Raw genomic sequence first — 115,502 nt, forward strand, 5'->3', positions numbered from 1 at the left:
AGCCTTATTTTCCAACCCTGCTTGAAATAATGCTTATGCCAGCATGTTGACTTCACGGTGACATGCAACGGTGTCATGAGGGAAGGTGTGTGACATAAAAAGTAATAAATCAGTTAATAACAGGGTTGTAATATGTTAAAAAGGAAACACATCTGTATCCTTTTCCACAGCATTTATGCTTCCTGCTTTCCACTGAATTTGTTGTCACATTAACATTTTTGGCCTATGTCTGCATTTGGCAGAAAGAGGCATTATCTTAAGTAAAACCGTTTAAAAAGACACCCGAGAGCCAGGAGCGTGCAACAGATTGACATTGGGTTTCCTTTTAGAAGGCTGTAGTAACTTGGCGACCTTTTGCGGCTGGATTTGCAGCGGAGGTGAAGGCTGAGGCAGAGTGTGATGGAAATAGGAGGTCTTATTTGTCCAAACACCCCAGAGAGGACACAGAAAAGACATGTGAGCAAACACATCTCAACAAGAACTTCTTTACACTCACACTTTTTTAACTCTAGATTTGACACAAACACTTGCCTAATTTTTAATAAACAGTAGACCTTGTTCCAAGTAACATTTTTCTCTCCTCACAGGCAACCACCACACTTCCTAATGTGGGGCAGCTGTGCCAGGTCTGGAACAAAAGGCTACCTGCTAAATATTCAAATGTGACAATAAATAAAAGTGTTAGTTAAAGTGCTATACTCCATGATGTCAATGCTCAACCCCAGGGAGCAGGGTTTGTCAGAGACTACCTCCAAAATTAGGGAGAGGCGTGTTTTGTACAAGTTATTTGCTGAGATGTATTTATGAACAAAGTAAGATCAAACACAAAGAAAAGATTAAATTTGTAGCATCAGATTGTAACTATGTAAATTCAACCATCAAACGATAAAGATTATTCTTTGCACTTTTACAAAGTTAACATGCAAATTCTTAAATTTAACTTTTAAACATTTTAAAATATTAGAATTTATGCTGAAACCATCAAATGTCATAGTTTTCTCACTATCCATAACAAATTTTAAAATTTCAGATTATTGGTCTGTGTAAAAATTCAACCATTTGTTGGAGGCCACCTGGAAGTTTGGGGGCTCCAAGCACAAGTTTGCTTATTCTTCAGAAGAGACACAACCTTTGGGCTAAATTAAAGAACTATCACAAGCCAATTAACTCAGATTTATTCTGACCAAAAGGTTCTTCAAAGATTGTTGAAGCCATTTTTTTATTGATTTGTTGGTCGCAACTTCTGTGTAAATTGAGAGCCACAAATTACCCCAGAAATCCTTCTCTTAATTTTTGCACAGATGTTCTTGGTATCATTTGAAAGTTATTTTATTGCTTTTTTAGATTAAATTGTTAAACATTAAATTAAACCTATTCCTAGCTAAGATGTGTCAATCATTAGCAATGTCTGTAATAAAGTTAAGCAGCTAGCATGGTCTACTTTATCCTGCATAAATGTTTTTGTATGGAATACAAATTGATCCTGTACTCAGTTAAGTCAGTTTTCGTTCAGAAAGGGTTTGATAACAATGATTTATGGGTAATTAACCAAAAGGGCACATGTATAGACAATAATGACATAATGTTCTCATCCTTCTAAAAGAGCCATCTTTCAGGCATTATTTCACTCCTCAAATGTGAATGAAGTATGAGAAGTCAGCTATCTTTTTTGTTTAGATCTCAGAGACTAAGAAAAGGAAAAGACTGGTTTCAGTCCTCCACAGAAAAGAAGAATTCACCCTCTTCTTCCCGAGATCACCTGTTGATCTCTTAGTCATACTGGTCCAACTTTGTTGAAAATACACTTTTTCTTAGCCAATATCGCAAAAAAATAAAAAACAACATATTTTACTCTCTTACTAACCTGTACCTACATAGTCTTAAAGGTGATATCAGTGTTTTTCATGTTAGTTTTTAGGTTTATTTCTGCTCACAATTACCCTCGTTTTTATTTGGCAAAATGTCCTATTTGGGTCCACAGACAATGGGATAGTTTTTCCATTTATGCAATAAACCAGGTAATAATCCTACTCCCAGATAGTAGGCCTAAAATCAATTTAACAGAATTACTTTCATATGATGTCATGATTATTGTCAGAACAAAGCCTTAAAACGTGCGAACACTGTAAGCACTATTGCGGGTAGCCTACATTTAAACCCCTGACATGATCTTTTCCGTGTTCTCATGTCAGTCTTTATGCAATATTTTAATTTCAATTTCTTAATTAACCTGTTTTAAATGTCTGGTGCTGAAGTCAAAGCAACCCTCCACTGTATTAATGTTCAGCAGTGGTATTAATTTGTCGTCTGTGTCAATGAAGAAACATGATTTTTTTTAAGAAATAGGATTGTTTGCTTCCGGAGCAGCGTCCCTCGGTTCCCCCTGCCGGACAGCAGCAGCATCTGGGAGGGAGGAGTAAAGGAAAGAAGCCAGGAGGAGAAAAAAGCGGAGAGGAGGAGAAAGCAGTAGCAGAGAGCCCACCGAGGAGGACGTGAACCCGCCAGAGGAGCAGAGGAGGTGAGTGATGTGGTATGAGGGACATTTTCACATGGACACTGAAAAGTTGGCGTCGCTTCGGTTCGTTCTGAACGCAAACATTAAGATCGGGGAACTTTATTTCATAGATACGACGCAGAACGCGGAGGAAACCGAGGGGCCCCCGCTGTGCTGCAGACAAGGTGGGGGAGAGGGAAGGACTCGGAGGCTGCAGCGGCAGCAGATGACGGGGTATTTACAGGACCCTGCTGCAGAATCTGCAAACTGCTTCGGCTTTCACGCCTTTTATTTAGTCGTTCCCGAACCAGTGAACCGGAGCGTTAAACGGTCCGAGCAGAACCGAGGGTTAAATGAACGCGTTCACCGCACTTCTGCTCCACCGCTACGCGTCTGGACGGAGAAACGCATGGACACGCACAAAGCAGCATGCGTGAAAAAAAATCCCATTTCTTTTACCTGTTCTGTCCTAATTCATTAAAGATAAACCAAACGCCACCAGTTTTCACATAAATACATCTAAACGAACGACCGCTGATCTACCAATCTATTGCCTAATTACTATTTATCTGCTGAGTAGTTTAAGCTAACTTTGGTTGTGCGATTTATTTTCATAAAATAATAAAAAAATACTGCATTTACAAGTACGTTTTAGTTTAAGTACTTAGGTTTTCTTTTAAAATAATAAACTAGCAATGCTGCTTGATTAGTTATGTTTCTAAAGAGCTGAACATCAAAACAAATAATTTTCAAGTGTAATAAGTACTTGTTAAATAAATATTTAGTTAATAAATCATCTGAAAACACAATAAAATAATAAATATTAGAATTAATTTCTATCAAAGTCATTTATGTACATCAGAAATTCAGAGTTTTAAAATATAAAATTCTGTGGTAATTTTTTTATGTCCCTCAGGTTTTGTTTATTTTTATGCAAAGTGTTTTAAAAAGACTCTTCAGTGAATGTTTTGCCTGTTTATTAGTTAGAATAAATGTCAGTTTCACTGTCTTATAATAGTTCTTATGTTCAGTCTTAAGGATCTCTTGTTGTTTTCATCATTTAAAGCAGTGTCAGAGACGATTGCTTGAAACAAAAACACATTCAGCTTGCAGTGTTTTTATTTTTATTTTATAGCATTGTAGTTCAGTCCTTTTTTTTTTTTTGAGTGTATGTAGTTGTTAGCATCTTCATGTAAATCAAACATGGTTTTGTCTGACCAAACTTCAACATATCAGCGTTGACCATAACCGGGATGCCAAACATAGACGATGAATGATATTCAGGGTGTGTTTACGTTACCTTTGGAAATTCTTAAAACCACAACCTACAAAAGCAGGTAAAAAAACAAAAACAATTAAATGATAGCACAGCCAGCAGACTAACTACCAACTGGTTCCCACTGGAGATGCAAATAGTGCAGGTTCAGACTTAATAGTAACACACCTAATTATGGGAAAATAATCACAATTAATGTCAATCTTGAAATCACTCTTTGAACAATTTTTCCAAATTTCGTAATTTAAAAATATGTCAGGATGTTCAAAATTATAATTTTTTTTTTGCAAAGTTTAGTTTAAAAATCCTAAATAAATAAATGAGCAGAAATGCGATTTTAAATTAACGTGATTGTGTCCTATGCAGGGTCGCCAATGACGTTCAGATGTTGCTCAGACCTCTGCTCCTGTTTGATGTTGTTCTAACAACATTTCACCTAAAACTCAGCATAAATTGGCGCATACTGAGGCACATACAGAGGATCTTCGGAATAAGAAGGAGACGAAGAAGTTTTCTGAACTCCATTTGTTGAATGAAATATGGGTTAGAAAACCCATCACTCACATCCACAGATTGACAGACATATTTGGAATTTAATGCTTCATCTCAGCAAAACATCAAATATGCAATAATGCAACAATTACTGTAAGAAACTGTGACCTGATATATCTTTGGGAGCTCTTCTTTTAACAAATGCACATGTACCTCCTTAACACCTAATTTCTTGTATTATTGTAACAATTAACTGAGAAAAATGTATAAACATGATTGTAGCGGCCTTTGGCAGAAGGGTCATCTTTCCATTACTTTGGAAACTAAATAATAAAGAAAAAATTAGAAATAGAAAATAAATGCTGGAGTTACACAACCAACACAAGCGGAATGCTAAACAAGTAAAGCTCAATATTGCATTAAAATGCTTTAGAGTTCTGCATTACAGTCAGTACGTACACAAGCCATTTACCATACCTGGCCCTGCATGCCAAGGGTGCAAAACCGCTGCAAGCACACAGTATGAAAGTTTACAGTAATAATAAACAAATAGCATCAGATTCCATTCATTCAGCATACGTGTTATACTGAGATCTAGAGCAGCTACAACCTGTCTCTACAAGGCACAAAGCCCATACAGATCTACTGCCAGCAAATGACTGAACCTGCTAGTAATTCATTACATTATCAAAGTCTTCCGGGTTGTAAAAGCGTTGTAGTCGCATTTTGGAGCTTCCGATTAACATGTGACCTTCCTGTTACTCCGTTTTTGCTATGTTTCTGTGCAACTCTTCTAAGCAAAGCAATAACTACCACCATTGGTGCTTTGATATGACACGGCTTATGGGTAATTAGGCCCTATGCATTTTGCCGCTGGACTCAGTGTGTTACAGTTGCCTGTCAAATAAATGTCTCAGCTGTTACTGTGACCATGCAACCTAGAGGCAGGTGGGCCTTGTTGTTTAACAAGCGTTCCTCTCAGGGCTGCATGGGTTCCTTTTGAAATCAAAAAAAGTGTTTCTGCTTCCCAACTCAGTTTTAAACATTTATTTTGAAAGCATTAAGGCGTTTAACTATTTTTTATTAATGTACCGGAGCTATTTTATAACTTAAAAGGCTGCCTAATAAATTGTAGTACATCTAAATTTCAGCACCTCAACACATGATTGAGCCCTGCGTTTCCTCCCAAGTAGTTCTTTCTGCATGGATGCAATTCTAGCAACATAAACGGCTTATTGTGAAGTGAATAGGGCTAAAGGAGTGTATTCTCTTGACTTGCACATAATACTGGAGTAGTTAGTTGCTATATAGGCCGCGCAGCCCCTGAGAGCGAGGCGAAGGCTCTGTATCGGTGCTTGGTGCTGACTGGACGTGGCTCGCTTAATCGCTTCCACACTTCCTCTGCTTCTTTCTGCCAGGTCTCTGAGATAATGCGCCTGTTTGTTTGATGCAAACATGGAGCCACTTATCTGCTTGTTTATGTATTTTCATTTAAATATTGTAGAAAAGCTTCCTGTTTTTGTTTTCCTGGTGGTAGGGAGGGTCTGAATGGGTATTATATGTTATGTCTTTTTGTCCATCACCTTAAGCGCTTGCAGGAGCACTGATTAACTTTCACATGGGTTGGGTTTGTTGTAGGGTAGTTTATGATGTGTCTGATGTGTGTGTCTGTGACTGAAGTTGTCAAAAACACGATCTACCAAAGGAGCTGGCTTTTTTTGGACTGCACCGCTGAGATTTCTCTCCCTCCTTGCCTCTCTCTCTCTTGGTTACACTGGCTCTGATGCATTTGTTTTGCATCACATTTGCACTCACGCATTTGCTCCCCGTGCATACATTTAGGAGTTTGACTTATGAATGAAACACAGAATAATGTAATGCACTGAGAGTTTAAACCATTTTTTCCACTATATTGTATATGCAATTTTAATCTCCACGTCAAGTTGTGGTGGTGATCTTTTTGCATTCTTGGTTTGTTTCTGCTGCGGCTTTGGTTGGCCGGGTTAAGTTGTGCACACCACAAAATTGAATGTGTCACCGGCTGCTCCACCATGGTGGAAATGCCGCACTGTCATCCTCCTACTGCCTGTTTGTCTCGTCTCCCTTTCTGTCCTATCAGCCTCCTCACCCTAGTCTTTTGCTCCTCATTCAGACCGGGCTTTAGTCTGCATGATGTCATTGCTGATTGCTCAAGACTCCTGGGCTGTTAAGTTGGTTTATGCTCTTCCCCTCTTTCTATTTCCTGCCCCCCTTCTCCTGCTTCTCTCTCCCAACTTCATGCCACTTTCCCTCGTCGCGTACCCCCTCCCCCTCCTCTCCCTGTAGCATTTTTCTGTACAACATCAGGAGTTGCTGAGTGTGGAAAAAGTGACTTGGACATTTATGGGCTGAGCTTTGAGCCAAACACTGCATTCTGTTCCCCGTGTGCCTGTTTGTTTAGCCCTGCTCCTATGAGAGTACCTCAATTTTTAAAGCGACCCCTCCTGTGTGTAAATAGCTTCTGTCACATCTTTTAGGGTCATACTAAAAAAAAAGCATTCACAGTGTGTGCAAAGCACATCCGTGTTAGTTAAGTTGGTTAAGACCGTCTTCAACTTCTCTTCACAGATTAAATGTATTTGTGAGAAAGTCATGGAGAAGTTTAATGTAGTGTTAATGTTATAACATATGCCAAGCTCTGAACATCTCACAGAGTACTTTTCAGTCCACCATCTGAAATGGAAAGACTATGTCACAACAACAAACCTACAATGGTTTGTCCATCCACCTAAACTGACAGGAGGGGAGGGGAGAGGATTAATCACAGAAGCAGCCGAGGGCCCGTGGTAACTGAGGGAGATGCATTGATCCACAACTCAGGTGGGGGAATCTGATGTTAGAACAGGGTACACATCATATGGAGGAAGGCAATCTGGTCAGATGAAACAAAATTCAATTCAATTCAAAAATACTTTATTAATCCTAAAGGGAAATTAAATGTTGTTATAGCTCATATTATGAAGGTTTCCTCAAAGAGCCGTTGTAGATGCTGATGGCTGTGGGCAGGAAGGATCTCCTGTAGCGCTCCGTCTTACAGCAGATTTGAAGAAGCTTCTGACTGAAGACACTCTGTTATTGTAGGACAGTCTCATGAAGAGGATGCTCAGGGTTCTCCATAATGTTCTTCATTTTATGAAGAATCCTTCTTTCCACAATGATCTCCAGAAGTTCCAGAGGAGTCCCCAGAACAGAGCCAGCCTTCTAAAAACCAACCCTTTTTGTCCTACCTGCAAGATACTATGTGAAATGGAACAGTAAACCCATGCATCACCCTTCACCAGAGCTGCACAGTAAAGTGAATCACCATCACGATATCAACATCATTATTGCAATCTTAAAAGACTACTTGGGTGGGACATTTGGTAGGATATTATTTATCCAAGGCCCTGTATGCAAATTCTGCTTGTCATTAATATTTATTTTGGACTGTTGGGTTGACTTTCACTGCCCCTAATGCCCACATTTGATATATTTAAGATGCGAATGTGGAACATAGTGGAATAGTGGAACATTGTGATGAAAGAAAACTGATATCTTTTCAATGTTTAGCAATATTCTCGGCATGACACCTTAATATTGTGCAGCTGTACCCAAACTAGGGTTTTCAAAGTAATTGATATTTCGATGTAATCGATCGATAGCAGAAAAATTAATTATTCAAAGATATTCATTTGCGTCAAAATCGATACAAAATGACACGTTCGCATTTACCCAAATTGTCGCACTTCTTCTGGCAGGAGCGCTGCAGTAACAGACGCTCAGCTAACACTGCGAGTACATGCAAAAACCAAACCATTTGCAACCTTCTTTAGCCGACATTTTTTGCTTGTAAAAAGTGATTTGGAAAACGTGTGATTTTTATTTAAATTCCCAATTATGCGTTGGCCTGTCAAATAAAATCCCAACAAAATACATCGAAGTTTGTGCTTGTGAACCTAAGAAAGAAACCTAAGAAAGTTCAAGGCCTTGGAATGCTTTTGCAGGGCACTGGTAGGAGTAGGGATTTTTTTGTCTTGCAGCACCAGTCTGCGAGTCTGTGTGTGGCCGAGGTCATGGACAACACCTAGTGAGAAAGGTCGGTAGAGGTTTGCATGTGGGTGCATGCTCGTTTCTCTGTGGGTGGGTGTGTGTGTGTGAGTAATCAGATAAAGAGCACAGGGATCAGTTATCGTCCGCCTTTTCTCCTTGTGAAACAATACTACAGATCTACCCTGACCAAACTAGTATGTGCAGGGGCGAGTGTCTGTGTGGATATTTCTGCATAAATGTTGGATTAAGAACAACGGAGAGTAAACTCATCCCAGGCTGTCAAATTGACAAGATTGCTGCACTGCAGTTTGTGCCGATTCATAAGCTGCTGTGGGCCGGGACGCTGTGACATGTGGTGTCAATCCTTCTCTTTACTTTCTCTTTCTACCCCTTATCGATGCCTCTCAATAGGGTTATTGTGCTCACTGTCAGGCAGGCTGGTGAATGTGTGTGTGTATGTGTGCATTGTTGTTGCAGGGAGCAGACAACCGTGAGGTGTGTTTGAACAGAGAAGTAGCACAGAGGCCCTGTTCATCCTGCAGGCTGTGAAAATGAATGATAGAGCCCCCATACTCCCTCCCAGTCCATCCCTCTGTCTGTCTGCTTTGCCCTTTTTGACAGATTATCACCCACTTCATTTTCTGTTCTGCATTGCATCTTTGTTTTCTATATTCATGTGCGTGTGTGTAATATGACAGCTCCTGGAAGACCTCACTGAGCGACTGTCTTCTTGCTGTCAAATTTGCTTCGAGAATAGTTCATGAGCATGCATGTTATTCTGCCTGCAAATTACCTTTGCATGCAGACGAGAACGAAATTCTACACATGAAGGTAGCATCCAGCAGAGGCAAATTTACATTCCCACTCAGTCCACACATGCTCATTTTCTCACCGACTCGCTGTTTACATGTTTCTATTTCTGATATTGTCTTTTCCGCATCGTTGCACTTTCATATGTATACCCCCGTCGTCGGCAGTTCAGCTGCATAAGGGGTTTCTGACCTTCCTCTCTTGCTCTTACTCTGACCTTTAAACACAAACACATTGTCATAAGAAGCGCAAGCTCAAATGTGATGAAAGAGACTGTAAAGGACAAAACCATGGGTGCTTTTTTAAACTGGCCATCTTTAACAAGTTCAAGGGTTGCTGCTGTCACATCTCATTGAAATACTGAGTGTTCTCCAAACTCAACACATGCTAAATTGTGACATTTTGGCAGCCTTTTGGAAATTATACTGTTATAAGAAAGGAATTACATTCTGTTGAAAATGTATAATATGAAGCTTTCCAAAACAAAATGGAAGTTGGAAGGAAGCTACAAAATTCAGATCATTGTACCTGAGAACATCTTTTAAATGTGCTCTCTTTGAAGATTAAATTTAGGTAGGAAGGGCTTTAACTGTACAAAAATGAAGTGCTCTTAGCTCACTGGGTCAAAAATCCACAGATGTATGTCATCTGGATACATGTTTGACTTATGGATGCTGTCAAGATGATTTACATGTGGGAAGGTAACATCTCCCTTAACTGCAGCTACAAGAGGCTCCGAAATGAAGCAAAGCAACAAAGGACTAAGTAATAAACCCTGAGGTGTGCCTCTTAAGGTTAAATGGGCTGGAAGGATTAGTCACATAATAACTAATAATAATAAATTAAACTACAAAAGAAAATAATGGCAGCTTTAAATGTCATTGCTGTTGTGACATAAAAGACAATGTAAAGATATTTTTATAAAGAAAGTTTTGGATAGATATTGTCTCTATCTTGTGTTATCATTCTGTAGTTGCTATACTGCTATGCATGAGCAACTCAAAGTCAATCACTCTGAATCCTTTGTGGGTGGCTCTTCAGCCTACGTTGATGCGTTGCATTGTGGTTAATGACTCTCTCTTAAGCCAGCGTCTTTACATGGTCTCTTGCTTTTGTTCTGGGGTTGATTCCCACATTTCACACCAAAACACAATAATCTCGGGGACGAAGAAACGGTCTCCTTCCTGAACATTATGATACGTGGACCTTCCCATGCTGTTTATATATATATATATTTAATTGTTTGCACAAAAAACCATGGAATCTTCAGGCGTTTGGAAATGGTACCCAAGGATAAACTCTTGGAGGTCCATAATTTTCTTTCTGACATCATTGTATTTTTCTAAGATTTCACACAAGAAAGCAGTTTGTTTGAGGTGTTGCCTTAAAATACATTCACAGGTGCTCTTCTTATTAACTCGGCTGTTGTGAGTTAACCTATCAGAAGCTTTCAAAGCAATGACATCACCATCTGGGGGACCCAAATTGTTTAAAGGCATATTCTTCTTAGTGTATGTAAACCTCTGACTTTAAAGAACATAGAAAGAAATTCTCTGTCAAAGGATTTTGGTTATCCCAACTGACCTAAAACAGAAAAGGTTTTAATGTCAGACAGTGGAGGGAAAAAGTTCTGACTGCAGTAAACTTTAAATATATGTAGATAGTGAGCACTTATTAGACACTATTGTCCTTAACATTTTTTTTTTCTCTTAAATTGGAAAATTATTGCAGGGGCCTTCGCTGCAATAAATGCAATAAAAAAATCTTCTGGACACTCATGACTGCCTTTAAAAGCTGGTAGGAACAAAAAGCACCCAAAAAGATCGGATAAAAATGTTTGCTTGAGATGTCACATTGGTGTAATAAAAAAGCAACGAGTTGTTCCCTGCAGTAAACAAGCTATTTTTATGTTTTCTGTCACATTTTATGTGAATTTTAGTCCAGCTCTGCTTCGTCTCAGTCTGAAAAGATGGTTGTGACAGTGTACTTTTTTGGCCTTAGCTAACTGTAGCATAGCCTATTAGCAAGGCTTCTCTCCAGTGCTGTTACACTGATTATTCTTGAGATGTGCCAAGTGCTATGAAATAGACTGCTGTCGGAGTCTGCTTCCTGTCAGCCTTATCCACAAACTCCATTGGGATTGAATTATTCACAGATAATATATGCAGATCACCGAATACTGCCACTCAATGAGACCAGAATTTCATTTTTTAAAGTGCGCACAGTTGGTGTGCAGTCAGCACGGTAACAAGTTTTGTGTGTCCACAGATGTCTGCAGAAGAGCAAGGTCTCTCACTTTGCAAGGCAGCCAGATCCCTGCAATCAAGAAAAAAATCTTCCTGGCAAGCTTTAAGTCAACTTGAAGCTAAGGCACAAGTTTGAGCTAACTGTTGTTTTCTGGAAGCCCATACGTGTGAATATTTGGCCGACAAAAGGCACCAAAGACAGCTAAAAGTCATTACCTTTGGTTTTAATATAGTTTTTTCCTCTAGATTTGTCAAATTCTGTTGTAGAGGTGATAGGTAATACTTCATCAAACCAAGTATGTTTCAACAGTTAATTGTTCTTTTCTAATCTGATTTCTCAGATGCTGCTGAAAACGTCTGTGACAGCAGAATATATACATTGCTTTAGCCTCATGCTAGTCACAGGTGGGGAAAGAGAAGTAGTTGCAATGATTACAGTTTGGTGGCATTTTCTGATCTTTTTGAAAAACAAAAGCCGATTTTAGACTTGATTTCTCTTTAATTGTGATTATTAACAAAATGTTAAATATTTTTTCTAGCCATCCTGCTGTGAGCGGCCATTAATTATGTATATTAGGAGCAGAGGTGAGATCGCACTGTTGGCGTAAGAGCTGCTTCTATAAACCAGGCCTTTACTAATTAAAAACAAAGAGAATAGTGTAGTTAGCCTCCCTAGCAGCAGTCTCTGTGTGTCTATCTTTGTTCCTTTTGTTCTGAGATGTTCCATGGCAGACAGAGGTTGAAAGCATCTTTGCTGTAATACGTTCAGCCTTCCTGTTATCTGCTGAAGGACTCTCTGGGTCAGTTTGCTCCTCATGGCACCCAATGAACAGCCTACATGCTTTTGTAGGAAATTTGTTTTTTAACTTCTTATAGCTTTTGCTATTTATAAAATAATTATTAATATAATACATTTTAAAAATAATAACCACGTCAATATTTCGCTTATTTTCACACCTCAAGTGCAAGGTTTTCTATAACTCACCCAGAGAGGCCATCTCTGCATTGTCTCTGCTGTCTGTCAGAGAGGATAAGGTGTTGTATTGATGCAGTATTTTCTTAAACAATAGTGGCAAGCAGGAGCCCAAAATGTGGTAGACTGCAGAGCTTCATCTGCAACTCTATTTTTTTCCTTCTTCAATTAAGTAAAAAAATTTGCGCTGCAGTTAGTTAATGTAGGTATTCACACGTGATTGGTTTAAAAAGGGTGAGAAAGCTCAAATGGGATAAATCGTCAACAGACTCCAACTTGGCAAAAACCATTTACAGTGGTACACTAGTTAACATAAGCCATCAGTGTGGCAGTTGTAGTTATGCATTTATAACTTCTCCTGAAAGGTTGAATGTTTGACCCCTGACTTTGGATGTCATGCTTCACTACTTTGGAAAGTAATGTATTTGTACATGGTTGTTTGCAGTTAAAAATTCTTTGGAATTATCAGTATATGTAAATATATGGTGCCTTTGAACTTACTTGTGTACAGCTCAAACCTCTTCATTTGAGTTTTTTTTCATATTTAATTCAAACTTTGTTTGCCCATTCAGTTGTTTGCATGAGTCAACTTGAAAATATTTTTTTCACAGATCCATTTTTATAAATATATTGTTTACTTAACATGCTATAATCAACTGTGCTTGCATCATCCACTTAATGCATACATTGGTGATGCATTCCTTTGGTGCACTGCTGATTTTCTCCACAGGCTGGGCTATAATCATGTTTTGATGTTAAAGTTGATGATGTGGCCCACCTCCAGTGTGAAACATTGAGACACCCTCCCTTCACTAAATGTCTTAAGGGCCTGCCGCCTCCCTCTCTTCTGTTGGAACAATTAACCTTTATGCTGAAGGCCAGAGACTGAATTGTATGAAACACATTCCTGCTTGGTGAATGCACAGGATGTCAGGTTACAAGAATTTTTAATCTCAATTCCAGTCCTTGTGGTCATTTAGGTTTCTGACCTGATTTGCTTTTTACATTTAGACTCAAATGAGTCATTGGGTAATGTTCTTTTTACAGGGATTTTCTTAAATAGCAGTGCAGCCACACAATATATTATATCAATGTTGTCCTTGTATTGTCAACGGGTACATAATCACAATCACTAAGGACTTGCATGGATGCGATATTTGGTAGTTTTGTTATTTATTAAGGGACATGTATTAATGATCTGGAAATAATTTATTTGGCCAGCTCTATGATACACGAACTTGATATAGTTTTAAGTCATTACAATTCTTAACATCACAGAAAGTGGTGAGGAAATATGATAACGGAAAACAAGAAGACTAAGAAGAAGGTGGTTTAATTAAAGTCAATATTGTCAGTAAAATTATTAATTAAGATATCACATTTATTTTATTTTGTAATACTGTGCAACCCCAAGTTTTTTTCTGTTGATACCGTTTTAAGCCTTCTCTGAGTTCTGTTACATAGATATAACATGCCTTGAAAGTATTTTCTTTTTGCCTTCCTGCTGGAAGCATTTATACATTGTTTTATGTATCCCTGTGTGAAAGAAAGGAGTTGCTCTGAAACAGAGTTCTACTAATATTTTGAACAATATACACAGTTAGCGTGGCTACCATTACAGGAACAGAAGTGTGTATTTCTGGAAGAATGTAAATCCCTATTTTAACTCTGACGTTTTGAAGAAGCCAACATTTCTAAACAGACAGAGGTTTAAAGATAAAAAAACAGAGCCTCATTTGCTGTACTTTGTTTAGCTTTTCTGTTATTAGTTGAAAGTCTTGCTCTCTCTCACTCTCTTGCAGCCTGAATAAACTGTAGACAAGTCCAACATGTGAGGAAATGCAGTTTACATTGAATACATTGAAATAGCTTCTGTAATCTCTGTGTTTGCCCCGACTCAATATTTTAACAATTCATTGATACTGAAAATAGTTTACCTCGAGTCTTCCTGACTCATTGACAATGTTCACGACCTTTTAGCGCTTTGGACGGTCCATTTACTGATAGGAAAAAGACTGGATTTTTGATGTCCGACCAGCCAGCAGCTGAAAATTGGTTGATTCGAGCTGTGTTTTAATAGATTTGGTCTGACATTATTGAAACTGGTCACCTAAACTCAGTTTGATTCAGTGTTAGGTCTAGTTGGGGACTGTGCAGTGTATGTCTGACAGGATTGGTTTGGGGCCTCTCTTGTCCTAAAACCTGAGTTCTGTCAGGTTTTAGTTTTGTCAGAAATTCTGCAGGAGGAACAGTTGGCTTGAGCGGAAGGGTAGATTTAAAGTATTGAAAACAGAGCGACTGTTCCAGTAGTCTTGTTGGTTTCATTGGCAGACATGGGACATTCTGCTCCCCTGAGTCATTCTTTCTGATCCACTAACTCTGCTACTAACTAACTTTTTCTCACATGCTGGTACACTTTTATGTTAATCTCTTTATTTGTCTCCTCATTTTAGAGACTGAAATCTTTTAAGATTGCACAAAATCTGCAATCTTAAAACAGGCTGTGATATTAAAACCTAATCCTTTGAGATTATCGTGGCATAGTTTGAATTTTTTTATGCAATGTGAGATAAAAAAAGACTATGCTGAAGTCAATGACTCTCATAGACCAAGTGCTGTGTCATTTACATCTAGACCTCCCAGTCCTCTCGGATGTCCTGCTACATCACAGCTATATATAGGATGGTCTCTGTGCTCCCTCTGGGCTCGCCTTGAATCTGACAGGCCTTTTGTGCATGTCTGAACGCCTGTCAGTACGCTTTTACTTCAAGAAGAAGGCTTTTTAATATTGCTTCTTGTCCTGTTTATTGCAAAAAGAGAAAAGGATAACCACAGGGATGTTTGCTTCAAAAGGTCTGTTTGTCTAATATTAGCAAAACAGAAATTACATGAACTTGCCATGTCAATGTAAAACTATAACCTTAAGCAGATATAAACACTTAGACAGCAGTTTATTTCAGATGCAACAGAAACGCAGTAATGAGCTTGCCTTAATAACATCCAACAATCTTTTGCCTGAGGTGCTGTTTGTTAAGCAAAATGGACCAGGCTGTCTTTGAATTTAGTAGTTGTGTAAATGTTTTTAAGCCGCTGTCTGGGAGTACATGTTTTTCGCTGAGGGTGCAGGTAAAATGGCCTGTGTAGCAGAGCGAGGCATTGGAATATTACCAGGATACACACATGATATCCGTTAGACCTTGGGCAAGTCAAATATTTTTATTAGTGATGATCATAGTTATAAAACACTGAGGCTTATTGGTAATGGTGACATGTTTATAGGGATTTAGATTTGGTTTAAACACTGCTAGCAAGTGCTGCATTTAGCTCTGTTCTTTTTTGTTTCTCTTTCCCCTCGGTCAGTACCTCTGAGTTTCGCTCCCTCTTGTTATTGAGCAGAGCCAGTGACATATTGTTAATATTAACTATATGTTCTCTTTGCTTTTCTTTACTATTAAAAGTACCACAGACACTGTGTTTAGCCAGTTTTCTAATCATCGGCAGAGCTATTGCTGTCATTTAAAGTGTGCTATTTTCTTTCTAGAAAGTACTCCTGTCTCATTGCTTCTGACTTTAGCTCTCTTTTTTCACAAAAAATAGCCAATGACAGATTGGTACTGTTAATTATGCGTAGTCTTTGTTTGTCTTTCCCATAAAAAGTACACTTATCTCACTGCTTCTGTATTTAGCTTTTTTTTCATCAGCGTAGCATCGATGGAGCTGTTACTACCAATAAGTGTACTCTTTATTTCTCCTTCCCTCAAAAAGCCATGAGCTTGTTTCCCATATTAAACATAACAAGGCTTTAAAAAGTCAAAACATTTTCTGTCATAATGTTCCTAACACCTAAAAGTCCTTTTAATGAGAAACCAAATAAAGTCCCAGAGAGAATGGAGTTGCCAGAGTTTTCTTGACTGTATAAAGCATACATGAACCCAGTGCTGATCCCCTACCCACCCACCTATTGCTTCACACGGTCAGTCAGCTCCGTGAAAAGGCTACAAGAAAGACAAAATTAGCTGTTTGGTCATATGTCTGGTCATGAAGAACAAGCACTGTCAGCGTCAATAACCTTACAGAGGTATCAAAATCTAGCTTGATGTTGAAGCAAAATCAGCCTGCAGAAATCTGCAGAAAATACTTCTTACAACTTTTATGCTCACTGACTTGATTTTTAAATACCTCGCTGATAATACTAATTAGAACTGCGGAAAATTTAGATCTCAGTTATAATCGCAATATCAGTTTGCGCAATATTACAATCACAAAGGACTGCTTGGACACAATATTTGATAGAATACCATAATTAATGTATTCACTCTCAGCATATTAATGATAAATTTGAGCCAGTTAGATGGACTCTAAATTCATTAATACCCACACTTGATTTATATCTTTTGTTGCTTTTGTTGTTCATGAAGAGTAGAGGGGGCATTGTGTAATGGTAAAAGAAAGTGTTAAGAAAAATGTAGGTTGTCATTCATATCGTCCTAGCAAGTTGCATCTATGGTATAACATAATTTCCTGCTATCATGCTGCTCAGCTAAAAATAGCTAACTTTGAATGTCCTTCATTCAGTAATAACATTCACACCAAAGAGTGTTGTTGCAGAGATCTGGTAGTGCTTAGGTATGGTGCATTCACTGATTGGATTTTTGGGTTTTCGATTGGCCAGTTACCACTCAGGGCCAGTCTGGCTGAAAATTGTCAGAATTTGGTCACCAGTTGAATTTTTTCTGTGCATCTGGCACTGGAACGAATTAGTTTGTTTTGAAAGAAATCTGAACCAAATTTGGATTCTATAGAATCGGACATTAATTGGACCTGCTTTTAACAACAGGTTCAGGAAAGAGCAATGGTCTCTTTAAGTAAAATTGGCTTGGCATTGCTTGGTACCCTTCATTTATCATACTCCTAGGAGGAAACGTAAGTCAAAAGGCAAACGGGAATGTTGAAGAGTTTCTCTACACACAGTCATTAGTTTTCCAAACCCAGGAGATTGTTGTGAGGCTTAATCTCCAAGTAGTCTCCCCTCTATATCTTTGACTTTTAAAGGGTTAACTTTCTGAGTGTGTCAATAACCCTTTATTCTGATAAGTCCGCTACATAAGAAAGTGTCGACTGGTGTAAACAAATAAATGTAAAGAAACTTTATTCTTGTCCAACTGATTTCGAGCAAATAAGCCTCTCATTCTTATAGTTTGCATTTGCTCAACAATTTATGTGTATATAGACCCATGTGTTCACAATTGATCATCATTTGAAGGTGTTTCAAAGTGCATGTGTGTACTCATGTGCCTTCTCTGCACTTATTTTGCCCCCAGCCGCCCTCATCAACACTGACATGCCTGGGATTCTTTGGCACACCCTAAACATTCCTCACGCCTTCCTTTTCTTTCGTGGTAATTTTTTTTTCTTTAATCTTCCCAACCGTGGAATCCATAACAGCAGTAAATGATATCTTTGACTGTGTGACTATAGTACATTGAGGTGCTCATTCATTCCAAACATAAAATGCTTGAAGACTTGAAATGTACTTTTAAAATTTAACTCAAGTTAAAGTGCAATTACAGTGCAGCTATTTCTCCCCCTCCTTCAGCACCACTAGACTGCTGGAAAGTATGTTCAAACTATGAGTTTGTCTTTGCAAATAAGGCCTCAGTGTGTGTGTTTGTCTTTACACATGGTGGTTTGTTTAGGCTAAAGTCTCAAGCTGAGTGTTGCTTTGTCTCTTGTTATTTCCTGCTATTGACCAAACTCCCTTCGATCTCCCCCAAAGCTTCCGCCGTAAGCTGTGAAGCAGTTCCATGATGGCTGTTTTTTCCCAGGCTTCTTCCTTGTTTTCATTCAGTCATCAGCAGCAAGAACTCACATTTGTTAACATGTCTTAGAAATTCTGGAAAAGTATGCGTGCATGTACGGCTTTGATTAAAAGTAGACAATAAAATACGACAAAATGGTTTTCTAGATTTTAATTCCCTGTTCAATTTTCAAAATTAGAAATATCCATCCATCCATCCATCCATCCATCCATCCATCCATCCACCCATCCATATCCATCCATCCATCCACCCATCCACATCCATCCATCCATCCACCCATCCACCCATCCATCCATCCATCCATCCATCCATCCATCCATATCCATCCATCCATCATCCATCCATCCACCCATCCACATCCATCCATCCATCAATCCATCCATCCATCCATCCATCCATCCATCCATCCATCCATCCACATCCATCCATCCATCCATCAATCCATCCATCCATCCATCCATCCATCCATCCATCAATCCATCCATATCCATCCATCCATCCAACCCACCAGTCTCATACTCCTCATGTGTTGCTATGCCCATATTACCAGTTTAGTCTGTAGTGGTTTATATACAATGTGCACGTATACATCAAGTATTGTAATTCTTGTTGTGTTATGATTTTTCCAAATTTGCTCCCCCATTTTACAACATAATCAGGCCCACATGCATTCGTCCATCCATAGTTTGTGACCTCCATCAGTAATTTTTCATTCACCACTTCACCCTTCTGTCCATTTTTGCAGCTTGTTTATAAAGCCTGACCACTCTGGAAATATTTAAATGCCCTGTTGAGTCTTTGTATTTACTAGAGCTGCACAATATATCAAAACACAGTCGTCATTGCAATTCCAATGTTTGCAATCATAAAGAAACGCTTGGATGCAGGGGCATGGCGGTGGCACAGGAGTTAGGCGCACAATCCATGTACGGAGGCCTTGGTCCTCAACGCAGCTTCCACAGGTTTGATTCCTGGCCCATTGACGTTTGCTGCATGTCTTCCCCCTCTCTCTACTCCATTTCCTGTCAGCTCGCTTTGAAAAGAAAACTTTTGATACAAAAAATGTCACTAATGCCAAAATATATCTATATAAATATATAAATATATATATATATATATATTGCTGGATGTAATATTTGGTAGGCTATTACATTTCAAGTGCCATGTTGTCACTCTGCAATAATATGTTGGACCGGTTGGATACTCTTAATGCTCTGGATAATTTTATTCATTGAGATGCTGAAGCTCACAGAAATTGTAATGGTGGAAAGGATAGAAAAAGGGCCCAAAAAGTGGGGATTAATCATAACTGATATTGTCTTTGCGATCATTGCCTGATATAGACAGGCAAAGTTTGGAATTTTGACTAGAAAAGTTTTCATCTCTTTTTTAGAATGAATATTCCTATTTGGGAGGCACATATGACTAATCCGCAACCAATTTTGTTATATAGCTGCACAACCTACATGTGTTTAGGAGAAATGGGATGAGGAAAATCAAAAGCCAGCAACATTAGCTTTGGTGTTCGTGTGGAAAAGTTACATCCAGGCCCAAAGCAAATGTGCTTAAAGATTAGTGGATGATTCAGTGTCTAAATGTTGCAACAAATCTTTCAGAGCATCTGCTAACTTTTCTGCCGTTTTCCACCTGATCCTGTATCTCATAGAAATGCTCAGATCCATGCAGTCAACACAACAAGGGGTCTCTTCAGCTGCTCTCAGCGTGCTGTAAAGAAAACAGTGAGTTCCTCAGCATACTTTCTGCATCATGTCCTGCTTCCTGTGTGCTGTAGACAGATGTTCTGCTTCCCTCTCTTCCTTGTGTTTCCATCTGTGAGAATGCTTCTCTCCTATAAAACCTCCTGCTGTCCGCTATGTGTAAACAGAAATTGTGGAGAAAAAAAACCCTCATCCTGATCAATTTATTTGCACCTTCAACTGAATATCATTAGGTGTGAAAACAGTTTTTGTTTGGTGCCTCTGGTTACTTAAAGAACTGCGCATACAGATTTAAATTAACAGAAAGGCTCATAAATATAAATCTGCAATGCAGTCTCTGAGCCATTTACTGCATTACATTAAAACAAAAGGACTTGAAATCAATTCCTGTTGATGCAAGAGTTTGTGTTGAGCAGCTGAATTAGTTGAATTTCAGCTTTGGCTAAGCAGTCAAGCAGTGAGATATTTAAAAAGGTACCTTCAAACAATGTTTTTTTTTCCTGTAGTCATAATATGGCATCATAAATGAAGAGTGACTACACCAGTAGCCATCCAGTTATAGTCAGAGGTTCTGGAAAAATAAAATTGGACGCATTGTGCTACTGGTGTACACTTCTGTCCCAACCAAAACTTGAACAGGCATTATTCTGTCATTTGTCTTTTTATCCTGCATCTATCTAGTTATCTGTTAGGGTCTACGATCTGAGTGCTTCAGTTTGAGTCTCTTGCTTGTTGCTTCTAGAACAGATGGGCTCTTCTCATGAGAAGAGGGGGAGGAGGAAGATGGCTGTAAATCAGGGTAGTGGAGAGAAATGGGTGGTTTTACAAACCGTTTTGCTTTTATTGAGAAAAGATAGCACGACTCTTTTCAAACAAAGAGAAGGCAGAGGGGAGGACATGCAGTGCCTTAAAAAGTATTTATACCCCTTGAGCTTTTACATTTTGTCTTATTACAACCACAAAATCCTGTGTATTGGTCGAATTTGTTTTGTGATACACCAGCACAGAGTATTGCATAACTGTAAACTGGAGGAAAAAAGATGTTGGATGGTTTATGGTTCTAAGCTGACCAGATCTTTTTCACATTTGCTGTGACCCTACATGGCGTTTAGCAAACTGCAAACCTCTTGTGGCTTTCTTTCAGTTATGACTTTCTTATAGACATTCTTCTATGAAGGTTTGATATGTGGGAGATAGTTATCTTGTTGACAGATTCTCCTCCCTGAGCTCTGGATCTCTGCAGCTCCTCCAGAGTTACCAAGGGCTTCTTGGTTGCTCCTCTGAATTAGACTGTTCTTGCCTAGCCTGTCAGCTTTTTTCTTCTAATGGTCCCAAACATATCTCTGAGGCCTTTACAAAACACCTTGATTTACAAAAATTACTCTATGCACAGATGGATTTCATTTACCAATTAGGCGACTAACAGGAGATTTTGTTTAGGGTCTTCAAAGTTAAGGGGACTGAATACACATAAATACGACACTCCTCAGATTTAAATCTGTAAAACATCTTGAAAACTATGCCTTATTTTCTCTCCTCTTCACATCTATGTTCTACTTTGCGTTGGTCTGTCAAAAAATCCTACTGAAATACATAAAAGTTGTTTTTGCAATGTGTCACAATGTGGAAATTTTTAAAGGAGGAATGAATAGTTTTGCAAGGTACTGTATAGCTGGTTGTAAAACGAGAGGAATGAGGCAGGGGAAATAAGGAAAAAAAGTTAAGCCAGGCGGGATTACTGTAGCAACTACGGAGAATTTTGATGAAAAACTTATGAGGGAAAAACAGCAAGAACAGTCCAGAGGCCTATCAAACTTCTGGGAGGCATCCATTTGGCCTATGGAGTTAAAACTGATCCTGTCTTCCTCTCTCATTCCAGAGTTTGGTACTTGATTTCAGTGACGCAGGAAAAAGAAACGGGGAGACAGGCTGAGAGAGAGAGAGAGAGGTGGGGTGTTAGCAGCTGCTGCCTTTATTGTTGTTTTATCCAGAGTGCCAAGTTTGTCTGACACGAACAGTCAAAGGTCACCATCCTACTCCGTGTAACAATGGAGAAGTCTTTCTCTGTAGGTGTGTTATTGAAGGTGAAATTGTTTACAACAAAGGTCATGTGGATAGGCTACCTTTACATTTACTACTTATGTGTACTGTGTGTCTGTCCCTGTGTGTGTGTCAGCGTCATGGCTGCCCCGCCCACAAAGGAGCTCTGTAATTACGCCCAAATGTCCCCCTCCCATCTACAGCAGAAGGCTGCTGGGAGCCCTTTAAGGCTCATGAAAGACGTTGCATTCACAGCCTCATCCCATCCACTCAGAATCCCAAAGCAGATGGATTTTGGGATTGAAAGTTATAGTTTTAATGTTTATTAGTCCTTGAGTGCTGCTTCAGATCTGTAGCTCCGGCATCTGTTTTTGGGGCAGAAAAGGACATGGCACCTCACATGTAGTCTCTACTTAGCTTTTAGGCAGTGATACGTTTTGGATTTTTGGTCGTTTTGGCTGCTGTAGCACTTGGGACTTGCAGTGTGAGGTTTAAGTGGTAACTCTGAAGGGAAACTCCAGTGATTTTTGTTTCACATCAAAGTGTGTTTGCACGTCTAAGAGAGCCTTGCTGCTTACACAAAGACCCCCTTCTGGTTCCAGAGGGAGTTCTGTGAAATTCCCACAAGTGAAGCATGGTTTATGCATGAAACAAATGTGTTAAAGTTTGATAATGGCACGTTTGACCATTTTGCATGGGTTTTTACCGCCCTTCATGCCCACACCTATTATAACTCTTACTGGTCAAGAAACAACAGAGTAATGAGGAAACTGTGGGTTAATAACAATTGATATAATCATTATTTTCATCAAAATACCAGCGTTTTGCTCCTTATTCCAGATTAGTGGTATGCACTAGGATTGATTAATGAAATTCTAGTATCGATTATGATTTTGTATGACTACATTCAATCAGTGTTGTTTTTGGTGTGGAGGATGAACGTTTTCTCTCTTGTGACCCGTAGAGGTCACAGATGTGATCCAGTGTCCTGTCTGCTCCTAAATAGAGTGGCTTATATATTAGAGTGTTGGAGTCATGATGGCAATGTGTGCCTCAACAAAAGCTAGCAAGTCTAGCAAAATAGATCCAAACTGCACATGGTGTCCAGTACAGCTAACCACAGACAGTGTTGCCTTAATTTCCCCTACTTTGAATAATATATCGTGCTGTGATTGACCAATAAATATGGACTGCCTTTAGTTTTCTGCTTCAGATGCACCAGTCTAAGTGGTCAAATTTCAGTCTTCATTTTTTCCAAACCTCTGATTTGTTGATTCCAGTTTTAGCAGATTCTGATTGCTCTATAATTAACAGCATCCAGTATTTTTCCTCTAGACTTCCTGCTGTGATTGGCAAAGGCTGCATCCCACATTGTGTTAGAGAAGAGTTGCTGGAAAACAGGATGTACTCTTATTTCAAAACACAGACTAAAAGATTATGGAGTTGACTTTTCAAACCATCGTTAGCATCTTATATTAGCACACTTGCCATTTGTAACTGTAGACGTCAGCCCTGCCCTTATAGAAAATAGATACTTGCCTTAGGTACACGTTTTCCAAAGGGTTACCAACATCTACAAATCCAGCATGTCCTATAACAGACGGAGGTTGAAAGCTCAAAAGAATAGAAGAAAAACATGCATTAAGCCTTCCTGTTATCTGTTCTCGCCATCTGTTTTGGCGGCTTGTTTGAAGAGCTGACATATCTCTCTGAGAACGTCTAATTTCTTTCTATTATTTCTATTTCTTTTAGTAACTTCTCATTGCTTCATCTGACCTTATTTTTAACACCACACTGATAGAATAGGAAAATCTGAATCTTCCTCCAAAACCCTGGGTTAAAAACATGTTCCCTATAGGCTGTGTATTTTAGTGGTCTATTTTTGTGTTGTCACCTACCAGGACCAGCCAAAATGAAAATGATCTAATTTATTTCTTGGTGTATCTCAATCTTATCTGTAATTGATAAAACAGATTCAGTGATCAAGAAACCTGGTCCAACAAGTTCACCCTGGTTACCCGAATAAGTTACTTGGATGCAAAGATATGTTATATGTCTCCATATTCAAGGCTACAGAACAGAGGTCATATTTGTGTTTTGGCTTAATACAGTTAGTGCTGGATCATACACAGATTTGGTGTTAGATTTGCTGTTTAAATCTTACATCTTTTAATATGTGGTTTCCTGTTGGCTTCCACCACTTTAAAAAGGGACACTGAGACTTTATAGGTGTTACATCCAGTCTTCAGAAGCCAGTAATTTGCAATCTTTCAGGAGAAATTACTCACCAGTTTTTGGGTACACCCTCCTTCTTTTATACAAACATGTTTTCACTCTCACGAACTTCAATATATTCTCCGGTATGCAGACTTGTTAGTGCAAGTGCAAGCCTTGTAATTGTAATCCAGGACTTTTCTCTCTCGTCCCTGTGTTTGTTTCAGTCGTAGATGGATCTGTCTAATGCATATAACATTAGATAGTTTATTTGCAGACCAGTCTTTTACTTCTCTGCTGTTCAGTGACAGCAGTGGTGCTTCATGATTCATTGCCACCCCAGGCTCTTAAAAGCTGACATCTGTCATGTTGTGCCTCATCCAACAACTGATCAAGCGTGATCACACCTGTCCCAACTCAAACTATTAGAAAAAAAGCACTAAAGTTTGTACAAGTGGTCCAAATTACACAGCTGCCCCTCACATGTTTCACCCTCTCACTGGAGTTGGTGGTTTGCCAATCAAACCAGATTTTTGTCTGATGTTGAGTCAGAGAACAGTATAGTCGAAGTACTACATAAGTACAGGTGTCAGTTGTGGTTGCAAGCCTAGGCTCCGTCTTTGTTTAAATATGTGTTATTTACCTTTGTAAGTAGCCTTAAGTAATATATATATATACAGTACAGACCAAACGTTTGGACACACCTTCTCTTTCAAAGAGTTTTCTTTATTTTTATTTTTATGAATATTATAGCTTCACACTGAAGGCATCAAAACTATGAATTAACACATGTGGAATTATATACTGAACAAAAAAGTGTGAAACTACTGAAAATATGTCTTATATTCTAGGTTCTGAAAAGTGGGGCGTGCAATATTATTCAGCCCCCTTTGTAGCCCCACCCTTTGCTGCAATTACAGCTGCAAGTCGCTTGGCGTATGTCTCTTTCAGTTTTGCACATCGAGAGACTGAAATTCTTGCCCATTCTTCCTTGCAAAACAGCTGGAGCTCAGTGAGGTTGGATGGAGAGCGTTCGTGAACAGCAGTCTTCAGCTCTTTCCACAGATTCTCAACTGGATTCAGGTCTGGACTTTGACTTGGCCATTCCAACACCTGGATACGTTTATTTGTGAACCATTCCATTGTAGATTTGGCTTTATGTTTTGGATCATTGTCTTGTTGGAAGATAAATCTCCGTCCCAGTCTCAGGTCTCTTGCAGACTCCAACAGGTTTTCTTCCAGAATGGTCCTGTATTTGGCCCCATCCATCTTCCCATCAATTTTGACCATCTTCCCTGTCCCTGCTGACGAAAAGCAGGCCCAAACCATGATGCTGCCACCACCATGTTTGACAGTGGGGATGGTGTGCTCAGGGTGATGAGCTGTGTTGCTTTTACGTCAAACATATCGTTTTGCATTGTGGCCAAACAGTTCGATTTTGGTTTCATCTGACCAGAGCACCTTCTTCCACATGTTTGGTGTGTCTCCCAGGTGGCTTGTGGCAAACTTTAAACAAGACTTTTTATGGATATATTTGAGAAATGGCTTTCTTCTTGCCACTCTTCCATAAAGGCCAGATTTGTGCAGTGTACGACTGATTGTTGTCCTATGGACAGACTCTCCCACCTCAGCTGTAGATCTCTGCTGTTCATCCAGAGTGATCATGGGCCTCTTGGCTGCATCTCTGATCAGTCTTCTCCTTGTTCCAGATGAAAGTTTAGAGGGACGGCCGGGTCTTGGTAGATTTGCAGTGGTCTGATACTCCTTCCATTTCAATATGATTGCTTGCACAGTGCTCATTGGGATGTTTAAAGCTTGGGAAATCTTTTTGTATCCAAATCCAGCTTTAAACGTCTCCACAACAGTATCTTGGACCTGTCTGGTGTGTTCCTTGGTCTTCATGATGCTCTCTGCGCTTTGAACAGAACCCTGAGACTATCACAGAGCAGGTGCATTTATACGAAGACTTGATTACACACAGGTGGATTCTATTTATCATCATCAGTCATTTGGGACAACATTGGATCATTCAGAGATCCTCACTGAACTTCTGGAGTGAGTTTGCTGCACTGAAAGTAAAGGGGCTGAATAATTGCACGCCCCACTTTTCAGTTTTTTATTTGTTAAAAAAGTTTGACACATCCAATACATTTCATTCCACTTCACGATTGTGTCCCACTTGTTGTTGATTCTTCACAAAAAAGTTGAATTTTATATCTTTATGTTTGAAGCCTGAAATGTGGCAAGAGGTTGAAATGTTCAAGAGGGCCAAATACTTTCGCAAGGCACTGTAGATATGCAAACACACCTCCATGCTGAGTATTAATGTTTGACTGTGCATGTGAATAATTAATACCTTTATTTGTCCCTCTGATGTCCTGTTACCGCATATTCTCCCTCTGCTCACCCTGCCTCATGCTCTGTTATTAATCATGTTTTATGTTTGGTTGTTTCAGTGCACTGCTGCTTTAGTCACTGGACAAAGAAGGCACAGCTGACGACCAATATGGACCTGCAGCAGCCGGGTGTTTTTCAAAATTCATAGTTTTCTGGTAAGTATTAGGTTTTGTAACATGTTCAGTAAAGCATGCATTCTTGTAAATTTTGTAAGGAGTCAAAATAAAAGCCCGCTTCTGTAGTCATTCTCTATAGGCTCTTTGTGTTGTTCCCTTGTAAAATTCTAGTTCAGACATGATTTGTGAAAGTTACTGATGAACGTACATGAACGTGAACGTACATGATTTGTGAACGTTATATACAATTTTTTTCCCATTTTTGATTTTTCTGATGTCTCAAGAATCCTCACAGCCTGACAGCTCTGTGGGGTTTCCACAGAAACCCGCTGTAGTCAGGATCCACATGGATGAATGTGGTCTCCCAGGACCATCCAAGAAGTACTCAGGATTCCTTTTGTTCTTCACTGATCATCCTTTTGCTGTCTTTTTGTTTTATCTCTCTGGTGCACAGATCTGCAGCTGTGTCTCCTCCAAACACTGAGGAGTGCTGATCTGTGACTAAACCCCCTACAGGTATAAAGAACACCTCGAGCCTCAACATCAGGCTTTTGGTTTTACTTGCTCTGTAACTAAATATACCTGCATGACATACAAAATAAGATCCAAATGTAAAAAAATTCCTTGGATATGTCTAGTTTTTAACATAAAAAATGAACAGGACCATGTTTCCAATATTTGTTTGCTATTTATACAACCTGCATATTTTCATTTTTGTTATTCGTATTATTGCTAAAACAGGATTAAGAAGTAATATGATTAACTGTGTGATCTAGTAATAAAATTAAGAAATGGCAGGAAAACATTCATGGGAAACTGATCTTTGTCCAGTTCTGTACTTGAAATAAATGCAGCATTTAGATCCCTGATGGTTTATGAGTTCATTTTATATATATAAAAACTGAATCAAATCAATATTTGGTGTGACCACCCTTTGCCTTCAAGCAGCATCAGTTCTTCTAGGTAAACTTGCACACAGTTTTTGAAGGAACTCGGCTGGTAGGTTGTTCCAAACATCTTGGAGAACTAACCACAGATTTTCTGTGGATTTAGATTTTCTCACATCCTTCTTCATGTATCTTCATGTAATCCCAGACACACTCCATGATGTTGAGATCAGGGCTCTGTGGGGGCCAGACCATCACTTCCCTTAAGTCTTGTTCTGAAGATAGTTCTTAATGACTCGATTTGTTCACTTAGCATTTTGTAAATTTAAATAAACAATCATCATTTATATTTCTGAAAACATTCTTTGTTTACAGAATTTTTTCAGACCTGTCTAAAACTTTTGCACAGTACTGTATCTGTGTGTGTATATATATATATATATATATATATATAAAAACCTTCCCCCAATCATTAGACCTTTCTGCTCCAGCCAGTAGACAGACAATGCATAGCAATTAGCTGGGGAGGGGTAACTGAGTGCTTATGTTCTCCATAATATTTTTATTATTTTTATAGATTAAGACAGCTGTTGCTACATTTCTGCCATCCTCATGCACCAAAGGCTTAATCCCTAATTTGTTTTCTATTGTAGGTCCTCTGTCTTGTGTTACAATGATGTCAGTGGACGTGACCCATCGCAATGGCCCTGCTGCCACGCCTCCCACCTCTCTTAGCCTCCGCTCTTCACACAATCAGCTACTTAGTGGCGACGTCATCAAGCAAGGCTCGGACACCCCCCCCAAGTGTCGCAAAAAGTATGCTCTCACAAGTATTCAGGCTGCCATGGGCCTTGGAGAAAATGCACCAGCTTCAACATCGTCGTCATTGTCCCCGTCGCAGCCTGTTGCACCCAATAACCCCAAACTAGCCAAGAATGGTGCCAACCAGCTGCGTAAAGCTGGTCAGGACCACAATAAAAACACAACCGACCCTGATCTAACAGAATCAGAGTGTAATCCAGAACCAATACCTGAGGATCCCAATGTTAACACAGTAGTAGAAGAGCACGACAGTCACTCTCTCACCAACAATGACCGAGAGGAGGATGTGTTTGAGTTGGATGCTGAGCAGCGGCCAAGTTCCACCAGTGATGTTGAGACAGAGGCGAAAGCAGAATCGGATGCAGACTGTAACATTAACAGGGCAGGGGAGATCAGAACCAACAGCAGTACGTCAGATTTAGACTTTGACTTAAACATTGAGGCGGAGGAGCCTGACGACATAAGCATTCTGTCTGAAAAGGAAATCTCAACAACGATGAAGATAGAGGAAGATGAGGTGGTTGAGGAGCTAGAGGATGAGGAGAAAAAGCCATTGCTAATGCTGGAAAGTGATTTCCCTTTAAATGAGGGGAAAGTTTCTCCAGGTTCTGAAATCATCTCTGAACTCCAGTCCAACCTCTGCCTCCTCCAATCAGGAAAGACCTCCGGGGTTCTTCCCCCGCTCTCTCCGCCAAGGCAAGGCAGCCCAGAAGACATTGCCCTGCTCTCTGCTGCCTCCTGCCCTTCCTCTTCCTCCTCCTCTCCAGAGACAAAGAAGGACAGGAGGACTGGCGCAAAGACAGACTGTGCTTTGAACCGCATCCAGAATCTGAACCCCAGTGATGAAGAATTGAGCTGGACTACCCTGTCCCAAGACAGCAACTCCCCGGAGGAGACAGGTACTCACACAAACCCAGCCTCATGCTGTAAAGGGTTTATTGCAGTGAACCTTGTAGCTTCTGTCACAGACTGGACTTTTTGTGTGTATGTTTGTGTACTCTGCTGTGGTTTAACCATCCTCTTGCTGATGACATGTTTCCATTTTGGGTAACTGTGTTTGTGTCTGTGTGTGTAAACAGTATGTTTACAGAACTCACTGCCGGGACAGAATAATGAAGCTTTCAGTCAATCTCCCCTGGGATGGGAACTGGCCATGTAACCTCATGGGTGGTTAGCCAGTAGTTTCAGCTCTGTCCATCTGTTGTGAATTCATACAAAATCCGTGCCCAACTTTATACCTTTGCTACATGTCCTGGAGGTACCATAAAAAAAAAAGGCTCCCTGGGCACGGCAGTGGCCAAATGGTAAAGCGCGCGACCCATACACGGAGGCTACAGTCCTCGACGCCGCCATCACAGGTTCAAGTTCCGGCCCATTGACCTTTGCTGCATGTTTTCCCCTCTCTCTCCACCCCATTTCCTGTCGGTCGGTCAATTTACAAAATAAAGGCAACTAGTGCCAGAAACAAAACCCCCAAAAAACTTACCTCATATACACTTACTCCAAAGAGTAAGGCTTTTTTTCTTTGGTCAGTTATTTCTTTCTTATTTCTTCTAGGCATTGAATGTTATCCCATTGGAAATGGCGCCACATTAGTTGGTGGGGTCTGCTGCAGAGATGATTGTGTGGGTTGTGCCCATGATCAAACACTGCGGTGAAAGGACATCCCATTCTTCAACCAGTGTTGGTTACTAGTCACCAAATGTGTTTGCGTTTGTCACTCTGGCAAGAAGAGCACAAATGTTCGATGGGGTATGGTTCAGGACTGCAAGCAGGTTATTCCATCCTCTCGACTCCCAAATTCTGAAGGTAGACTCGGATAAACCCCACTCTGTGAGGGTGTGAGTTCACATCTTAGGGGACAAATTTTTGTCCAAAGAGTAGTTATATGGGTTTGCCACTGGTTGCAGAATCTTATCTTGGATACTTCTCTGCAATGAGATTGCCTCCTAAGCCTTATAAGCCTTTTATCCACATGAGGGAGATGCTGCCCTGCACCATCACACTGCCCCCACCAAAAACAGCTGTGCATTGTCAGGTACAGCAGCTTAGTCTTCTACTATGTAGGTTTCCTTGTGAATAGTGTTATCCAGATGTTTAATAGATCTTGGGTTCATATTTAAACTCTTCTTCTGGATGATATTGCCTATAAGAGGACTTGTTTTCAGTATAAGTCTTGTTCTTGTTTTCCCTCAATTAGGGTTTCAGCCACAACATTCATGCACTTTTTAACAAAGGCTGAGTCTGTAAACCCTTTTTTTGTGTGTTGTGACATTTATTATTTTATTCTCTGTGCCCCTCAGATTTGATTAAAAATTAGAAATCAAAGTACTTGTGTTTTGTTTTAGAATGACATTTTGCTTTTCTGCTTTAATAATCACCACAGTCTCTTAACAAATAGGGCAGAGTTGCTTTTAACTCCCAGGAGGAAAAATAAACGCGTAAAAATCCATCTATAGGGAATTAAAAGTATTTCCTGATTTATAGTTGTTAAAAACTGTCCTCAGTTTGCACTGATTGTGAAGTAGGAGCTATATCTTTAACTACACATTAATGTTTGTGTAGCCTTGACATGCCGACCATGATACAGACTTGTTTGTCTTTATTTGTCAGCATTAAAAGCACTTATTTCTAGCCTTCATGCTGGGAGTGATCATTATTTGTTGCAGAAGCGAAATCACTCAGCATGTGTGAGCGAGCAGCTGCTATAAAACAAAGTCTTACTAATTATCTTAAACAAAGATGTTAGTTCACATTATCAGTTGTCTTTATTACCATTTATTAGGAATTAGCAGTAAATGGTTAGCCCAGCTATCATTGTTAAAACATGTGTGTTATAAAATCTAAATTGCCCTTAGGTGTGTGAATGAATGTGTGCATGGTTGTTTGTGTGTTGCCCTGCGATGGACTGGCGACCTATCCAGGGTGTACCCTGCCTCTCGTTCGTAGCCTGCTGGAGACAGGCACCAGCTCCCTCTCGACCCAATATGGAAGAAGCGGTAGAGAATGACTGACTGACTGATTTCATTCTTTTATATCCGTGCTTCCTCTGGCTTTGCCTAACTACTGCTGCAAATACATAACTTTGAGCTTTTAAACTGTAGAAAGGTGTTTTCAGTGTGACCTGGTAGCCATCAAAAGGTAGATTCACTGGCCGTGAAAATAATCAGATTTTTGTGTTTCCATCTGGCTGGTGGATGGTGCATCTCAGATATTTTTACAGTTTATCTTAAAGTGACGTTCATTAAAAACACATTTTTTTGATTTCTAAATGTAATAGTAATAAGGAAAAAAGGCCATGTGTTATTTTTTTAGGTTCCTGATGTAAAAAGAACTTTATAGCTGGTGTTTTTATAAACACTGCTTTATTTTCACCTTTCTGTTTATAAAAAGACGTTTTATCTGTTTCTGTTCATTGTTTACTGATTGTTTACAATAATTATGGGTATAACACAAAATATTGATAGTACTGCCTGTTTATTTTGGTGGTATTGTGTTACAGTGCGACATTTAGGCAAGATGAAGGTATAAATAAATCTTTTCAATGAACGACAGAGATTCCAATGAGAGATCAACTTTTTTGTAGTCCTATCCTGTTCGAAGGTGCGTGTTGCTAACCTCAGTAACATATCTATTCATGTTCTTGTTATTTCTTGTCAGCATTTTGTTCAAAAATAAGAGTCTAAAGTTTTAATTTAAGCCTGTCAAGCAAATGAAATACTTCCATCTTCTTCAGCCATGACCTCTGACACTGTTCACTGCTGAAAACCAATTTGTCTACTGCAGATGTAGTGCTTAGTTTTTTCCTCCCTCTTTTTGCTCCCTGATGACTCACTGTCCTGTCGAGTCGAAGGCTCTGAGCATCTGTGTGTTTGATCGGAAGCAGCGGATCTTTCTGAATTTTCATACTCAATGTTTAATTATTCCACTTTCTGATCTCCGAAACTTAATATCAGTGTTCTTGTCCATGTTTTAAATTTATAATGAATTTTTACATTGATGGTGTTAGTTTCCTTGCTGGCTTTTCTGACTGATGAGCTGAGGAAAAGGACAAAAATAGATGTTAACGGGCATATTAATATAAATAAACTACAATTTGATTTTCTCCTTTTTTGGAGCTTTTTGTTTTGAATAAAGCCTTTTCCCACATAATAAAAGCCTTTGAAAGCAGGCCTGTATAAATCAGAACCTGCATTACCAAATGTGGAATGATGACATAATTTATATTCCAAGACTTTTCTGATGGAAATAGGCCAAATTATTGTGTAAGCACTTATGTTGAATGATGGAGTAAGCATCCATACGTCCTCTAAGATCCAGGCATGCGGGTACAGGGTGTTATGTTTGTGAAAGTGAAGAAACCAAAAACTGTTCTTCTACAGTACTTCTTGCCTCCAAATTATGAAACCTGTCTTATCCAGGATCTTGGCCTCAAGGAAAAGAACAACACGAAGCTGAAGGATGGAGACGGGAAGTGCAGGTCAGAGACTGGGAGGATATACTGTTAGACATGTGAAGAACTTATCATAGGACTTAATACTGTTTAGGTCTCTCATATTGCTCTCTCATATGTAGTTTATCCTGAAGATTAATCAGATGTTTGACGATGCTGCAGCGTTCAACAACAAGCCCAATTTTTGGCTCTAAATGACAGATTTATCAGATTTATTCTGAAAACCTTGCTTTGCAGCAACTGATGACAGTTTATTGTTAACATTTTTAGCTTTGGTTACTTTAAGTTTGTTATGAAAATGAAAGGTAAGTTCATATAAACATAATATAAACCAACATTAACACGTGAAAATGGCACAGGCATCAAGGAAGTGCTTCTTGCATCCAGGGTTGCAGGGGAGCTGGATACACTCTGGACAAGTTGCCAGGACAACTCAAAGACACACAGGGCAAACAATCATGCATAAACCCATTCATACCTTAAGGCAATTTCAAGAGTACAATTAACCTAACAGCCATGTTTTTGGACATGGAGAACTTGGAAACTCCATGCATAAAGACCCCATGCCAGGAGTTGAACCCATGACATTCTCGCTGCTAGGCAACAGTGATACCAATAGCGCCACTGTACAGCCCACATCAAGGAAATTAACATAATAAATAGCATTATATGTTTTCCATTTGGTTCAGACAATCCTCTCCACATGTTGGGTTCTCAACTTGGGACATGTGATTGAACATTCCTATCTTGTGGTAGCGTGCTTTTATATGAGTTTCACTTGTCTGTTATTTAATCATATGGAGACTTCTTGATAGAAGGCCAGGACAAAAATGATTATACACAGAAGCTAAAACACTTGCACATCCTTAATGCTGGTCTTTGTGCTTTCATTGTCTGTCTTCCTTTAAGGTGTACTTTTCAGATTTAGTAGACCTCTGGCTTTAGACATTACAGTTACGACACACTTCAAGATGTTACCCACATACAAATGGAAACATACAGGCATGCAGAACTAAAGAGAGTTACTTGTGTCCTATTTAAGAAATTTCTTCACATTCTCACACATTTCTATGCTTTTTTGTACTTCAGCAGAAAGCATCTGGTCTTCCTTGTTTCCTTAGGATGTTGCACCACTCATTTCAAAGCATTCTTCAGTTCTAATAATTGATTGAGATTTATACTCGAAGGTGTGATGTAGAAACAAGTGAGAAAGTTCAGTTGACTTTTTACTCCAGCTTCTTAAGACTACCACTAATAATCTAAGATAAACTAAGACTAATAATCTACTCTGGTTTCTACATATTTTGTTACAGATGAACTGTAATTTGGCTGACACCAAGTCCCAGCCAAATAGTTGATTGATGTAACTCCTTACTGCTTAAATTTATGTGCAATTATATAAAAAATAGAATGTTTGCTGTCAGGCAGATGCTTGAGCCAGAAGACCTGAGAGGTCTGGGTGGTTGATACACTGACAACAAGCCATTCAGTGATTTATAGCCTAACAGAAGTATTTTAAAGTCTATTCTCTGAGCTACAGGGAGCCAGTGTAGGGACTTTAGAACCGGGGTGATGTGCTCCACTTTCTTAGTTCTAGTGAGGACGCGGGCAGCAGCGTTCTGGATCAACTGCAGCTGTCTGATCGACTTTTTAGGCAGACCTCTAAAGACACCGTTGCAGTGATAAATTCTTCTAACGATGAACACATGAATTAGTTTTTCAAGATCTTGCTGAGACACTTGTTCTTTAATCCTGGAGATGTTCTTTGGGTGATAGAAGGCCGACCTTGTTACTGTCTTTATGCGCCTCTGTAGGTTCAGGTCTGAGTCGATCACTACAATCAGGTTTCGAACCTGATTGGTGGTTTCTATCTGTATTAACTGAAGCTGTGTGCTAACTTTTTTAAATGCTCTTCCTTTGGTCCAAAAATTATTACTTCAGTTGTGTTTTGATTCAGTTGAAGAAAATGTTGGCACATCTATCCATTGATTTCTTCTAAGCATTCACCAAGTGCTTGAATGGGTTCATAGTCACCTGGTGACATTGTAATGTAAAGCTGTGTGTCGTCTGCATAGTTATGATAATTTATGTTGTTGTTTATTATAATCTGAATTAGGGGGAGCATGTAGATATTGAATAGAAAAGGCCCTAAAATGGACCCCTGGTTAACGCCACAAGTGATTTTTATGGTACCTGTACTCGTCGTCTTCCGCTTTATCTGGGACCAGGTCGCGGGGGCAGCAGACTCAGCAGAGATGCCCAGACGTCCCTCTCCCCTGACACCTCCTCCAGCTCCTCCGGGGAGAGCCCAAGGCGTTCCCAGGCCAGCCGAGAGACATAGTCCCTCCAGCTTGTGGGATGTGCTTGGAACACCTCCCGAGGAAGGCGTCCAGGAGGCATCCGATACAGATGCCCAAGCCACCTTAACTGACTCCTCTTGATGTGGAGGAGCAGCGGCTCTACTCCGAGCTCACCCTATCTCTAAGGGAGTGCCCGGCCACCCTATGGAGGAAGCTCATTTCAGCCACTTGTATCCGGAATGTGTTCTTTCGGTCATGACCCAAAGTTCATGGCGATAGGTGAGGGTAGGAATATAGACCGACCGGTAAATCGAGAGCTTCGCTTTTCGGCTCAGCTCTCTCTTCACCACAACGGACCGGCACAGTGCCCCCATTACTGCAGCAGCCGCACTGATCCGTCTGTCGATCTCCCGCTCCATTCTTCCCTCACTCGTGAACAAGAGATACTTGAACTCCTCCACTTGAGGCAGGAACTCCCCTCCAACCTGAAGAGGACAAGCCACCCTTTTCCAGTCGAGAACCATGGCCTTGGACTTGGAGGAGCTGATCTTCATCCTAGCTGCTTCACACTCGGCTGTGAACCGCCCCAGCGCATGCTGTAGGTCTTGGTTACAGGGGACCAGCAGGACCACGTCATCCACAAAAAGAAGAGACGAAATCCAGTGGATTTTTGTGATCTCTGATGTAAAGGTACCTACTGACACAAAAAAGTACCTGTCCTTTAAGTAGGATTTAAACTAATCGAGTGCTGTTCCAGAAAGGCTGACACAGTTTTTTAGGGGCTCTAATACAGTCTCTCTTTCACTTTGATCATTCTTTTAAAGGGTTATAAAGGTTTGTGTTCTGAATGGAAAACCCTGTTTGACTCAACAAAACAATATACCAGGAGAGCAACTTTCGGTCATGGGTTTTTCAGTCTGAATCAACTTTACTTGGCAACTTTATGCATACAAGCAAGAAATAAGAGTTCAATTCCATTTTGCTCTCAATGAAGACATTTTAAATATAAATATATAAGAAGGGAAAAATTTTTTTGTTTTTGTAAATATGTATATACAGTGTTTTTACAAAAGAGAAAGACATGGTTGAATTATGCCCGGTATCAGTCTGGTCACTCTGATTGTTAAGTGTCCATCAGAGAGACAGTCTGGGAGAAGAAACTGTCTCTGTGGTGGCTGGTTTTTGCAAATAGAGCTCTGCATCGCCGGCCTGAAGGTAGAAGTCTAAAAAGTTTGTGTCCAGGATGTGTGGGGTCTGCAGAGATGTTAGCTGCACTTTTCCTGACTCTAGACCTGTAGAACCCCTGGGTGGAGGGAAGGTTAGCCATGATGATCCTTTCTGCAGACCTAATTGTTTGTTGCAGTCTGGACCTGTCCTGTTTTGTGGATGAGTGAAACCACACAGTGATTAACGCAAGACAGACCAAATAATGGCAGTGTAGAAGATGACCAGAAGCTCCTGTTGCTGCAGGAAGTACAGTCTTTGCTGCACCTTATTCCGAACATTGTCTATGCGTGAAGACCATCTCAGTGTGGATACTAGGAACCGGAAGTGGTCCACAGTAGACACAGTGTTGTTGAGGATGGTGAGTGGAGGCAGTGTGGGAGGGGTGTTGTCTGGAAGTCAGCCTCAAAATGTCTGTCTAAAAACATCAACGTTTCTTTAGCATTCTCTTCGTCTGAGCTCATCCACCTCTTCCTTGCATTTCTGCTAGATCTGAGACTAAATGAAAGACAAAATGCATTCTGTCAGGACAACAAATACAAGTGAAAGAGAAAGTGAAGAAGAAAAGTGATCAACATGCTCATTTATTAAAGCATGCTCAGACCACCTTGTCAAATTTGTTGCTATGTGAGCAAAATATTATTTCTATGTGAGAAAAAAGGAGACATGCTTTGTTTGATGCCCCGTTTGGAAGAGACTACATCAGCAAACCTAGCTCAACTGCAGGGGATGCACGACTTCTCTCCGTTCTTTCTGTCTCAGTCTCTTTCTCTCTCTGTCTTGCTTGCACTTCTCATCTCAAGCGCTGTTTCTTCCAAACGTCGTAGTCTCTTTTTTAGATTTTATTTTCACAGAAACACTCACTCGATTTATCTGAATACCCTTAAACCACCACCTGCTCTGTCCTCCTTTATTCCCCTCAACCCTTTCTGGCTGTGTCCCCCTCTTTCTCTCTCCTTCTCTCTCTCTCTGCCTCTTTTTCTGTCTGTCTGGGGTTTTTGCTTTGATTACAGCAGCAGGTTTTTTGGCTGTGTGAGAGGCAGCTAGCTAACTATGATGCTGGGGAAAGACTATATGCTGGCCATTGTGATTGTCAATTACGAGGGTAGGTGGATTTGTCGGGGTCTGCTGGAGGCTTCAATGTGGGGTTACAGTTTAACTGCTGCCTGAGTGTGTCTGTTATTGTGCATGTGCAGATTCGTGTGCGTCTCCTCTAACATGAAGTTAATGTTGTTGTCTGATCTGTGCATGCTGCATTGTTCTAGTTATAAGAGACTATGACAGAGGGGATGCATGGCAGTTACTTGCCGAGGGGAACATGCATGTGTGTAGATGTTTTGCTCCCTTCCCCCTCTGCCCAGCTGTTTTCTTACATGGAACTGCATACTAACTGAGGCTGTGACAGGCTAGCGGCTCTTTTGCTCATGTGTGGCATATTTTAACCAGCAGCCTAAGTGCACTTCAACAGCAGTGTGCAATATTGCTTGCATGCTAAGTCTTTCCTTTCTCGGTTCCCACAGTGCTTGCAAGGACTGCCACTGCTGGTGTTGATCCCTGATGAAGCCTCCAAACCTTCAAAACAGCCTCAGCTCTCCTCATGTTTTCCCTAACAGTGTTTTCTCTTCATGTATGAACATGGTGTAATCTATTCCCACATGCTGGCCTGAGTTGTTTGTCACAGTCTTTCCTCCCGATCACAGCAGACAGTCAGCTTTTCTCAAATGAAGCCTTATTTGCTCTGACCTATTTTTTCCTCAGCTTATAGGACTCCATTTCCCAGCAGATACTGCTTCACAGTTCCTTGCTCTGAAAAACAGCCTTAGAGTTTAGGAGAGCGCCATGTGTTATGAATGGATTGTGCATGCAAAATTATTCATATCCAGTGAGCTGATTTATATTTTTTTACAATCACATGCTTTGATGTGTTTTATAGACAAAGCAGTGCATAAATGTGAAAAGGAAGCTAAAATTTGAAAAGAGAATTTGATTTCAGCCCTCTACTACAGTCTCTACTAGTTTTTTAAATCCACACTCATTTCATGATAATTCTTCTTTGAACACCAATTTTCAAGTCCAACAATTCTCAACTGGATTTAGGGTCTGGACTTGAATTGGGCCATTCTGACACATGAACATTAATGTAAACTTTTCCATTGTAGCTCTGGCTGCATGTTTAGTGTAATTGTCTTGCTAGAAGGTGAACATCCGCCCTAGTCTCTGGGTCTTTTGCAACCTCTATCCGGTTTTCTTTCAGTTTTGCCCTTTATTCAACTTTACCAAACTTCCCATAATCTCTGACCAGGTTCTCCATCTGTCCTAAAGAAAACCATCCCCACAGCAATATGCTGCCACCACCACATTTCACAGTGAGAGTGAGTTGTCAGGATGGTGTGCAGTGGTAGATTTCCACCTCATGATATTTTGGATGTAGACCATAAAGTTCAATTTGTATCTAATCTGACTATAGCACCTTCTTCCACATGTTTGCTGTGTACCCTACATGACAATTGGACTTCTTATAGCTTCACTGGATTTTATTTGTCTGTATCAGAGTAAGGGGGACTGAAGACTATGCAGCACACTTCCAGGTTTTTATTTATAGAATATTTAGAAAACCATGCATCATTTTCTTTCCACTTCAGTTTTGCACTACCTGTGTAGGTCTATGGTGAAACATACAGATAAAATATAATTATAATTAATATAATAAAATGTGGCATTTAAACACTTTTAGAGGACAACGTATGTTTGCCTTTAGAAACAAGTAAATGCTGTTCCCTTAAATATAATAATCAGTTGTGTTATTAACTATACTCTGAATGGTTGTGTGCATGTATGGTGTGTAAGCTCATGTGTTACAGTTTCATCTTAATCAGGACTGGCCCAGTCGTCACGATAACATATGGCCTGCTGTCATGGCAACATGTTTCATCAGCCTCATCAGCACTTCAAGATCTCTTTGCCATCACACACATACACACACACACCCACGCACACACACTGCTCCAGCTGACCAGTCCCTAAAGGCTTATATCACCTTTATGAGTTGCTAGAACCTGCATTGCATCTTGGCGTCATTTTACTACTTTAGCTACAACCTCAGCTTTCTACAACACTTCTCCTTCCAGAGTCTGTGCTGAAAATAGGTTTCTGCTGTGCATTCTGGGAATCAGAGTTTGCGTAGTTCAGATGTTTTTCTCCATCCATGGCTGGGCCAACACAGGTCTTGCATTCTGTTAGCTGAGAGGGACTTCAGCTTAAAGAAATACTGCACACAGTTCATATTTTCTGTTCTATATTTTTATTTGCAAACACAACATTGAAACCCAGCCACCCATGCTCAATGTTGGAATTATGAATCTGAATATATTATTTAATACTTATATTTTAATATTTTATCAAATAATATTTCGGTCTGTTAAGGGTTGTCCTGTGAATACCACCCCAGTAAGGTGATGGTATTAGGACAAAATAGAAAGGTGTGAGACGAGCTCTGACATTATTGAACAGCAAAAACTCTGCACATATATGGAATGAATTCACACAACTTCTTAAAATACAAGAATTTATTAACAAAAATAAGTCAACTCAAAGTCAAACATATTTCAATTAACAAACTCTTTACTATGCTAAAACAATCCAACTAAACTACCAAGCAGAATTAAAGAATAAGGAAGACTAATGGGCTATGTACAATATAAACAAGTTGATTAAAGATGATTGAAAACCATGACCAAAAGAGTGATGCAACATTACCATGCAATGTTTATGTTTGAGAACCAAGGATTATCAGTTTGAAGAGTTTGTCTTTTTGCCAGCAAAAAGACATTAGCGCGCTTTGTCCCCCTCCTATCCCGATGAACACCAGTGTGGAATAGAGCGGATGTAGCAACAGCTGTTCTTTTATTTGGGTAGTGGCGTCACAGGAAGTTCGCAGTTATCCCGTTTCCTGGCTGTGCCGAAAGAAGGTTAATGCACTTTATTTTGAAAAGTTCCAGAAGAGTTCGTACCAGAGTTTAATGTTGAAATCCATGGCTGGGTCCCAACATCAATATGTGTTTTACAGATTTGCATTTAAATACACTGATGACATTCAGCAACCTAAGAGATATCCAACAATACAACGAGGGGTACGCTGTCATCAAAGACTTTCTTAAGAGATGTTAGCCAGTAAAGTTAGAATATTTTACAGCGTTTATGTTCTGAGATCCAGATAAACCGACAACAGCTGCTCAGCTTAAAGGAAATATACAGCTGAATATAGTCAGCATAACAGTGATAAGAAATGCCCTCAAAAGTGCTCAGGATATGCTGTAAAGGAAGCAAATACAATAAAAATAACAAGGGCCCTAGGACAGAACCTTGGGGGACACCACAAGAAAGGGAGGCTGGAGAGGACCTGTACCTAGAGGCAGCCACACAGAAGCATCGTTCAGATAGATATGAAGTGAACCACTCTAAAGCAGAACCAGATACACCCACCCAATGTCTCAGCCTATCGAGCAAGATATGATGGTCAACAGTATCGAAGGCAGAAGTAAGGTCCAACATCAGCACAGCAGAACACTCTCCTGCATCACTATGCAACAAGATATCACTAGAAACTCTAACAAGAGCTGTTTCTGTGGAATGAAACTTACGAAAACCAGACTGATATTTGTCAAGGATATTGTGTTTGTCCATGAAGGCTATCAGTTGCATAGATACAACCTTTTCCAGAATCTTAGATAAAAAGGGTAATTTTGAAATTGGTCTATAACTGTTGAAAATAGAAGGGTCAAGCTTGGGTTTCTTTAAAAGTGGGTGAATGACAGCGTTCTTAAGGTAAGTGGGTACTTGACCAGAGGCCAGTGAAGTGTTAATTATCAAAAGCACACAGGGACTGATATGGCGGAAAACATTTTTGAACAGAGAGGCAGGTAGAATATCAAGAGAGCAAGAAGATGCTTTCGTTGAGTCCACTAATTATACCAGCTCAATTAAAGAAATAGGAGAAAAACTTTCTATAACATCAGGCCGAGCTGGAGCAAGTACGGTCAGTGAAGAACCAGACGGGGAGATGTTAGATCTTATATTACTGATTTTATCTACCAGAAAAGAAAGAAAATTATTACAATCCTCATTTGAAGAAATTGGAACAACATGTAGAGCAGGAGTAAGGATATCAGTAATTGTGTCAAATAACACCTTTGGATTCCCTCTACTCTTTATGACCAGGTTTGAGAAGTAAGCTGCCCTTGCATCTTTGACTGCATTATTAAAAGAGACTAAAAGATCCTTTAACTGAAGCAAATGAACGTGTAAACAAGTTTTCTTCCACAGACGCTCAACTTTACGACAGTCACGCTTTAAACAGCGAATGCTGTCATTTACCCAGGGTGAAGGTTTTGAAGCAGGAGCTAATCTGGATTTAACAGGACAAACTTCACCTAGAATAGACAAACAATGATCATTAAAATGATTTGTTAAGTGATCAACATCATTACAGGGAGATAAAAATAAATTAAACCTGTCAAAGAATTTCTCTGCAGTAGAGGAGTTTAACATGCGAGAAATAACTACTGGGCAGGGGACCGAGTGACATGATAAGACAAGTTAAACAGAATACAATGGTGATCAGAAACAAAAATGTCTTTCGAATAAATAGAATCAATATTTAGACCCAAAGTAAAAAGAAGGTCCAGAGTGTGTCCTTTAGCATGTGTGGGGCAGGACACATGCTGAGTAAAACAACCATTGCTCAACCTCATTGGGCTGTTGTCTGCAACAATTTACATTACCACCTTGAAGGACTTTTGCCAGACTTCAGCCAATACATAATTTGACAATATGTTCCCATCTGAGCTGTACAGTGACTAGGTGTATGTAACTTTGGATAGCAGTTATCCAGGGTATTATGTTTTGGGGGGTTATGGATAAAAACAAATGCACACCAGACTTGTGCAGATTTTCATCTGCAAAACATTTGCAAAAAACCATGTATATTATACTTTCCACTTCAAAGTCATGTATTACTTTGTGTTGGTCTATTACATAAACCCCCTACAAAATACACTGCAGTTTGAGTTCATCACATGACAAAGTGGAAAATGGGCCTGAATTCACATTGCAAAGCACTGTATAATGTAGTGGCTCATTTTGCCAGCTTGTGTTGTTTCCTTCAAAAGTAACTTCCACTTCTGATCTCATTTCTAAATTAGCAACCCTCCCTGGAAGTGTGCCTGATTGAATCTAACTCATAAACTCAATATGTGCACTCAAATTAGATTAGTTAGAACTAGTAGAGACATTCATGTTTATTATTGCTGGCATTTAGTTCTTCAGTGTCCGCCTGTTTCCACATTTAAAGATGGATACTGTTGGCGTACCTTTTGACCTATGATCACATATATATGAAAGGAAGCAAAGAGTAAAAACAAAGAATGAATCTAAACTTCGAAGAAGAATCTGTCACAATTACAAGAGGCAGAAAGTGATAATATGTGTTTATAACTGTAATGTTGAGGCAAACCTGTAATATGTATTCTCTTCTTAGGCTTATGCAAGAAACATATGTCTGCTAATTGTTTTTATTCTGAGCCCAGTGCTTGGATGACTGTACTTTATGTTCTTTTCTCTGTTTCTGCCTGCATGATGACGGTTTAAAAAAGTTTTGAGCCATTGTATGTGTGTGTTTGTGTGTGTGTGTTGCACAATTGTATCAACAAGTCAAGGCTCTGTTGCTTGAGACCATGGAAACATGGCTTGTTAAAAAGACAGCTGCAAAGGGTTTTCATAATCCTGGAGAGCTGTTCATTTTGCTCAGAGACCAGTTAGATCATACAGAAAAAAAAAACTTTCATAGCAGTCAGATTAGCCTCCTTATTAATGTATTTATTTTATTTTTGGTCATTTTAGGTTATTTACAGTATGCAGTGGGTACGGGGAAAAGAGGAATGTTCAAAGTGAGGTCTTGGGAAGCACAGATCACACAGATCCTGTTAAACAATAAATCATTTTCTGGGTTCCAACACAGTCTGGAATTTGATTTCAATAATTTTTGAGAAGTTTGAAAGTATCCTTCTTTTCTTTGCTTCTTTATGCCTTTCTTTTCCTCTTTCTGTTCTTCTTGTGTCCTGTCCTTCTGAATTTCTTCCGTGCTTCCTTCATTCTATCATATTTTTCATACTTTAGTTTTCACCTTTTTTTTATATTGTTCATTGTTTTTCTTATGTTCTCTTCCTTTCTTTCTTTCTTCTATTAATCTGGGGTTTTGCATGTTCCATATTTAAAGTATCCCCGTAACTGCCTTAAATTCATAATAAATTCTAGTTTTCATGTTTTAAAATAGATGAAAAGGACTGTGAAAACTGTCTGGAAACGTCTGGAGTTTGAAACATGTGAAGGGTCCCTGCATTTTATTTTTACGTCTTAACTTTTCTGTAGATATCTGGAGTGAGCAGTCATTCCAGACCGATCCCGACCTGCCTCCAGGATGGAAGAAGATCACAGACATGGCCGGTATCTACTACTGGCACATTCCTACAGGCACCACCCAGTGGGAGCGGCCCTCCACCCGTCCTTCTCCACCTGGACAGACTGAGACCCCGGCCCTGGCTGATCCCACGGCCCCCGCTCCACGTAAACACTCCCTGGCCTCCCTCAGCCCCTTACCCACTCCAGACCATGAGGTGAGAGGCAGGAAATCAGCTCGTGCTTTAATCCTCATTGTAGTTATTTGTTACCATATGCATGCGCTGAAACATTTACACTTCCTATACTGTTGCAGAAGCAGATTATGATTTTTAAGTCTGATCAGTTCTATATTAAACATTATTTTTACATTAAACATCTATATAGTGTGGTAATTAATGCATACTTTAGATTATTTTAAGAGGTTTTCTGAACTTGGGACCAAAAACAGACTGACTATATGTATGGTATCTATGTTAAACTTGCTGTTGTTTTTCTAAACAATAGAAGATCAAAAACCCGGACCATTGTTATGCTGAGAGACATTCACAGAGCACACCAGAAAAGTTGTGATAAATACAACCTTCTTTGAAACAACTGCTTTCTTTTTTCTGTGTGCACACATGGATGCAGTCATGCCAGGCAGAGATCTTCTTTAGGGCGTCAACTCGTTCGGGCAGCACCACCTCTGACAGCTCAGTGGAGCCTCTGTCCACTCAAGAGTCCACTCTCCCCACATGTGGATTTGTCAACAGCTGCTACTTTGTGAGTATTAGAGTATTTTTTCTTTCTTTCACTGTAGAGGTATATATTAAACAAATGTCTTCCTATCATAGAGAATATTCTCACTCTGTAATTTTAAGGTATTTTTGTAGTGCCTTGCAAAAATATTAAAAATGCATATAAAACAGCTCAAGATCAATCAGAGTAGATGGAGAACATCTGTGAACCTCAATTATCATACCTAGCCACAGATTCTCAGCTGGAAAGAAGCTTTCTCCACACCATAATGCCCCTACCAACATGTTTTACTGTGGGGATGCTTTGTTCAAGGTTAGGTGCAGAGTTATTTTCTCACATCACGAAATGTTTCGTAGACCAAAAAGTTCTGTTTTGGTCTCGTCTGACCCAAGCACCTTCCACATGTGGTGTGGCTTACATTTCTTGTGGAAAACTGCAAACAAGACTTCGTATGGCTTTCTGTCAATAGTTTAGTTCATTTATTTAAAAAGGGGCAATGCACATTAATTAGCACAAGTCAGTCTATCATGTAAATGTGCCTGATTTAGCCATAGAGGATCATTTTCATCTGCGGTTGACGGTATAGAACAGAATTAAATATGAAAATCACTCGATTGCTCAGTTACCAAATGCTGATGAATTTACCAAAAAAACAAATATAATAAAAACAGTGGTTTGCTTCTTGCCACCCTTCCATACAAGGCAGGCCTCTTGCCTGCTTCTCTGAATAAGGCTCCTATGGTCTTATTTGTTACTGATGTTCTTTCGTGTGCACAGCACACATTTTAGATTTTTATCTGTAATAAAATCTTGAAACCCACCTATGACTTTCTTTTCACTTCACATTTATGCACAACTTTGTGTTGGTCTGTCCCACTATTTAGTTTGTGGTTGTAATGCAACAAAATAATAAATATTGTTAGGCATTTGGATACCTTTACAAGGCACTGCATATATATATATATTCTTTTTTTTTTCTATTCTTTACTTAGACTGTCGGATGTCACCATGCTACAGCAATCAGTCAGTCAGTTGTGCTGAATGATTGAATAAAGTACAGGGAGGAAAGGAGACTGATAGAAAGCAGCAATGTCTAGATAAACTATTGATCCAGTGAGAATGGACTGATGCTGATGGATGGATGTGTCCAAACAAGATTCTGGCATATCAATCTGCTGCAAGTGCCCTCCACGCTGCTGGAGTCTTTACTACTATGGTAGATGAAAAAGTAATGCAGTTTAGTGAATCTTTTATTTTATTCAATTTCTCCTTCTTTTTGTCTTTAGCCTCGTTCTACATCTCTACAGGAGACACCAGATCAAGAAAGTCGTTCTCAGCATCACGAAGATGAAGACAAGGTAGGAGACTCAAACTTTACCCCATGCTGCTCCTCTTGGCAATTAGCAATTTATTTGTGGAGATGATGAGGCAGTTGATTCCTTTTACTAGTGTATAAATTGGTATTGTTTTGCTTCACATTTCACAGTTTTTATTTAATGTGAAATGGGTTTATTTGCATCCTAAAAAGAGATGCTGACTTCATATCAGATTTTATTTGAAGTACTACATATATATTTTTAAAAACACTAAGTACTTGAAGCATCTGTGTACTTTCAAAAATATTTGCTTTCATAATAACTAAAGGATAGTTTGCATTATTGATTTCAAATGTTTCCTGAGGGTTAAAATGTATTAAAATCTTTCTAAATGATCACAGGTGCATTTTTTAATTGCCTATATTGTGTCATTGAATCTGTTGATTATCAGGGACAAGCTAAAATGTTAAATAGGCGCAAAAAGATTTGGGAATAAAGTTTTGAATGGAAACCTCTCAGCTTTATTATACCTATGACAGCAAACATTTATTTGCGCATTTCTGAGACCTCTACCTCCAAAGTCGACTGAATAAAGTCCTATGTTTGTCTTATGCCCCCTTGTGGAGGATCTAAGTACTACAGGTGGTAAGTGCCACTTTAAAGCAAAACTACTCAGTACCCAGAGTACTCAGCACCTTCTTGAAAGTTGAGTTTTCATGAAGTACCAAATAATAATAATAACTTTTGGAATGGTACGCAAAATAAAATAAATTGTAAATTGTCTTTAATAAATATCTTACACATTATTTCATGCTTTATGGACAACCTGTGGTGGAAACGTAGGTAGATTTACAGGTGTGATGATTAGTTCAGTGCATAAGTTGGTTGTTAGTGCATTTATGAATGTGTTTTTTTTTTTACCTTATATACCAAAATAAAACAGCAATCAATTATGACTTCTTTAGACTGTTCAGTGCAGTGGAAAAGCATTAAAAATCATAGATTCCTACTTATTTTGCTTTTTGTGTCACCCTTAAATGTTTCAGATCGTCAATCAAATTTTAACATCAGACAATATAACCAGAGTAAATATAAAAGGCAGCTTTGACATGATGATTTCATTTATTAAGAGGAAAAAAAGCTCTCCAAACCAACCTGGACCTCTGTGGAAAAGTAATTGCCCCCTAATAACCGCTATCAATGCTTTGTGATAACTGGCAATAAGTATTTTTCACATCACTGTGGAGGAATTTTGGCCCACTATTCTTTTTTTCCCAAGATGAAGAGCCTGTTCACATCATCACAGTTCAAGCCACAGCATCCAACTGGATCTGAGTCTTGACTTTGATTAGGCCACTCCAAAACATTCCTCCTGGATGACTTGCTGAAGTGCTCTTGGCGTAATTTTTGCAGTCCAGCCACTCCTGGGAAAGTTTACCACTTTTCTGTGTTTTTTACTATTTTTGGATTATGGCTTTCACTCTGGTTCACTGGACAAAAGGCTTAGAAATAGTTTTCTAGTCCTTTCCACACTAGCAGATGTCCATGATTTTGTTTCTTATCTGTTCTTGAAGTTCTTTAGATCAGGGCCTGACGTGTTGCTTTAATTGACATCTTCTAGCCTGCCTTATGTTGTCAGACAGTGTCTCTTCATTCTACACATCTGAGCTTAGTTATTGGCAGTTACTTTTCCACAGATGGTCAGGTTGGTTTGAATAACTTTTCTCCATTATAAATCAAATCATCTTCTTGAAAGTGGCTTGTTTCATTTTCTCAGGTTATTACAATTTGTGTGATCTGAAATATTTAAGGGTGACACAAAATACAAAAACAGAGGAAATCTTTGAGGGGGTTAATCTCACAGCACTGTACGTAAACGTTTAATAAACAAACTATAGTATAATTTGAATTTGACATCTATGGAGTCCATGAGCTGGTTAGATAACAATTCTCACCTAAACTTCTTCCTTTGACCTCCCCCGTTATCTGTGTTTGTGTTTTAATGCTGTATGTAGAAGCAGGTGTGGAGTGAATTTGGAGGAAAAATTGATAGTGAAGTGTGGAAGGCAAGTATTATGCACTCAGTGTCAGTGACTCCTGCTCCTCATCTTTCCTCCCCCCTCCCACGTTTGGATTTAATATGCTAAAAGTCACTGCTTGGGCAGAAGCATGCGTGGCTGATGTTTCATCATAAATGTCACCGCATTTAAGAATATGTTATTTGGCTGCAGTAACACTTTTAACATTTTGTTTTTTTGTTTTTTTTTCTTATGTGATTAAAAAACGCTGATCTTTTCATTCTAATTGCATAGTTGTGAATGTGTTTGCACACAGAAGATGTGTGCATGTGTGTATCCAATGATTGTTAGCATTCCTTTCTCAATGTAGCATGCACAACCACTGCCATTTCGTCATCTAGCAATGCCTTCTGCCCACACATGGATGCATGTTGATACATACTAAGAAATGTCAAGATGTTTGCATTTGGATTTTACAATGTCTGTATGTATTAGCCCCCACCCCACCGGGTTTAAACCGTGCATTTAGTAAACTCTTAGAGTAATGAGATGAAGAAAGTATGCCCTCTCTAAAGTCTATGGGTTCTAGTATCAGGACATGATAAAATGATCTGGTCCTTAGGTCGTATAAAAATTTAATTGAACTTGAAGTGTACAAATAATACCCAACATCTGCTAATTTTACTAAAGCACAGTTGTGGCTGTGGCATAAATGTCGTGTTGGCAAACTGTGACTTTTCCTTTGACCCTAAAATCCACATTGATTGTTGATATATTGCAGAGGTTAGTATATTTTGTACTACAAGTTTTATTTAGCCAGAAAAGCTTACTTTATCACATCAAAACATTATCACTACATCTTTTACCTGACACAAGTTAATTTCACTTGGTGTAGTGAAATCATAATCATTCTGAAACCTTTGAAAAACGTTTGTCAATCTAATTATCAGACTGGCTGGTGTAAAAGGCGGGCAGAAGTAGTTGCCTGTCTTTTTTGTTGGAAATAGTTACCTCCAAAGAAGAGCCTCAGGAAAGAATATCCTGCAAAAATATAACAGAACCTCAAGATGAGAGGTTCAGTTGGAGTGAGGAAGGTGCTACGATGACATCAAGGAAAAGGCTGACATTCTGGGGGAAGTATGGTCAGCAGAAGACTGATGCAAAGTTATTTCCCCGGATGGATTTTCCTTCCAGACTGTTGTGTCATTTGGAAAATCACTTGTCTAATGAAGAAAAAGATGAGAGCTATTATCAGGTGTGTGTTGTGCCAACAGTAAAACATCCAGATGCATTTCATGCTGCTTCTAATCCAAAAGAGTGGGCTTACTTACAAATCTGCCCAATGGCACTGCCAAGAATGAATAGCTTAATCAAAATGTCTCCCACAGAGCAACGTTTTCCAGCAGTCAGAGCCGCGGGGATGAACCGTGGATGTTCCTGCATGACAGAGCACCTTGTCATCAGGCAAACACAATAAATGATTTAAAGATCAGCATTTAAAATTTTCAACATGTACACATGTAGACTCCAGGGCCCGTATTAACAAAGAATCCTAGGACTAAAAGTAGCTCCTAGTGACGTTATTTGAAGAAAAATCTTAGAATGTCTCGAACTCAAAAATGTTTCTTAGAATGTTCCCACGGTAAGATAAAAGTTATTCACAAAGCACCTTAGGCCTTAAGAGAGGTCCTCAGGTGAGAACCTATTAAGAGTAGTGAGGAGGACTTTTAGGTAGCCTAAGAGTTTCTTAAGCAGGCAAAATGGCGGAAAGCCCGAGGGAAAAGAGAGGTATTCTCCAAACAATGAATAACAGTGAATTAATAAAACACTACCAGCTCGATGGCGCAGGGATCCACCCCCTAAACAGTCGAGTAAATGAGAACATAAACTTCTATAACAATCATATAATTTTTAATATAGAGATAAACCATATCATTTCTCGAGGGCAAAATTAAATAATTTCAGCGGCAGGACAGATTAAAGACAGATAAATCATCTTTAAACTCCAGGGTTAATTATGGAGTACCACAGGGTTCAGTACTTGGGCCATTTCTCTTTACTATATATATATGCTTCCAATAGGTAAAATTATCAGGCAGCATAGGATACATTTTCACTGTTACGTTGATGATGCTCAGCTTTATTTATCCATAAATCCTGATGAACCCAACCAGTTAGATAGACTACAAGCATGTCTTGAAGATATAAAAACTTGGATGACGTAAAAGTTTCTGCTTCTAAATTCAGACAAGACAGAAGTTGTCGTCTTTGGACCGGAGTCTTTAAAAAAGAAACTGCTTAGTCAATCACTTAACCTGGATGGCATTAAATTGACCTCCGGTAATAAAGTAAAAAACCGTGGTGTTATTTTTGACCAGGACATGTCATTTAAATCCCATATTAAACAGGTTTTTAGGATTTCCTTCTTTCATCTCCGGAAACATTGCCAAAATAAGAAATATCCTATCCAGGAGTGACGCTGAAAAACTAATCCATGCATTTGTTACTTCAAGGCTGGACTATTGTAATTCTTTACTATCAGGATGTCCACAAAATGCAGTTAAAAGCCTTCAGCTGATTCAAAATGCTGCAGCAAGAGTTCTGATGAAAATTAAAAAGAGAGATCATTTTTCTCCTATTTTAGCTTCCCTTCATTGGCTCCCTGTTAAATTTAGAATATAATTTAAAATTCTCCTCCTCACATATAAAGCCCTTAATGATCTAGCTCCATCATACATCAGAGATCTGATTGTTCCATATGTTCCTAACAGAGCACTTCGTTCTCAGACTGCAGGTTTACTGGTGGTTCCTAGAGTCTCTAGAAGTAGAATGGGAGGCAGATCCTTTAGTTATCAGGCTCCTCTCCTGTGGAACCAGCTCCCAGCTTTAGTCCGTGAGGCAGACACCCTGTCTACTTTTAAGGCTAGGCTTAAAACTTTCCTTTTTGATAAAGCTTATAGTTAGAGTGGTTTAGGTTATCAGGGCGGGAGCCTTCCTCCCTCCCTGTTGGTTGGAGTAAGGAGGAGTCAGGTTTAGCCTAAACTGGCTCAGTTATGGTTGAGGTGCAAACACACCCTCCATTTCTGCTACCTGTATGACCCCTTCTCTTTTCCAATGGTTATAATCAGTCTGACAGAGAGAGGTATCTCAATCCTTGTGGTTTTTAGTATAACAATGACCATCAGTGGGACCCTTTGTGGGGTGCCTTGAGACGACATTGTTGTAAATAAGTGCCGTTAGACAGAAAGCGTCCTTAGACAGAAAAACTTTTTATCCAATTTGAATGAATAACTAACTCTGACTGCACTGTTCAATGGTTAGGATTAATTGGAATGTATGTACCTGACTGTTGTGAAGTGCCTTGAGACAACATGTGTTGTGAATTGGCGCTATATAAATAAAACTGAATTGAAAAAACTGAAAGGTGGACCTCTAGTAAGGTAATATTAAGAAGGATACATTTTTTCTAATTTATATGAAATACCTGTAGTATGAAAACGACCAGCATGGCGAGTAAACATAATAATAAGCAAATCAAAACAATGATGTTTCAAGGTTGGTGAGGCGGAGGACCCCAGAATGCAGACGAGCAGGAAGCATCGTAATGTAAAAGAAGATTTAATAAATGAAACTCACTTCAGCAGGTGGTGGCAAAAACAGGCATGCACAGGCAGGCAAGACAGGCTTGGCATGAACAGGACGAACTGAAAACTGTGATAATGTTTCTGCGAGGAGTAAACCGAACACATGTGTATATATGGAGCGTGAACCAGGTGAAACAAGGAAACTGATTACAAGATGCAGGTGGACCGAATGAAGCTGATTACAGGTTGACAGAAGCAGGGAGACACAAAACGTAACTGGGCAAAACAGAAATTCACAGATACAAAACTAATCGGGAAACATAACGTACAGAACATGAACAATACTAAGAAGCTATAGTACTGCCAGGAAAACAGAAGAAAGATCCAAAAACATAAACTGGAAATAGGAACAACAAAAACCAAAATCCCCTCAAATCATGACATGATGAGCATGTAAATAAGTTACATTCAAACATTTTGATGCTTTGTGACAATTAATTTAATCTTGCTAAGGTTTATCATCATGATTCACGCATTTCTGAATCCAATCTAAATTCTGTTGTCGGTTCATTTCTCTCCACTGATTACTAGGAGCACATTTTTTGTTGTTTCTTTTAACAACCAATCACAGCTCTTAGAAGACAGCGTCACACCTAGCAACGGGGTCAACCACACCTCTTCCCTAAGATAGGAATATCTGTCGTCTCCTCTCTCAGAGTCCCTTTCAGCAGAGAACTGAATCACTCTTAAGCTAGGAGAATCTAAGACCGGAGCTCTCTGACAGGACTCTGAGAATCTTTGTGAATACGGGCCCAGATCTTTACTTAGTTCAGAGCTTTTGGTTAGATTTCAATAAGAATGTAGGTAAGCAGAAGGCCTTCAACTGATCTACGATCAGATCCAAGCAGCAATAAAAAAAGTGGTTCACCATTATACCTTGACGTAAAGATACAGAAAAATGCCACAGAATTCTGACATTAAAACTGAAATTTTAAACACAAATGTACACAACTGATTGTTAACAGGCCTAGCCAGGCTAACTGGTTCATGCTTGTATTGTGTTTGTATGTATGAGTCTTTACAACTTAAAAGGTTTTAAAAGTTCCTCAAATACACAAGAACATTTTGACGTCATAGCATGCGACATTTGTGTCACTGCCTAAAGATTTGGCCATGTCATTAACATGCACAATAGCGTTTGTTTCAGCATTTCTTTTCTTAATTGTTTATTAAATCTCAGTTTAGTAAAAAAAGGAACTGCGTTTCATCAACTAATCAGTCAACAAGTGTCGAGATTTCTTTTTTATTAATAAAACCTTAACAAAACATTATTTTTTCAAATATTAGCTGTGTGAAAGCTTTTAAGGTGGAAATGATGTTAGCAATGTTTGTTTGGGCTGTTTTAACATTTGAACTTCTTTGTCATCAGGACCTGCAGGCAGCCACGGTGAACCCTGACCCCAGTCTGAAAGAGTTTGAGGGTGCCACGCTTCGCTACGCTTCTCTAAAGCTGAGGTGAAATAATTGTAAACTGTAGCAAAGGAGTTGGGGATCACATCTTTCTTTAACTTTATTAAAGGCATCTAGAGTTGCACGACGTTGCCATCCCAACTTATCCCAGTTGGTAACCCAACAAATCATTGAATTCAGGTGTTCCAAACACATCCATGGTCTTAGGTGTTCAAAATCAACACCATAAAAGTAAACACTGGTTAGGAACCTTGTTAACTAAAGTTTGCCCTTCTGTCCTGCATCTTTTTTTTGAAGCTGCTCTTTTTCTTGCCAGGAACCGTCCAGCCACGGAGGAAAATGAGTCCAGCAGAGTAAACAGTGACCCAGAGGCTAAGGTGAGGGCTTTATGTGATGTCATGTATGTTTATTGTCGTCTTTGTCAGTTTGCCTCACCATAGTGAAAAATCAACATTGTTCTTTAGCTTTGGATTCATGTAGTCATTCTCAACAGATGATGACATCTTGCCATGAGATGATTCTTTGTGTGTTTTAAGGTTCAAGATGTTATTGTGGTTTTTTATTTGTACTTGCACATAGGAATCAAAATTGTATTCCCAGTGTAGACATCAGTAGGTGCAAAAAAAGTAGAAATATGAGCAGTTAAAAATTAGTTGAAAATCAAAACTTTATAAAATGTTGCACTAAAATGTTGAAAGAATAAAATCACACCAAAGTACCAGCTGTGGAACATTCCTGTGGATAGACCCTCTGCTGTCCTGCCATCACCGAACTTGACAGTGTGGTTGGTGTTCAGGTTGGTGGTACAGTTATGGCTGAGGAGGCTGGACAGCAGATGGCTCAGGACGCACTATAGAGGCGATCCTGTGATAACTGAGATAGTCCTAAAAGGGAAATTGTCCACTTTGACTCATTTTTTGCTATGTCTGCGTCAGGAAGTCGAGAGTCCAGGTGAACCTACCATGATTCACCCTCAGCAGGCTCAGCTATTCACACACTGTTGTGGGGTAAAGATGTTCTATCATCTGCGGTTGTCGAGCTGAGAAATACCGCCTCCTAGTGGTAATGTCTACTGTAGAACATCTGTGGATTTTATTTCTGACGCATTAAAAATATCCAAATCCTGGATTCAAATGAGGAAAGCCTTTAGGCTTTAAGGTAGATAAAAAAATTGTTGCACCGGCCAGTTGACTAATGTTGTATCTGGATTATTTGTATGCTGGCTCAATCTGCAGTGGAGTTCTGTGTAGTTAAGTAAACTCAATATATGGCTGGATTAATGGATAGATTTATTACAGATTTAAGATGATGCTTAGCCTGATGGCATTAAGGTAAATTAGCTTTCTAAATGTACTTTTGAATAAATAAATACGTAAAATATGTTCCTCTAAATCTGAATCTAGTCTGAGGCTTCCTTTGCCTTCGTTTTCTCTGTCAGACAGTCCAGGATGAGATTGTTAAAGATCTAGGTGCACCTGAGATGGTTGGAGGAGCAGGAGGCGATAATGCCAAGTCCTGCAGGACATCTCCCACTGGGTTGTTCATTTCAATATGGATAATTTCCTTTGTTAAACACAAGATTTTACAATAACCATGTCCACTGTCAGTCTTCAAAGAGTGCCGTTCTGCCTATTTTAAATGTTTTCCTTCAGCTCACCTAAATTAAATTAATAGTTCATCACCAGGCCTCTGCAGAACTTGATGAGGTACCTCAGCTGTTTGGATGAGCCGTGTTGGACCAGGGACACATTTAAGGCCTGCAGGATGCTAGCCCTTGAGGACTGGAGTTGGACACCCAACACATTTTACATACCTCTACAGTCATGTATACATAACATTGAACTTATTTACCATTTCACATCTTACATTATTAAACTGAAGTACTAAACTGAAAAGAGTTGGATTCGACTCCTCTGTCGCCAACCCTGAGCCACACTGATAATGGTCTATACCAATCTGCCACTTTATTAGGTACACCTGCTCTAGTGGTTGATGACAGTAATGGTGAAACACCTGATCACATGGCAGCCACTCAGTGCTTTCAGACATTGAAATGTGGTGAAGTCGAGTATCAAGAAAAGGGAATATCAGTGAAGTTAAATCTGCCGTGGTTGTTGGAGCCAGATGGGCTGGTCTGCGTATTTCAGAAACATCCCTCAGATTTACTGAGAGCAGCCTGTACGACAAAATATCCAGAGACTGGCTGTTGTGTGAATGACAATGCTTTGTTAATGCTGAGGAGAGAGAATTTTGCAGACTGGTTGAAGATAATTGAAAGGCAACAGCATAATAAGAATAAAATTTCTGAACGGACAACAGATCAAACCTTGAAGCATATGAAACCTTAGAGGAATGTTCCCTTTTGTACTTTACTGCTGGTTTAAAATGCCTATTAGTGTGGCATCGATAGTTTGAAAACCACTCCTGTAAGTAAAACGGACATTTTTGTATGTGTTTCATTTTGGGGTGAACTCACTCATTGTCTTAATTTGTGTGAAGTGTTTTGCAGTGCGCTCCTTGGGTTGGGTAGAGATGGCCGAGGAGGACCTGGCTCCCGGGAAGAGCAGTGTAGCCGTCAACAACTGCATCCGACAACTGTCCTACTCCAAGAATGACATACGGGACACTGTTGGCATCTGGGGTGAGGTGAGGGACATTGTTTGGAGTTACATCTGTATACAAAATGTGTTGTGCGTTTTGCTTTAGGCATGAAATATTTTCTAAATGGTTAAAGTAAAATGGCTTGCTGGTCAGAAATGTCTATAAAAAGCCACAAAAAAAAAAGATTTATGAAGATTAGTGGAAAGTAAAGTGGAGCAACAAATGACAACAGTGGCCTAGGAGAAAGGAAAAAGAATAAAGTAAAGTGGAGCCATGTTAGAGAGTTTTTTTCCCCTCCATGTACTGTGGATTTATCTAATGTGAACTGACAGAGCACAGAGGTAGAGAGCTTCATTTCCCTTTCACTTGTCTTTTATCTTCTTCCCTTTTTTAGAGTTAAATAATTTATTCAGAGACCTACTAAACCTAAGAATACAGACACACACACACACACACTTGTTAACACCATATGGTCACACATTACCTTACTGACAAAGAAAGTTAAGGACACAGATTTAGAGGTGGAAATTAAATCAAACTGCTGCTTTTGAAAGGTGATATGACTGTACAGCAATTATCACAATATGATAATAAAGTGTGATCAGGTACTCCAATCGTTCCATATCAGTGGGATGTTGCAGATCCTTAGTTGTGGCTAAAAGGGCCGACTGGCTGTGAGACAGAGTCACACTGCAATTTAGGGCTGCACAAATAGGATACAATGATATTACGATATCGCAGAACCGATTGTAATTGCCTCTGAATTTCCTCAGTCTTCCCTCTTTTCCATAATCACAATTAATCATTCATTCTTCTTGAGCTTTAGCATCTCTTTTACTAAGATCTATAACAGATGAGGGCACAAAATGCAGTGGAGGTCCACACGAATGGCCAAATACATTATTTGAAGACAGAGGTTGAATGCATGGCATCTGAAATACTTTAGCTCATATCGCATCCAAGTAGACCTCTTAGAAATTGCACACTTTGACATTGCTGTGACAATTGCAGTTTGATCAATTGTGCAGCTCAACACTGTTGTATCCTGTCAAGCTAAACCTGCTCTGAGGCTAGCATGTCTGCTCTTTGCTTTATGTATGGCCCATTAATAAGTGTGTCATTAAAGTATTTTAATGAGGTTCCGTTTAAACATGCTCAGACAGAACTTACTGAAAGTCTTGTTTTCTTGCTCCATAAATGTAGTGCTCTAGTTTGAACTTAAAAAAATATTTCTGTCTGAGCTGCTTGTTCTCCCACACCAGTCCGAGGATATCTGACAACAGCACACATCATAGGTCGTGTGTCAGAGTCTGACAGGTAGCTACCACAGCCAAAATAATTTAAGGAGGATAACAGTTCAATTTCACACAGTTAAAACTCAATAAAAGGACCATTTCACTACGTTTTGGACTTTCCACAACTTCAAAGGGAAAGTGGCAGCTAGCTTAATTTGGTAAATTGAAACACGAAGGATTTTTACCCCCACTCATCATCGGAGGTTAAGAGAGGCTTTACGAGGAGCCGTATCAGTTGAAGCTGCTGGCTCGCTACGGGGGCGTGTCTGAGTGAGATGGTTTTATACCCGAACGCAGGATCTGTGACGTAAGCATGTACCAAGCTGTCCCGTTGAACCCATTTGGAAAATTCAACTGCAGTAGCCACCATTCAACCCTAGGAGGGCAGCACTAAGACGGTTTTAGGACAAAATTTCACAATAAACTAAGTTTACATGAAATTTAAAATAAATGCACTGAAAGGGCCACACAGTATAAGAGATAACAGATTAAAAGAGTATGGACTGTATAGTCAAGTACTCGTACTTGACTCGTACTTGTCGTCTTCCGCTTTATCCGGGACCGGGTCGCGGGGGCAGCAGACTCAGCAGAGACATCCAGACGTCCCTCTTCCCAGACACCTCCTCCAGCTCCTCCAGGGGGAGCCCAAGGCCTTCCCAGGCCAGCCGAGAGACATAGTCCCTCCAGCGTGTCCTGGGCCATCCCCTGGGCCTCCTCTCAGTGGGACGTGCCTGGAACACCTCCCGAGGAAGGCGTCCAGGAGACATCCGATATAGATGCCCGAGCCACCTCAACTGGCTCCTCTCGATGTGGAGGAGAAGCGGCTCTACTCCAAGCCCCTCCCGGATGGCCGAGCTCCTCACCCTATCTCTAAGGTAGTGCCTACGGAGGAAGCTCATTTCAGCCGCTTGTATCCAGGATCTTGTTCTTTTGGTCATGACCCAAAGTTCATGGCCATAGGTGAGGGTAGGAACGTAGACCGACCGGTAAATCGAGAGCTTCGCTTTTCGGCTCAGCTCTTTCTTCACCACAACAGACCAACACAGAGTCCCGTTACTGTGGCAGCCGCACCGATCCGTCTGTCGATCTCCCGCTCCATTCTTCCCTCACTCGTGAACAAGACCCCGAGATACTTAAACTCCTCCACTTGAGGCAGGAACTCCCCTCCAACCTGAAGAGGACAAGCCACCCTTTTCCGATCGAGAACCATGGCTTCGGACTTGGAGGAGCTGATCTTCATCCCAGCAGCTTCACAGTCGGCTGCAAACCACCACAGTGCATGCTGTAGGTCTTGGCTAGAGGGGGCCAGCAGGACCACGTCATCTGCAAAAAGAAGAGACGAAATCCTCTGGTCCCCAAACCAGACCTCCTCCGGCCCTTGGCTGCGCCTAGAAATCCTGTCCATAAAAGTTATGAACAGGACCGGTGACAAAGGGCAGCCCTGCCGGAGTCCAACATGCACCGGGAACAGGTCCGACTTAGTGCCGGCAATGCGGACCAAACTCCTGCTCCGCTTGTGCAGAGACCGGATGGCCCCTAATAAAGGGCCCCCGATTCCATACTCCTGGAGCACCCCCACAGGGCATCACGAGGGACACAGTCGAATGCTTTCTCCAGGTCCACAAAACACATGTGGACCAGTTGGGCAAACTCCCATGAACCCTCAAGTACCCTGAAGAGGGTATAGAGCTGGTCCAGTGTTCCACGGCCGGGACGAAAACCACACTGCTCCTCCTGAAGCCGGGGTTCGACTATCGGCCGGACTCTCCTCTCCAATACCCTGGCGTAGGCCATACCAGGGAGGCTGAGGAGTGTGATCCCCTGTAGTTGGAACACACCCTCCGGTCCCCCTTCTTATGTAGGGGGACCACCACCCCAGTCTCCCAGTCCAGAGGCACTGTCCCCGACCGCCACGCAATGTTGTTAAAGAGTCTAACCCCGAGTTCCCAGCCTCTGTTTCCACCAGGGAATGCGTGATGGCATGATCCTCGAAGTACTCCTTCCACCGCCCAATAATGTCCCCAGTCGAGGTCAGCAGCCTCCCACCCCCGCTGTAAACAGTGTTGGCGAAGAACTGCTTCCCCCTACTTAGCGCATTGAGTGTCTTGTTGCTGAAAAGCGCTATATAAATAAACTTACCTTACCTTACCTTCTGAGGCGCCGGACGGTTTGCCAGAATCGCTTTGAGGCGTGTATAGTCAAGTAAAGCAAGTCAAATGTATTTATAATCACATCTAAAAAGAACCACAACTGACCTAAGTGCAACAACAAAAAACAAGCTAATTAATCATTAAAGGTAGCACAACAAATACACAGATTTCCTGCTTAACTAGAGTTAAAAGCCATTAAAAAGAAAGGCAGGCTGTTGGAGAGCTTAAGGGCCACCACAGAGAATAGACTCTGTCACCTCTGGTCTTTAGTCTTGATCTGGGGGTCTCCAAGAGCAGGTGACCGCGCTATAGATTAAGAATAGTTTCCACATAAATGTCCAGAATGTTATAAAAATGCAGAAAGAAGATCTAGAAATTTTAATTTGGAATTTCGAAATGAAAAATGTGCAAGAACGCTGTACCTATTAAGCAGGTAAAGAAAGTTTCTGATAAAGCTTTTTTTCACACATTAAGCTGCAGGAAGTAAGGACTGTCTGTTCTTATGAGTACATTTAAATGATTTGTGCATGAATGTGTGTTTTTGTGTACAGGGTAAAGACATGTACCTGGTGCTGGAGAACAACATGTTGAACCTGGTCGACCCAATGGACCGCAGTGTGCTTCATTCCCAGCCCATTGCAAGTATCCGTGTCTGGGGCGTTGGCCGGGACAATGGCAGGTTAGTTGCAGTTTCAAAACAACTGTTCTCTGAAATATAATTTATTTTCCTTGTTATTCCAATAATAATTTGGGCTTTACATGCAGTGCTCCAAATTACCTTTAATTTGTCTGTGGGCATTTATTTTTTTGTACTTGATGTTTTTGCATGTCAATATCTTTGTGTTTTGTATAGTTTGTATTCTTGATATTTCACTTAACTCTCCCAACTTAGCAAAAGGTCATGGTAACAAATGAAGGCAAGTAGAATATTTATGTTGCGAAAGGACAGAGTTTATGACAGATTACAAAGCTAAATCTAATGAAAGAAGGCCAATTGCCATCGTTCAAATTAAAACATAAGCACTAGACCTTCTGTCGCTATCAACATACTTTTGCACGCTTCACTGAAGGATGAGGTAGACCTCAGAATAAACACTGTGATGCTGCAGCTTTGTGACCATTAGAGGGAGCTGTTCCCTGCTTCAAACAAAACAGAAAATTACAGTGCAAGTCATCAGCTTTGGCGGGGATGATGTGGTCTGGAATGGGTGGAAATTCCTTTACAATCACTTTCACGCATGCCTGTACAGAGTCATTCAATCTGAAATCCTCAGGTACAATAAAAGTGACCTAAATACACTCTAATGAAATGAAAATATTTCCAATGCACATCTACACATAGGAGTGCCAGAGCAGTGTGAATAGCTCGGCTGCAGCAAAAGGAGGAGGGGGCGGCATGGTGAGGGAAGTGGAGGGAGAGAGAAAAGCTGCCAGAGAGGGGGAGGTATGGTTAGTTCTAACAGGGTGTGGATCAGACAGGTTAAAGGGAGTGTGGGAGCCTGCAGCACCACTAGAAATGACGTGCGTGTAGAGACGCTCCTGTTTTTAGGATTACACACTGAGATAGGAAAGCAGACCTCTGTGAGTATATTTGATTCTGTTATTTTTTGATCTTTTGTGTTAGCAGAAAGTAGAAAAGATCTCAGATGTGAGGGTTGTCTGTAGGAGGTATTTCTAAGCAGATACTTCTGATTTGTGTTTGTCTTATCTGACGTATGCATGTTGCGATTTTGAAAAAACTCTAGTGAAGCAACAGAGTAAATGCTAATGTTTGTGCTTGTGGCAGAGGATTGAACAGATTAACTAAAATGGCTAAATCCTAATAAATTTATACTAATAAATGTCTGTAGATTTATGATAAGTCATTTATTGTTTTTCTTTTTCCTTTGCTTGGATAATAATGTATATACTATTTTTTTCTTCCTAGTAGAAAATGTGCTGTCAAATTACAGCCAATATTTATTACAAAACAGTACTAAGATGCATAAAATTACTGGGTGAAATATCCTTTGCCCATTTAATTTGTGAGTTTATTTTTAGGTCATGTTGGAGTTTTTCTGTCTGATTTCTGATGGCTGTTTTTTTTTCTTTAAGATCAATTTTATTGGAAGAACATAGAAATCTATTTTTTTCTAGGATTATGTAAGTGTTAAGTAATTATCACAGCATGTGTGACAGACGTTGCTGTAAAACATGGTTTTACTGTTTTTAAAATAATGATAAAAGGATTACAAAGTTTAAATTGTAAACTGTTTTTAGCATTTTATAATAGCACTCAGCTCAGCTAGAATCACAAAAGCCATAGGCACTCTTGTCAGTCAAGAATATAGATCTTGGCCGCAACTCTGAAATTTCCAAATGGCTGCCAACATTTTCAAAACCAGCATGATCCTTTACAGACTGAGGAGTGAAGCTGAAAACGATAAACTAAGCACTTATCTGGACTCCAGCCTTCCTGTTTTCTGCTGAAAATCTTGCTCTCTCGCTGTTTCCTTTTACATCCCCAAGATTTTCCCGACTTCATTTACAGCACCTCACTGACACTGAAAATAACTTACCGGGGGACGTCTTACCTCAGTAATAGTGTCCACACTGAATATAGTTTTGTTTTAGTAACACTCGTTAAGCCGTTACACTGTGCGATTAGTGGTTTTCCCAGAGAAAATCTGTCTTCATAAAAGAGAACCTTTGGCTGTGAAATCAAATTTGTGGTCGTTGATGTATAACAGAGAGGTCGCTGATTTAGAGCTCCTGTCCCCAAAGACGACTTATGACAAATATCTAGCGGTGACATACAGTTTCTGAGAAAATCATGCAGTGTGACCGCTGCTGCAATACACCTCAGATTTTCTCCTCCTTTGTCCAAGCATGAACGCTTTCACTGCTGTCTCCTTTTTCCCTTCCTTTTCCCTTCCTATTACAAGAGCCTCATGCTCTTGTAATAGGCACATTTACACTTGTAACATTCAGTCCGTTTATGGTTAGACTCAAATGTCTCTGAGACTTTTCTGACACAGTTGTCCTGCATCATCAAGTTGTGCAGTTCAGCATCTTCAATCATTGGTGCGACAGGAGTTAATGATAAGATTTTAAAATGTGGAGCTCAGACAGTGTGACATATTCAAGTCCTGATATTTCAAACTGCACAGCGTGTGGCGGGCTGTAGCACTTATGTATGGTTTGCACTGGTTGGTTACCAGTCAGGGCTGTTTAACTGAAAACCTTCTGATTCCGGTTAACAACTGATTGCTTGGTGCATCTGTAAAAGAAGTTTATTTGCTGCAGGAATCTTCCTATTTATTTATCTTTCTCTGTCAAACACACACACACACACTGCTGTGAAGGCCTATAGCAATTTTGTCAATGTGCAAGCAGCACCTCTGTGACTACCTATTTCTTCCAGTGCTATGAAACTTACTTATTATCATCACCGGATTACAGATTCCCTGAGCAGCCGGGTGCTGAAATGATAATCACAGTATTTTTAAAATAAGACATCACTCCCAGATGCTCACCGTCCTCCTCTCCTTTCTTTGATTTCTATCTTTTATAGCTCCTTTTTATTCAGACATTAGTTTGATTTGTATACCCTTGGCTTCAACATTATTTCAACCACTTGACACCCAATATCCTGTCAGAATATCTGAATTGCTGAAATTGTTTCCTACTGTGCCTTACCGAAGTATTCACACCCCTGAACTTTTTAACGTGTTTAATAGGGATTTTAGGTGATAGACCAACATGAAATATTGTGTAATTTTGAAGTGAAAGTAAAAATTATATATGATTTTAACATGTTTTATACAGAAAAATCTGAAAGTGTGGTGTGTAACACTGCACATCTATAGATAAAAACCCATGGATAAACACGGTGGTTGCAGCATCATACAGTGGGTTTGCTTTTCTTGAGCAGGTACAGGGAAGCTGGTCTAAGTTGATGTTGATGAATACTTTTGCAAGGCACCAAATTCTCCTGTAGTCATTCAAATTATTTTTATGTTGCTTTCGAATATAAACATGACTAGCCAATTAGGGAAGGCCAAGATTTTATAATTTTTCTTTTTTTTGACCTTATGTTCAATCATCGTCTTTTTGCATATCTCACTTGAAAGGTAGGTATGAGTTTTTTAAACAACCTTCTGAGCTGTGGGATATGTGCACCACTGTTTCAACTGGGATATGCATCCGCTTGCCCAAACTCTTATTTTTCTGAGATGTTTCAGTTGTACTCGGGATGAGAAGTGACTGCTGGGCTAAAATTTAATTAGATATCCTCTCCTACTGCTGGGGTCAAGTGTTGCGTACATTTCTTTTTTCTACTAAATGTCGTCTTTTTTCCCAATGCTTCCTTGGATGCAGAGAGAGGTAAACACATTTCTTTCTCCTATTAACAATCCTCATCTGTTGTATCTGTTAGTTTTTATTGTTTAATTTCCTCTGTATCTCATTTTTTTCCGATGTTCAATATGGATTTTGATATCCTGTATCACCCTGCACAAATACACAGAAATGTGGTGGAGGAAGTTGACCTCCTGCGTCCATGTCGGTCTATGAGGTCTTTTTATTCGATGTGCAGACACACAGGAATGTTTGTCTGTGTGAGGATATTGAACCTGTCAGCCTTGAGGCCTGAATGACCCCTTTCACAGAAATTTAAGTGCCAGTGCTTGAAGGATCTTACTCAGATATGTCCATAATCATCTTCAAATTATTTACAGGATCTTACCAAAGCACGTATACCTCATGAACTTGCTCACATTTGATCAGTGTGGCACACATTTGTATTCAGCCCCATTTACTCTGATACCTCTAAATAAAATCCTGTGAACCAATTACTGTCAGAAGTCACCTAATTAGCTCGTTGAGTCCAGTTGTTTTTAATTTATTGTCATTATAATTACAGCTGTTCTGTGAAGGTATTGGGGGTTTGTTAGAGAACATTAATGAACAAACATGAAGTCCCAACTAAACAGACAGGGTGAACAAGTAGACCATTAATCAGAGAAGCAGCCAGGAGGCACAAGGTAACTCTGTAGGAGCTGCAAAGATCCACAGCTTAGGTAGGAAAATCGGTTGACAAGACAACAATTTTTCGCCCCCCCACAAATCTGCCCTTTAAGGAAGAGTGGCATGAAGAAAAGCATTGTTTGAGGAAAGCTGTTAGTCTCATTTGTAGTTTGCCACAAGCCATGTAAGCAGAAAGATGCATTAATCCGATAAAACACAAATTGAACTTGTTGCCCTACATGCAAAATGCCATTTTAGGCAGAAAACTAACCACTGCATGGTGGTGGCAGTATCATGCCGTGGGAATCTGGTCAGAGTTGATGGGAAGATGGAAGGACCTTAATTTTGAGAGATTTTGAAAAAACATCTCAGTCATTTTTAATGTTTTAGTACTAATCTTAATTTGTTGTTTTAGTCTGTATTCAATTTTAAAACTGGTAGAGACATTCCCCCTAAAGACGTGCAGCTGGAATAGCACCCAAAGGTATTTCTACAGAGTACTGACTAATGAGTGCTAAACACAAATGCATGCCACACCTTTCAGATTTTCATTTGTGAAAACATTTGAAAATCCTACATCCATTTTCTTCCACTTTACAATTATGCACTACTTTGTGTTGGTCTATGACATAAAATCCCAGAAAATACATTGAAGTTTGTTAAATACTTTTACAAGGCGCTGCCTCCTCCCTTTCATTTGGTTTTGGATTCTTCATCCTTTTCTGTTTAGCAGACTTTAATTATTTTCCACTCCACTGGTCTCAGAAAAAAATCTTTTCTCTGCTGTTACTTCATTCAGCTTCTTCTTGCATCACACTGCTCCACTGATGTTTGGTGGTCCTTCGACTTGTATGTGTGTTAATCAGTGGCGATTGCTCTAAGACTGCAAGGGAAGCTCAGCTTCCCCTAAAATGTCAAAAAATAAGTGATCAAATATATACTGTTGTGTGTACATGTCATTGACTAAATATGCGCTACAACGCGCTCAACTTTTGTTCAGAATCAGCTTCTTATCACTGGTGACGACGCAGCTTTCCTCTCACTCATTCCTGCAGCTTTAAACAGTGAGTTCAATAGCAAAGCAAAAATGCTGGGCTCTGTCCCGCCCATCGGACGCTCAGCGTCTCTGGGGGTCTATGGTGCAGTCGGCAGGCCTCGGCTGGCCCGGACGCTCAGCTTCTGCATGATGATTGGATGATCTGTCTGAGGCTGAATCTCTTTTTGATTGACAGCTAAATCAGCAAATCAGCGATCTTGAAATTGAGCTTTCCCTCCTTGAAAGACCAGCAACCGCCACTGGTGTGAATGTGTCTGAATCCATCACATGTATAAATGTTGCTTCAGCCCTAATCTGTGCCTTAGAGATGTTGCTTTTTAACTGTAACTTATAGTTCTTGTCGGTGTTCGTGTTTTGTTTTTGTTTTTTAGGGACTTTGCATATGTGGCGCGGGACAAAAACACCAGGATCCTGAAATGTCATGTGTTCCGCTGTGACACGCCAGCCAAAGCCATTGCCACAAGCCTGCACAAGATCTGCTCCAGGGTGAGTTGTTCAAGCCAGAGGATGCTGCAGAATCAATGTCAAGTCGATGAACAATGAGCCCTTCTAAAGCCTCCTAAAGTTTTACTTAATCACCCGTACTGTTTTAAAATCTGAGCACTCAGTTTTATCTTCGCTCATGGCATCTGAAGTCCTTATTGTTTCTTCTACACAAACACAGTTATCAGGAGAAGGTCTGTACTCTGAATGTCTCTTCTTGTGAATACAGATAGGTTTAAACAACCAGAATACTAATAATGAAACAATGATTTTTTTTTTTTACTATTTCAGCTATGAATATGGAATCAATTGATGTTAGTTTTGTCCCTGAAGAACATCTGCAGAGTTAATTCTTTAATTCAGAGTCTGGATGAGGTCTTTAAATGGTTTAATCATGTATATGGTCTTATTACTTGGTGCATAGTTCAATTCAGAGTAGAAAGCGAAATGTTTTTATTGGTTCCTCTGAGACTTGATTGTTCCAATTGATTGTAAAACCACAACAAGGCATTTTGCAGCCAAGAACGCACTATATTACAAAAAGTATTGGGTTACCCCTCTAGAACATTAAATGTAGGTTTTCCAACCTCTTGGCTTCAAGTGTACAAATTCCAGCACCAAGGCATAGGTTGCTCTGTCAAATGATGCTGTGATTGGATGCCACCCAGGCAATAAGTCGTGTTGTACAATATTCTCGGTACTAATTATTCCACAGTGTTTGTGTCATACCAGTGTAGAAGCAAACAGGAACAATAGCAACTCAGGACAAATCAGAGTGGGGACAGCGGATGTCGAGTGTGTAGAAATGACCAACTCTGCATTGTCAATAGCTACAGACCTCCAAACTTCATGTGGCCTTCAGGTTTGCTGAAGAACAAACAGTACAGAGCTTCATGGAATGATTTTCCATGGTTAAACAGCTTTACGTCACTAAGTGGAATGCAAAGTGCCACATGCAGTGATGGAAAGTACAACGCCACTCAGGGGTTACGCTAACCAAGTATTTTTTTTTTTTGACCGTTTTTTTTTTTTTTCAACCTTAATGTAAAAATCTGAATGCCATCTGTCATTTTGACAGACTGCAGTTCACACCCCTGACCAGTTGGGGGCTGGTTTTGTCACTTGATGCATGACCTCGTTGACTTCACTCGGAAAAATGTCACGGCAGCTGAGTGTCCGAAGTTTCTTCAAAAAGACCAAAAACAATGATGGTGTCGATAGAAAAGGTGAAAAAATAGGGACTGATGCAGTGGATGATAAAGAACAAATAAATGAGCGTGCCTAATTTAGGTCCATATGGACAAGGAGGAAGTTGTGAGACTGTTCAGGTCTCTTCATATTTTAAGTTTAATCGTTTAATTTCATTGTTTATATGTAGTTACGGAGACCACAGTCAGAAAAGGTTACATGTATTCATCCAGTTGATGTGTATTATCTGTTTGTTCAGACCGAATATCAATTGAAATGAATGAAAATGAACGCTATTGAATGTTTAAAATTTGTAATTTAAAAACAAATCTGTTAAAAATAGATTAGAACAGGTTTTTCTTTACTACCCTGTCAGTCAAAATGAAAGACAACGAAAAAGTCTAGTGGAACCTCTGCTGCCACTGGACTCCAGATTAGTGGACAAATATCCAGGGCAGAATGCACAAAGCAAGGTCCATAAAGACACGGGTGAATGAATTTGGTGTGGAGGAACTTGACAAGTCTGCTTAGAACACCTTTGGGATGATTTAGAGCAGACTGAGAGCCAGCACTCCCTGTCTAACAACAGTGTCTGACCTCAGAAATGCTTTGCTGGAAGAATTGTTTGATATTCCTATAAACACTTCCCAGAAGAGCTGAAGCTGTGACAGCGGGAAACGGTTAATCAACGGCATAATAAAACCTTTGTTTTTACAGTGGTATGAATGCGTTACATTAACGCTCAGCTTGGACTCTCTTATACTGGACTCATCTTATACTGCTCTATATTTACTCTCACTCACTTAAAACTGTGCACTTATATTTATATTATATTGTAGATATGTTTGTACTGTTTAACTTGTACTGTATTGCACCGACTACGCCAAAACAAATTCCTTGTATGTCCAAAAACGTACTTGGCAATAAAGCTTTTCTGATTCTGATTCTGATTCTGATGACGTTCAGGTTCATGTGTGTAAAGTGGCCCAATACTCTGGCAATATACTGCATGATTCAAGTCTTCTTAATTCACACTTGTAAAACAAGAACAAAACAGAACACAACAGGGTTAGATAAACTGTTCATCTGATCTGACAAACTCTAAAGACCTCTGTGCTGTAAGTCTGGTGTTTTTATGTATGTAAGAGTAAAATGTGTGAATTATTCTTTCTTTCTGGGTTGTGTGGTTCTGTTGCTTTATTCCTTTAAATTTTAAAGCAGAAAGAGCGCTTTTATCTTTTAGTTTTGAAATGTGACCTGTTTAGTTTCCCCATTTGTGTGTTTTCCTGTGTGTTGTGGGTAAACAGCATGACCATATCAGCTGTGAAGCTGTTCTAGTGCTTTCCTATAATTGTTTTCATCCCCCTCCAGCTCCTGTTCTCATCCACTTTCACACATATTATTGTTGTTGCATCTTCTCGCTCCTCTCTGTCTGGGTGTAAAAATCCTTTCTTTTCTCTAGATAATGACAGAGCGAAAGAATGCCAAAGCAATGGCAGTAGGTTCACTTCAGGACAGGATGCAGGCGGGGATGGATCTCCCTTTACAAGGTGCGCTTCATCCATATATCCACCCACTCTATGTGTACAGGGAGACAATTTATACTACAAGACACACAGAATAGTAAATATTATTAACTTTGGGGCAGTGTGGTGCAGCGTCACCATCTCTAACAGCAGAATGTTTCACAGCAACATTTGTCACTAAAGAGAGCATGAGGGCACTTTAAGACACAAGTCACGTTGGAGCCATTAAACTCAACTGATGTTTTTCTAAATAACTACATTTATCTCTCTGGGTACAAAGTTTTGGTTATGCCCTGTTAAGCTTTACTGCAAGCAATGGCATTTATAACCATTAAATTAATCAAAAATCCGTTGGTTAATAAATGTAACACCACTTTTCATGTTAATGATAATAATAATATTAATTTTATTTATAAAGCATTTTTAATCAAAGTTCTGTACAGGCATTTAAAACAGACATTAAAAAAAACAACTTACTAATAATAAAAATAACAACAAAAAACCAATAACGGAGATTCTAGGTTTCTGTTTTGTAGGACTTTATTTATGAAATACAAATGCATAATTTTCTGCGATGGACTGGCGACTTGTCCAGGGTGTACCCCGCCTCTTGCCCATAGACTGCTGGAGATAGGCACCAGCTCCCCCGCGACCCACTATGGAATAAGTGGTAGAAAATGACAGACTGACTGACAAATGCATAATTTTCTGTCTATAGCTTACTGTTACAGAACTGTTGAGAAACAGAAATGTTGCATAATAAATAGAGCTGCAAGATATCGCAAAGATATCGCTATCGCAACATCGGTACGTACAATTTTCATATCAAAAAGGGCCGTTTGGAGTGCAACAACTGTTGGCTAATTTATTACAAGTGTTATGAACTTTTATTTTCCATGTTGATGTAATATTTAGCCAGTTAGACAGAGTCTCATGCAGCGGGTGCTCACATTGGACCCAAATGACATTGGCCAAAATGCTAAAGGTCACAGAGAGATGGGAGCACAGATGAAATAGAGAAGAAAATCCATCCGTCCATTATCTATACCCGCTTCTTCCATACAGGGTCGCGGGGGAGCTGGTGTCGATCTCCAGTGGTCTATTGGCAAGAGGTGGGGATCACCCTGGACAGGTTGCCAGTCCATCGCAGGGCAACAGAGGCACACAGGACAAACAACCATGCACACACTCATTCATACCTAGGGGCAAATTTAGAGAGACCAATAAACCTAACAATCATGTTTTTGGACTGGAAGAGGAAGCTGGAGTACCCAGAGAGAACCCACACATGCAGGGGGAGAACGTGCAAATTCCATGCAGAAAGACCCCTGCACTCCTAATAATAATCTTTCGCCTCTATCTAGTACATGATGCCAGAAAAAAAGCCTTTTCTGTCTGACATCACAAACATATACATGGAGTTTCCTAAACTCTGCTGAAACTTTAACTGGAACCAGGTGAGGTGAGGCTTGGCATGAAGTCAGGGATGGATATGTGGAAAAATACCTGGTGCCATCTGTTATATGTTATATAAAACTGTGGTCAACACAGGAAGGATTTACCAGACACAGAATCAACCATCTACCATGGGCATCTCAGACCTAAATCCTGTAGAAAACCTGTAAGGTGATTTGAGGAGAGAGCATAAGAGAGAACCAAAGACTCTGGGCGACTTGGACAGATTGTGCAAAGAGGAACAGTCAAAGATCTCTCTATCTGTATGCTCCCACCTTGTGACATGTTACAGGAGAAGACTAGCTGCTGCCCTACTGGTAAAAGGGGATTATGCCAGTTATTAGCAATAAAAGATTAATTTATTGGAAGGTTTTTTACACATCTCCACCAGATGTGGCAATAATTGTGGTGGTCACTGTATATCAGGGAGGACATTTACTGGTTGTGCAAGAATAGGTCATTAAAAAGTACAGAATGTCTCCACTTCATGCACCAACGTCCAGACTGTCTCTGCATATATTAATACATGTAACAAGCCTTCTCATAATGGAGATATAGGAAGGCCCATTTGATAATGAGCGATTATAGTCAGACACGTGAAGTACCATCTTATTGTGCAGTAATTAGTAGTTTAAAATCAACAGTTTTTACTCCATCTAATTAAATAATACTGAACTGCATTTGGGTGCAATAATACTTTTGAGTTGTACCAGTATATTGTTTTATCTCTAGCCTGGTTTTGACACTGAAAAATATTGTAGCAGAAACATGAGATCCTAATGTTGAGGTAGGAAGTAAAGTACTGGAAAGCACTGCATTGTAAAACACTTTCTCTTGCTCCAGGCTGTTGTGAATTTCATGATCAATTTCTCCCAGCAGAGTTCCCTACACCAAAGACTGAGCTGGTTCAGAAGTTTCAGGTGCTCTATTTGGGTATGATGCCTGTGGCCAGACCAATAGGTTGGTGTAACACACAGATAGGTGGTTGCAAATATAAAGGGCTTAGTGTTAAATATTGATGTAAATGTGATTTAAATTGTTAATCTTTGATTTCTTATAACATTCTCTTTCCCAGGCATGGATATACTGAACGGAGCTATCGACAGTCTCATTGGCTCGTCCAACAAAGAAGACTGGACTGCTGTGGCCCTTAATGTGGCAGATGCCACTGTGACCATCAGCAAAGACAAGGTCAGACCTCTGCTGCTTAACTGTTACGTCTAAACTCTGCTAGACTTGTTCTTCTTCAGTCTTTTATAGAAGAATTCCTCTTAGCCAAATGTGTTCGCATGAATGAAGTTCATCAGCCAGAAAGTCTCTCTAATAAATAGATAAAGATAGAATTGATAGATTGAATGTTTGCGGCTGAACCTGACCTCTCATGTTTTTCATACATCTTTGACCTGCTGGAACTGATTCTAAATTCCCAGAGTCTCTTTAAGAACTACAAGATGAGAAGATATATGAAGAGCGCTGAAAATGTGTTTTCCAGTGCTTCTGCCATGAATGCTCATTAACTTAATAAATGTATACAAATCTGGGGTCACTGCACTATTTCAGGGCGGTTGTTTGTTTTAGTGTTTAAACAAGCAGAAAATGATTTTGGCTTCACATTTTAAACTGTCTCAAACGTCTAATGTTAGCATTTAGGGCGATTTGCTGACTTTGTTGTTAAATGTGTGATGGAAATCCAATAAGCTAAGCAAGTCATCTCATCAGATGATTTGGTGAATCTGTTGTGAAACTGTAGACTTTTAATATCCACCGACATGAAGCGTTATATCCCACTAATATAAACATTTTCAGTTTGGATTGTTTTAAATTGATAAGCTCAGCTAAGATAGGTGGCGTACGTCAGACTAGCTGTTAACGCTTAAGAGCAACATCCATACATCACAATCTCCACACCACTCTCCCTGAGCTTTCTGCTCTTGGTTGCTAAAATCTATCTTTGTTAGAACAGCATGATGCACAGTAAAAGTCTAATTAAGTGGCCAAAAAGTTATTATAAATAAGAGTTTTAATCCATAGCCCTTCAAAAATTATAACCTAACAAATATCACATTCAAGCTGCCATTGGGATTTTGCACAAACTGATAATGCAGTGTTTGTCATTTCATTAGCCTCAGAGCATAATTGCCTAATGGTGCATTCAGACCGACCGCGAGTGACGCGACAGGAGCGAATGATTTATGTGTCAACCCTATGTGGAGGCGTGTTCAAGAGCAGAGCGAAGCGAGGTGAAGGACGCAAAGCGAATTTTGCTGGAATTGAAAAATTTGAACTTTAATGTCAATTCGTAATGTCGAATTGACATTAAATCGAATTAATGTCTATAGCCCTTTCTTCAGCACAAAAGTTGTCATACAAGTATGAAACTCACAGCAGTTGCTCAGGGTACATGTATGCTAATGTAGGAAATTATATTTTATTCATAAGTATTTCATTTTCAGATGTATATGTCAGCTAGCTTGATTTCTAGGTCGCCGATCAGCTGTTATTACATAATTATTCAATAAGCTACCATGCTACATTCTGTGGTCATATCAGCTCTTTCCTGATGTATTCCCGCTCCTCGTCCATATTTTTTAAAGATATTTTCAGCACTAGTGGCCTTTATTTATTTTTTATCAGTAGGCGGACAGGAAAGAGGGGTAGAGAGAGGGGGAGACATTTGGCAAATGTTGCCGGGTCCGGGACTCGAACCCGGGACAGCTGCTTCGAGGACTGTAGCCTCTGCATATGGTTGCGCGCTTAACCCCTACGCCATCAGCACCGCGCCCCCTTGTCCATATTTTTAGGCAAAACAATGTTTGTTGTTTTTAGAAGATTTGGAGAGTACAATTTGGCTGTTTATCTATTAAGCTGAGATTTATTTACTCACTGAAGACAGATGGGCAGGCGTTCTGCAGCGGGGATGCAGCGCCTGTAGTTGGTGTCCCGAAGGCTGATTCATCCCCTAACGCAGGACATCAGGTCCTCAAACTGGGTCCTAGATAGACAGAGGTACCGCTGAAAGCAACCGTCATCCAGACGCTGCTCCTGGAGTAGGTGGTGGTACTCTCCAAACTGGTTCTGTCTCTGGTGAACCCAGGGATGTGGACACCAGCGGTGTTCTTTGGCTTTACATAAATAAAGCGCCGTGACTCGCTCCATGTTGAGTTTAAACCGGCAAACAGCAGATAGAAGCTCCGTCAATTTTAAGACTGGTGAAGCGAGTGGGGCGCTGTCGCCCGTTGGCCACGTGAATTGCTGGTGAAATGTCAGCATGCAAATGTGCGTTCAGTCTGAACGCACCATTAGTCATAGTTGCATATTTTTGGAAAACAAGGAAAAATTAAATTTTTCAGCAAGCACGTTATATTTGTAATTGATTTTTTAACACTAAGCCAAAATATGACTTAATTATGCTATGAGGCTAACAATTTGATATATTGTGCAGCTCTGCTGTGACATCATTGCAAACACCTCACTGATACTTAAAATAGCCAACGTTGAGTCTTCTTCCCTCAGTAACAACTTTCTTACTGAGGATTGTTGTAGTGTAAAGGGATGGTATGTTCACTTGGTAGAAAAGTTCAGATGTTTGAGTTTCCTAAACGACCAGATTCTGATCAACAGCTTAATCTTGGTGGGGACACAGCTCATAAAAAAGTTAAAATTAAGCGTCTACCAAAGTCTCCCTTTTCTGACTCTGCAGACGAAATGACATGTTTTGGTTTTGTGGAAGTAACAACAGCCTGACTGGGCTAACATTCGGAGGATCTGTGTTGTCTTATTCAGACTTTTTAAAAACAGCAAATCAACTTCTACATGAAGGTAAATGTTTTGATTAATCTCACACCCGTATTTCTGACCAGGACGAAGAAGAAGTGCTGGTGGAGTGTCGGGTCCGTTTCCTGTCCTTCATGGGCGTCGGTCATGATGTGCATACGTTTGCCTTCATCATGGATGCTGGAAGCCATCGCTTTGACTGCCATGTCTTCTGGTGTGACCCCAATGCTGGAAGTGTGTCTGAAGCCGTGCAGGCAGCTTGTATGGTGAGTCCAACCGGACTGAAACACACAAAGTCAGCTGTAAATGGTTTTGGCAATAGAAACAAAATATAATGTTATAGAAAACTGCCTTTAAAACACAACAGATCTGAGTAGAAAAGAGGTAGGGATGTAAATAACTAAAGTGTGGAGGCAGAAATGGTGTCTGACTTCTTCTCACCTTTGTTTTCCTGCACTTAAGCCTAGAACTCCAGAGATTATTAATTAACACCAAAGAAAAACTATTGCTCTGGTCTGTCTGTGTTAATATTTATAAGGTATACATACATTCTGTAAGGAACAAGAAGCTTGTGTTGAAAAAACTTAGTTGTTCAGTGTCAGTAATGATATTTGAATAAATGAAATTGAAATAACGTAAAACAAAACACCTGTCATGTCTGATCTGCAGCCTTCACATTAACAGACACAGATACACATAGACGGTCTGTTAATTAGGGTTTTCATCCACTGCTCAAAGACTTCGACATATCGAGTTGTGTATAAAATAAATAATGCATCATCCAGACTTTCCTCCTCCATGGTTCTCCCACAGTAATTAGCTGTAGAATCTATTTATTTCACTTCACACTTTCTCCAATAAGAAAGGGCAAATGTGAGTTATTTTGCAGGTAGAGCTTTGCAATACATCTAATTTGTATTTTCCTTTTGATTTCAACCTTACACAAGCATAAAATCCTTGCACGTATACGCGTATTTAAGTCTCAGATGCAAAAGCTACCAATGACTCAATGCTAATACAACAACGGATGAAGCCAATAATGTTTTGTATCTTATGTCTGAAAGTGGCTTTACTTTTTTCTGACAGTTGTTCACTTAAACCATAGAGGCAAAGACCAGTATGAAAGATTAATGAAAGCCATTTAGCCTGTTTATTTTGACATTTTAAGGTTCAGTCCTAAATATTTTAGTGTTTCAGGGGGCAGTGGAAACTGTTTATCAATGCGGTGGTTTTGCAGACTGTTTGATTTTACATCTGACCACCGCCCCTCCATCTGCTCATTAGCTTTGTCATCCACATGGCTTGTGGCAAGCAGCAAATTGTACTCCTTATGGCTTTTTCTTCAAACAAAGGTTTTCTTCTTCCCACTCTTATAAGGGACAGATTTGTGGATGGCAAAAATAATAGTCCTAATAACAGATTCTTCCACCTGAGCTAGAGATTTGTGCAGCTCCTCCCCAGAGTTTCCTTGGGCCTCTTGTCTTCTTCTCTGATTAATGCTCTCATTATCCAAGTTCAGGTAGACAGCCATGATTGGTATGTTAGCAGCTGTGCCATACTTTTTCCATTTTCAGAAGATGCACTCCCAAAAATAATGTACTAATTTGTTTTGGTCTATCATATAAGCGGGTGTGAATACTTTAGCAAGGCACGTGTCTAATGTTTTGATTTAATTTATCATAATTATTGTTCTTTGCCTCAGTGAACGGTTGAAGACTAATCTCTTAATGTTTTAACACCTTACAGTGTGTTTATCCTGTCCTTTCGTTGCTGTGTTTTTACAACCCAAAACACCATCTGCACTTTGTTGCGTTTCTGCCAGCCCATCAGTGCACGCCGAACCTCTCAGTCTGCTGTGTGACATATGAGATTAGTCCAGTGCAGGCCAAGCTATCAATCACACATCTGAACTTTGGATATACGGCCACACAGACACACACACTCACTCTAAAGCAAATTGATGGTGGTAAGAACCGTTAGTCATTACTATTGATTGCAGTCAGCAGCCCACACCAGTCCAGCTTCCTCCTCATCTCTCTCTCTCTCTTTCACTCACACACTCGTTTGCTCAGCAGCTTGTAACTCTGTTATTTAATGTATGCCTCTATGTTCTGCTCTGTCTGTCTATCTGTCAGCTGCGGTATCAGAAATGCCTGGTGGCACGGCCGCCCTCCCAGAAGGCCTGCGGCTCGTCGCCCCCCGGAGACTCCGTGTCCCGCCGGGTCTCGACCAGCGTGAAGCGAGGCGTCCTGTCTCTCATTGACACCCTCAAACAGAAGAGACCCGTCACAGAGCTGCCGCAGTAATGGCAGCGAGCCAGTACTGGCATCCTAACACAGCTCCTAGTCACCATGGAAGCTTCATCGCTTCGCTGCCAAAGCCATCACATACTCCAGCAACCATAGAATAGCTGCTGGTTTGGTGGAGTCCCCAGTAGGTTTTGGAAGCAAATATTAATGTTTCTTGGTTGAGTAGTTGTTCAAAAAAACAATTCCAAATCAAACAGGAGCATCCGAGGAAGAGGTGTACATTACTCTCATTTCTCTCAGTAACAGCGTGAGGAGAAGAGGGAACAACTTGAAGAAGCAGCAGGCGCTCCTTCAAGCACAGCATGTGTACCATGACCGAGCTCATTGCTGACCAAAACGCTCATCTCTCCATGCTTTCTGTGTATCCGTGTCTCTGCCTGTCAGCATGATGCTCCACACCAGGCCATGTTCCCCGTCATCTTTTAATCTGTAGTGGCTCTTCTCCCTCACTGATGCTCCCTCTCATCGTCCTTAGTAGATCTAAACTTCAGAACAAAACAAAGAGAGCAAACAGGTGAGAAAAGCCATCTTGTTCCTGGACGAACAAAGGAAGCTACTACAGACTTTAGAGATTCCACTGCAACCTGTTCAGCTGAGCGTGCATGAAGTTGTTTTTTTTTTTATCTAAATGTGAACCATTGTAAACAATGTGGAAACAATGCTGCTGCTTTCAGAGACAGAAGGAGGTAATTAAGAAGGCCACAGATATTTTTAGGCTTGGAACGAGTGGTGACTTAAATCATCCTTCATATCCCTACTGTTTACGTTTTATGTTTGTTTTTGTTTTTGTTCTGGTCATCTTATAAGAAATGACACATAATAGCCATAACAGAGGAAGAGCTGTGGACAGTTTTCCCTGTCTGGTAACCAGTGCCAGACTTGCTGCTTCAAACACAGGAGACATCAGCATGCTGGAGGGAAATCTGACAGATCGTTCTCTTCAGTCCCACCTCACTCCCTGGTAACTTTGAGTCCTCTAAGAAAGGGGGATTGCCTGGAGGAAGAGATGGGAGACTTTAGGAATGTGTTTTTCTATCTCTGTATGATTGGTTGGGTTTAAATCTTGAAAAGAAATGAAGCGATTTATCCCTCGGCCTTCTCTGTTTTCAAGGGAAAACCCACCAGAATGTTGGAGGGGCTCAAACCGAGCAGGGCTTTCCTGTTATCCATTTCCTGGGTTCTTCCACAGGCGAGAGCGTTTTTTTTTTTTTAAAGAAAATCTTTCTTTGAATTTGTCTTTACCAGTGCCATAAATTCACTAGCTTTGGATCCGTTTTCAAGATACACAAATCTCCTTTCCACTTTGCTAGCTCTGTACTCTCACATACCTGACGTGCTTGGATGTAGGGAAATCTGTTATTCCACCTTAAATCTCAGACACAGTTTGCTAAGCCCCTCCTCCAAGACATTATCCAGTCACAGCCTGAATGGCTTTGCTTTTAATTCAAATTATTTTGATGTTTGAAAGAGTGACAGTTACAGTTCTGACTGGTATACTTAAGGAGGGCAGGGCCTAGCAAACCAAGCGCTTATAAATCAAATGTTCTATGAAAGAATTAGTATACCACAAAGAAAACTGTTGGCTTTTCACCATATTCATATTTATATATATATATATATATAAGAAGGAAGTGCTTGAACTGCAAAAATAGGTAAATTAGAAAATCACTCCATTTTTGTTCTGTTGAGATATTAAATCCACCTATGGCCTCAAAGGCCTAAGGTCCTTCTCTGGAACTACTGATAAAGTCGGAGCTGGACGAGCAGCCCAGAGGTTTTGTTCAACATGGCTGCCTTTCATATAAAATTCAGTAAGAGCAGCCCGAATAAACTATTTATTAACACTTCTGATGGTTTGTTTCTTATTCCTGCGCTCTGTTTCGTGTAATACCTGGGTTTCAGGGGGAAGGTTCGTGGTTGGAAGACTTGATGCCATGAGAAAATAACATCAGCCCTATTACACATTTAACACTGTAGCAAACACAATTTGATCAGGAAATAAACCAGCCTGCCACTGATTTATTTTATTTGTTTTTTGCCCGACATGTCGAAGCGGTAGACAGTCCACTCACCCTAAAGGCTGAAAGCTTCAAACAACCCAGTTTTAAGATTGATGGAATTACAGCGGAGAAAACACAAATACATATTATTTTTATGCTTTTTTTGGGATTAGACCCTCCTTAAATTGCGTCAATAAAGAAACCTTTGCTGTATTTGTGAAACGGACAAGATTAATTTCTAATTTTCTTGAAAATACTGTTAGTTTAGTTAAATAAATCAAATTCATGTTCAAAACTTAACAGAAATAACTGCTTTCTGAAAATTCAGTTTTGTAAAGATGGTCCATTAATTTGCCGCTCTTGCTGTTGTTGACCTAATTTGGTTTTCTTCTGACTGCTATTTAGATTTTTTGTTTTAGATTTTTGTTTTTGCCCTTTACTGTAATTTTCCTTCTTACACTTCTTTGTCTCCTTCAATCTTTCCATAATGTAAAGCTGGATGTGCTCGTAATGCAAATCATGTTAACGTAAAACCTAAATAGAAGTTCCTGCTTCAGTGAGGGTCAATAGTTTAGTTTTTGAAACATGCTGGATGAAGTCAACATTTTCCATGTGGTGTACTAACTCGAAACATGATTGCTGGTGCATCTTTCTTGTCTTGGCCACAGTTTGTGAGCTCCAAAGTCAAATCACTCAACTGAAAAGAGCTAGTTTTGTAACACTGATGGGAAAATTCAGCCAGTTCCCTTCCTTTTTCACAGAAAGATGTTGACGTGTGAATAAGTCTGTGTGTACAGAAAATCCACTCAGTGTAACATTTATTATTGTTATAAGCTATGTCTTTATTTTTGAATGTCTCTTATTTTCTTATACGTTATAAAATTGCCTTTTCTGAATCATACCAAATGGCCAAAGTGTAAAATACGTATATAAATTGTTGTTGATAGGAAAATATGGAAGCAAATAATGAAAAAGCGAGGAGGTGATTGGAAATTTTTACACCTAAGTTGATGCTGAATTTAACTGTGTGATTTTTTATCTATGCATTCTTTTGATCTGGAACAAAAGGAAAGTCATGAGGAGCGTTGCATGTTCTTGGATGGTCGAAAGAGTTTTAAACAAAACTATTTTTTATTTTATTTATTCTATTTTATAAAAGGTATATACTGATTTTATTCGTTGGGGGCAAGTCTCTTGATGCTATCATTATTTCAGACCCTAGTTGACTCAGACATCGCAAAAAGCTCCGGTTTGCTGAAGCAAAGCAGATAAAGGAATATATCTTCACCCTGTACAGTGATCACTTTACCGCTGGGGTCCACTGCTGCTCAGAGCGTCAGACAGAGGAGGAAGAGGGCAGCAGGAGTGGACTCACAGCCCTTCTGTCAAACTCACACAGACACACAGAGTCCGGTCGATGGATGTGTTAGCTTCCGTTTGCTGCTCACTGATTTGTACACTTTAGCAATGTAACCGATTGTTAGAATAAATGGTATAAAACACACCTTCTGGTTCCTTTGCTTTAAATTAACCTACACATTTAATGGATTTTTTCTTAGGAATCTCACTTTATTAAAATGTCTGATGAAACACTGAAGATTTTAGTTTGAAATCTATCAAAATAATCCAGTGGCTACATGTGATATTAACAAAGCGGGGGGTTTTTCTGTGATTGATGAAAATAATTAGGTAATGTAAAAATATAAAAAATAAAAGTTGACCTTTGCATCACTGCCTTTATTAAGATCTAAACAAGCTCTGCCCTCAGCGTGCAGGATGACACTTTGAACGAAGTTAAAATTATGCTGGCAGAATACCCCATCATTCTGTGAGATTAGTTTTTTTTTCAACAAACTCTTTTTCAACAAACATTTTCTTTCCCTAGTATATTCATACTCCTTTCCCCCCGTCCCTTCTGAAGATGAGCATTGCCACAGTATCATGCTGCCACCTCCATGTTTCACATTGGAGAAGGTGTTGTCAAGGTGATGCATGCTGTTGATTTTCCTCCACACAGCTTATTTTGCATGTTGGCCAAAAAGTGTCATCTGATCAGGGCACCTCCATCTACATATTTGCTGTGTCCCCTACATACATTTTGCAACATATTAAAGGTTTAGTAATTTTATTATTTAGTATTGGACAGAAACATCCATGGAACGATTGCTTATCAACACAATTGTTCAGTAACATCAATTTGTGTTGGATGTCTACATCTTGCTGTTATCAAAGCCACTTAAGTCGAAAGAAAGTAAAAACTGCAATTGTTTTTCTTTTATTTCATACATTTTTTATTAATTAAAAAAAAGATAATGCCTGTCTGCACTTTGAAGCAGTTGGTAGCACTGTTGTTTTTCATCTAGAAGGTCCTGAGTTCAAATACGGGCCTGGGACACTTTGCATGTGTGTCCCTGTGTTTGATATGTAACCTGCTTGGTGGGATTAATAAGCTCCAAACAACATATGAATAATCTCAGAAGTAATGAAATTCAGTTTATTTAGTCCTAGTTCACAACAAATGTCACCTCAAGGCACTTTACAACACAAATAGATCCAAATCCAGTTATACAAGCTGATTCAGATTTAATCACATAGGTTCTAATTCAGGCCTAGTTGAAATACAGAGTCCAGTTCAACATATTATGCCGATTGGAAAAAGAAGTCTATCTAAGGATGCGCCACCGAGTCATTGACTTTGCAGCAATCACGTCTCAAGGATGTGGAGAGGAATGACCAAGAACTGATAATCAGACATACTGTTTCAGGATGTTCTGCTAGAGAGCAGAATGCATGGTTTCATCAGTTATAGCAAGTCATTCATGTCCTGAAACCAGTCCCAGTCAAAGAACAGGAAGAGACCTCTTGCAGAGCTAGACTGGAGAATTTCTGCCAAAGAGGCTAATGGTAAATGGACTGAATTTATATAGCACCTTTCCAGTCATACATACCACTCCAAGCGCTTTACACTAGAGCCACATTCACCCAATTGCACTCACTAACGCTCACACATTCATACACCGATACGCAGATCGGTAGGCAACTTGAGGTTAAGTGCCTTGCCCAGGGGCACATCGACATATGGCAGGAGGAAGCTGGAATCGAACCCACAAGACGACTACTACTACTACTGATTGCAAGACGACTACTCTTCCTACTGAGCCACAGTCGCCTCATGTACTTGCATGTAGGAAAAAAACGTGTCCTGTATGATACTGTATGTCTGTCTGCAGGATCACCCCAGCGAGTACAGTGTGAACAAGACTAGAGTGTGTATGCTTTCCCATGCAGGGAAGCGGAGGATGAGGATGCTAACTGAGAACTGGAAGTCAGAGACTGCGGCCGACCAACAGAGCTGCTTCCTGAAAACGGGAAAGAAATTGGAGGCAGGATGTGATCTGCAGCTTTCAACGCTCTCTGTGTTTTCCTGACATTCACAGGACAAGTGACATCCTCTTCCAGGGTCCTTTCTGCCTCCTCAGGTTGGATGTTTTGCCTCTCAGAAGCTGTCTGAGAAGTAGAAGGAGCAGGCTGAACATGTGAGAGATGTTTTTCTGGGACTAAAGAAGAGCTCTCCTGGAGCTTTACTGGTTTGCCGCTGATCTTGTGTGCGAGAGCTGTGATTGGTGACAAGTGTCTGGAGGGTTTTTCAGCAGACATCAAAGTGAGTGTAAGACGTGGTATTCGCCTTGGTTTGCTGTTTGTTTGCTGTGTCTTCTGCTGAGATTGATTTCCTTTTCTATTTGCTTTCTTTTGACCTTTAGGTTGATGTTTCAGGCCTGTGGTATCACCTTTGGTCTGTTTTTGATTCCTCTTGGTTTTTCGTTTTTTCTTCTTCTTTACTCTGGTCTTATCATCCTCAACCCCAACCTCATTTTCTTCACCTTCCTTTAAGTCTCCTTTCTCTTTCTCCTTGTCCTGCTCTGAAGTTGGAGCTGGATCTTCTCCATCACCAACCTCCCATTCCTCAAGCTCCTCTTGGCTAGAGGGAGATGAAGGTTTGCTGGTGGTGGAAGAAGCTTGTTTCTTCTTGCTTTTGCCCTTTTTACCAGTTGTTGATGGCTCAGAAATTATGCCACCTAGGAGACCCTTGGCTGCTGCCCTTGCCAGCACATCCTGAACTGGTTCTACCTTAGTGGGATCGGCCTGAAAATGAAAAGACAAGACAGTCAGAATTTATGTTTATCAATTCAAACATCTTAAAACAAACATCACTACATTTATTTAAAAAAAAACACGATAGTCACCTTCCTCTACTATTAAATGCCGTTCCCTCTTTCCTGTGGGGTCATCTGGTTATGAGCTAAATGTTAATGTTGTCAGTTTCCCCTTCAGCAATCATACCACTGTGGCATACCCATGTCTTGGAATTAGCCTGTGTGTCACCTGATATTTATACCCCACGGAAACAAAAAGGTCATGAATTACTAAGTGTTCCTAGAAGTCTTAAAAACTCAGTCATTTTCTACCACTTCTTAGTGGGTCATGTAGAAACTGGTGCCTATCTCCAGCAGTCTATGGGCAACACACAGGACAAACAACAACTCATACACTCATTTGCACCTAAGGCCAATTTAGGGAAACCAATCAACCTAACAGTCATGTTTTTGGACTGTGGGAGGAAGCCGGAGTACCAGGAGAGAACCCATGCATGCACAGGGAGAACATGCAAACTCCATGCAGAAAGACCCCTGGATGGGAGTTGAACCCATGACCTTCTTGCTGCAAGGCAACAGTGCTGCCAACTGCATCACCATTCAGCTGTCTTAAAAAGCAAATCAACAAATGAAAATACATGTAGCTGAAACACTTTTAATTAAATTTTGGGATACTTTAATGTGAATTAGGAGATTTTAGGGGGGAAAACATTCAGCCACTGAATAAATTTACCAAAATTAAATATTTTTTTCTAATAAGATTATTTTTAAGATAATATTAACATACTTTAAAGTTATTTAAAAAAAAGTTTACTAGTAAAGCTCGAAATAAATATGATAGTTACTGTATTTTAGTACAATTACTTTATTTAAATTTTAACGTTTCAAATGTATTCCTCATATTTTTCCAGTGATATGCTCCCGGCTGGGACAGACATTCGCTTCAACCTCAGGTCGTTTATTGCTTGGGACCACAGAGTTGATCCCAGCCAACATATGTATGTGGGCCCCAAATGGATTTTGTTCTGACTGGATGGGTCTTTAATGTGCGTGGGCTCACAATAGGTTTATTGAATGGGACCCACTTGGGTTGACTAAAAACAGTCTGCATTGGCAAAACCAGTCAGGATGCAGGTCTGTGCTTGGTCTCAAATGGGTATTTTAGAAAATGTGTTCAAATCACAGAACACAACTGGGACCCATGTGGGTTCCACACATGACCCATCAACCTTTGTCAACTGCATAGGCAACTAACAAGGTACGATTATGCAACCTGCAGACAATCCCTTATGGGGCCAATTTTCCCAGTTTCCATCCATATGGGCCCCATATGTACAGTAAATGGTGGGTGGGATGCTTTCTTCAGCTATTACATCCAGATTTCTTCTTTCTATGTGTGTCTCTGGGTAGCAGGGAACAATTCCAAATGTGAATGTAACAACATCTACAACTCTGATGGGGTTTTACCATCTGGAAAGTGAATGCTAATGCATTAAGACATGCTTATTAAACTTTCAAATTACTTCGCTGGTCCGCTCCACCTGCCTGTGGCTGTCAGAGAGACAGAGCTAAAATTAAAATAAAAGAACTCTTGTAACAAGTGAAACATGTTAGGGATGAGAACAGAAGGCGCTGGAATCCTGGTAAGCAGGAAATAATTAGGTTGTTAAATAACAATCTAGCCTGTTTAATATTTCTGCTTTACCATGAGAATTTCTTGCTTCTTCTTTTGGGGTTTTGAGTCCCCTCCTCATGTGCAAACGTTTTATATCACTAACATCCTGTGGTTTGCGTGCTGATGCTGTTTTTTTCCTGAATTTCCAGCAGCGCTTTTCAATTGGATTCAAATCCAGGGACTGAGATGGAGATTCTTAGAAACTTCCTCTTTGTGGACATGAATGCAGCGCTGCAGGATATGAAATTATTGCTTGTTCAGACCTTGACCTGCTTGAATGCAGTTGCTGATATTGGTATGAGTGACGATGTCTGCACGGACATTTTCAGTCGGCCTTTACAGTGCCTCACAAAAGCATTAATACCCTGTTGAAGGTTCTTGCATTTTTCCCTATTATTTATGGCATTACAGTCAACAGTAAGAAAATGCAACTTCAATGAATTTGTAGGGCGACGGTGGCTCAGGTGTCAGGTGTTCATCGTGTTACTGGTGGGTTGCTGGTTCAAACCCACTCAGTCAGTCTCAGTCATTTTGTCCTTGAGCAAGACACTTCACACTCCTTGCCTGCTGATGGTTGTCAGAGCACCCAGTGGTGGCAATTGTATGGCAGCACCTCTTCTGTCAGTCTTTAGTCTCTTATTTATAGTGCATTGCAAAAGTATTCATGCCCCTTGAACTTTCTCACATTGCATCACATTGCAATCATAAACTTCAGTGTATTTTTTATTTTATTATATTTATATGTGATTTGCCAACTCAAAGTAGCACATGGTTCCTAATTGAAAAAAAAACTGACAGATGGGTTTCAAAATGTTTTGCAATTGAATGTTAGAAAGGTGTGGTGTACATATGTATTCAGATGTACAGGGGTTGGACAATGAAACTGAAACACCGGTCATTTTAGTGTGGGAGGTTTCATGGCTAAATTGGACCAGCCTGGTAACCAGTCTTCATTGATTGCACATTGCACCAATAAGAGCAGAGTGTGAAGGTTCAATTAGCAGGGTAAGAGCACAGTTTTGCTCAAAATATTGAAATGCACACAACATTATGGGTGACATACCAGTGTTCAAAAGAGGACAAATTGTTGGTGCACGTCTTGCTGGCGCATCTGTGACCAAGACAGCAAGTCTTTGTGATGTATCAAGAGCCACGGTATCCAGGGTAATGTCAGCATACCACCAAGAAGGACGAACCACATCCAACAGGATTAACTGTGGACGCAAGAGGAAGCTGTCTGAAAGGGATGTTCGGGTGCTAACCCGGATTGTATCCAAAAAACATAAAACCACGGCTGCCCAAATCACGTCAGAATTAAATGTGCTTCTCAACTCTCCTGTTTCCACCAGAACTGTCCGTCAGGAGCTCCACAGGGTCAATATACATGGCTGGGCTGCTATAACCAAACCTTTGGTCACTCATGCCAATGCCAAACGTCGGTTTCAATGGTGCAAGGAGCACAAATCTTGGGCTGTGGACAATGTGAAACATGTATTGTTCTCTGATGAGTCCACCTTTACTGGTTTCCCCACATCCAGGAGAGTTACAGTGTGGAGAAGCCCCAAAGAAGCATACCACCCAGACTGTTGCATGCCCAGAGTGAAGCATGGGGGTGGATCAGTGATGGTTTGGGCTGCCATATCATGGCACTCCCTTGGCCCAATACTTGTGCTAGATGGGCGCGTCACTGCCAAGGACTACCGAACCATTCTTGAGGACCATGTGCATCCAATGGTTCAAACATTGTATCCTGAAGGCGATGCCGTGTATCAGGATGACAATGCACCAATACACACAGCAAGACTGGTGAAAGATTGGTTTGATGAACATGAAAGTGAAGTTGGACATCTCCCATGGCCTGCACAGTCACCAGATCTAAATATTATTGAGCCACTTTGGGGTGTTTTGGAGGAGCGAGTCAGGAAACGTTTTCCTCCACCAGTATCACGTAGTGACCTGGCCACTATCCTGCAAGAAGAATGGCTTAAAATCCCTCTGACCACTGTGCAGGACTTGTATATGTCATTCCCAAGACGAATTGACGCTGTATTGGCCACAAAAGGAGGCCCTACACCATACTAATAAATTATTGTGGTCTGAAGCCAGGTGTTTCAGTTTCATTGTCCAACCCCTGTATGTAGAGTTAAATACAGGACAATCCTGGTTGGAGCGAAGGATTCACCTTCTCAGGTCTGAGGGACTGTTTGTTTGATACCTGTCCATTAATATTTCCCTACCTGTCAACTTTGATTCCAGATCCACTCTTTTCCATTTAAAAAAGCAACTCATCAATATCTTGGAAGGACTTTTTGTTGAGGAATCTGCTCTGACACAAGGAGGTCACCTGCTTCTTCCTACGATGTGCCTGAAATGCCACGACAAGGCACTTAAAAAAAAAAAGTGGATGCTACATTTTTAAGATTTTTATTTGTCTCAGCAAAGGTATATTCATCAAATAGTTTTAATGTGAGGTAGATTCAGTAGTACATACATTTTCCAGCACTTATTACCAACATTTATCACATCTTTAAATTCCTGGGTTGTCCTCTGTGCCTTCAATGCAGTTTTTTTCATGGCTTCTGGGGATCAAAGCAGCTGCATCTCATTTCCTACTGTGGTACTTGTCTCGTTTTATGAGGGAAGAGAAAAGGGAAAAAAAAGAAGGGGACATGCAGATGAAGTAATACAGTGATGCATCGGGTAGAAGGAGAGAAAAATGCCCCAGAATAATCAATTTAGTTTTGCTCTGAGGCACTCAAATGTATCACGGGTTCAAGAATATTTTGTCCTCAACTCGTCTCTTTTTTTTTATTGAGTATTGAAACAGTACTGCAGTGTTTCCACGGTACTGCACTCTGCAATTGTGTGTGTGTGTGTGTTTGCACACCAACGAACTGACTGACCTCCCAGCAGATAGTAAAAGAGTGCAGCCTCAGCACCTTTCAAAGGTCTTGTTGCAAAGTAATCAAACGCAGACACACTCGCACTGATATAAATTCTCCAGCACACCAAACACACACCACCTCTGTTCCCTTCCATCTCCGGCACAACATTCACCTCTGCATTTTTTCACTTTCCATATGTCCCACTTTCTCTGACCTCTGTCTCTCACCTGGCGCGACAGCCTGGCTACAAAGCAGCCATTGGTGAACTGAGAAGGATGGAGCCTGAAGAACTTGGAGTCTGTTTCATCTCCTGATGTGGAATCATTAGGGAAAATTGGACCGCTCACCCTGAGAGAGAAATTGGGCAAGATTTAATCAATTTGGCCACCTTCTGTAGGTTCAGAATATTGTTACTAAGTCACTGTTTTCAGGTCTGGTCCTGTGGTACAAAAACATTTGCATTTAAGACACCATACAGGAGAATACTCAAGTATCACATAAAACAGCCTAAAAATACAATGCTTTGTAAAAGTATCCATGCTCCTTGAAGTTTTTGAAAATTTGTTAAATCACAACCATAAACTCCATGTCTTTTAGAACCCCCCTTTGATGCAATAACACCTGCAAGTCCTCTGGTTGTGTCTCTACCAGCTTTGCACATCTAGAGACTGAAGTGTTGGTCACTCTTCTTTGCCAGATTGCTCATATTAAATCAGACTGAATAGAGAGAATCTGTGGACAGCAGTTTTCAAGTCTTGTCACAGATTTCTTAATTTGATTGAGGTCTGGACTTTGACCGAACAATTGTAACACATGAATTTGATCCTAAGCAGCAGTGTCCAAAGTGTTGCCTGAGGGTCATTTGTGGCACTTGGAAGAATTTTGTGAAGCCTACGACCGCAGCTCAAGAATGGTGCAGATTTGGCCCTCCAGCAAATGGAGCTGATGAGAATGGGACACTTTTTGAAATATTTTAGGATGAGACAAATTTAATCTACTTGCAAATTTAATCTACTTAAATAGATAATGTAATGTACAAGATAAAGTGTTCTTTTATTAGCCATGTTTTTTTATTTCATGTTAATATCATTGTAATTAAGGTGACTTTTTACTCAAACACAGACTTGAACACACCATTCGTTAAACACCAGCAGAACACGTTCTTCCTGATATTTGTTGTTTCCCCTACATGACTCGTGCCAAACGGCAAATGTCTTTCTTTTACAATGTATTTTCTTCTTACTGAGGTTAAATTACACAATGGGATCAGATCTGCATAGGAAGCATCTTTTAACCATTCACCTAAATCAAAGGTAGCTTAAGAACTCATATTGTAATCTGTTTACTATTTCCCCTCAAATCTACTACCAATACTATGTCAACACTGTCTCCATCATTTAACAAAAGCTCATGTTTTCTCATTAAAATGTGTTGTCTTGGCTCTTGTCAAGTAGACTAACTGAAACAAAATAGCTACTGAGCTTTGAGAATGGACCCAAACAAAGACAGCAAAGGAGTGTTGTTCCGTGTTGTATTATGACATCTCTACGCTGTGTTTCTATTAAGAATGGCAATGCACTGCTTGCCATTCTTCATTGAAAAAAAAATACTATTAGTAAAAATTATAAATAGTGCTCTAGCACCACTTTCCTACACATCTGCCATGATGTCATTTGTAGTGTGATCTACTGCCAAAATAGGCTAACAAGGATTATTTTGGATATATATAAATATTCGGTTTCGTGAGCACTGCGTCTCGGAGACACCACATTTACAGCATATGTCACAGCAATGGGCCAATAATAAAGCTACTTAATCTCATGCTGCACTATGCAGGTGCTTGGTCTGCATTAATGAATATTCCCTAACTTCAACATAGCAAACTCAGGGGGTGGCTGTAACAGGCAGTGAGGTTGAACCCCATTTCTAAATATTTCAGACAATTATTTGTCCACTTGTGGGGTTTCATAGACTGTTTTAGTCTACTAAACCTTAGCCTAAGATGGTTTAGTGATTATAAAGTATAAACACACAAAGTGTAACGTCACTTGAAAAAGCAGTTCACTCTGTCTCTATCCCGAAGCAGATTGAAAATGTTATACGTTTCATCCCAAAACACACACCATATAAAACAGGAAAGTATTATCAATGATAAACATAGTTTATAGAAGTGAAAGAACTTAATATTTCACAGAATGCACTTCATTAATTCCAGCTTAGATTAAAATAAAACTCATTTTTAGGTACACCAAGATATGTGATAAGAAAACCGTGCGACCGCAGCTTTAATGTTTGTACCTGAAGGGCAGCAGTTTGGGGTTAGTATGGGTTTTGTCCAACACTTGTCTGACCAGCTGCTCATTTTCCTCAGGACACACTGAGCGTGTGCTGTAGACCACTGTCTGCACCTTTTGAACTAACATGAAGCAGAAATGAGAAGACCCAAAGTGCTGTAAGCACAAGGTTTTTATAATACCAATAAATGCCCTTAAGAACAGTGAACATCCTCTTTTATGAAGCATATATTTTTTGAATGCAGCATAAACTGTTCTGTTAAAATGCACAAAATGTTTGTTACCACAGTTTATACTCACAGGACAGAGCGTGGGCCAACAGTCGGGCCTGCTGGGTGGTCAGAGAGAAGATTTTGCTTTTGGAAACAGAGCCGTGGGATAAATCTGGGAGTAGATTCCAGTCTGTTAACAAAATGTTTGACAACTTCAGTTGAACAGAACCTGTTGTTTATGAAAGCAAGAAATATTTCTGAATTTAACTGTTGTAGCTTCTTCATTCCCATCTTTAATTCAAACTATCTCAGTATGTCATCACATGGCCTTGTATCCTCTCTGCTGACTTCTGACAGAAAGTTGACTTTTCCTTTCCAGTTCCTGTGTTTGGCCTATAGCTCCTGACATGTAAATTCATTTATGTGCCACAATTTGAGAAATATGTGAAAAAGGTGTTGTAGAAAGAAAATATACGCAAAGCAGTGGTGAACTCAGCAACAAGTTGCTAAAGAATGATGACAATTAATGTGAGAGTCCGCAATCAGACATCAATGCAAAACACAATGGCCACTCATGATGAAAATATTGATGGCAAAATCCTTAACTCTAGTATTAGTTTATAAAGGGAAGATTCATTTAGCGATTTGTCCGTTGAGGAAAAGGAATTTTGGAGAAATGTTGTCGGAGAGTGGTTGTAGCTTAGAGACCTAACAAACCGGCACTCTATGATTAGCCCAATCTGCCAGTAATTTCCCAAAGTCCATTTCGTATTTGTGAGGGTTTAACTGAACAGCCGGAATTTAGACAATAAAACACTATTCCAAGTCCAATATTTGTAGCTCAAACTCTGTGTTCAGTTTTTCTAAGAGAACTGGTCCGTTGGCAATAAAAACTCAGTTCAAGCTAATTCTGCACATGTGGTTGTGGGAAAGGATGTCAAAATACAGTTTCAAACTGAGTATATAAATGCAAAAATATTTTGGCTTTGTCTGTCAAAACTATGATGATATTTGCCTTTTAAGATCAGACGGTAAATGTTTGAAACGTATACCTCCGTGTTCACTGTGCATAGTGGTGACCGGGTCATTGAGGGCAGAGGACGAACACTGAGGCAACACTATGATGACCTTTAGTCTCCGCACAGCATTGTTCCACTCAGCCAGACTGCAGAAAGCTTCTGACAGGACTTTGACATCTACAACAGAATGTGGGCAAACATCAAAAATGTATTTAATTCAGAAAAAGACAGAAGCAATGTTACATTTTCAGTAGATTCATTAGTTACTTAATCTCTATGCTTAGGAGGCTAAATGTGTTAATAACTGACTAATATTTAGTTATTCTGAGACTTATTTGGCATTGGGTGTTATGAAACTTTCAGGCTAACAATAGAGTAGGTTTTGGCAACATGATATGCAGGTTTCAAATGCAAGTTAAGCTTCAGACTTCATTATCCCCCTGTCGCATTAAGCTGTTGGTTATACCCATGGGTCCACAGCTTTTTGTCTGATGTACTCCCACAGAGTTGGTGACCCTGCCAGAGGACAACCTCCTCTTGTACTGGTCTTAGTCATTAAAGCTTTGTTATTTGTAAAACGCTGAATCAGAAAAACCAAAACACAAATTTACAGAAGAAGAGCTGCAAAATGATTAGATCAAAATAAATGCACTGGGCTTTATAGAACTAGAGGCTGTCATAAAGATCCAAATTAAGCTGGTCGTCATCAGAATTCATCTTGTTTTTTCTGATGTTGTTTCAAAGTGTTTCTCTGGACTTGACTGCAACATATTCAGTCCTGACCATTTTCAAATTTTTTGTTTATAAAGGCGCTAACACTGATATATGAGTACTTGCATCATGAAAGAGCCCTAAAGTCAAGGAATGAAATTACTTATCAAGAACCGATTTCAAACTCGTTTTGTACTTCAATACCAGCAGATACAATAGCTTCAATGACAAAACCTAATCAATGATAATTGACAAAAAAACACAGTGAGAAAAGCAAAAAATAAATATTTAGCTCCAGCATGGGGTTACCCCATTAGCTGTTTGCTGAAAACTTGACATAAAGTAGATGATTACTGAAGAACAATGTATCTCTCAGGTTATGTGTCTGTTTTGTATTTTTTTTTCTTATATGTTAACAAAGTGACTTTGAGGGCTGCACGGTTATACAGTTGTTAACACTGTTGACTTGCAGCTAGAAGGTCCTGGGTTCGAATCCCAGCCTGGGGTGTTTCTTTGTGAGTTTGCATGTTCTCCCTGTGCATGTGTGGGTTCTCTCCTACTTCCTCCCACGGTCCAAAAACATGACTGTTAGGTTAATTGGTCTCTCCAAATATCCCTTAGGTATTAGTGTGTGCGTGCATGTTGCCCTGTGATGGACCGGTGACCTATTCAGGGTGTACTCTGCCTCTCGCCCAATTACAGCTGGAGATAGGCACCAAATTTCCTGTTACCTTGCACTGAAAAGCAGCTATAGATGGATGGATGACAGTGACTTTGAGAACCTGTTCATCTTCTGTAATAAATAAAATAAGAATTTAAAAAACTGCATTTTGTGTTTACTCAGGTTATCTTTGTCTGATAATTTGTTTGACGATCTGAAACATTTGAGTGTGACCAGAGAGCAAAAACAGAGAATATTTGTAAGTAAGCCAATACTTTCTCACAACAATGAACTGAGGCATGTAAATTAGATCTGTTTTGTAAAGTACCTTGAGATGACATTTGCTGTGAAATGGTGCTTTATTTATAAACTGAATTAAACTGAATTGTTTCTCACTTTTGATATCCATCTGTGAGAACAGCTCCTTCATCTCTTCTGTCTGTGAGGCTGTGTGATCAGTGCCGCACACCAGCACGCGGCACGAGCAAGCAGCGGCTGCAACAGCTACATGAGCCACAGTCAGAGCAGAAAAGGAGCCCACCACCAGGACGTCACTTTTATCAAACAGGAGGGGCTGTAACACGCTAACCGCCACACACACACTTCTGTCCTACGAAGACAAAATGTCACACACTGATTTACACACACGTGTTATTCTTACAGAGATGTTATGCTTTTCTATTTTTACCTATTCAGCCTTACAGGATGAAGTTCTGCTTAATCCAGGTTTATTTAGCGACAGAAATTAAATCCAACAAATTTAAAGTTAACCTTTAACCTAGAGAAATGTAGAACATCAAACATTTGGCATGTTAGTCAACTTTCTTTTAGGAGGATCCCTTTGCTTGTTGCGATCTAAATACATTGTAACGTAAATTAGCCTAGAGTAATACTTTGGCCATAAATCACCTCTGGAGTAGTCCACAGGTTTATCAGCAGCAGACAGCACATACAGGGACCTTTTGAACTAATCAAATTCTTTGTGATACCCATCCTGGTATGCATTGACTTGTGCCTCTGAATTTTACATCATTTAGGTAGTGGGTAATATTTTTATTTTTAATTTTCCACTCAAAAAGAGTGCATTTTTATACTCTTTTATACTTTTGTTCTGCAAGAACACATCTTGTGCACACTTCTACCTGTATGTTCAGCATATGTGTGCTAGTGAGGATGCTGCTCTGAAGAGGTATACGCAGACTCTGGGAGAAAATAAGCGTATCTGTACAGAGGGGATCCTTGGAAAATGTTGAATTCGTGAGGTCAGCCACGTTTTTTACTTCACTCAGTTTAGCACTTCGTAACACTTCACACATCTCATCAAGACTGTGAAGAAGAGGAGAAAAGCACTGTTAGTTTTAAATCGAGTCACACACACCGGTACTTAATGAACATGGTGTAAAACAAATAAAGCAATCTTCCTGGCCAACGGCTCAACAGCAGAACAGACAGATCTATTTCCTCTGATGAAGTCTACTGACTAATAAACTCCAATAAACAGTCAGTGTGTCTTTAGTTTAATGATAAAACACACTACATGCAAATGCAGAGATTTGTAAAAAGTCCTTAGATAGTGTTCATCATTAATTTTAACATTGTCTCACACTGACATTCTTAGAAAAATCAGGCTTTTAATTTGATTCCATGTATAAATAGGAAAAAACATTCCCACGTTAAGGTTAAAAAAACAGTTTTCAACAAAATTCTAGTACTGTTACTGGAAGTTATTGGCTATTGTAAAATTCCCTTTAAAACCAAATGTAACTGAAGCATTATATTCATGTTTAATTTAGTCTTTTCAGTTTCAGTTGAACTTTTACTTCTGTAGAGGTCAAGTGTCAGGGTGGTTTCCGGGCTTTGTTAACCAGGCTGGTGGCAGATGGGAAAAAACTGTTCTTGTGGCGTGAGGTTTTGGTCCGGATGGACCGCAGCCTCCTGCCAGAGGGGAGAGTCTCAAAGAGTCTGTGACCGGGGTGGGAGGGATCAGCCAGAATCTTCCCTGCCCGCTTCAGGGTCCTGGAGGTGTACAGTTCCTGGAGCGACAGTAGACTGCAGCCAATCACCTTCTCAGCAGACCGAATGACATGCTGCAGCCTGCCCTTATCCTTGGCTGTAGCAGCGGCGTACCAGATGGTGATGGAGGAGGTGAGGATGGACTCAATGATGGCTGTGTAGAAGTGCACCATCATAGTCTTTGGCAGGTTGAATTTCTTCAGCTGCCGCAGGAAGAACATCCTCTGCTGGGCTTTCTTGATGAGGGAGCTGATGTTTGGCTCCCACTTGAGATCCTGGGAGATGATGGTTCCCAGGAAGCGGAAAGATTCCACAGTGTCAATTGTGGAGTCACAGAGGGTGATGGGGGCAGGTGGGGCTGGGTTCTGCCTGAAGTCCACAACCATCTCCACTGTCTTTAGAGCGTTGAGCTCAAGGTTGTTCTGGCTGCACCAGTCCAACAGATGGTCCACCTCCCATCTGTACGCGGACTCGTCACCATCAGAGATGAGTCCGATCAGGGTGGTGTCGTCCGCAAACTTCAGAAGCTTGACAGACTGGTGACTGGAGGTGCAGCTGTTGGTGTACAGGGAGAAGAGCAGAGGAGAGAGAACACAGCCTTGGGGGGAACCGGTGCTGATGGTCAGGGAGTCAGAGACGTGCTTCCACAGCCTCACGCGCTGCTTCCTGTCAGACAGGAAGTCAGTTATCCACCTACAGGTGGAGTCGGGCACACTCAGCTGGGAGAGCTTCTCCTGGAGCAGAGCTGGGACGATGGTGTTGAAGGCAGAGCTGAAATCCACAAACAGGATCCTGGCGTAGGTTCCTGTGGAGTCCAGGTGCCGGAGGATGAAGTGAAGGGCTAGGTTGACTGCATCATCTACAGACCTGTTGGCTCTGTAGGCAAACTGCAGGGGGTCCAGGAGGGGGTCGGTGATGTCTTTTAGGTGTGAGAGCACAAGGCGCTCAAAGGACTTCATCACCACAGAGGTCAGGGCGACGGGTCTGAAGTCATTAAGCCCTGTGGTCCTTGGCTTCTTGGGAACAGGGACGATGGTGGAGGACTTGAAGCAGGCTGGCACATGACATGTCTCCAGTGAGGTGTTAAAAATGTCTGTGAAGACTGGAGACAGCTGATCAGCGCAGTGCTTCAGGCTGGCTGGTGAGACAGAATCCGGACCAGCAGCTTTCCGGGGGTTCTGTCTCCTGAAGAGTTTGTTGACGTCCCTCTCCTGGATGGAAAGAGCCGTCCTCGGCGTGGGTAGGGGGCTGGTGGGGGGGAACTTCAGGGTGGGGGTTGGAGGTGCCAAGGCCCCTCTTGAGGTTGGAGAGATGGGGGTGGTGGATTGTGGCTGCAGCTGTTGGGGGGCGTCGTGGGGGATGGTTGCAGGACTGTCCCTTTGTCTTTCAAAGCGGCAGTAGAACTCGTTCAGGTTGTTGGCGAGGCGTCGGTCGTTGATGGAGTGGGGGGCTTTCGGCTTGTAGTTGGTGATTTGCTTGAGCCCTTTCCAGACAGACGCAGAGTCGTTGGCTGAGAACTGGTTTTGGAGCTTCTCAGAGTACAGTCGTTTGGCCTCTTTCACTGCCTTGCCAAACTTGTACTTAGCCTCTCTGTATATGTCTTTGTCCCCACTCCTGAAGGCCTTTTCCTTATCCAGTCTTAACCTTCTGAGTTTGGCTGTGAACCAGGGTTTGTCGTTGTTGTAACTCACCCTGGTGCATGATGGTACACATCTGTCCTCACAGAAGCTGATGTAGGAAGTCACAGCCTCTGTGTACTCGTCCAGACTGTTGGTAGTAGTCCTGAACACATCCCAGTCTGTACAGCCTAAACACGCCTGGAGATTCTCCACAGCCTCACTGCTCCACTTCCTTGTCGTCCTCACAACAGGTTTGCAGAGCTTTAGTTTCTGCCTGTATGCAGGAATCAGGTGGACCATGATGTGGTCGGATTGGCCCAGTGCAGCACGTGGGACGGCGTGATAAGCGTCTCTGATGGTGGTGTAACAGTGATCCAGAATGTTGTCCTCTCTGGTCGGACATTTTATAAACTGTCTATATTTGGGGAGTTCGTGGGTGAGATTACCTTTGTTAAAGTCGCCAACGACGATAACTAAGGAGTCCGGATTGGTCCGCTCCACACTCAGTATCTGGTCGGCGAGCATGCGCTGTGCGACCTGCACGTTAGCCTGCGGCGGGATGTAAACACCGACCAGGATGAACGAAGCGAACTCAAGGGGGGAATAGAAAGGCTTACAGTTTATGATGAAGGCTTCCAGGTCTGGAGAACAGTGCTGCTGAATCACTGTCACGTCGTTGCACCAACCACTGTTGAGGTAAAAACAGATTCCTCCACCTTTCGCTTTGCCGGAGAGTTTAATGTCTCTGTCCGCTCTGTAGAGCTGGAATCCTGCCAGCTGCAGCACAGAGTCCGGTATTAATCCACACAGCCACGTCTCCGTGAAGCACAAAACTGCCGATGAATAAAAGTCCCTATTTTTCCCCAACAGCAGTTGTAGTTCCTCAATTTTGTTGGGAAGTGAGCGCACGTTAGAGAGAAATATTCCAGGTAACGGTGTTCGTAGTCCACGCTGGCGAAGACGTACCAGCACCCCAGTCCGTTTCCCTCTCTTCCGGCGTTTCACCGCGTGAACAAAGGTGAGCAGAACCTTTGACCAGAATGTCCAAATATTCCAGAGCAGTAGGTAGAAAAGTGGGAAATAACTCCTCTGGTGTAGTAGCCCTGATGTTCATGAGTTCTTCTCTGGTGAGAGAGCTCCGGGTACCATCACAGAAGACCGTTTTAAAGCAAAAAACAAAACAAAACAATGCGCACCAACACGCCGAGGCGACCATCTGCGGCGCCATCTTAGACACAATTATTTCTTAACATGTTTACCTACTGAAAAAATTACTCAAAGGGTACTTATTAAAGGCATTTAGTCTATTTTAAGGCTGTTTACACACCTTTACCCTGGAATTCCATTGAATTTCTCTGCCTGTTACTTTGTTCTCAAACACAAGGAAAACTTTGTAATCTTTGACTGTCAACTTCTATTGAGTGCATAATTTTCACAGTATTTGCTCTCTTGAATTATGTCAGCAAAAATAAACCAAAGTGCAAAAGAAACAAACCTGTACCTGGTGTGTGAAGTGTTGACCCATGCATAAAGCAGTAGGGATTTGGCCCTGTGCTCTTTAGCTCTGAGGGAAACAGATAGAAAACGGGAGACGCTACGCAGGTTGTGTTTCACCCTGAAGCGAGCCAGAGATGCTGCCAGCTTGGTCTTCCACCTGTAACAAATACACAACACCATAACAATTAAATTAAATTAAATTAAATTCCTCCCACAGTCCAAAACATGACTGTTAGGTTAATTAGTCTCTCTAAATTGCCCTTAGGTGTGAATGAGTGTGTCCATGGCTGTTTGTCCTGTGTGACTCTGTGTTGCCCTGCGATGGACTGGTGACCTGTCCAGGGTACCCCGCCTCTCGCCTATAGACTGCTGGAGATAGGCACCAGCTCCCTTGTGACCCATTATGGTGTAAACGGTATAGAAAATGAATGAATTCAATTAAATTCTAAAATACTTTATTAATCCCAAAAGGAAATTAAATGTTGTTGTAGCTCATATTATGCAAGTTTCTTCAAAGAGCCATTGTACAGTAGATGCTGATGGCTGTGGGCATTAGGATATCCTGTAGTGGTCTGTCTTACAGCACACTGTTGTTGTACAACAGTCTCATAAAGAGGATGCTCAGGGTTCTCCATAATGTTCTTAATTTTATGAAGAATCCTTCTTTGCACAATAATCTCCAGATGTTTCAGAGGAGTCTGCAGAACAGAGCCAGCTTTCTTGAGCTCTTTCAAGTCCATGGCTCTGACGCTACTACCCCAGCAGATGATGGCAGGAGTCTGTTTTGTACTGGAAGTCTGAGGGGTACAGAGGGAAAAGGAATGGTGAGAGTACAGTCCCCTGTGGTGCTCCTGTGCTGCTGACTACCTGGTTAGACTCACAACCCTTCAGTCTCACAAACTGTGGTCTGTTTGTCAGGTAGTCTTTGATCCAGGAGATTGTTGAGGCCTCCACCTGAGCGTTCTGGAGTTTCTGACAAAGCAAATCAGGTTGGATTGTATTAAATGCACTGGAGAAATCAAAGAACATGATCCTCACAGTGCTACTGGCTTTGTCCAGATGACAGTGGGTTTGTTGAAGCAGGTGTATGATGGCATCTTCAACTCCAACTCCACAGCAATGAGCAAACTGAAAAGGGTCCTGATAGATCATTGTTTGCTTATCCAGGTGGGCTAGGTGAGTCTCTCTGGGACCTTCGTGATGTGGGATGTCAGGGCAACAGGTCTATAGTCATTGGGACTGATGGGTGAGTTTTCTTTGGTACTGGAACAAGACAGGTGCTCTTCCACAACACTTGAACCTTGTTCTGGGCCAGGCTAAGGTTGAAGAGGTGCTGCAGAATCCCACAGAGCTGCTCTGCACAGGCCTTCAGGACTCTGAACACAATCTGGACCTGCAGCCTTATTCTGATTCAGTCTCTCCAGTTGCATCTTCACCTGACTTCTTGAGACACACAAGTGGAAGGTGGAGGCAAAGAGAGCATCAGCATCTTCTGATTTGGTTGAAGGCAAACATGTAGAAGCAGAAGGGTCCATTTCTGAAGTGGAAGAAAAAACATTTAAGCTGTGGGTCAAAGGAAGATGGAATGTCTGTTTGGCTGTGAGCAGGAGAGGAGGATGCGAAGCTTGTTTCTGAACTGAACCTATTGACGAATGTGTTTAGTTCATTGGCTCTGTCCAGACCTCCATCGGTCTGATCATCTTTCCACTTGTAGCCTGTGATCTTCTTCATCCCTGTCCACACATCTCTGATATTGTTTTGCTGGAGCTTGTTCTCCAACTTCTTCTTGTACACCTCCTTGCTGTCTCTTATCTTAACTTCAAGTTGCTTCTGTATAATCCTCAATAATTCCTGTCTCCCTCTCTGACGAGTCTTTTTCTTGTTAAGCTGGTCCTTCAGGTCACTGGTGATCCAGGGTTTGTTATTGGGGAAGCATCTCATGGTTCTGGTGGGGATGGTGTTATCCACTCAGTTTATATAGTCTGTTTCACACTCAGTCATGGCATTGATGTCCTCTCCATGTGGCTGGCACAGTGCGTCCCAGTCTGAAGCCTCAAAGCAACCTTGCAGAGCTTCTTGAGCTTCCTGTGACCATCTTCTCACAGTTCTCTTTAATACAGGTTGCCTTTGAACAAGGAGTTTATTTTCAGGGCAGAGCAAAATAACCCCAAATTAACTGTTATATACATATTGATTTAAGATGTTAACATAACATCCCTATACTAACACCTCTGTAGGCTTTTTTCCAGGTCTCTGACTTCAGCGATAGCCTCCTGCTCTCCTTCAGTTGGACCCCGACGCAGCAGGAACTTCCTGTCCTGGAAATCAAACAGCATCACCATCGCCAACGGCAACAAATCGCTGTTCTGTAAAACACAATGCTGTTCGTTATTGATAAAGTAATGAGAATTTTTACAGTACTTATTCAGATTATTTGCAAATATTCAAAAAAATCAGCCCTGTTGGGGCTACTCTCTGGCAGTGTCGGGAATCTCTGGGGGAGCTGCAGTCTTTGCTGTGTTGGTTTGGGGTTTGACAGAACAGGCTGCTGTCAGCGCTTTTGCACCTATATTCCCTCTTCCCTAACAAAGGCAACACCTCCCAACAGAATGGTTTTGGGGTTTGGGATGATGGGGTTTTGCAGGCATTGGGGATATTTAGCTGTACTCCTTCCCTGTTTTGCTTGATCCCATCCTCTACCTCAATTTTAATGAGCGCATTGCAGACACATAGGGCTTTAGGGTTTGGGTGGGGAAGACTCTAATGCACTTTAGACATTCACATCTGCATTCATAAAAACATTTCCCATTATTACAGACACACATGCCTACACCAGGGAGTAGCATGGTGGGAAATAGACGCAGGTGGTGCAGCATGGCCCTCTTTTGCACCTGCCTGGTCCTGTAGTGATAACCTTTGCGACTCTGGCTTTGTCACGGGGCGGCTCCTTCTTCACTTCAGTGAAGGAGAAGTAAAAAAGGGTCATAACCATAAACCAATATAAAACATGACATTTGTGCTTGACAGATAGTAATTAGCTGATTTCACTTTTTACATGATTTCTTTTTTAAACCATTTTGCAAAAGTTTCTGTATCATTTCAGAAGTTTTATATCTTACATTTTACATAGAATAATTTTTTATTTAAATTTTTTTTCTCTCTTTCAAGGATACATTTTGCATATTTGTATTGGGAACAGAAATGCGACTCCTTGCACCTCAGGGCTTGTCCCCATCTGGTCAGGGCGAGGAAGATAAATCTGCTCCAGTGAAATCAGAAAACTGGGTGACACTTAAACTACAGAAATAATGAATGTGTGTGTGTCTACAGGTTGGAATATAGATGCCGAAGTAGAGATGTGTGCTGAATAATAAAGGGATCTGTGGTGGCTTTATAGTCTCACTTTCAGACTAACAACACCTCAGCCTATTTCACAGCATTTCCCCCATCCTTCAATAAAGTTACCATTCATACATACACACAAACATGGCTGTACACAAACAAGCTGTTTCTCTTTTATCAGTCTATGTGCTATTGCACATTGTTTTATGATGTAATTTACAATCTACAAATTGCAAAGCGTGTCATCTTCTCTCTCGTATGCATCACTTGTCACCCAAAACCAGCTAGACTACATAAGATCTGAATACAAATGGGCTTTAAACTCCATCCATGTTGGTCTCACCAGCATGATCAGAAAGTACTTCATCTGACATACACAAACCTACACATTCACAGTCAGTGAGTATTTAATCAGATTTTGGGTTGTGAACACTCAAAAGTTAAATCAGATGGGACTCACGATATGCTGAGATGTGTGAAAGCAGCTGTCAGTAATCATGGCCTCCAGTAAATCTTGGTCTAGGAGGGAAAAACAGTAGTTATTACATAGCAACTAAAATAAATACTAGTTTACTCACCTTTTAAAATTAAAGTAAAACAACTAACAACAAATATGAACTCAAAGCCTACAGAGCTCAAACACTGGTTTACCATTCATCAGGAACTCAGTGGCCTCTACAAGGATAATTCAGTGAAAACTGCCATTTACCTCTATGTTATCTTTGACTCACTTTCTGCTTAAGGCTCCACAATGTTCATCTTCCAAGCTTGTGCATCTGTCTATTTCACAAAGCACTGGCAAGATTTTAGCCTATATCTCTGCTTTTATCTCTAGTAGATAAAAGCTCTCACTTTTATCAGCTCCTACTTTTTAAATTACACTTGCTGAACCTGACGACTGTCTTTGTGGCATCATTTTATTATTGCTGTTTGCTTTATGTATCGGATGCTAGGAAACAGATGATGGCAAGTGCAAAAGATGGGCTAAAAACAGAGCTAATATACAAAGCATGAACATTCAGAGTTTTAGTTCATTCCCAAAGGTTATTAGATACTTCATGCGCTGTTGTTGTAAATAAGTGGAATTTGTGTTCTTATTTCTAAGTGCATGAGATAAAATAACTTTACCAGGCTTATTTTGTTTGGAGAAGTAGCTTACATCGTCTGCAGGTTTCTGTAGGATTATGTTTGAGTAGTAAAACCTAGTTTTTTGGAATAACAAGACACCCCAGTGTACTCTGTAACAAAAATGTTGGAAACACAAAACAAATGTTTAGCTGAAACTCATTATTGTCTCCATCTGGAAAAATACTGAGGTTTTAATTAAGTTATTTTTTCATATTTTCCTGTTTAATCAACTTTAAAAGAATCTATTTTCACTTACATTTTCTGTCCAAACAACCAGCCTCATATAAGTGCCCATGAGCACTAATAAAGCAGATTTATATTCATGTCAAATGCAGGTCTTATCACCTCCCTGCCAGACATCTGCTGTACCTCCAGCTCAAATGATTTGCACTCACATGGAGAAGTCAAACGTATGACTATATGCTATTTAATCTACAGACTCCATGTTGAAGTTGCTACTCACCAAGCAAATATTGGAGCTGACGCATACTGCAGCCAATACTTTTCATTATACAGATAAAGCTGCCAACAAAGAGGTCGTTGAGGTCAGAGGAGATGGCAATGAGGGCTTGTAAAATTAATTTCACTCTGACTTTAATTACCATGTTATTGTGTAGGTTTGTAGACTTCACCTAGAAATCCTGACGTTTATATTATCTGGAATTTCTGGCATCAGAGAAAGAAGTCTTACATTTGAGAGTGTTAAAGGCGAGCTGGTATGCTTGCTTCTGTGTGGCCTTGTCTCCACTGACGAGCGGCAGAGTGTCTGTCTTTTTTTCATATTGCAGAAGCTGATGAGATACTGGCTTCTCTCTACGAAGCTGCTGAAAGATGGCTGCTGCCTGGAGAAAGACCTGATCTGATGGAGGGCAGACTGAAGATGAAGGGATAGAGAAGAAAACAACTGTGAGATAGTGGAATGGAAGGGTTTGGAAATGTTCGAGTGGATCAATGGGGAAAGAATGAAGGCAGTGTGAGGGATCATGCCAACTTGGAAAAGTAATAACATTCCAACCACAAACTTCAAAGTACAGTCAAGTGGAAAAAGGGACCATTTACAACAGACTGTTTTTGTTTCTTTCTATTTTTTTTTTACAATTTTGGACAATAAAAACTGAAAGTTTTTTCAGAAAAATCAAAAAAAAAAAAGGCTTTTCGGGTTAAATTAGGAATAAATTAGATAACACCAGATTGATTCCCACTTAAAATTACAAAATTACACACAAGCGTATGAGGAGCACATGAATACATCACCGCTACTCAGCATTTTGAAGGTTTGCTCTGTGTGAACCTTACACATTAAATGGTGTTGGGTCCTGATTGCAGAAGTGACAGAGAACACAGAGATGGAAAGAGCTGCCTCAGACCTTCAGGAAGAAGATTTTCCATCTTATATGTTTGGAAGGAGATTTAAGGAGGTCTCAAAAGAAATAAGTAATACATTACTTATTAGGGTGTATGGTGTCCTAATTTGTTTCCTTCAATAAAATCATTTTTTACTTCTTTTGATAAATGAGTAAAACATTTTATTTATTGTTACTTACAAGTAATTAAATAATTGACCTTTACAAAGAAAAATGAGAAATAGATTAGATATCAGTATGCAATATTTCTTTTTAAATAACTTTTATGGCGAATCTTAATTTATTTCACACGATTGTAGTTGTCATTTTTTTGTGACAAACAGAAAGTGCATAATTGTTAATTGTTCATTACACAAAATCCCAATTAAATAGACTGAAGTTTTAGTCATCCAAAAATCAGCTCGGGAGATGTAAATACTATTGCAAGGCACTGTGAAGGTTACGCAGTCCTGTTGGTGGAATAATACAGTTTGTTCAGTTGTCCAATGTTACAAAAGTGTACACTAAAAAGGCTGAAAGTTGAACTTCAGGATAAAGTTTCACTTTGCTTTGTTTTTCCTCCATCTTACGCTCACAGATTAGCTAGCTGACTGCAACCTGAGGCCACACATATATCTGCCTCTTTCAGTAGCCAACAAAGCACCTACCTTTTGTTTTATTGCTGCCTTTTCATCATATGACCGATGAGAGTACAAACAGACTTGTTTTCCAGATTAATGACAAACTCAGGCTACAAATACAGGTCCTTCTCAAAATATTAGCATATTGTGATAAAGTTCATTATTTTCCATAATGTCATGATGAAAATTTAACATTCATATATTTTAGATTCATTGCACACTAACTGAAATATTTCAAGTCTTTTATTGTCTTAATACGGATGATTTTGGCATACAGCTCATGAAAACCCAAAATTCCTATCTCACAAAATTAGCATATCATTAAAAGGGTCTCTAAACGAGCTATGAACCTAATCATCTGAATCAACGAGTTAACTCTAAACACCTGCAAAAGATTCCTGAGGCCTTTAAAACTCCCAGCCTGGTTCATCACTCAAAACCCCAATCATGGGTAAGACTGCCGACATGACTGCTGTCCAGAAGGCCACTATTGACACCCTCAAGCAAGAGGGTAAGACACAGAAAGAAATTTCCGAACGAATAGGCTGTTCCCAGAGTGCTGTATAAAGGCACCTCAGTGGGAAGTCTGTGGGAAGGAAAAAGTGTGGCAGAAAACGCTGCACAACGAGAAGAGGTGACCGAACCCTGAGGAAGATTGTGGAGAAGGGCCGATTCCAGACCTTGGGGGACCTGCGGAAGCAGTGGACTGAGTCTGGAGTAGAAACATCCAGAGCCACCGTGCACAGGTGTGTGCAGGAAATGGGCTACAGGTGCCGCATTCCCCAGGTCAAGCCACTTTTGAACCAGAAACAGCGGCAGAAGCGCCTGACCTGGGCTACAGAGAAGCAGCACTGGACTGTTGCTCAGTGGTCCAAAGTACTTTTTTCGGATGAAAGCAAATTCTGCATGTCATTCGGAAATCAAGGTGCCAGAGTCTGGAGGAAGACTGGGGAGAAGGAAATGCCAAAATGCCAGAAGTCCAGTGTCAAGTACCCACAGTCAGTGATGGTCTGGGGTGCCAGTGTCAGCTGCTGGTGTTGGTCCACTGTGTTTTATCAAGGGCAGGGTCAATGCAGCTAGCTATCAGGAGATTTTGGAGCACTTCATGCTTCCATCTGCTGAAAAGCTTTATGGAGATGAAGATTTCATTTTTCAGCATGACCTGGCACCTGCTCACAGTGCCAAAACCACTGGTAAATGGTTTACTGACCATGGTATCACTGTGCTCAATTGGCCTGCCAACTCTCCTGACCTGAACCCCATAGAGAATCTGTGGGATATTGTGAAGAGAACGTTGAGAGACTCAAGACCCAACACTCTGGATGAGCTAAAGGCCGCTATCGAAGCATCCTGGGCCTCCATAAGACCTCAGCAGTGCCACAGGCTGATTGCCTCCATGCCACGCCGCATTGAAGCAGTCATTTCTGCAAAAGGATTCCCGACCAAGTATTGAGTGCATAACTGTACATGATTATTTGAAGGTTGACGTTTTTTGTATTAAAAACACTTTTCTTTTATTGGTCGGATGAAATATGCTAATTTTGTGAGATAGGAATTTTGGGTTTTCATGAGCTGTATGCCAAAATCATCCGTATTAAGACAATAAAAGACCTGAAATATTTCAGTTAGTGTGCAATGAATCTAAAATATATGAATGTTAAATTTTCATCATGACATTATGGAAAATAATGAACTTTATCACAATATGCTAATATTTTGAGAAGGACCTGTACATTTTGCAGCACGCTTTTTATATGCACAAACATACATGCACATTTGGTACATTTTTTAAACCATCTTCTTCAGTTGCACATTGCTTTGAATCGGAGATTGCTAATTTTTAATAACTGTGTGAATTATCATGCTTCCATTTTACCTGTCACTTTGCTGCTGGCACACCAGAATTTCCCCACTGGGGGACAATCAAGGATAATTCTACTCTATTCTATCCTATTTTAACACATTTCATTGATTAAATTCAGATTCTGGATTCAATCTCACCTGAGCCAAGAGACAATGAGTGAAGACGAGGCAGAGAGGAGAGCAGCTGCTTGGTAATCTGATGGCCTTGCTCTTGATGAGAGATGATAATCGCCTTCTCTGTGTCAGAGCTCATATTTACATCCCCTCTGGAGCCATCTGTACAGTAACACAGGAGAAACAGTGTGCCAACGTCTGCTGCTCACGTTACAGATAATGATCGGCTCCGAAAAACTAAACACGTGTCAGGAACTGCTGAGAACAGCTTTCAGTTATCTGCTCAACAATTATGCTTTTTCTGCTTCATTCTCCTGTTGGAATCAATAAAAAGAACAAGCATCTAAATAAAAGCAATCAGCATTAGGGTACAGAGCTACAAATGTAAATAAGATCCACTGAATAAGGCTGGGCTGACATGTGATCCACCCTCTGTATGCCTGTCAGTGTGAGACAGTGCTGCTGTAGGCACAGTCTAAAAATCTTCAAACTTATTGACCTTTTCCACATTTTGTCACATTGCAAACAAAAACCTAAATTAATTTTCAGGGACTTTATGCTACAGACCAACACAAGTATGGTATAATTGTTAAGTGGATGGAAAATTATGCTTGGTTTATAATGTTTCTTTTATCAATGCAAATCAAATTTGTTTTCAGCCCCCAAGTCAATATTTTATTTATCTACCTTCCACTGCAATTGCAACTACAAGTCTTTTGGAGTCCACCAGGTTTACACATTTAGAGAAATTGTTGCTCATTTATGCTTGCAAAAAGGCTCAGGCTCAGTCATATTGGATGGAGAGCCTTTTTGAATTAATCAGTAATTTCCGAGTTTTGCAACACATTTTCCTTAAGACTTTTGTTTTTTTTGTCTGAAATTTGATCAGACACACAAAGATCTGCTTCAATGCAAACATTTCCACTGAATTATAGGATCATTGTTCTGCTGGAAGGTGAACATCCCCCCAAGTCTTCTGCAGGATTGTCCTGTCTCATCATCTCTGATTACCTTGCCTGTCACTGCTAAAGAAAGGCATCTCCATGGCATGATGCTGCCACCACCATGTTTTACTGAGTAGATGGTGAGTTCAGGGTAATGTCCAATGCTAGTTTTCCACCAAACTTATTGTTTTGAATACAAGCCATTTTAATTTCATATGGGCGGAGTGCCCTTTCCATGTGCTTGCTGTGTCTCCTACATTGCAAACATGACTCCTAATGACCTTCTATCAACAATGGCGTTCGACTTGCCAAACGTCTACACAGGACAGATTTGTGGAGTGCAAGACTGACAACAGGACATGACACAATTATTAGAGCTCCTCCAGAGTCACCATGGGTCTTTTGACTTCTTCTCTAATTAATTATTTTGCTCCATGTATGAGTTTTAGTTGGACTGCCATGTATTGGTAGGTTTTCATCCGTTTTCAGATAAAGGATTAAACAGTGCCACAAGATGTTCAAAGTTTTTGATATCATTTTATACCTTTACAACTTTCTCCCTGATCGGTCTTCTATTTCCCTTGCTCTTCATGATGCTGTTTGTTTACAGTAGATCTATTTAGCATGAGACTAAAATACACACAAGTGGGCACAGGTAACTTGAAATAACTGGTTGCACTGCATTTTATTTGGGGATGTCACAGTAAAGCGGCTGAATACAGATGCATGCCACACTTTTTAGATTTTATTTTTATAAAGATTTTGAAAACCATGTCACCTTTTGCTTCCATTGCAGAATTATGCACCACTTTGCATTTGTCTATCACAGAGCAGTGGCGAAGCCAGAAAGGTTTTATTAGGGTGGCCAGATTGAGACTATTGCTCACTGAGGGGTGGCCAAAAATTGATTTTAGGTTTCTTTTTGCAATTCTTTTTGCTTCATTTTTATTGTTATTTAAAAGTAGAATAAAGAGAGGGGAAAGACATGCAGCACTATTATAATTGTGCTGGTGGTTGAGAGCTTTATTGCTGCCACCATCTGTTTTGGAGGGGAACTGCTTGTTCTTGGGGTGGCCGCAGAGGTGGCCAAAGATTGGCTTATGGTGGCCATGGCTGCCCCTGGCCACCCCCTGGCTCCACCCCTGTCACAGGGGTGTCCAATGTGTGGACTGGGGGCCATTTGTTGCCCCTGGACTGATTGTGTGTGGCCCCTGACTGTAATTCAAGAATGTTACAAATTTGGCCCACCAGCACAGGTGGTTGATGCAGGTGGCGACTTTTTTTTGCAGGCAAAATTATTAACAACATTAAAATATTCATGGAAAATATTAAGTACAGCACAAAGTAATTGTCTTTTAATAACCACACTATCCAGTGACTTTTACTCAAAAGCTGACCTTGGTGCACTCAAATCTGCTTTAAATTTATTAGACTTGGCTAAATAAAGCAAGCGTTTTTTTAAAGGAAGAGTGAACCAAATCCTGTTCTTATTGCTGAGAATAGTCTAATGTTATTTTCTACTTTTTTCAATCAAATCCAGAAGAATTTGCAAACTTTTAATCAGGGAGACTTGCAAAACCATTTTACGATTTTGGAAAGCAACGATTTATAAATTTTTCTCTTACAAAAAAAAAAAAAAATCAGACTATATTGTTTGTCTAAATAAAGTTTATTGTCAGTCAGTGATTTTCTACCGCTTCTTCCATAGTGGGTCACGGGGAAGCTGGTGCCTTTCTCCAGCAGTCTATGGGCGGTGGGCAGGGTACACCCTGGACAGGTCGCCAGTCCATCGCAGGGCAACACACATACAACCATGCACACACTCATTCATACAACTAAGGGCAATTTAGAGAGACCAATTAACCTAACAGGCATGTCTTTGGACTGTGGAAGGAAGCCGGAATACCTGGCGAGAACCCACGCATGCACGGGGAGAACATGCAAACTCCATGAAGAAAGACCCCTGGCCGGGAATCGAACCCAGGAACAGTGCTACCAACTGCGCCACCATGCAGCCCTAAGGTTTATTGTTAATATTGTTAATTCTTAAAATAATTCTTTGTGATTTTATTTTGTTTACTATATTTTTGGCCCACATCTATTTTTTAAGTTGACGATTTTGGCCCACGTGACAAAAAGTTTGGACACCTCTGGTCTGTCACATCAACTCCTAACATAATAAATATAATATTTTTGGCTGCACCATGACAAAGCGTTAAAAGTTTCCAGGTGATGGAATACTTTTCAAGACACTATATGTAATGTATGTAACTAGGCTCCTCATGATACAATTGAGCAGATAAAGTTGCATGAATAAATGAAGGGCTGCTGTCTGACCCTGAACAAAGGCTCATCTCTAATCCACCTGCTTGACTAATCTGTGTGCCGACTTACTCTAACTGTTACATTAAAACAAGTCAAACAGGCAAATATGTGTAAATGTCTGCATCCAAATCCCAACTAGATTTTCTTTTATATAAAGAAGTGCAGGAACCACTAGTCTCTAATTAAACAAGGGGTAGTGGAAGCAAACAAAGACAGAGTATAATCCGCTTTTACTGTAGACCTCCCTGTTATTTCATAAACTAGAGCAGTAAGAGATGCATGACATACACAATAAGACCAGGTTAGTATCCGCTGAATGAATCCGTGACAGTCAGGCCACAGTGATTTAATGAGTGTCAGTCACTTCGCTTCACACTCCACAGACCAAAACTTAAGGTCCTATAAAGATGTGCAGCCCGAAAGAAAAGCCATCAGCAGCTGAGAGTAATAATCTGTACAGAGTGTGATGTGCTGTTTAAATTAATGTTGCCGGTCTTACCGTTGTCACTCAGAAGCTGCCTTGTAGAAATAGAAACAACACTCATCTTCACAAAAAAAAGGCAGCTTAAACAAGAGCCCAGAAAACTGCTGCTTCCTGCCCTGAGTTTGAAACGCCATGGCAACAATATGATAATGAGGAACGACTGATCTCCTGTGACAGATAACACACAACATGATCTCCACTGGGAAAAATATGATCTGAATGCATTTAATCATTTTTTTTTTCCAAGGTGAAACGTATGAAGCCACAAACATTTTTGGAAATAAAAAAAACTATATCTGGTGCACAGGGTCAGAATTGTACCGACAGGCCCAAACATATGCATACATCGAGGTTTCTAAGCACCATTAGGCGTATTTAACTAGCTAAGAAGAAGAAATGATGGTGACTGACGGGAAGGTATGTCCGTGGAGAACCTAATGGGAAGATAAAGCAAAGGCTACACCCTGGACAGGTCACCAATCTATTGCATGGCAACACAGAGACACACAACCATGGACACACCCATTCACACCTAAGGGCAATTCAGATACAGCATTTAACCTAACAGTCACATTTTTGGGAGGAAGCCATGCAAAAATAGTTGAACCCACAACCTTCTCGCTGCAAGGCAACAGTGCTACCAACTGTGCAGCCCTTCCAACAAATCCAGCACTAAAGTCAGTCAGTCAGTCAGTCATTTTCTACCGCTTATTCCATAGTGGGTCGCGGGGGAGCTGGTGCCTATCTCCAGCAGTCTATGGGCGAGAGGCGGGGTACACCCTGGACAGGTCGCCAGTCCATCGCAGGGCAACACACAAACAACCAAAAGTGTTATGCTATTTTTTCCTCCTACAGGCTCAAACTCAAGAAGGTGAACTAAACTATTGGAGAGCTTAAGGTGGACTAAATCTATTATATGAACATGGAGGTATAGCCTGCTCTGAGTGATAATATAAAATAGTGTAAAAATGAACTCTTCTGTACATATTGGATTAAGATAAATGATGTAATTCTTTATACATACTCAATGAATTAGAACATGTGTTCAGATAGTTTTTCAAATTAAAAGCTTTTGAAAACAACAAGCTTTATTAAACATACTTGTCATTAAACCCACATTTATGTATTCTAAATTACTTTTTATTGGTCTGATGTAATATTCTAATCTTTAATGTCGTGTTTTCATTAGCTGTAAGCGAAAAATCATGGTTATTAACAGAAAGGCTTGAAACCATCAGTCTGTGCGTAATTAATCTATATAATGTGTTTTGCTTAGTGAATTGAGTTACAGAAATAAATAATAATAAAACAATAATAAACAATAATATTCTAAGCTACTGAATGAATCTGTATATAACAATAGTTTCACAGTGTGCATTGACAGTAGGAGCCATCATCGACACCTGAGGGCTACTGCCACCCTGTGGGCAGTATCAAGCACTGCGGCACACACGTTAAAAACTACTACTATTTTACCATTTAAAGCACCTAATCCCGTTTATTTGCCCCCCGGAAAAGATCTGTAAAGGGTCTTAAAATAAGTTCACATTTAATTGCCGCTGGAAAATCTTGAAAATTCAAATTTTAATTTGAATACATTTATTCAGTGAGGTGAAAATATTAAGAAATTTCTACCATCTTCGGTAAAATAATTAAAAGTAATCATATCAAAAATAATCATATAATTTATGCTTTGCTTTTATAAATTGATCAGAGTGTCGAGGAAGTTTTAATTAGTAATTTAATTAATCTGTGAATTGATTGTTTTCCTGGGGTCTGGGTTTAGGCTACAATCACAAAACCTGTGGAGTTTGCTAAACTCTGCATGGACTTTAACTAGAACAGTGTGCTTTAATCAGATGACACTGAAACCCAAGTGGGTTTGGTGTGAAACGGAAAAATCGATATATCAAAAAGCACAAAAAAAGGCTCTACTGTTTAGTAAGTTGGAGGACCTGTGATGCTGTGGGCCTATTTCTATTTCAAAGGCTGTGGGGAGACTTGTTGGTATGGATGGCTTCATGAACTCTTTGAAACAATTTAAATAAAAATCTGGTGACAATAGGTCATCATTGGGCCTTTCAACATGATAAGGATCCAAACCATATGGTTAATTTAACGGTTCACTGGGCTCAAATTCAAGCTTCTTTCATGGCCATATCAGTCCAGAGACCTCAATCCAATGTAAAACTGTGGGATGAGCTGAAAAGAGGATGGCAGAAGAGAGGACCCAGGATTCTGGATGATCTTTTTGCAGAAGATTTTGCAAAGATGTATACTTCAACCGGCTATAGAAAATGTTATAGAGGGCTTCTCTTGGACAACATGGGTTGTATGAAGTACTGAATTGACAACAAGGGTGCCAATAAATGTGGCACTTTTGATTTCAACAATTATAATTCTACATGAGGCACATGATTTGCCGACCCCAAATTGAATAAATGCAGTCAAAGTAAAGGTAAGATTTTTAAAATTGCTCTAGGTGAGATTTTGCTACTGCAGAAGCAGATTAGTTTATTTTAAGTTTTGTTTTTTTACACATGTTTATGGGCATTGCTTGAAATTAAATTTGTCCAGTATGGCAACAGAATAATTATGATTCTTCCCGACCTTTCTACCTCAGTTCCCTGTATGAGAGACTGGGGGGGAGTTCTCTTGCTGAAGTCCACTATAGGCTCCTTCATCTTCTCTATGTTGAGTTCAAGGTTGCTGTCTTTTCCATATTGGAGTTGCAGTAGATAGCTCTTTTACCATTTCTTATTTGAGCAAACAGATTTGGTTTTCTGAAGCTAATCAGAACCACACCAAAAGCCTGGTGGACTTCTACAATCCTTAAACAACTCCAAAATTTTAAAATAATTCTGAGAAGTTTATGAGAACCCTGTTTTTTATGAACCACTAAACTGCTGCCATGCTTGCAGTGTCTCTATATCCTAAACATTTTTCAAACTGACTTGTGTAATTTCAACAGCTCTTGGGGACACCAGGACAGCAGAGAGGCCTAAGTAGCCACATGAATCACTTTTGCCTTGGGTCGGCTTTACTATAAAGTGAATGTGAATGGGTAAAGTGAATGTAAACCTGTTTCATCTGACATAAAACGGATTTTTTTTTCCATGTGAATATCTCTTTATTCTGTTTTTAGTCAGTCAGTCATTTTCTACCGCTTCTTCCATAGTGTGTCGCGGGGGAGCTGGTGCCTATCTCCAGCAGTCTACAGGCGAGGTGGGGTACACCCTGGACAGGTCGCCATTCTGTTTTTTATTAATTCCTTACTTGTCCAATACATGTTTTGGTTATTTATATATTTATTTATTTAATTATACACTTTCCATGCGATGGACTGGCGACCTGTCCAGGGTGTACCCCACCTCGCCTGTAGACTGCTGGAGATAGGCACCAGCTCCCCCGCGACACACTATGGAATAAGCGGTAGGAAATGACTGACTGACTTTCCATTTATTATGTTTAGTCTTGTAGGATGGGGGGTACCGTCACTGACTGCTTTGTTTTTTAAATTTAATTTAAAAAAGCTTCCAATACTGTTTCCAGGTTTTGAAGAAGACTTGCTGCTCGGAATGAAAATATGAGAGTGGCTGCAGTAGCAACTGTGCACCGACAGAGGGAGACATTTATCTCTAAACAGCAACACTGCTGCGTAACGTGACCTACAGTATTTCAAATCCATTACTGGCCCCCCTGCGCTTTAAAAATACATGAATCGTTCTTACATAAAACCAAAAGCAATCCTATTTCCTGAGTCCGAACGACACGGGAATAATTTCACTTTATTCCTGTTCTCTACAGGTGCTCTGTAAAGTGGAATTAGCCAAAATGAGCAGGAGGAGGTTTATCAGTGTGTGCGAAAAAATCAGAGTGAGCTCTTAGGGCCAAATGAGCCTCACCTCTCTGTGGGTGAGAGTACAGCTGGAGAGATTATCCCATCCAACACGCGTCATCAGTGTCGCCTCACAACAGGGCTCCAGTTGCTCTGGATGTGCTGTGTTTGCCTGTGCGTTAGCTTCAATAATCTACCCTGTTGGAGACGACGGGCTTGTGCGGCCATAAGCCGACCTGGAATTTTTTTTCAATAAAAGGTTTAATCTTTAACAGAAGGCAGTGCGGTGCCAGAGAGTTTCTTTCTTCTTGTTTTACTTCCTAAACAATTTTATCTGCATGGTTACTTAAAAAAACAACCTCTCACATGAATGTTACTCAGCCACAATATTTGTATTGTGATGCATTTGAGTGCGACATCCAGTCGCATCACTGCTGGCTTGTAATGTGTAAAATAAGGCAGGCAGCTTTTCTTTGGCTTTCTTTGCATGTTAAATCCATGACTGAGACTTCAGACGTGATGATTGATGCTACCTTCATATTTTTGCCTTTATAATGACAAACAAGCCAGGAGATGATTAGCTCAGCTAAAGGCTTCACATTGAGAGCTCTGTGTAGAAGTCTTTTAGAATAAAACTCTAACATGTACGCTGCAATAAATTATTGTTAGTCTACAAATCAGTTCCTGAAGAACTATTGTTTAGTAAATGTAGTGACTTCATTTTGCACATTGTACTTTGAACCAAAGTCCATATATCTGTAACAAACATTGAGACCTGTTTTTATTTAGTGAACTTTAATAGCACACATAAAAAATGATCAAAATCTATACTCTCTCATAAGATTTGTGTTTGGGACACACAGATTAACCCAGAACTATTCATACCCCATGCAGATTTAAATTTAAATGTTTTTTTATTTAAATGTTTTTTTTTAATTATTAATTTAGGCTGGGGTAGCGCAATTGGTAGCACTGTTGCCTTGCAGCTAGAAGGTCCTGGGTTCAATTCCCAGCCTGGGGTCTTTCTGCATGGAGTTTGCATGTTCTCCCTGTGCATGCATGGGTTCTCACCGGGTACTCTGGCTTCCTCCCACAGTCCAAAGACATGCCTGTTAGGTTAATTGGTCACTCTAAATTGCCCTTAGGTGTATGAATGTGGTTGTTTGTGTGTTGCCCTGTGATGGACTGGTGACATGTCCAGGGTACCCTGCCTCTTGCCCATAGACTGCTGGAGATAGGCACCAGCTCCCCTGTGACCCACTATGGAATAAGCGGTAGAAAATGACTGACTGTTTTTTTTATTTAACCAAAAAGCTGGTTTCTGATAGGAAATGATAATGAACAATTTAGAGGGAGTATCACTTTCAAAAAAGAATAATGTCTCTGTTCTCTAAAATATGACATGTTGAAAATTATTTTTTCCCCTTCTCAATAATCAATGAAAAGCCTCAGCATTACCGCAATCATATCCTATATAACCCTTGAGCTGCTTTCTGCATGTTTCCACTGGTATTTTGATGATTCATTTTTGGTGCTGAGTCTCCAATTCTTGGAGGTATATATATATATATATATATATATATATATATATATATATATATATATATATATATATATATATATATATATATATATATATATATACAGGTCCTTCTCAAAATATTAGCATATTGTGATTATGTTCATTATTTTCCATAATGTAATGATGAAAATTTAATATTCATATATTTTAGATTCATTGCACACTAACTGAAATATTTCAGGTCTTTTATTGTCTTAATACGGATGATTTTGGCATACAGCTCATGAAAACCCAAAATTCCTATCTCACAAAATTAGCATATTTCATCCGACCAATAAAAGAAAAGTGTTTTTAATACAAAAAACGTCAACCTTCAAATAATCATGTACAGTTATGCACTCAATACTTGGTCGGGAATCCTTTTGCAGAAATGACTGCTTCAATGCGGCGTGGCATGGAGGCCATCAGCCTGTGGCACTGCTGAGGTCTTATGGAGGCCCAGGATGCTTCGATAGCAGCCTTTAGCTCATCCAGAGTGTTGGGTCTTGAGTCTCTCAACGTTCTCTTCACAATATCCCAAAGATTCTCTATGGGGTTCAGGTCAGGAGAGTTGGCAGGCCAATTGAGCACAGTGATACCATGGTCAGTAAACCATTTACCAGTGGTTTTGGCACTGTGAGCAGGTGCCAGGTCGTGCTGAAAAATGAAATCTTCATCTCCAAAAAGCTTTTCAGCAGATGGAAGCATGAAGTGCTCCAAAATCTCCTGATAGCTAGCTGCATTGTCCCTGCCCTTGATAAAACACAGTGGACCAACACCAGCAGCTGACACGGCACCCCAGACCATCACTGACTGTGGGTACTTGACACTGGACTTCTGGCATTTTGGCATTTCCTTCTCCCCAGTCTTCCTCCAGACTCTGGCACCTTGATTTCCGAATGACATGCAGAATTTGCTTTCATCCGAAAAAAGTACTTTAGACCACTGAGCAACAGTCCAGTGCTGCTTCTCTGTAGCCCAGGTCAGGCGCTTCTGCCGCTGTTTCTGGTTCAAAAGTGGCTTGACCTGGGGAATGCGGCACCTGTAGCCCATTTCCTGCACACGCCTGTGCACGGTGGCTCTGGATGTTTCTACTCCAGACTCAGTCCACTGCTTCCGCAGGTCCCCCAAGGTCTGGAATCGGCCCTTCTCCACAATCTTCCTCAGGGTCCGGTCACCTCTTCTCGTTGTGCAGCGTTTTCTGCCACACTTTTTCCTTCCCACAGACTTCCCACTGAGGTGCCTTGATACAGCACTCTGGGAACAGCCTATTCGTTCAGAAATTTCTTTCTTTCTTACCCTCTTGCTTGAGGGTGTCAATAGTGGCCTTCTGGACAGCAGTCAGGTCGGCAGTCTTACCCATGATTGGGGTTTTGAGTGATGAACCAGGCTGGGAGTTTTAAA

At 40.3% G+C, this 115,502-nt stretch overlaps 2 protein-coding genes across 14 annotated transcripts; one reads left to right on the forward strand and one right to left on the reverse strand.

Moving 5' to 3' along the window:
• The first annotated feature begins 2,385 nt into the window (after positions 1 to 2,385).
• apbb2b (amyloid beta (A4) precursor protein-binding, family B, member 2b) lies at positions 2,386 to 79,279 on the forward strand. Of its 13 annotated transcripts, none has more exons than XM_047365406.1 (21): positions 2,489 to 2,518; positions 2,626 to 2,679; positions 19,845 to 19,917; positions 26,607 to 26,702; positions 27,118 to 27,179; positions 28,204 to 29,271; positions 43,775 to 44,019; positions 44,435 to 44,566; positions 45,829 to 45,900; positions 47,874 to 47,924; positions 52,890 to 52,975; positions 53,247 to 53,307; positions 55,430 to 55,576; positions 59,528 to 59,655; positions 63,336 to 63,341; positions 65,412 to 65,526; positions 68,174 to 68,261; positions 70,569 to 70,652; positions 70,768 to 70,883; positions 73,553 to 73,732; positions 75,602 to 79,279. In XM_047365406.1, the coding sequence occupies exons 6-21, from the start codon at positions 28,224 to 28,226 to the stop codon at positions 75,770 to 75,772; spliced, it is 2,730 nt and encodes a 909-aa protein (XP_047221362.1). In that variant the 5' UTR covers positions 2,489 to 2,518; positions 2,626 to 2,679; positions 19,845 to 19,917; positions 26,607 to 26,702; positions 27,118 to 27,179; positions 28,204 to 28,223; the 3' UTR covers positions 75,773 to 79,279. The 13 variants fall into 13 exon arrangements, with proteins under 13 accessions (XP_047221365.1, XP_047221363.1, XP_047221362.1 ...); XM_047365411.1 differs by having other exon boundaries at positions 2,491 to 2,518; positions 70,572 to 70,652; XM_047365407.1 differs by lacking the exon at positions 2,626 to 2,679 and having other exon boundaries at positions 2,450 to 2,518.
• Positions 79,280 to 80,853: 1,574 nt separating this feature from the next.
• On the reverse strand, positions 80,854 to 108,821 carry LOC124868809 (putative methyltransferase NSUN7). The gene is made up of 13 exons (XM_047366409.1): positions 108,715 to 108,821; positions 104,971 to 105,108; positions 101,677 to 101,859; positions 100,318 to 100,376; positions 98,745 to 98,881; positions 96,520 to 96,672; positions 92,529 to 92,712; positions 91,783 to 91,996; positions 90,048 to 90,191; positions 89,084 to 89,185; positions 88,788 to 88,905; positions 86,717 to 86,837; positions 80,854 to 81,918 (listed from the first exon to the last, which is right to left on the reverse strand). Exons 1-13 carry the CDS (start codon positions 108,758 to 108,760, stop codon positions 81,037 to 81,039), a joined length of 2,481 nt encoding a protein of 826 aa, XP_047222365.1. The 5' UTR covers positions 108,761 to 108,821; the 3' UTR covers positions 80,854 to 81,036.
• Between the last annotated feature and the right edge of the window lie 6,681 nt (positions 108,822 to 115,502).

This window comes from Girardinichthys multiradiatus, chromosome 5 (assembly GCF_021462225.1).
Source record: "Girardinichthys multiradiatus isolate DD_20200921_A chromosome 5, DD_fGirMul_XY1, whole genome shotgun sequence".
Lineage (NCBI taxonomy): Eukaryota > Metazoa > Chordata > Actinopteri > Cyprinodontiformes > Goodeidae > Girardinichthys > Girardinichthys multiradiatus.

What these genes read in the sequence shown, in the direction of transcription:
- apbb2b (XM_047365409.1), top strand. Translation starts at nt 28,224, where the DNA reads ATGATGTCAGTGGACGTGACCCATCGCAATGGCCCTGCTGCCACGCCT. An exon ending in GATGGATCTCCCTTTACAAG is followed by an intron (nt 68,262 to 70,568) that starts GTGCGCTTCATC and finishes AATTTCTCCCAG; the next exon opens with CAGAGTTCCCTACACCAAAG. An exon ending in CCGTGCAGGCAGCTTGTATG is followed by an intron (nt 73,733 to 75,601) that starts GTGAGTCCAACC and finishes TCTATCTGTCAG; the next exon opens with CTGCGGTATCAGAAATGCCT.
- LOC124868809 (XM_047366409.1), bottom strand. Translation starts at nt 108,760, where the DNA reads ATGAGTGTTGTTTCTATTTCTACAAGGCAGCTTCTGAGTGACAACG. An exon ending in TTCACACATCTCAGCATATC is followed by an intron (nt 98,882 to 100,317) that starts GTGAGTCCCATC and finishes TGTGTTTTACAG; the next exon opens with AACAGCGATTTGTTGCCGTT. An exon ending in GTCAACACTTCACACACCAG is followed by an intron (nt 92,713 to 96,519) that starts GTACAGGTTTGT and finishes TCTTCTTCACAG; the next exon opens with TCTTGATGAGATGTGTGAAG.